Genomic DNA, 136401 nt, shown 5'->3' on the forward strand with positions numbered 1-136401 from the left:
GGCAGCTCACGATGGGCAAGGCTGTCCATTAACAACATCTCGGGATGCTGATCTAACGGCTGACGGGAGGGAGGATGTTTCTTCCTTCCATCAGTCCTCGCTGCTTCAGGGCAACTTAAAAGGGAAAACTAAAAATAAACCCAACTTCCGATGACCTTTAATGGGTTGAAGCATAGTTGGCAATGGGAAAGCAGGTCAGGTACCTTGGGGGCAAGAGCTGCAGCGGGTATAAATCTCCCTTTGCATTGCTTTGCTGATGCTGCTCATCAGGAGCTGCTGGCTGGGCTTTGCGGGGCAGCTGTCCCCAGTGGGTCCCCACACGTCCTGCAGCAGGACTGGGAGCAGCGGCTGCACTAGCATGGTGGACACAAACTCAGCTACACCTGCAGAAGAAGAAAACAAAGGAGCCTTGAGAAGCCTCCAGAAGACCCCAGCCTTGCTGCATGCCACAACATGCCACAGCTCCTTGACTTTTCCAGCATGCTGCTGCGGCAGAGGTCTGCGCGGGGACATTAGCTCTCCTGAAGGGCTAGAGAGTGAAAGACTCTTGCAGGTTTTAGGACAAACACTGGTTTCCAATGCCCTAAAACCTTTGTCATCACCCCTCCCTTAGGTGGATCATGCAGCACCTCTCCTCTCCCAGTGTCCTGACCTTTCAGGAGCAGAGGTGAAGGCACAGCACTCCCAACATGCAGGACGAGTCACTCCAGAGCTTCTGCAGCACTTGTTTTCACTCATCTGCTTTTGATTTGGGAACATTTCTTGCACTTGCCCTAGGAATTCAGCTCCCATGATAATAAGATAAGGACCTGTAGCTCCTCCCATGCATGGCATAGGCATCCCTTCCTGGCTTTGCAGGATGGCTACAGGTTACAGATGGGCTATGGTGCACACCAGGATTGCCTGGGGCAGATCCAGCTCCCAACCATTCTCCACTATCTGGGTATTTTTCTTCCCTGAAACCATTTGCTCAGCGCTAAAATTAATGACTGAAAATAATCTATCATTTGATAGATCATCACTTTAATGCAGGCAGCCTGGGGAACATCTGCCTCTGCCTGTCTGTGTCTCCTCCTGCCGACATGGGGAATTGCTGGGAAGGGCTGTTGCGCTCCTGTGTAAACTGGATGAAAGCCAAACCACTGGTGAATGACTTGGTGGTTGCTGTGACTGAGGAAGAGGAACAGGGTCCTGTGCTGAATGAGGCACCAACTGTGCTGTCAGGTCCCATCGTAGCCTCCCAGGGCCCCCTCTTAAAACACCCACTGCCCATATCACTGCCTCTGGTCCCTGTTCCTGTTTTCCAGGGACTCCCAAAGCAAAATGCTGACCTCTATCATCTGGAAAGCAACTCTGTCGTCACTAGAAGAGCAAGTCTGGCTTTGCACTAGGGCAGCAGGCAGCAGCATCTGACCACTCCTGACTTTACCTCCTCCAGATCCCACCTCACAGGAGAGGCAGGGTACAAGAGAAAAATGGGAGAAAATGGTTCTGCCCAGTGCTGCAGAATTTCCTCCATCTCATGACACAGACCATGTGCTGTGGTATAATGGGGTCTCTAGGCCCCTTAGGCTTCTCTACTGCCTTTTGGGAACATTACAGCCCTGGACTTACAGGCTTTTTTTGGAAAATGTCACCAGCTTCCGATGAGTCAGAGTCCTGCTTCTCTGCAGCCTGCCCAGTACTCCACACGAGGCGTCGAGCTGCGCTGCGCTGGGGTCCCCCCAGGCATCTCGCTGCCGTTGGTTGAACTTAAATCTTCTTGCTGAGAAAGGAGAGCCTTTCGCTGCCAGCGCACACGTAGGCAGGTCTGCCGGGAGCTCGGGCTGGCAGGGATGCGTTCGGCCAGCTGGTGCCTCTGGGATAGACAGACACATTTGTGCTACGGCACCCTGGAGCAAGGGCTGCAGCTGGGATCTCTGGCCAAGGCATTTCCACTCCTTCTGCAACCGTGATTCACAGGGCCCAGCAGTGAAGGTTGTTCACCAAGATGACTACAAGTCGAAGGGGAAAGAAAGTGGGTGGAAAGCCTGGGGCTCCTATGGAGAGACCTCTGAAAGCTGTTCCATGTGACTGTATGTACGTGTGTTTGCGAACATGTATGTGTCTGTACCTAGGTGTTCTGAAAGGGATGCTATGGCTTCAAGTAAAACAGAAATGCCAGAGCTAAGGCTGCTGCTGAACCGTCCCTCCATGCACTTCGAGGACAGAGATGCTTACGTGATCTTTTAACTCTGACCTCTCCTAACCCTGTCTCTCCCGGCCTTGGGACCTGCTATCCGATATTTCCCTTGCACACCCCTCTCCATTCCTCACCTGGTCCTCAAGTCATGCAAGAGTGAGGAGGGATCCCCTTCCCCGGAGCTTTCCGTGGCCACCCTGCAGCAGGACAGGGGCTGCCGCTCCGGCCCTGGGGGACCAACATCCCTTCCCAGGGACAGCGGCTGAGCACAGCCTCAAACAGAAACGTGCGGGTGGTGGCTTCCCAGGTCACCAGCTGCAGAGGTGCAGGGCCTGATTTCTCCAAGTTTCTGGTGTTGGTATAGCACAGGATACATTTTGAGCCCAGCTCCTGGTGATTTCACATGCAGCCAGCAACTTCCAGCTCTCCCAGTAATCAGCCAGCTGGTGTTCAAGGCAGGCATCAGGAAAGAAGAAATACGGTTATCAACTAGGTAGGGAAAGTTTGGTTCAGGTGACTCTCTCAGCATCTCACAAGGCCAAGGACACAGGGATAAGAAACCCAGTGTCCAGGGAAGCTGTCAGTAAAATTAAATTAAATTAGCACCTTTTTTTCATCTGTCCTCTTACCCTCATCACTACCGTGTCCCTTTTCACTGAACAATGCAGGGTCCTGCAGGCAGCAGCTTCCTCTGCACAGCCTGAGCTACGTGGTACATGCTGGGTACTGAATAAGGCGAGCGCCTTATGGGAAAAATACGCATCTAATAATTGCTGTGAAAGACTGTGTTGCAATGCACAGACACAAAGAGATGAAAGGGGACTGCGTTAACATCCTGACATTTCCTCATTTCTGGCTTCTTGTCTCAGGCATCCCTAGCACCCTTTTATGGCAGCTTTTGCAGCCAGTTTCCGCAGTCAAAGAAAAGGAAATGGGATTTCCAAAACACCCTGGGACAGCACTGATGGTGAGGGGCTCTAACCAGTGCCCTACACCATGGGCCCCTGCCCCAGCCCGGCCAGGGGCCAGGTCCCTGTGTGGGAGCCACTCGCTGAGCAGGGGTGTGTGTCAGGGGTTTGAGCTCCCTGCTGTCAGCTCACCAATGCCAAAACCCAAAAATCCCATGGTGGGGGCACCCAATGCCCTGCCCACCTGCCCTGCTGGCAGCGCCCACTGCCACTTCCCCATGGCGCAGCTCCACGGTGCTGGGACCGTCCTGCTGGGAGGGGACAAAGGGGAAGAGGTTCTGCGCTGGTGCCCCCTGAGCTCCGCCAAAGCACCCCGTCTTCCTCTGCAGCCCTCTGCAATCCCAACCTGTCTGTGCTGGAAATTTCAAGTTGTTCTGAAGGCAGCAAGTTAACAAGATTTGGAAACCAGGTCAGCGGAAGAAGCTTAATTAGCTCGCTGAACCGTGGGGACCAGCTCACATCGTGTCTGCTTTATTGACTCTCCAAACGGACGTTATTGATACAATAGGCATGAGCCTTGCTGCAGCGGGGTCCTGCACTCTCCTCTTGAGGAGTGGACACCCCGGCCCTTGTCAGGCACAGGGAAACTTCAAAAAGGGCCCCAAATCAGTGCCACGGGACAGCCTGAGCCATCCCGCCGTGCTGTACCAGCAGCACTGCTTTCTCCTTGCCTGTTCCCTCAGCCCTGCAGGGACCCCCAGACCCCTGCCCCTGCTGCTGGTCCTGCTCTTCGCACCCACCCGACAGTGCTCGGGGCGGGGGGGAGACAGAGCCGAAGGGGACAGGCAGCAGGGCTTGCAGCAAGCTGGCTGCATCACCAGCAGCACAGGCGTAGCTCACACGACCTGCTACCTGTCTTGTCATGCCACTGCAAACATCTGCTGCCACAAATAAAACAGCGAGAGAAAGGGAAAGCAAAAGGCCCTCTCTGGGCAGCACTCCAGCCCCAGGAGTGGGAGAGATGCGGCGCCTGTCACGATGCATGAAAAACCCCTTTCATTAGTGGCAAGATCGTAGCTTGCCTCTTTGACTCGCAGCACAGCTACTTGGGGGCTCCGCAAGCAGGGCGGGCACAGCCCCGTCTCTGCTAACACCCTGGGAGCAGCTCTGCTGGGTAGGGCTTTATTCTGATAGATAGCGTGTCACAAACAAAACAAGGAGCGAATGGCTTTGAAGCCCTTCCAGGAATCCTGATGTGCTGCCGGCAGAGAAGGCTGCTCGCTGATCATGAAGGAAGAGCCCCCTCTCCATCCTGCAGCCAGGTGTCGTGCGGACACCCCCAGCCCCCTCCCTGCTCCTGGCATGGGGCAGACACCTGGGCTGCCTTGTGTGGGACTGCCAGGACAGCTGGACAGCTACTGGAGGGGACCTTGGCACTAGAGGAAATCCAGTTTTTCAGCTTAAATTTTATCTGTCACCACCATGCCTCTGTCCCGGGACAGCATTTCTTTGCACGCTCAGCCACCACAGGGCCAAGCCGGAGAGCGAGCGGTGCCAGAATCGCAGCCGCTCCCACCCAGGGCTGGATGGGAGTAGCATCAGGCTGGGTGGGAGCCCCATGCCAAGGAGCGGCCAGCCTGGGAGCCCGGGGAGCTGCAGGCAGAGCCGCAGGCAGGGCTGACGGCAGGGCAGCGAGGAGGTCACCAGGCAGGGCAGCGTGCAGGACTGAAGGCAGGGCAGCGGGAAGGGCAGGGCAGCGCAGCAGGCGGTGCCGGGCCACGGGCAGGACTGCAGGCAGGGCAGCGGGCAGGCGGTGCCGGGCCACGGGCAGGACTGCAGGCAGGGCAGCGGGCAGGCGGTGCCCAGTAGATGGCGGCGGTGCCGAGGCGGCGCGCCCCGCAGCCGCCCCCCGGGGCCGGGCCGCCGCCGCCCCCCGCGCTGCGCTCCGCGGTGCCCCGCGCTGCCCCCCGCGCTGCTCCGCCCGGCGCGGCCGTCCGCGGGCTGAGCCGCCGGGGCGGGGCGGGCGGGCGGGGAGAGGCGCTGCGCGGCGCTGCGCGTCCCCCGCCGCGGCTCCACACCCCGCTATAAGAGCGGCGGCCGCGGCCGCGCTCCGCAGTGCATGGCAGCGCCTCGGCCGGGACGCGGCGGCCCTGGCGGGACCCTCCCCCGGGCCGGTCCCGGGCGTCCCCTCCACCCGCCTCGCCCCCTCCCAGCCGCCGACACCCTTGACCTTGCCGTCCGGCAGCTCGGGAGCGGGAGCAGCGGCAGCCGCGGGGATAGCCGTGGTGGGTCGCGGAGCTGCCTTGGGATGCGTTAGCCGGCGGATCGCACAGAAATCTCTCTCCTAGGAAGGAGAGAGGCAACCTCCTCCCACTGGCAGGGAGGCGGAAAAAAAGAGGATTTAAAGAGCATCTTTGCCCCCTTTGTTGAATGAGGAGGACAGAGGAGGACCAGCAAGATGAGCACTAGCAGTAAGTATGGCTTTCCCTTGCCTTTGCTGTGGGAATGAGACTGATACTGCACTGATCTGGCTGGGAGGAATCGGAAACAAAATGTCACAACAGGGTTGACAAGCCTAATGGGATGGATTTTTTTTATTTTCCTGCCTGCCTTTTGCTTTCTGACAGGGTCTGGCTTTGCTAGCCCTTCTTTCGTGTGTGCTAAGCCGTGGTGCTTATCTCCATTGAGTACTTCTTGGCTTGTATTTCTGGGGCTTGGAGGGCAGATCATGGACTAAAATGTTGATATGCAACATGGTGAGAGGGAACCAGGAGCACTCTGACAGGCAGCAGGCTCACTTGCTGATGCTATTGCCTACATATAAGTGGACTTTAGGGGGCACAGCCGATGGGGAGGAGGAGCAGGGTAAGGAGAGATCCAGAAATCAGGGAGCTCAGCAAAGCACAGGTGCAATACAGAAAAACATGTACCTTCTGCAGCTGGGGATGTGGGTGTTTCTATTGTGTGTGTGTGAGAGACAGGGACAGAGGCACTCATGCACTATGTATGAATTTCTAAAGAAGCAGAGCTTAGAAATGTGCTGTGTAAGATGAGAACTGGCACCTGGTACTAGTCTGGTTACTTCTGGTTTTGTGTCCTTGTTGCAAAGTCTGGAAGGATTGATCAGGTTTGACCAAGTCACAATCAATTTCTTTTTCCTCACTGATATGATGTGTGACAGCTGTACCCACCTCACTGGCACAGCTTTGATACATTCCTTTAAAAGCAGTGAGCTCCTGGCTAAAGGAGTCGATCCTGATGGCCACCTGAGGGTCTTCCTCCTGGGATAACCTGCCCAAGGAAGGTGCCCTCCCTCCTGTGGGTCCTAGAGGCCATGCGGAGAAAGGAGGACTCCCCCAGGCAGAAAGTGGCAGAGCAGTGACTTCTCCATCATGTTGGCATGTTGAGGTTTCTCAATCCGAGGGCTTGGGGTGGTTCCCAAGCAAAACACCGTGAAAAATACCTTGGCAAGCTGCAAGGCAACAGAACAGGTGATTCCAGCTCTGTGGGCTGCGTCAGAGGTGAGAAAACTTTCCAGGTGCCCTCTGCATGAGCCACACCTGGGACAGGCGCTAGCCCCCTTCCCCAGGGGAGTGGGGCTGGTGGTGCCCAGGTAGGAAACAATAGGGATTGATTCTTTCTGAGCCTGCTGGGTGCCTGATGACAAACGGTCCTCCCTCTGCCTCTCTGGGTGATGAGCTCAGCTCTGGTGCGGAGGACTGCGATGGCACAAGGTGCTCACTGGGGTCAGTGACCACGGTGGTGAGGTGAGACTGTTAAGCTTCCTGTAAGCCAGTTTTGACAAATGCATGTTGGTTTCTTTTGGGATTCCTTCCCAGCTCTTAATAGCTACCTTGGCTGCTGGTAGTGATAAGGGCTGTTTATGATTCTGGTGTGCTATAACTATCTGATTGTGCTGCAAAACTCTTGTACTGGGTCCTCCCCCACACAGAGAGAGGTGCCAGCAAACCCAAAGGTGCTGCCTGCCTGTTGCTCTGACGTGACTCACAGGAGGCCACAGGGCAGGCAGTGAGCCTAGAGCTGGGAGTCTCCTGAGAGGTGCTTCTCCTTCTGCTACTGCCTTGCTCTGACCTTGGGCACATCACTTGGCCATGCCTGAGCTTCTGGATTTGCCAGCAGCAGGTTGACACCGTGGCTCCTGCCCAGCCCTTTGGATGGCTTTGCAATCTTTGCCTGGATATTGCCATTACCTCTTTCTAAGCAGCCATGTGTTTTATGAAAGGTTTGGGAACTTTGTAACATCTGCTGATCATTTCCTGTGCTGTGAGTTGATTACTTATAGATTGCTTACAGTCCCTTTGGGACCACACCTGGTACAAGGGCTGTGCAAATCCTGCAAGGCAGTGGGCTCTGCCCTGTTAGGCTTCCCGACTTCTTCCCAGTAACCGAGGGGGTCAAAGCAGGGCTTGCCATACCTAAATGCTGGCTCATGTCTGTTCTTAGCAATGGCATGATCCTCTCCTAGCTGGTTCTGTGAGCAAGGCATGGGGTGCGGGGCCACCTCTTCTGTCAGCATGTTCTGTGGCTGGTGTGAATGTTGCCAAAAGCTGTGTCTTCCCCCTCACTGCTGCCTTGCCCAGCTCTGTACATCCCTACCCAGCCTGTACCTCAGGTCCATATGCTTGCAAGGCAAAAAAAGGAGTCCAGGAGCCTTATGGCACAGTGTCCCCTGTGCCACCTCTATTTTATGCCACGGATGCTACCTGACCATGACCTGCAATGGCTTTTGCAGCCTTTTGCTAGCGGCCAGTGGCTCAGGGGAGCTTGGTGCCTCTTGTTGGTCAGAGGCTTGCCAGCTCTGCTGCTCTCTGCATTGCGTTGGTTGGTTGGTTGGTTTTTTCCCCCTGGCCCCTGTAGGGACTGAGGGCTCGGATGCAATGGGGTCCAGCCAGCAGGCTCAGCTGTGCTCCAGCCTCCCAAGTCTGGTCTTTCTCCTGGTGCGTGGGACCCTACCTATGCAGATGTGAGGAGAGAAGGAGACACAGGTGGAGGAGGAAGATGGATGATAAAGCCAGATTGTGCATGGGGTGATGACCTACAGGTGTACCTGTGGCTGCAGGACCAAAGTTTTGGGGTTGGTAAATCAATGAGTTGGTGGCATTTTATCCTTATCTTTGCATCTGGTCTGTGAATTCCCACACTCCTTTCCATTTTAATTGGTACATTTTGATAACACTTCTATCCTGTCTGAAGCTGACGTGAGGCAGGAAACCTGGGGCTGTGGGCCATGGCTGGCCTTGAGCCATGCTGTTGCGCAAAACTATCAGCAAGGCCTCTGGGGAGCTCTGTGCAGGATTTGCTGCTGCAGGTGCATCTCTGAACACACTTTGTGCACAGCATGCAGGAGTCTTGCCTGCTCTTGCTGAGGGGACAGGGGTTTGCTTTTCACCCCAGTATAGGTCCTGGCATTGATGCCCCATGTTGTCTCCTCTCCCATGATGCAGGGAAGGCAAAGCCATATGGAAATCTTGATTATATTTTTCTTTAAGGGCAAGACAAAAAGGCCTTCATCTTGGCTGTAAATTCATATCCTGAGGCTGCAGAGCAGATCAGGTGGCCCTGAGGGTGCAAGGGTTGTGCTGGCTGGGAAGGCGACCTCTCCTCCTGGGCTCATCAGGTGTGCAGCGAGCATTTGGAGGGCACAGTGTTGATATTTACGTTAGCTATGCTATTTATACCTCCCACTCCAGTTAGCACTGCTAATTGGTTGCAAATAGATTCATACATTCATAAACAGGTCTATCAGTGCTGTGTTGCATTTCCATTGAAGCTGGATCCTGTAGTACAAACCCTTACCCAAGAGAGCATCCCTGAAAATCACCCCCTGAAATCCCCTAGGTTTTGTGCTCAACCTCTCCTGCAGAAGCTGGCATGGTGCAGGGAGGCTAACGTGGCCAATGCTGAGTTTGTGCCCATAAAAAGGCAGAGGGTTGAAGCTGTCATTTGCCTCAGGGACTTAAGTCTCCAAAATGAGTGTGAATAATCCCTTCTGCTGCTTTGAAGGTAGCCACCAGGTTTGGGTGCTGCAGGTCCATGTGGCAAGTATGGCCTGTGTGTAGGGGTCAGCCTGGTGGGATCCATGGGAGATGGCATTTGCACATCATCTCTTTTGTTCAGCTCTGTTGGGGTGGGAGGGGGGCTGTGGGAAGTCTTGGCACTGGTCTTATCAGGAGCAGGGTGCCCCTTGTTGTTATGGGCCATGCTGGTCTAATCAAAGATGCATGCAACTCCTGGGGGAGGTGAAACCCTGGTGAGCTCCTGGGTCGAACCAGGTTTGGCAGGCTCTGGATCAGTGTTGTAGTGGGTGATTGAAACTAGCTCACAAACTAGAGATCTTCCAGACTCGTTTCTGTCTCCAACGTGCACCCGGAAGAGGGAGACCAGAATCCGTCCCCATGGCAAGTTAACTCATGGTGAGGGGGAACCAGTACCATCTATCCCCCATCCTCTCCTCTGAGCAGCTGACAGCCTGTGGGAGCATGGAGAGCTCTTGCAGAGGGTTTGGTGTGTGAAGTGGAAAGTTTCCCCATACCATGCCAACCTCTGGCACCTCAAATTCCTGCTCGGAGTTCCCCAAGTCTCAGAAAGCCAAGAAAGGAGACAGGAGGAAAGGCTGGCCAGTTAAGCATTTGGGCAGCAAGGCTTCATGACAGATACTGATGAATGCAGCGTGTTTGCTTGGTTATTTTTGTCTTTCCTAAATCGTGCTCACTGTTACATGGTGATCCACTAAGCATAATCACTTAGTAATCTCTAGGCACATGTGGTTACAAGGTGTTTACCAGCAAACTCTATTAAGTCCCTGTGTAATTAAAGAGGAATCACATGGTGCTGTGCATCTCCGGGAGTTCCAGCTCTGCTCTGTGCAGCTCATCAGGCAGGGTGATTCACCATGTCTCCCCACCCAGTGGGGTAGGACCTGCCGAGGAGGACATGGTGTTTCTCCTGTGTTCAGAAGTTCAGTGAACCCAGAGGGATCAGCCTGTTGGTGTGACGAACAGTGTTAGTGTCTTCCCTGTGAGGAGGCTCTAGTTTTTGTGGCACCAGGCCTGGGGGGGTTATGTACAGAGGAGCCTTTCTGGTCATAGCACTCATGGATCCTGGTCAACACTGGTTCCCATTTAATCTTTGCAGTGCTGGAGGCTGCCCCAGGCATGCAGTGAACTGGGGACAAAGCACAGCTCCAGTGAGGGGGGACCCAGCAGAGTGAGATGCTGACTAGAGCAGTGGTGCTGCTGCCTGGTCCCTGGGTGCTTGGTGAGAAGGGCTCTGGATAAGCTCTCGTGCTCCTCACCCCTGCTCCCCCAAGAGCTGCTGGACAGGCTCTTCACATGCATTGGGCAAAGAGGCAGGTCTCCAAGCAGAGCTCTTCCTTCTCTGGCAGGCTATCGTGGAGGAGGCTTGTAGAAGGAGGAGAGCTTTCAGAAAGGCTGGAGTGGGCTCGGAGTTCAAGGCATGGGTGCAGGTGGGACAGAAGAAAGGAGGGACACAGATGCAGGACAGAGTCTTGCAAGAGATAAAAAGCTACCTTCCTAGTATGTTCTCTCCAAACCTAGCCATGAACGCTACCTAGCGTCTATGCTTCTCTAAGGAAGGCTCTAACACTGCGTTTTGCAGAATTTGGGCACCAAGGGAAACTCCAGGCTCTCCACCTATGTCTTGGTCCTCTCAATTAACACCAAGCCTGACTCTGCTGCCACAAGAAACCCGATACAAATTGTTCCGTCTGTTCTCCTGGGCAGCCTAGCAAAGGGACAGTCATCCATTGCATTCACTTTGATGCCAGAAAATTCAGAGCCCAGGCAGCTTCTCTCTGTCCTCAGGCTGGTGGATGGACTCTGTCCTCTCACCAAGCTTTGTTCAGGCTCTCCTGCAAACCATCTTTCTTGGCAGCTTGCCCTTTGAAGAGCAGAAGCCATAGAAAGTGGCCCTGCAGGCCAATGAAGTGCATGCTGTAAAGTCAATTGACGCAATTGAATTAATTCAAGGGCCTGCCATGCTCTTATAAAATAAATAGCAAGTTTTCTAATGACAAAGTGACGATCGGTTTAGCCAGATAATTGTATTTGTGATGCCAGCAGGCTGGACTAATGACAGACTGTCCTGTTATCAGCAAGGAGTCAGCATGGTGCTGCCTTCGCTCTCAGCAAAGCTGCGAAGGAGTGAAGGCAAACCCACCAAGTTCCTGCCAGACCCTGCAGTCCTGTCACGATGGTGCCATAATGAAGTGGTTGGAACATCTAATTAGATATTTTTAGACTAAATACATCAGCATCTCTTGGTTGTGAGCACTGCAGCACCTCCAGAAAGCGTCCTGGGGGTAGACTGGTGATGGCAAGGACTTAGGCGGAGAGTGATGGGGGAAGAAGCAGGCTGTGCAGGATGAAAGGGGACTAGGAGTGACCACAGTAGCTGTAGGGAAGACAGAGCCCAAGTACAGGAGTTTCAGGCCCAGGAATTTTGCTTGTGAGCTGCTCAGGGCAAGCATGGCAGGGTGACTGGCAACCTGCAGCAGAGAAGGTGGTTCTTGCTTGGAGAACACCTAGGCTGTCCTAAGTCCTCCTGTGCCCAGCCTCTCTGCCTTTTGAGTCCATAGGCTCAGTAAATCCCTGGGGAGGTAGGAGAGCTTGAGTGCCCTGATGGACATGCCTTGCTCTGTAGAAAAGGGCTGTCTGAAGCTTGTCAGTACCAACCTGATCTAGCACGGCAGCAAACTTGGATACACAGTTCTCATTTGATGGTGGCTTAGGTTTTTGGTAGACATAGTTTATACATGCATTTTTTTAGTGCAGGTATAGTTTGCTGAATGCTTTATCAGTATCAGCCATAAGCCCTGGTCTGGGAATTGATGTGTCTTCTGCTGCCTGGGGCGGAGATCTGAAAGAAAAAGGAGCTGGTACTATGGTTTCCTTATGCAGCCTGTCTGACCTTCCTTTCTTCTTACCCTTTTTACCCTGGCAAAGTCCTTCCCTGAGCCCCAAGCATCACTTGTTTTTCTGTTTGTGGACTTCTTATTCCACTTCCATTTTGAATCATCTTGTCTCTGAGAGCTGGACAACTGGGAAAGTCCTTGGGGGAAGGTTTCTGTAAGGAACAGGTCAGTGTAAGGGGGAGAATGTGCTTGAGGATTTGAAGCCATCCTGTTGGCTTCTGTGTTCGTTCTTGGCAACAAGTAGCACATTTTGGAGAGCACCACACTGCTGTGGGGCAAGAAAGGCTTTGTTGGTGCAATGCCAGCCCCAGAGCCCTTCCTCAGCTCAACCCGAGTCCATTGCAATCTGAATTTAAGTTTCAGGGTTTGACCTGTTCTCATAGTGAGTGGTTTTCTCAGCAGGCTGTAAGGTCTGCATCAGCTGGGATGCCTGTGTGTGAGTACATGAGCAAACAGGTCTCTGGCCTGCCAAGAGGGATGTATGGCAGGTCCCCATGGTTTGTCCTTCCCCTGTGAAGTGGCGACCAACAGTCTGGTGCTGAGTACAGCAAAGGCATGGAAAGGCTTTTCATGCCTGGCCCAAAGAAATAGGGGCTGGGGCAGGCAGAGGTCCTAGAGCCTCTCTGGAGTTGGTGCAGACCCCACTTGCTTTCAGCACCCAGCTCAAATGCAGCCCATACAGGGCAGCTGCCTGCACAGGGCTGTGGGAGCCGGGTCAGGGCAGCGCTGTGCCGGCAGCGTGTTGTGTGGCTCAGCACCGGCTTCTCCTGCTATCCAAGCAGGCAGCTCTGCTCCAGATTTTCCCTCTCCCTGCTCATATTGCAGCAGTCCTCAGAGTGTGATAGAGTACAGGCTTCCCCCAGCTCTTGTCTGCACTCGCACAGCCTCTCTGTCTGTGCTCAGATCGCAGCACTGGTCCCTGCAAACCCCTCCCTCCCTCCGCCTCGGCTGCCCTGCGCTGTGCCAGGGGCCGTGGGGTGTCCTCCCCATCACACCGCTTCCCCCCTTGGCCTTGGTACCTTCTGCATCAGCTCCTGGTCCTCAGAGGATGAAGAAGGTGGAGCAAGGTAAGATGAGCTCCCTCTGACCTCCTATGTGCTATAAATAGCCATGTCACCCAAGCATCGTTTGAGAGTGATGTGACAGAGTTTGGGCTCCTGGAGAGCTGCTCCCTCCCTTGCAGACACACCCAACACTTGGTCATCAGAGCTGATGGAAAAGGGCCCCCGCAGGTCCCACTGGTGACATGGAGCATGTCATCGCATTAGCGTGCAGCAGGACACCTCTCAGGTTATGCACAGCCTAATCCCATCTGGCAGCCACCAAGGCTGGTGTCCTGTGGCTGGGTCAGCGTGCGTGCACCTCGCTGGCAGCGGCAGCCAGACAGCTTGCAGCAGGGAGCCTTCCCCTGCAGTAAAGATTTAGCAACCTGCCTTCAGCTCTTGCCAAGCTGTACTGGGGCATAGGTGGCATGGATGGGCCAGGGCAAGGGGGTATCTTTGGTACATGTGTCAAATCTCCAGCCAGACCTTTGGGAGGGAAGGGGAAGGCAGCTCTTCTGTAGGGAATAACCAGATCTGGGAGAGAAGTGGTTTTCATGGTGCTGGTGGAGTGCCTGTGTGGTCCCTGAATGCTCTTTCACTCCCTCCATCCAGGCTGGGCTGGAGTTGATCGGGAAACCTTGGTACTCCCTGTTCATCCAGGCTGTTGCCAGAGAGATTCAGTTCTGGCGGCAGGCTGTGCCTTTGAGGGAGTTTTGCTGGCAGCACCAAAATATCCCCCACCTCTTGACCACAGACCAGCATGGGAACCAAGCAGTACAGCAGCTTACATGTGCATGGGCATACAGGGAGAAAAACAGCCATCTTCTCAGCAAGGAAGCCCTCCTTCATCTGGTGGCAGATGCTAAGGCACGAAGCTGGATCATCCCCAGCTCAGAGCCTTTTGTTCAGTGAGCAAAACCATCCCTTCATACACCTATAGATGCTACTTGAGGACTTCACTGTTGCCCCACCATCTGGCCCAGCGGCCCCTTGAGAGAGGTGGGGGTTGGACCTGACTCTTCCCCTCCAGGACCAGAGGTGCCTGGCAGTGCTGAGCCGGGTGAGCTGGCCAGGGAGAGCCCAGGGACCAAGCATGGATGTTTTCCCCTCCCCTGCTTTTGAAAAAAGAAAAGTCACTGCCTGCATGGTGAGTTATGTGGTGATGATGGCTCATGATGGGTTACATATAAAATCCCTCGCATCCCTGAGGATGCTACCAGTTGAAAGCTTTTATGGCATTTTAAAAATAGGCACAGAGGGGGAGAGAATGAGAAGATGGATAGGTAGGTGGATCCCTAATAAGGAGAGAAGAGGAAACAGCTAGAGAGGGAATGGAAAGACTTTAGTGAATGGCATGTGAATGATTACTGAGGGAGGGGGTGGTGTGGTCATACCGAGTGGCTGAGCTGCATGCCCAGCGGGATCGGGAAACCCTATAAAAAGCCTGGCTGTGAGATATGTTCCTTGCACGTGCTGGGGAGAGGGATGGGGTGAGCATCAGCTCAGGCTGTCTCTCCTGTGGGTGCTCACTGCATTCTACAAGTAGCTGTCAAAAATAATCCGTGACTCTCAGATGGCTGGGCCTGGGCTGGCTGCTGCTGCTCTTGCATGATTCCCCAAACAGCTCCAGGCTCATCTGTGCTCCTTTCCTGCCTTGAGGCTCAGGCTGATGGCCTCGCCTGGGAGCTGATGGATGAGGTTGGTCCTGGCCCTTGCTTTTCCCAAGGTGGCCTTTCCCACCTGGGCTGTGCTCCAATAAGGATGCTGAGAGCTGCCTCTCTGCTCTGTCTTCTGGCTTTCTGCTGCCTGACAGCTTGCAGCACCCGGATGCAAGACCTGGCGGGTCTGGGGCCATGGCAGAACTGCAGTGGCTGGGTGAGGGTGCAGTGTCCCCATGCCTGGCTGGAGCAGTGGTCCCAGAGCCACTAGCAGGAGGTCCCTTCAGCGGGACAGCCCTGCTCTGCTTTGTGTCACGGCCAGCACAGCGTCTTCCTGGTCCAGGAAAGCGGCTCCAAGCCCTTCCCTGTGCTTGTGGCAGCTCTCCCCATCACTCGGGGAAGATTACACAGAGTGTCTCCAAGAAATGCTAATTGCTTTGGCTTGCGCGTAGTACAGCAGAGCCACTGGGCATTCAGAGCTCTTAGTCAGCTTAGAGATCTGCCAGATCCTTCCTCTCCTTCCCCTGGAGAGCCGGAGGAGGTCTGCTGTGGCGGTTGCTGATCCCCACATCCCTGGGCCCCAGCTGAGCTGCAGGCTTGCACTCAAGCTGGCCCAGACCTGCAGTCCCAAATACCTGGCAGCACAAAGCACAGTGCACTCTTACAGGGCATTGCAGCCTTGGGGTGAAACACCCTGAGCTCAGCCCCTGGCAGGCACAGCGTGGGGTCAAACGCACCCCTCGTGCTGGAGGAAGGGTGGCTGGAGAGACAACAGGAGTTTCCCATCCTGGGGGAAGAGGATGGAGCTCGTGCTGCAGCAGAAGCAGTCAGTGCTGTTCTGCCATCTGTCCTCCCAGACCCCTCAGCTGCCGCTGCCTGCCCCTGCTCTGCCACTGGCAATTAAAGCTCTGCGCAGCCGGGCTCATTTGGTGCAGGCTGCTGGGAAGTGTGCCTTGGCTTTGCCCCTGCTCAAACCACAGGGAAAAAATGCTGCTAACAAGACTCCTCTGTCAAACTTGCCAGCCTGTCACATCCAGACCATCTCCCCCTTGTTTGCTTTCTTGGCTTTTTTTTTTTTGCCTTTCCCCATCAGCTAGGCAAATACCTGGGGAAGCGGAGGCTGGTGATGGGTTAGCCCTGCCCAGCTCTGGGCTGGGGAACAGTGAAGCTGGAGAGCGTGTGCTGCCTGGTCCTTGCACTGGCCCCTTGCAAAGGGTTGCTGCTCATCTGTGTGCTGATCTCGCTGTATTTCTCCAGCTCACAGCTCTTTTTAATGTTGTAGCATGGGAGCTGAAGTTCTAGCCCAGCCACCCTCTGTGGGTGCTGAGGTCTCTACCCTTCCTCCTTTGCCAAACCCTGGGGCAGCCCTGAGCCTGGGCAGAGTGAAGAGGTGCCTCCTGCCCTGCCTGGCTTCTGCTAACTCTGAGGAACTTCTCACCTGGTCTGAAATAACTTCTGGAGGAGCAGTGGGGGGGTCTGAGCCAGCAGCACAGTCCTTGCTGGCGAGTGCCTCTTACCCTACCCAAGGCAGGGGGTACCCCCAGTCCCTGCTCCCACCTTGCCTGCCCTTTGCTGGCTGCTGCGAGAGCATCCCGCGGGCGCATGGCAGAGTGAGGGCTTGCCAAGAGAGGTCATCTGTGGCTGCCCCAGCACTCGCTCCCTGCTTGGCTGGTCAGGTGGCATAAAGGGTCCGGCTTGGGAAATAATTCTGTTCTTTGGCAGGCAGTTCTTGGCTTATTTAAGCCAAAAGTGTGCACAACAAAGCACACGTTCATTTTTTCCCCCTTGAAAAGGGGACTTGTTCCCTGGAAAATGCCAGCTCTGCTGGGCCCGTTGATTGCCTGTTAATTGTCACTAATGAGGAGCTGGGAGATGTGGCTTCCAGAGGCTGTTGGGGACAACTGTCGCTTTGACTTGGGAGGGACATCTCAGTGGGGAAGGGAGCCGTGACCTCAGCACGGGCGAGTTGAGCTGCATTAATGGGTTTGTTACCAGAGAATGCCCCAATTCCTGTGCCTACGGCATGGGGCAGCAGCCCTTAGCCCTGACTCCGGAGCGGAGAGCGTGGAGGGTTAAGAGGATCTCTGGTGCTTACTGTACACAGATGGATTTATTTACGTATATGTAGCAGGGAGGTGGGATGGGGAGGGCTAAACCCACCCTGTCTGGGAGGGAGGGTTAAATCGCTGTGCTGGCCCATGTTGGGCAGCAGGACCTGATGCCAGGGCTTGGCTGTTCGCCTCCGGCCTGGTGATTGAAGGCTGTTTTTTTTTTTTCCCCTGGCCCTGATGAAAGGCACCAAAGGCTTTTAGCAGGAGACAGCCACGTCTGCCTGCCGCTTCCCATGCTGGCAGCCCCACCACCCCCCTCCTTTTGAAGTCGGGCTTCTGGGCGTACGCAGGAGCTGAGGGGAGCGTGAGTGTGGGGAGGAGGGGAGAGGATTACGTCTGCCGAAACCCCTCATATGCTCGTGGGAGTTTATTGTTCTAGATATGCCTTGTCCTGCTGCGTCCCCCACTGTCCCCAGCCCGGTTTGTCCCTGCCCAGCACCGAGCCCTGCTTGGTGCCTCTTGGCCCCATCGCTGGGCTGCCCCATGTCCTGCCAGCAGAAGCTCAGGATGTGGTTGGGGGGGGATATTAAGCCCCCTTAGAGAGTGTTGAGCTGTGTGAGCACCAGTGCAGAGGTGGGCTTTTACCTGCCAAGACAGCTCCATGCTGCAGCAGGGATGGGTGCTCCTCTCCCACAGCAGCAGCTTTCTGGGTGCCCATCACCTCCTGCCCTGCTCCTGTAGCATCTGCACTAATTACTGCAGTGGTTTCTCTCATCTTCTCTTTGCTAAAATGGCTGAGCTGATTCACCCAGAGCTTTTCCTGGGAGTTTTCTCAGTTTTGCTCCCATTCCTGCCAGGCTTTTGTGTACAGCTGGCCCTGCTGACCACCTCCTGCTCTCTGGGTGGGTACCTGCTCTCATCCCCATGATGGGTGGGCTGGGGCAGCACCCCAGCACTCGCTATCTGCCTGCAAGAGGTTGTTTCTGTGTTTACTATTCACCTATTGTGAGGGCAGCTCAGCAGAAGGGGAGCTTCCCTTTGGGATTTGTTATTTCATTAGAATAAATAGCCAAGTGGGGTGTTATTTTCCATTTCAGCTGAGGGAGGTTGTAGTTGCTGCTTTTTGACCCAAACCCTGATGCCTGTTTTTTAATTGTCTGTCTTTAATGAAGTGGGATGGAGAAGCGAGAGCAGAGCATGCTTTGGCAGTGGACGCAGCTCGTGTTCTTGCAGTACAAGGGCTTATGTCAATGTATTTGTGGTTGTATCTCTGCCTCCTACTCTGAACTTGGGGTAGGGGTTCAGGTGAGCCCCAAGCCATGTGACAAAGAATACTTTGTCCACTGCTGCCTCTGGGCTTCTTTCACAACCAGCCATGGAGATAGCCCACTGTTGTGGGGTTGGGACTGGCTATTGCTCTGAAGAGATCTGTGCTCTACTTGGGAGACTTGGCAGTCTGGCCTCAGAAATGCCTTCTTGGGAGCTCAGGGGACACAGGCAGCCCTGCTCTGCTTGGGAAGTAGTGGGACAAACACTGGTGCAGCTGGGCTGAGAAATGGGCCTGGACCCCAGAACTGGGGTGCAGTGGGGAGTGGGAGCATGGGCAGCCCTGAGCTAGCATGCTGCGTATGGGGTGCTGTGACCCAAAGGCTGGGCCGATCTATCTGTGCTAGTGGAAGAAGGAAGGTGCTGAATAACCTGGCCCCAGTCACACATCTATCCATCACCTTAAGGGTCTCTTCAGTTTGGGGTTTGAGAGCTGCCTCAGGGTGTGGGCAGGGCTCCTTGCAGCCTCCTGGGTCTCTAGCAGGGTGCTGCCTGCCCACACAGCCACGGGATGTCCCGCAGCGCAGCCTCAGGCTGCCTGCCTGGCAACTGGCAGGGGGGACATGCCATGTCCTGGAGGGACCCTTTGCTGGGATAGTTGCACTGGGGCCGACAGACAGCATCTCAGTGGTGCACTCAGTGTACACCCTGGGTCCCCTTGCTGAAGGTCATCCCAAGGTGAGCAGCCTAAAGGCAGCTCTCTTCCTCTTCTCTTCCACAATGCCTGTGCTTTCCCACCCCATCACTCCCTCTTGCCCCAGCCTTTGCTCCATGCCTTTAGGCTGTTTCCCTTTCCTTCTTTTTTGCTCCCCCCTTTTCTCTTTCCTTTTTCTCTGTTTCTCTCCTGTCAGCTTTGTTAGCCCTGGCTGTGTACTGGGGTTGCCATGGTGACTGCCAGAGCATCTCCGCATCCTGGAGTAGCGGTCCTGTGCTGGCTGTGGCCATGGGGAGTGGCAGGGCACCCTCCTGCGCCTCAGAGGGACCAGCTGCCCCCTCCTCCCAGGGGTGGAGGTCCCCGGGGACATTCCAGCAACACATCCGGGTGTCCAGGGAGAGGACAGGTCAGGACAGGGGGTGGCCCTTGCCAGCTCAGGATGGGGCCATGCAGCACCTTGTGCAGGGGGCTGGGGGAGGCACTGGCAGGGCTGGCTGTGTGGCACAGCTTTATTTGCCTCTTGCTGCCAGAACTGTTAATTTCCAATAAATGTTTTTAATGAGCGAGTGCTAGTTAAGGAAAACAGAGGAGCTGCTGCTGCCCAAGCAGTCCCTTTAAGTTTAATGGGGCACCACCACTTGCCAGCAGAGAGGAATATAAAACTATATAAATGCAAAGCTGTGCCCCAGTGCAGGACACGTGCACCTTCCTTCTTGGTCTTGGGAATAAGCTTCCTTTTCCCAGCCTAGGAGCCATGCCATTTCTTCTCTTGATACTATCACCTGTTGCCATGCAAGTGACTGCGGTGACTTGACCTTGCCTTGGCCAGGCTCAGGGTCCTAGGCTGCAAACCTCCCCATGTCTTGGGCGAAGTGCTGTCTGCATCCTAGACCCAGTCTTTCTCTGTGACATGTGGAGGACTAAGGCTGGCAGCGAGGACCTGGATGCATCCCCTGGCTGTGGTCTGGTGTTGGAGGACACAAGTGCAGCCATGGTTTGGAGGCAGAGTGTGGCTTGTGACTTTCTGGTGCTGCTTTGCAGACAACAATGTATCTTTTCAGTATTTGTCAGAGATTCTGTGCCCCTTTCATGAGATAATTAGGATGACGTGTTATTAGCTGATTACTGGGGAAATGTGTATTTACTGAGGATTTATTCTGGAAACAACATTAATCTCCTGTATAGTTGCTAAACCCCCATAAATAATCTGATTTTGATAATCAATTACTATTGTAACCCCCTCATAAATCTCAATTAAATGCACATTTAATTCACATAAAGATGCCAAATTTGCTTGTATGTTTCTGTCCTGCTGTTTGCCTCAGGCAGATGTCTATGTATGTGCAAGCTCAAGTCTGTTTATCAGACAGCCTGAAACCAGAATATGGTTTGCCAAGACGGAGTGGTTATGGTAACAGCAACACTCCTCTCCCATGGTCCTACCTGGAGAACCCAGCTCTTCCCGGTTTCCTGCTGCCAGAGTTGCTCAAACACAAGTGCATTGCAAACATCACTGTGCAGGGCCCTTCCCTGGCCATTGCCTTTGTGCTGGGGTTTGCAGTGAGGGGAGCAGGAGCAACCGCAGGAGACTGTGCACCTGGAGCAACCTGGGCTTGCCCAAGGCTCGTGGGTGTGCTTGGGGAGGGGCAGGGAGGAGAGCTGCAGTTGCCGAAACCCATGCAGAGGCTTTCAACAGCACGAGTCTGGGATGGAAACTGAGGTTGTCTTGGGCTTCGTTGGGTCCTGACCACCCTTGGGCCAGCCAGCGTGACTTTTCAAGCCTTTGTGCCAGTGGGTAGGTCAGAGGGGGAGGAAGCAGAGGCGTGCTGCAGGGAGGAGGTAGCTGGCCCTGGACTAGGGGGATGTGGTGCTGCCAGCTTCCTTCGAAGCTGGAGGGAGATTCCAGGCATCAGCTGTGCTCTGTTTGTTGTTGAGGCCATGTTCATTTACTTTACCCTCTTGTTTTTGCAAATAGTAGGCAGCTAGCTGCAGTGGTGCATGCCCCAGAGAGAGCTGCGCTCGTGGCAGAGCTCTGGAGGTGCTGGTGACATGGGCCCCTGCTGAGGGACCTGGCAGGAGCATGGCAAACCTCCTGCTGCCTTTCATGGCGTGGGGTTTTGGCCTTCGCCTGTGCTGCTCGGGTGCTGGCCCCTGCAGCTGCAGGGGCTGATGCTTTTTGGAGCGCAGCCTCCCTATCCCTGCTGCCTCTGCTGGGGCACCGGGAGTGACAGTTTAGGCTGTGATGGTCTCTGTGATGGGGACTGCACTAGGGGAGCGCTAAAAGAAACGATGAAGCTGTTCAAATTGCTCGGAAGACGTCTGCTAAGATCTCCTCCTGAGCCTGGCTGGAGCCCAGCCTGCTAATTATGGTGGTAGGGGAAATACACAAACATACAGATGGCAAGAAGAACAAAACCTGCTGTCTTTTAATATCGAAAGCTCTGTTTCTGACCAACTGAAACCGACACATGGCAGAAGCTAAACGCTAACAGCTTTGGGTGAGACCAGAGTGCCTCGCCAGCCCGCGCAGGAGCTCTTCAAGCCCTTGCAGAGCCCAGAGGGGGATCCGCCTCTCCCGGGGCAATGGGATGGACCCGAGCCTGCAGCAGCTGCCGGTGGAGGAGCAGGGAGGCCAGGCTGCAGTGGCAGCTGGCCATGCACGCCTGCGTGAGCACGCACCTACATGTGCTAGGAGACAGCCATGGGCAGGGCGTGCAGCTGCAGGCTGCCAAGAGCCACACACTGGCTCTGCTCTGGGGGTGGCCTGTAACTGCTCCAGCCTGTTTTGTCCCCGGGACTCCATAGTGCATCCCTGCGTTGCAGAGAGGGAGTTTCCTCCCTCAGAACCCACCTTTTGCCTCTGCTAGGTGGGTTGGGGCAGTGGCTTGCAGGGAGGCCTTAGATGCTGCCGTCAGGCACTTGTCACCACTGTTGGCCAGCCCCTCATCACTGTGCTCAGGGCTGCTGCTGGTAGGGGAGCATCCCCTCCAGGGTATCTTTCTGTAGACCCTTGCAGTGCCAAGGAGCTGGGCATAGCTTGTAAAAGATGCTCTGTCCCACTGGGCTTTACCCTAACCGCAGGCACTAAGGATGGGGTGGGTGAGGTGGACTTCAGGCAGCAAAGGGCTGGTGACATGGTGTTTTCTAGCGCTGTCCTAAGGAGCCTGTGGATTGGTGCGCTTTTCTGATGCCTTGCGCTGTCCTGCAGTGCTTGTGATGCCCCAAATCTGTTGGTGGCCATGGGGCTCTCCCTGGCGCAGTGCTGTCCACCACTGCACCCCACCACCCGCACAGCCCTGGTGCCTGCTGTGCTCCCCTCTCTGCCACCCATATGCATGGCCAGGTGTCTCAAATAAGCTCCACAGGGGGTGGGCACAATCTTTTTATGGCCACTTAAAGGCTCCATTTGCTACCTTTAACAGAATTAGAGTGGGGATCACAGTAGATTAGAAAAACAGTAAACACCCTCTGTGCTGCATGGCTCTTGGCTGCAGGGACCCTGCTAAGCCCTTCTCTGAAAGAGGGTTTGCACAGTTTTTGTGGGATGGTCTGTATTTATTGACTGCAGTTGTATGTTTTGTCTCTTCTGACCCCACGATTTGCAGGCAGGGTGATGGTTCAGCAGGGCTCCAAGGGGATGTGGCAGTGCCCATCACGTTGCAGCCCTGGGCTGTGTTGCCCCCTTCCTAGGAGCACAGCTGACGAGATCCCAGTTGTTTTAGAAAGCACCTTCCTAGGATATAAGAGCAGATAAAGGAATTTGGAGCCTGACAGGGAAGCTCCTGATGGTGTTTTGCTGCCAGACCTGAGCTGTAATTCATCCCCTGGAATGGGACTGGCTGGGGGGGCGGCTGGTCTTGAATCTCCTGTCCCTCTGAGCACGTGCTGATGGCATTGAGATTGCTCTGTAACATACACCCCTTCCATGCATCCTATTTATGGGGAGATTGTCCCCTCTGTGACGCCAGGGCTTGCTTTGCCAGCTGTCACCTCCAGTCCAAATTCCCATTTCATTGCATTAATATCTATATAGTGTCTCTGGATAGAGATTTGATTTCAGTTCCCTCCCTGAAGTAGAAGGAGTTAAAAATAGCAAATCCAACACCCCTCATTCCCTGGCTATGACGCAGTCTCCCAGGTTGGAGTTACAATGCCACTGTGAATATAATTTAAAATAAAATGAGTGTACTGCACTCTGCAGAATAGGAGAACAAGCTCCATCCTGGAGAAATTACATGGAGGAGTCTCTGGTCTTCCAACCTGTGCTTGCAAAAGGCAAGAATTTCTCTTCCTTGCAGTGCTTGTATTGGCCAGATAAATGATGCTACGCACAGAGCGATTAGTGGAGTAATACAGGAGGTGTTCAGCCCATCAGGGAATCAACTGATAGCAGAAGAAACCAGGAAAAAATTAGCTCAGTGCATTATGGTTTGGGGTTGTCTTTCTAGAGCATCACATGCAGACCACCTCACCAAGTATCGGCTGAATGCTAAACTGAATGATCAGGGCAGAGAAGTGCTGGACTCAGCAACACTGTGGTCCCTCTGAAATAGCAGGATGCAGGCGCGCGGGCTAACCGGGTGGATCCTCTCCCAGAAGTGGGTACCAGACTATGTAAGCAACAGTCTGCTGCAAGGTGGCGTGTTGCCAACCTGGCTCTATCTCGTCTAACGGGGCTGTTTCTCTGATCTGGTATAGAAAATCCTAAATCCCCACATTTTTTACTCTCAGACGCTGCCCTAGTTTAAAAATGCTGGCTCCTGGCTTGCTTTGTAATATTTTAAATATAGTATCATTTATTTTTTTGATGTATGCACCATATGTTTTGAAAACTGCAACAAAATCCATTGGGCTTGTGGGTGGAGGTTAAAGGGAAAAAGCATTTCCATACGGGAAGCCGCAAATACAAAACACAGCAGCAAACAGAAAATCCCTCCATGCATCAGCCAGAAATAAGCTCCTTTCTGTCCTGGCTGTCTCCGGCGGGTTCGTGTGCGTGCGAGGAACCAGCCTGAATGTTTCCATTGTGTCAGCTCCTGTCCTGGGCACCCTGGCACTGACTCCACAGCCCCCTCCAAGGCCCAGCGGGAGATGCCACTGTGTCAGAGACTATCTGACAGCTCCTTTTCCCTTTCCCTTCCTCAGAAAGCCCGTTTGCTGTTTTCTGTGGTGGATTTTTTCTTTTTCTTTTTTGGCCGAGCTGGATCCCTCCTGCTAAAGCTCATCCAGGCTGCTGCATCCCTGGCTGGCAGCGGTGGGTGGGCTTTGGTGGCGGAGGGGAGAGTCCCCCGGGCTCGCTGCACTCCCACGCAGCACGGACTGCCTCCCAGCATTGAACACAGCCTCTATTTAGTGGGAAATTTGGCCTCAGCAAAATGACGAGCTAATGGTTTTCATCTTTTGGCTAGGGCCTTGAGTTTAGTCTCTTCTACCCACGCACATCTGGCACTCCTTGACTCTAGGACCCAAGGGCCTCCTCTTGCATGGACCCCCCAAACCTGTCCAGCCTGGTTAGAGCAGAAAATAGCATTGTGTGGGCTGGGGCAGGGTCCAACCCCCAGCTGAGGTGCACTCCTCCTGTGTTCTTGCTGTCTGAGGCTGCTGGGTGAGCTGTTTGGCTGGCTGTAGCTCACCCACTTGTCACGCCTCATGAATAAAATCCGGGGGAAGAGACGGGCTCTGGCCAGTGCCTGGCTGCCAAGTGGGCTGCCTCCCTCGAGACCACCCTGCCAGGTCCCCTCCCCAGCCAGCATCACCCCGGGCGGGCAGGAGATAGGCTGGGGTGGCCAAGGGCAGCAGCGGAAGGATGAGGCTGGTGGGACCCACATCGTCATCAGGTGGCCTGAAGCTCCTGCCATCTCCCCGCTGGGGGTGGCAGCTCTGGTTTGGCCCTGCACCCAGAGGGTGGGTGGGATGGAGTGGCCATGTGTACTGAGGGAGGGGGGTGTCATGGGATGGTTATGGTGGAGGAGGGAATGTGGGGAAGGCTTTTGTATTTGCTCTTGCTCTGCAGCCTCTCTTTGCACTGGAGATTCAGGGCTGGGACTGTGTGTCACCCCATGGGGCATGCATGCCCTGGGGATGGCAGGGTCCAGCAGCAGGGCCGAGGGAGGCTGCTACCAAGGATTTGGCTACATGCTGCAGCGTGGTGTCCTGCAGAGAACAAGGCCTCGGGTGGTCCTCCTGCACCTGGGATCTGCGGAGGGCCCCCGAGAGCAGCCATGTGTCTCCTTCACTGATTGGGTGGGTTTCTGCTCGCCCAGATCCCTGTCCCAGGGTAGTTCTCACCCTGATTTGGGACCCAGGCAGATCTTGAGCCCAGCATGCCGTGGATGTGCGGCTCATCTGCCTCACACCCCCTCGCTCATACACAATTTATTTGTATCTATAGCAGCTCAGGCAAGATTTTTTAAGCTGAACCAGATGTAAGGATGAAATCCCATCTTCAGCCTCTCAGCAGGGACCCCTCCTTGCCTGCCTCAAATAAACCTTTCCACAGCCCAAAATGCTGATCTCTGAGACTGCTGCACATCTGCTGGGGAGGCAGCGGCCGGTGGGAGCCGCGGCAAACGCCGGCGGCGGGAGCAGCCCTGGCTGTATGCGGCAGGCAGGGGATGCCTCCGGTTGCGGGTCAGGGCTGGGACGCTGCAGAGGGATGTGTGCAGGGGCGAGAGGGCAGGAGTGTGTTTGTCGGTTCTCGCCATGTCCCTGACCAGATTGTTGTTTTTGTGTATAAAAGGGTGGGTTTTGTGCAGCGCCATAGGAGCCCAGTCTTGCCTCTCCTGGTGGGTGCCACGAGGGCTCTGGACCCGGAGGGCTGTGACCCCCCAGCGCAGGGCTGGGATGCACAGCACAAGGCTGGGGGCTCTCAGCAGCTCCCTGCTGGCTCCTGCATCTACATCACCCTGGGCTTCACTCCTGCTGCTTATTGCTTCATCAGACCTCCTAAATTGCGGCTGACCCTCTGAATCAAGAGGCAATCCCTCAAGAGAGACCTGTTCTGGCTTTCTGGGCCCGGATCCAGCATCTTAGCCTCCCAAGTGAAGAGCTGATGTGTGTGCATGCAGGTATCTGCTCGGGGTGTCCGAGACGGTGTTTCCCCTGCGGTGGTGGGGCACCTCTGTCAGCTGCTGGGGTGAGGGGGGGAGAGAGGAGTTCTGGGCAGTGCATGTGCTCTGCATTCGGCCCCTAGGGACGCCTGTTTGCTGTCTGCATCCTCCATCTCTCCCTCAGCTCACACACACGTGCCTCTCCCCGCCTCTCCCCCATGGCTTCACTGCTCCATTTTTCTTGAAAGCAAAGCAAATCAATAGTTGCCTGCACTCCCGGGCGGCTCCACGCAGCTCCCCGGCCCTTGTGCCATGCAGTCCGGTGTGCCACCACGGTGCCCTGCCCAGCTGCTGGCTCTGCACTGGCTCGGTGGCAGTCCCTGTACAGCTTGGCTGGGTCCCGGACCATGGGTGGCACTTGGGCTCCTGACCCCAGTCATGGGAGCTGCAGGGTGCTTCAGAGTGGCTCAATCAAGCTCTTCTCAGCCCTGCACATCCTGCAAGGAGTGCCATGTAGCACCCAAAGCCACCAGGCACCCAAGCTTGGGGTGAAAGTGCTTTGTGTAGGGACTGCAGGGTGGCTGCGGGGCGTCCAGTGGCACTGGGATCTGGTCCAGCTGTGCTGCAGTGGTGTCCCGGGGACCTGGAGGTTTGCTCATGGGGCCAGAGCAGCTCTGATCTGGTCTTCTCCACCCCTGCTGCACCTGATAACCCGTACAAGCCAGGGTGCTTTCCCAGCCAGGCTGCTCTTGCAGGGTGTGGGACACCCGGCAGAGCTGGCAGCATGGGTCACCTCGTAGCCGTCAGGGGATGGAGACACGTATCCCATGTGCTGAGGGAAGCATCTCGCTTCCCAGTGCTGCTAGTCCCAAGTTGCTGGTGGGGGCTTCACACCACTGCAGTGAATCTGGATAGAAATTGCATGGCCAAATGCAGGAAAACTTTTCTTGCCTGGGCCACAGGCAGCTGCACCAGCAATGAGCAGTCCTGCTCACCCCAAAAGCATGCTTGGGACTGCCATGGTCCCTGCTGAGCCCGGTCTCTGGCAGCCAAGAGCCTTGGCTCCGGGCACTGCAGCCAGGGTCAGCCATGCGGGTGGCTGCCACTCCTCAGCTTCACCACTGGGGCGGCTCCCCCTTCACTGGGCTATCTTGGGACTCCTTCATGAGTCTGACTTCGTGTCTGAGCAGGGTGTGAGCTTCAGGGCTGTGACTAGCTAATGTCCTCCACAAAGATTTTAAGAGGAAGAAGGAAGGCAGCCACCTGGCTTGCAGAGGAGCGGAGCATCCTTGCTCCTACCTGGGAATGGGGCAGAGGGAGCTGCTCTGAACTGTCCTGCCAGAGCCATCCTGGGGCAGGATCCAGTACCAGCCCTCCAGCGCCTGGGGACTGCTGTGCCATCCCCTCCTCTTCGGCATAACTCCCTGCTCCGGGCTTGCCACAGCTCTGGCCCTGGGCAGCCATGCATTTCAGCCATTATTAATTAAAATGCAATCTATCATTTCTCTTCCTCTCCCCAAGACGCCAAGAACTGCTAAAATATTCTCAGGGATAATAGGGAGGGGAATTAAATAGTTACTGTGAAATTTGAGCTGTGCCTTTTGGAGATTTATTGCTGCTCCTAGAGCCTGCAATTCCCTCTTGAGTACTACGTCTCCAGCCCCACACTCGGTGGAAATACCATGCCTGCCTGGGAGACTGGGCATGCCACGTGAGATGTACAGGCAGCTGCAGCACGTTCAGCCTGCATGCAGATGTGGTATACCAAGTGCTGGGGGATCTCTTTTCCGCGAACCGTCGGAGGAGCTGAACTCATCTCTGACCTGCATGGTTATCTGCAGTACTTGGTGTCAATTCTGGGATGCAGCCTGAGGCCCCGATGGGACTGGCACTCTGGGTGTGATACCGCATGTTAGGATGAGAAAAGCAATATTGCTTGTGGAGAGCAGCTCCTGGAGCACGTGCGGTTCTGGGGGCAGAGGCAGGCAGCAACTAGGAGGATTTTGCCTGCAGCTCTGAGCGCTGTGCCCAGGAGGGTGACACAGGGGGAGCAGCCCCAGCCCCTGCCAGATGCACAGCCTTCCTTCTCCCACAGCACCCAGTTCTTCTGTTCCTCCTGTGAATTGCCGCTGCGGGGGGGCATGCGCAGGGTGGGGAGCAGCTGGCCCAACTCAGGGGGGCTGAGCATCCCACAGACCCTTCTTGGAGGGGATGAAATGGGAGGAACTGCCTGGTTCTGTCTCTCATTGCAAAAAATCCCAAAATCCCATTGCATCCTGGTTGGGGGGCAGCTTGGGCCTGGTGCAGGGACGCAGGCTGCCACCCACCCTCAGGGGTCCTGCTTACACCCAGTTTGGGGGTCTGTGGAGCCCAGAGCTCTTCTGGGAGGGGCTGCCGTGATGTCTGCAGACAGGCAAACATGCTAGCACCACACGTCCCGGCTGCAGTTGCAGTTCAAGGAGATCTTGTTGCCATGACAAGCTGTACAAGTATTATCTGGGAAAAAAAGACCCCGGCAGTGCTTATTGGAGATGGGAGAAAAGCAGTCAGCGCGGAGGGCACATACATACCACACAAGCCATGCACTAATGTGACTGCAAGCACGTGTGTTCAACCGCACCCGTTAAGCTCCTTCTAATGTGTGTTATCTTCCAATGTTACAACCCCAAGACCTCCTGCCTTACTCCAGCCCCCTCCCTCGCTGTGTGCCCCCCGAGCTCCCATGCATAGGGGTGCACAGCCGCACTCCTGGCCCCTTGCCCTCCTCCAGCCCCCATGCGGCCATCCCAGCAGGGCCCTTGCAGGAAAGGGAAGGTATCAGCGAAGCTCTCAAGAAGATGCCAGCCCCATGCTGCAGCACTTTGCCAGGCACTGGAGGCTTGGGCCCACCAAGCCCTCTACTTCTTCATTTATTTAGTAGCTGGGGCTGGTGAGTGACGATTAAAGGGTGGTTCTGTGCTGGGAAGTGAACGCTGTTAAAATCCCCAGTGCCTCTGAGCAAGCGCTGCTACCAGTGTGAGAGCATCAGTAGCAGCGGGTGCAGCCCAGCTCCAGGCACCCACGCCATGCCACAGATCAGCATGGGGCTGGGGATGCTGTTTAGGCTGTGGCAGGATGCCATGCTTGTCCTCCTTCCATTGCCTTTTGAGTGATGAAAGGATCTCTTTCCTCAGACAATGACACTTGCATGAGTGGTGCTCTGGGCGTGACTGAGTCGCTGCGACCCTGCAAATGAGGATGCCATGCAGCCAGTGCAGGCTTGTTCCCTGTGGTGCTCCCTGGCCACTGCTGGGCTGGGTGGTTGGGAGTTTTTGGGACAGCACGCTCCCTGGCTCGCTAGCTCCGGGCAGCCCAGGGAATAGCTGTCAGGCTGGGGAAGCTCAGGAACACTACACTAGGCTTTCTGTTGTCACGCTGCTCTGCACTGAGGTCTTTAAATTTCCCTACAGCTGCAAGAACTAGAAGAGCAACTTTTCCCTCTTTTTCTTGAGAATCTGGAGAAATCACAATTGCAGCAGTTGGCGCTTTCAGCAAATCAGGGACATCCTGGGGCCCCTCGCCCAGCACACCCCACAGCCCAGCTGGCAGTGGGGCTGGGGCTGGGTGGTGGTAGGGGGGTTCCCTGTGGAGGTTGCAGGTTTCTGCAGGGGAGCAGGTAAAACCTGCTGCAGCCTCAGCTGGCAGCGGCAGCAGGGTCTTTGGGTTTCCCCAGCACGTTATGGCCCTGCCTGGGCCGCCCGCACTGGGGAAGTAAACATCCTGCAGGCAGGCATGGGCAGCTGCCGGCAGTCGGGTCAGCACGGGGAGACAATCACCGGCTTCCTCAGCGCTCACGTTTGGAGAATAATTTCCATGAACGCAGCCAGAAATGAACTCTGTCGCGCAGACAGGCCCCTCACTATTCACTGTTCCGTCTTTTTTTCCTTCTTCCTTCTATCTGCTTTCTTTTTCTCCTTCTCTTCTTCCTTCTTTCCCCTTCATCACCTCCAACTGTTTTTGGCCTCCCTCCTCTCTCTTTTCAGAGTGGCAGCAGTGTATCCCTTGCACAGACCAGGTCCCACCCCAGCACATGGTCCTGCCATGCCTGTGCTGTTAGCATGAGGCTTTGGCACCCATTTGGGTACCTTCCCATGTCGCCTGGCCAGCCACAGTGGCTGCCACTATTCGAGTCTGCGTGACAGTGACAGTTTGCTGCCTCTTCCCAGCTCCAGCTTGACATGAGCTCTGGGGAACCCCCCTCAGCACTGGGGAACCCTCCAGCACTGGCTGCTTTGCTTCCTAGCGCAGTGCTGGGAGCTTGGGGAGTAGAGCAAGAGGAGAAGCTGGTTCTGCCCGCCGCACACCCCGGCCCTCCATCCTTCCCGCCTGCCATCCTGCCGAGGCAGGGCGTGAGCCTTCGAGCATCCGAGGTTCAAACCCGCAGTGAGCCCCAGGGTCGGGGGCTGGAGCGGGGCCAGGGTGTGCATTTGAGCTCATTAGGAGCCTGTTGCAGTGGTTTTGCCCGGCTGCCAGCCCTCCCGGGGGAGGCAGCAGGTGGGGGGGGCACAGGCGGGCCGGGCGGTGGCACACAGCAGATGGGGAGCAGCGAGGGTGCTGCAGGGTGGGAGCACGGGACTGGCACCCCTGCCCTGCATCCTTGACCTACCTCTGCAAAGAAGGGACTTGCACAGAGCTTAGCCAGGAAGGATCGAGCAGCCATTATCCTCTGTGATGAGCCACACTCATTCAGGTCCTCCCCATGATACCCAGCTAAAGACGACTCCCTTCCCCGTGTGATGCTGGTGCTGGCCCAGCATCACCGTCCCAGCCCCGTCCTGCTGCCAGCAGCCACGTGCCCTCACCCGCACTGGCATCTGCCACCGCAGCTCCGCTGGCTGCCGTCCTCGCGACACCCACGTCATGTTTGTGGCCTGTGTCACGCCGAGGGAGGTGATGCAGTGCGGGAGTGATGGCGGTGCGGGGCAAGGGGATGGTGTGAGGCAGGTAGAAGCAATAATTGGTCATGATCTAATTAGGGACACCTAGGGCTAGATCAGGAGCTGTGACACAGCGGAGGGTTTTTAGCCGTAAGCTGCAGATGGCTCTGCCTGCGAGCTGGGAGAGGAGAGGCTGGTGTGGACTTGCCAGGGTTCATAATCTTGCCGGCACAACACTCTGTGCTGACTAACAGGACTGTTTTCTGATGGTTTGGAAATACCTCAGTGCCTGGTCTGTGTAAGGCAGGTGGTCCCTGTTGCTCCCAGCCCATGCCCCCTACACTGCCCCACTCCCTCCCCGCCTTCCCTTGCCAGTGCCCGTCACAGCCCACTCCTGCGCTGCACGTGTGGGGACAGCAATGTATGCAATGCAAACATTGGGAGAAGCAGCCGAAGCTGCTCCAGGCTCAAACTATCCCACAGCAGATCTGTGGTACCTGCCCTCAGCCCGTTCCTTTATCAGGAGTACCTGGCCTGCCCCAGCCTAAAAACCTAAATATTAAGTAAGGAATCGTGCAACACTTCTGGATTTTACTTAGGGGAAAGATCAGAAGACAAAATATTTTGACCAAAGGTAAATATATAATTTTCTTCTTGCTCAAAATGACTGTTTTCTGCAGAAGCTCGATGGAAAGCAATGGCCAGCTGCCTGAGCACTGAGATGGCCGTGCAGATGTCAGAGCAGTGTCAGGTTTGCCACTGGAGCTGAGCACCCTTCCTCTATTTCAGGGGTAATTCGGCTGATCTTTCAGCTGGGCCACCAGCATGGCAGGGTGCACATGCCCAGATTGTGCCCCTTACCCGGCTATCTGCTGCCGACAGCCCCCAGCGCCTTTCCACACTGTCACCTTCTTGGCAGGGAGCTTGGGCGGGCAAGCAGCCGTGGTGCCCAGAGCAGGCTCATTCCTGCGCTCCGGGGTCGGAGGCAGCCCTGGCAGGATGGCCGGCTGCAGCTCTCCCTGTGCCGCCTGCAGCACCAGCATCATTTGGCTCTGAGCCCACCTTTACCTTCCTCCCCAAAGGTGTTTTTATGGCCATGGCCAAGCTGTTTGGCCACTGCGGGATGGCAGGCAGAAGCCCTCAGCACTGCTGCTGATGAGAAACCCATATCCCGTGACCACTGGAGCTCCCACCCTTCCTCCCCAGCCACTCTCTGGACGCAGCACAGCTCCCGCCTGGAGGGGAAATCCTCCCCCTTGCCCTCGCCTCCCGCAGGGCTCAGAGCCAGCCGGGTTGCCCTGCATCCCTGCTGGGGCAAGAGGATTTGGGGTTCAGGCTCCCAGCGCACCACCTCTTCCTCCGCACATCCCAGCGGGGGTTTCTTCTGTGCCCCCTTGCTCTCCACCCCCAGCCCGGCACATTGTGTCCCATCACCGGTCCTTCACCCCAGCCTCTCCCTCAGCCTCCAGGCTTCCAGCAAAATTCCTTTCTGGCCAGTCATTGCCGCCCCTCGCCTCGACACCTCCAGGGCCGGCGCGCTGGCGGGGCCAGGCTTCCTCTTCCTGAGCCGCCCCGGCCCCCGCTGCATTCCTGGCCCCCTCCTCGCCTTCACCCAGTGTCGTGGCATTGGCCCTTCCCTAGGGACACGAGGGTCTGCCAGCCAAGCCTACCTCGGGGTTTGGGTGCCCAGCAGGGCTGCCCAGCTCCCCTCACCCTCCCCGCGGGAGCGCATCCTGCACGCACCCTGTGCTATACTGGTCCCGCCACCCCCAGTGGGCTTTTGCAAGAGGATGATTTACAGCCCCAGTTAACGCAGGGAGCGTGCCAAGGATCACTGCGGTGAATCACTCACTACAAGGCAGAGGGGAGGAGTGGGAGGCAGCGGCTGCTGGAAGGGGGCTCAGCCCCATGGAGGTGTGAGGACTCTTGACAGCATCGTCTGCTCCAACACACTGCTGCTGCTCCCCCTTGCCTCCTGGCATCTACCCCAACACAGGTCTTACCCAGGCACACACCCAGCACCGCCTGGAGCTGGACCTCATGCTGACACCCACAGCACCCAGCAGGGACATCTCCCCTACATGCAGCCAGCACCCACTTGCTCACACCTCAGTGCACATGCCAGCACTCAGCCCCAGCAGCGCAGCATCCCATCCCATCCCATCCCATCCCATCCCATCCCCTAGCACCCACCTGCCTCAGCTTCCCACAGCAGCACCTCCTCTCATTATTAATTAAAGGATGAATGCTTTGCTTTTCCACAGTTCCCTTCACCTGTGGCTCTCCGAGCATTGTGCAAATATTAATTACTGGTAATTAATTAAATCAGACCTCCCCATCCCCCTGTGGAGATGCTGTCTCATAAACATGCTGATAGCAAACACGGTGTCAGGGCAGGCTCTCTGAGCTGAGTGGGAGCTTCCAATTACCTGTTGCTAATGATGCAAACCCCACCTGCAACAGTTTCTACCTAATTGACCTTCCTGGAGGGCTAATGGGCTGGGAGAGGGAGATAGGTGGGAAACCAGCAAGACCTGGTCTGATCCCAGTAAGGGATGATGGATGGATCTTCAAAAAATGCCTCTGGGTGTCCTGTCCCTTGTCGCTTATGCTCCTGGGAACTTGGTCCTGGTTTGCTGCTGGTAGGACGTGTGGCTGTGGTACGTGGGGCTGCCTGGGGGGGAGGTGGGGGCCCAAGCAGCTGGTGGTGTTTGCTTTGTGTCAGCCTTTCAGCACTGAGCCATCCTGGGGGGCTGTGCCCTGTTATTTGCGTTGGTGTTGAGCTGCCATCCCTCCAGGGTAAATGGGGATCATCTCCCATCAGCTTTCCCTCCTGAAAGGCTCAAAGCATTTCAGAGGCAGTGTAAGGGTTCAGCATTCCCCTGTCTTGCTGCTCTGTGGTGGAGGGCTGGGATGCTGTGCAGGAAGAGGACAGGAAGGCAAAGGAGGTTGTTGACCTTCCCAAGGCGGAAGGTGGGTGCTCTGGGAATGAAGGAGGGGGATTGCCCGGGATGCACAGCAGGAACCTGCAGATTGCTCACTGCAGCATGGCTTGGAGGATCTCTTGGGCAAGGTCCCTCCACCCTCCTGGGGGACAAAGCTCCTCTACGCAGCCTTGGGCATTGTTTGGGGGCACCGTCTCTCCCCCCACCCAGGTCGCAAGCTCTCTTGCTTGCGTATGGCTGCTGCTGTCTGTCCGTAAGACTGCGCAGGGCACCCAATCCCTGACCGGAGGTGCCACCTTAATCCAGATCAGTGGGAAATCTGTTGCGTGCCCACGCAGCCCCGTGCGGCAGCTCGCTGCCCGGCTGTGGCCACAGCGGCTCCTCGGACTCTGCAGATCAAGTGCCAGCCGGGACATGGGGGCAGCCCTGCAAGAACCCGGCCCTGGGCAGCCTTTTGCACTGCACTGTGGAGCACAAATGCGTTAATTGCCGAGCAAAGCCAGCTTAATTTCCCGCTCTACACGCAAAAGCGGGAGCAAACTGGGGGGAGATTAAGGCATTCCTTGGGCGGCTCCCACCCCCTCACCCCGACTGCTGTATCTCAGCCTGCGAGGCCACTAATGCTACTTACGTTATTACTGGATTATTTTGGTGTAATGAGCTTTGCCCTGCTCAGCTGTCCCCCTGCTCAGGGGTGTTGTGATGTGTAATACTTCCTGCGCAAGGCCACGAGGCGGGCAGCTGCCTGCTCAAAAACAAGCAGAGCCCCAGCAAAACAATGCATTAATGTTCCCAGAGCAAAATTCCAGCATGGGCCGGAGGTTAATCACAAATCAGGGAGCTTTTGGCTTAGTGCTGAACAAAGCCAGCAGGCAGGAGGGCAGCAGTGCCCTAAGCTGGGTCCTGACCCATCTCCATGGGTACAAATAGGAGCGACCATATGGGTTTCATCTCTGCCAGTGGTGTAATGCAGCTATAAGCATCTCTTCCATCCTCGACTCCTTTTCCTTTGCCTTCTCTCCCATCAGTCTTGCCAGTGCAGGGGCTTGGCAATGTGTTGCTATGGACACCAAGAAGTTTCCCCTAGAGACCAGAAGCCTGGAATAAGTGATGCCTGCATTTTCTGCCATTGATTATTATTTTCTTCCCTGTTTTTATTATTAATGTTTGTTTAAGCGTTGATTAATTCCCAGCCTTTCACCCCACCTCCCTCCTGCTTTTCTCTCTGAGCTTTGTGGATTGCCATGGCTGCATCCCAAGGCTTGGCTTCTGCTTTGTTCTCGGCGAGGGTGCGAGCATGGGGTGCGTGGGAGGAAGTTTCAGTGCTGTAACTCCTGCTCTGCTGGAGACCCCTACAGAAGAGATCCCCCCATTTATTCCAGCCTCGGGAGATCCTGTTGGGGTCAGGCCTGGGTCCCCACAGACTGCTGCAGAGTTCGTGGGCGCCCACCAGCAGCAGCCGCCACCGCAGGAGGTCCTTCCTAGGGCTTGTGCCTCCCTACAAAACATACCTGCAGAAGCATGGGTGGGGGTACCCTGCTCCCTTTACAGGTGTCCTCCTTCGTATTTGGGACACAGAATCACACAGAATCACTAAGGTTGGAAAAGACCTGTAAGATCATCAAGTCCAACCATAAAAAAAAAAAACTAAAAACCCCAAAAAAACCCAACCACACACACACCCACAAAAAAACCCAAAACCACCCGTAAACCACAAAACACACCACAACCCACACCAAGGGACCTCAAGGTCATATAGATCTAGACTAGTTAGTGTTTCTGCTGGTCTGAGCTCCAGGCCTGACTCCCATTTTATAACTCCTCTGTTGGCACTGCAGTACCCTTTAGTACCTCAAGTGCCTCTCTTGGCCTCTGAGAGCTCTTGGCCTGCAAGAGCACGGTCAGGAGGGAAGTCCCAGCAACTCGTGGAAGTTCACGTCAAGGCTGGAGCCTGAGCTTTGCAGGGGGGCTGAGGGGCACTCATAGGAAAGCACCTCGGCTTTCCTTGCAGCCCTCAGTTGGACTTGGCAAGGCAGCCAGTCCCCAGCAGCTCCAGTCCCGCAGGTTTACGGCCCCGGGGGATGGAGCAGTGGTCAGGGAGGGACAGCCCGTTTCCCCAGTGGCAAGCAGTGCTGCACGTCCATAGAGCGTGTCTCTGGGCACGCTCTGGGTATGGGATGGGATTTTACTGTGAGTCAGTCTCAATGTCATTTTGACTCCTCTTTCTTTGCTTTTGAAGCCAATAATGGACCGTTTCTGTTCCCTGTCACACGATCTGCCCCATGGTGAACGAGGAGCCTCTCTGATGAGTGATCTCCTCTCTCCTGCGCCCCTTCCTCCCTGCTCTGGAGGGAGTTCACATACCAGGTTTCAATCAGCTGCTTCTCTTGTTCCTGGGAATGCAGTTCAGCACTGGGTCAGAAAGTCTCTGGTCCATTGAAATCCTGCCCTTTGCTGCTTGATATGCCCAAATTGCAACTTCCTCTCTAAATCTTACAGCAAACAAGTCCTTTGCTGCTTGGCCCCTGCCTGCAGTGGTTAGCATGGTGTCAGGCAGCCCAGAGCTCCTGCGAGCAGCCCGTGCACTTGCAGGTGGGGCAGGGAAAGCAGGAGCTGCTCGTTAAAATGTTTTCTGTGTGTGTTTGGGGATTGTGCTGAGGCAGCAGAAAGACCCCCTGCTCTGTACGGTTCCTCCCCTGGAGTGTGGGGTGAGGCTGCAGAGCATCAGCCCTTCACGGTGGTTTGCAGAGCTGCTGGGGGGGGATGAGGAGTGGAGGTGAGTCCCAGGACCATCTGCAGCAGGAGAAGGTCGGCTCTTGCCCATAGCTCTGGGAGAGCCATGTCGCTCTCCCCTCCCTTGCGGCCCCTGGCTCAGAGCAGAGCCTGCACGTGCCACGGTGCTGCTGCGGAAGGAGCAGCGAGGCTGGGATGCCGCTCCTCACCAAGGAGGTGAGAGTCCCACCAGGGCCAAACACTCAATTGCTGTGATGTTTGAAAGCTCCTTGAAAAATGACTTCTTCATCCAGTTCCTAACCAAACAAGTGGAAGCTCCAAAAAACAACAGTTCCTTCCCATGCTGCTGCCAAATCAGTGCTCGCTGGTGCGTTTCTGAGTGGGTCAGCAGCAAGCCCGAACTGCCTGAAGGCTGAGCAGAGCAGAGCTGGTCCCTGCATTGTCCTTCTGCACCTGCTTAGGAGATAGGAGAGCATCCAGGGAGCTCTGCATGGCTTTGGGGAGATGGTGCAGATGACCTGGTTATCCGTGCAGGGACAGGGAGCAGTGCCTGGGCACTTGCGCTGGACAGCTCTTAGGACCAGAGGCCTGTGAGCCAAACATGGGTAGCGGCTCTTTTGTGGGGACAGGGAAATCCCAAATGCAGGCAAGGACGTGTACCCAGCTCAGAATCACCGGGCGCTGGCACGGACTCGGCTGTCCTTTGCCCTTAGTGATGGCCTGACGTCTGGCTGCTGTGTCGCAGTTGACGGAGGGCTCTTCTGCAGCTGCCCAGCCGAGGTCAGTGCCACGATACCTGGCTGTGTCCTGAATGCTAACAGACCCTTCCTCTCTTTCGCTTTTCCCTCCCTCCTTTCTGCCAGCAGTTCCCTATCAGCAAAACCCGTACACCCCCGGGAGCAGCTCCACCGTCATCCAGTGCTACCGCTGCGGGGACACCTGCAAGGGCGAGGTGGTGCGCGTCCAGAGCAATCACTTCCACATCCGCTGCTTCACCTGCCAAGGTAGGACCGTGCCACATGAAGAGGTGGTGGCCAGGTTGCCCCACAGCCCTGGGTGCAGTCTGGAAAGCAGAAGGCTGGGGACAGAGCTACAGAGATGTGGTCACACACCCCGGGGGTGGCAGCTTCCCGCAGGGGTGGATGTGGCGCAGCACAGGTGGGGAGGTAATGGCATGGGCCTGGCATAGTGTGGGCAATGCCCCTGCGTGATGCCAGAGCTGGCAGGCTGTGAACAGGGGTGGCCGAGACCTGGGCACTGTCATTACCCTCAAGCTGCCTGAATGCCAACAGCCCCCACTGCACTGGTCCCAAACATACCCACGGCCCATCTGTAATCTGAGGGGGCCACCACATCCTTCAGCCGCCTGCCTGCCCCCAAACTGGGAGGAGGAGGAGGTGTTGCCAGCCTGGCTGAGAGGCAGCGAGGTGGGGAACACGCCCAGAGCGGCTCCTGGCAGGGCTGGGGGCGGGTGACGGATCGCTGCCACCCGCGCGTGGGATGCGACCAAGGTGCTGTGGGATGCCATGTGCTGCAGTTGGGGCTTGGCAGCCCCCAGGGGCTGGCAGAAATACAGGAGAGAGGTTGCTTGAATCCTCCCTGAGCAGAAGAGAAGAGCTGTGGAGCTGTAAAAGCTAACGGCCCAGAGCTGACGCTGAAGGGCTCCTTGGTGTGTTTATTAAAGCAGCCGCTCTCAACCAGGCCAGTGGCTGCTTCTGTAGGTTGTAAAGCGTCCCATTGCCAGGGCTTTTTAAGGGTCTCTGGTCTTCCAAGCTCCCAGTACCTTGTGCTAAGCAGGACATAAATCCCTGTCCCCTTGGCCACGCTTTGCTGCTCCTTCCCTGGGGATGGAGGGTTTGGCTGGAGGGGACTCTTCCCCTGGGCTGTCACCACCCCTGCTGCAGCCCTGTCCCCCATGCCATGGGTAGCCCCAGATCTCTGGAAGGGGATGTGGGCCCCAGGTTGCTCTCAGGGCTGACCTACAGATGCAGGGCACTGTGCCAAGCCCCTTCCCGGCACGGTGTGCGGGATGGAGCAGGAGCTTCGCATCCAGACAAAGGGCTCAGACAGCCACCAGCTTCAAAGGGGCTAGGAGCCGGCAGGGAGAGCTTGGCAGTGCTCGCCTGATTTCCAAGTGAAAGGGAATAAATAATGAGAGGAAATCCTCCTGTCTCACCTTCCCTCACAGCTCTTACCCCCTGCCACCTCTAGCTGGCTGCCGCCAGCTCCCACGTCAGCCCCACAGCTTGTCCCTGACATGTCCCTGGGAGCCTGGCACAGCTGGTGCACCCCCTGGGGATGTACTCTGGGTCCCACAGCAAATGGGGCCCAGACCTGCCTCGTTTTTTCTTGCTTCTGCTTCCTGATGCTGTCCCAGAGCTGGGGGCCTCTCCCTCCTCACTGACAAGGAAGCACTGGCAGGCTGTTTTGGAGAGCAGTGGGTGCTGGCCCCATACCCCCCGGCAGTCTGCCCGCAGCTCCAGGGAGCAGCTTTGCCAGGACAGGTGATGAACGTTGTGCAAAGGTCCCAGGACCTGGTCCCTGTGCCACTCCTGAGGTGCCTTCCAGGGTCAGATGCTCTCGAGGTGTCTCTGTGGATGGAGAAGACGTAGGAGGGAAATGACACTAAGGGCCAGGGCTTGCCGTGTCTCGTTGGATTACTCTGATGGGCTCTGCACCACCCACGGTTCCCACAGCAAGGAAGGAAGCGAGGTTGGGCTGGACACCTATGGAAAAACAAGCAGTGAGAGTACCAATCCCAGTGTGTCCCAGGACTTGTTCCCACTAGGGCATGACTTCATGTCCAGACCAGGGAATAGAGGTGGCTCATCATTGAGAAGGCCATGCCCCAGGGCGTTGAGAATATGTCTCCCCAGCTGTCCCTAAGGCATGCCCAGCTCTTTGCCAGTCCTGTTCTCGGCTTCCTGACACCATGAGAGTGTCAAACGAAGGGACGGAGCCCCATCCGGGAGGAGATGCCACGGGCCTTCCCGGGCTCTCTGTGCATGGTGAGTGGGGGCTGCAGGGGTTCCCTTCCCAGCGCTGGGCTTTCCTCCGGGAGCACCCAGCCCTGGCTGGCTGGGCACTGCCATCCCGCACCCCGCCACAGCCCAACACTGACATCTTGTGGTGCTGGGGGAAGGTCCCGGCGCAGCTGGTGGGAAGGGAAACCCTCTGAGATACCTGCAGAAAGCTGTCTTCAGGCATGCCCTGGGACGGCTGCTGGAGAGGCAGCAGAGGTGGGCTCAGAGATGCCGGCCGAGCCCTGGGGCTGGACCTGCCCGCTGCCCCCTTGACGGGTGTGTGTCCTCCCCACAGTGTGCGGCTGCGACCTGGCCCAGTCGGGCTTCTTCTTTAAGAACCAGGAGTACATCTGCACCCACGACTACCAGCAGCTCTACGGGACCCGCTGTGACAGCTGTGGGGACTTCATCACTGGAGAGGTCATCTCTGCCCTGGGAAGGACCTATCACCCCAAGTGCTTCGTCTGCAGCACCTGCAGGTGAGCTGAAGCCATCACCAAGGGTGCATGACCCCCCTGCAGAAGCCCTGTACAGCCCTTGGCTGTGCACCAGGGAGAGGGCTGTTCGTTAGCCCGCAGCCCCTCGTTCCCTGCTCTGCACTGCAGCAGGCACCTCCTCTGCATTTTCTTAGTGGAAACCCTTGGGAGGCAATGAAATAGCTCCAACCCTTCCCTTTGCAGCCTGGAGACCTGCCTTAATGCCTGCCTTGGTCCTCCTGCCCCAGCGCATGTGCACACTCACTGCCTCCCCTTGTAGCCCTTGCCTGGAGTTCCTCTGCTCCCCAGCACCATGGGTCCCACTGGCCCCTGGGGAAGGAGCTCACAGGCAGCCCCAAGCACTGCATGGAGGGGAGCATGCAGTTCACACCTCCCCACCTCTCCTTGGTCACAGGAAGCCATTCCCCATTGGAGACAAGGTCACGTTCAGTGGGAAGGACTGCGTCTGCCAAAACTGCTCCCACTCTCTCATCAGCACCAAACCCATCAAGATCCATGGGCCCAGCCGTAAGTTGACTGCTCTTATGTTACGTGATGGCTGCAAGGAGAGGGACCACGTGCCCCTGGAGGGTGCTTGGAGGGGTGACGGGACAGGCTTTGGGGCCAGTGCAGCGCTGCACAGAGCCATGGGCGTTCACAGATGTTTTGGAGGAGGAACAGGGTAGGCCTGTGGCTCCACCCGCGATTGCAGGTCACCACTGGTTTCGGAAACTCCCTTGGCCTGTTTGTGACCTGGGCAGGTGCCACCGCCCCAGCGGGTGCTGTCTGGGGCAGTGGGGAGGTTTTAGAGCCAGGTTTGCTCTGAAGCAGTGTCCAGATGTTGCTTTGTGTCCAGATGCACCAAGGTCTGTGTCCAAGTGCCAGCCCCAGGACTGCTCACACAGCTTTCCCAACACTGGCATTACTCGCTGCCTCTACAAGCACTGGAAGGCTTCTTACGCTCACTCCCTTGTGCTGATGAACCCAAGCTAAAGCTCAGCAAGACCAATGGACAGGATTTTTTTGGGTGGATTTCGCGTTGCTTTTGACCCCAGGTTGTTCCTTGGGACACCCTCCCTTCATGCCATGCTTTGCCCCCCAGTTTTTCCTTGCTGCTGACTCTCTGCCCCAGGCCACTGCAGAGCATCCTCTGCGTGCTGTGCTTGGGAGGAGCATCCCTGCGGCATGGAGCTGCTGCATGCAGGGCTCGCTTCAGCCCGTGTCCAGAGCGAGGGGACTGCAGCATTAACATGTGTCCATGCTTCACTGTCTCCCATATGCCCCGTGATTGCTGCTATCCAGTCCCAGGGGAGCTGTCTCAGCGCCGTGCGTGGGCAGGTGGCAGAAGGCAGGGAGAGCCGGGAGCTGTGACATGCCATGGTGCCCAAACCCTGCCACATCAGCAGGCTGAGCTGTGGGGGGACTGGGTGGGGACCCTTGCTGCTGCAGCTCAGCAAGCCATAGAGCATCAGTGCCTGGAGCCAAGCCCTGCAGCCAGGGCTGGAGCCAGGACCGTGGTGTCACCCATGGTCCTTGTCACCCAGTCAATGTGGTGGCACTGGTGGTGGCTGTTTGGGTTGAGTTACAAGTTGGTGCTGATGGGTCCCTGGGAGCCCAGCCAGGCTGCCTCCCTGCAGCTTTCACCATGGCCTTGATGGAGTTAGGGGATGTGGTGAGGTTTGAATGAGTCCCAGCCAGAGGACAGGGCTTCCCCCATCTTCTTCCATCAGCACCCCAAGCTGCCCAGACACAGGCTGTGGCCCGCCTGCAGCACCCCACTGTCTCCCGTAGCAGGGCCAGGGCAGGGGAAGGGCAGCCACACGCTCTGCCTCTCGCCTGCCTTCCTCTCCCTTCCCATCCCCTTCCCGCCAGCGCTCCTCCCCAGCCTGCAGAGCAGGGTTACCCGAGGGCACCGTGCTTTAGCCATAGGCAGCTGCAGGCAGCAGCCAGATGTAGCCCGCTGCCTGCATGTGCCCCTTGCGGCCCAGGTGGCCCTGGCAGTGCCACCCAGAAGGGGTGGAAGGGGAGGTGTGTCTGCTGCAGCCCGCGCTGGTGCACTCTGCAGGGAGGACATCCCTAGAAGAAGGATGCTGAGCCTCCCCCTGCAGCCCCAGCCCTGCGAGCAACTCAAAAACCAGCAGGACCTGTGTGAGAGGGAACGGATCCAGGCTCAGCCGAGCTGGCCAGCCTGCTTTTTGACAGAGGTCAAAAATCCTCCCCGTTTAGCTTTGTCCAGTGGGCAGGGACTTGGTGCGGAGCTGCCTGGGGATGGGCCGAGTGGAAAAGCCTGCCTGTGCAGTGCCGCTGCACCTCCCTGGTGCCGCAGCCGGGAGGGAGGAGGCAGGGAGGGAGTTAAGGAGAAACCCCATCCGGGCAAACCTGCTGTGCAGGGGGAGAAGAGGACAAGGAGGGGTCAAGGTCAAGGGTCCAGGGCCCGTGTGCTTCCTGCTCCCAGCCTTGACGGGAGCCAGGGGAAGCGGGGAAGGAAGGGAGTCTCGTAAATACTGCAGCGGGGCCGGACGCGGCTGCCGGAGAGCACAGCCCTTCCTCTGCTGCACTCACTGCCGGACACTTCCCACCGCTCCTGCCCCAGAGGGGAGCCCCCGGGGACCTGCCAGAGCAGCATGGCCCTGGCAGCCCATGCACTCACCCTGGCTCAAGCTCACTGCCCGGCAGGGAGACCCAGCTCGGTGCTCGGCCAGGGTGGCTGGGTGCCAGCGGTGCCTCAGAGATCCCAGCTCCAGCAGGAGACTTTCCTCCTGGTGCCTTTGCTGGGAACAAGCAGAGGTGGCATATTCCCGCAAAAGAAATTATTCCCCATGAAGACATGATCCCCAAGGGGCTGCCCCTGGAGTGGTCCCAGGAGCAGGGTTTTTATAACAGCAGCAACCCCTAGAAAAGGAGGTCTTCTGGGGCAGCGCTTTCCTCTGGGTGTGAAGGGTGTGCCAGGTTAAATGGACGGGATGCCTTGGCTTTGGCCAGCAGATGTGGGTGTTCCTGCCGCGCTGCTGAGCCCCCCGCCAGGGAGCTGTGGTGGTCCCATGCTTCCCCCCTTCTGTCCCCCCAGACTGCGCAGGCTGCAAGGAGGAGATCAAGCAAGGCCAGTCCCTCCTGGCCCTGGAGAAGCAGTGGCACGTCAGCTGCTTCAAGTGCCAAACGTGCGGGATCATCCTCACTGGCGAGTACATCAGCAAGTGAGTGCCACCATCCTGCTGGCCATCGCCGGGCCGCGTTCCCTGGGGCTGGGGCTGCAGCGAGGGGGTGCCCAGCCTGGCTCACCCACTGCTCATCCCCTTCTTCTCCCTCTCCCAAAGGGATGGCGTACCATACTGTGAGTCTGACTACCATGCCCAGTTTGGCATCAAGTGCGAGACCTGTGACCGGTACATCAGCGGCAGGGTCCTGGAGGTGAGTCCTGGGGCCAGGGCCACCCCATCCTGGTCTGTAAGAGGGACTGCATGCATCCTGCCCCAAGTTGCATGCCTTTGGGAAGTGTGGGAGTTTCATCATCCTGCGCCCTTGTCATGCTACCCGCTGTCTCTCGGGGCCACGGTTGTCCCTGTGGTGGGTGTGTGGACACAGTCTGACCACCTTCTCTGGAGGGCGGGAGTCAGGGAAGGAGCAACGCCACGCTGCAGACCTTCGGAGCAGTGGCTTGGGTACTGAAGCTCCAGAAGCACATGGTGGCCTGGGTGTGCTGGGACGTGTCCAGAGCCCAAGATGTGGGGACACTAGCCTTAACTAGCTGCCACCATACCCAGCTCTGGAGTGTCCCCACCATGCTGACCCCAGCCTGCCTTCTGAGCGCATCCCTGTGCAGGCAGCCTGCCTGTTGCCTTGGAAACACATCCAGCACGGCTGCCTGCTGTGGAGCCTGGGCGAGGTGCTGCAGCACCCTGCCCACAGGCAGCTGTCCCCACGACACATCCCTTTGCAGGACAGCCACCCGAGCAGGGGGTCCCCTGCCCTGGGCCGAATCGGGAGCAGGCTTTGCTCATCACCTTGCTGGCCAGCAGGAGCTGCTCTGGCAGAGCCACTGAGGGATGTGGGGACCCCACAGCAAGGATGCAGGTGGCTGTGGAGGATGTTTTGGGCGATGGTGGAGCTGCACAGCCCGCAGAGGTGGGGGGAGTGGGGTGCTGATGGGAAGGGACAGAGAGGTCGGTCAGGGCTCGTCCTTCCTGTCTGCCAGTCAGTCAGGTCCTTCCTGCAGTCCCTGCTCCTGGAGGTGAGGTGTCCTGTCATGCTTTCTGTTTCTACCCCAATGTTTGCAAGGGAAAAAAACCCAGAAAATCTGGTCTGAGGGTAAAGTGCAGGCTCAGGAGGCAGAGAGAAGGATGTCAGAATGAAGCCTGTTGTGATTTTTAGTTCCCCTGGTGATACTATGGAGTTGGGCTGCAGTGGTGTAGAGAGGTGGCAATGCTGAAAGTGTGCTCAGCCACTCCTGAGACTTTCCCTTCTGTGCAGCTGAGCAGGAGGGAAGTGGTCCCAGGGCAGCACTGGCACCCACATCTTTGCCATCCCCACACAGCAGCAATAGGAAGCTGTATCCCAAAATCAGACGTATTGTGGCTCCTCAGCAAGCCAGACCGCAGGCAGCGGCTGTGTAGGTCTCCAGCCTGCTGAGAGCTGTTCCGGGACACTTCCAGCCTGTTTCACTTGCAGCCTACCAAGAAGTGGTCACTCCCTCTGGTCCTGCTGGCTGGGTTGGCTTGCGAGCACCCAGCCTGGCCAGGGAGCCTCCCCTGAAGCTGGAGCTAGGTGCCAGGAGCCCTCCAGCACCTTCCCCCTCTTCAGGGAGCTCCCCCTGCCTGGGAAGGCTTTCTGCTGACTCCAGGCTTCAGCAGCAGTCCTGGCGCTGGCTGCTGTGAGCGTGAGCTCAGCACTGCAGCGGCTGCTGTGGGCCAGCTGCCCAGCACGGAGCCACTTGATCAGCAAACGTCTGAATGGAGCAGGATGAAGCGAGAGGCTCCCCTGACATGAAATCCCTGCTGCTGCTCTCCTAGGCAGTCCGCTCCCCAATAACGCTGTGCTAGGGCAGAGCATCCTCAGCCACCCCAGCAGGGCAGGCAGGCTGGGTGTTACATGGTACGGGATGTTCAGTGTGTGAGGGTGGGTGAAAGGAGCTGGAGGAGACCTGGGACCCCCGCCCCAGGCTCGGAGGCTGTGCTGCCAGCCTGGCTGGCACCATCGGGCACCGCTGCCTCTGAGCCACTTGTTGCACTGCTCTTAGGGTTTTCCTCGCTTGGTGCAACCACAGTGGAGTCAGGACAAGCATACAATGTTCCTGCTGCTGCATGTCTGAGGGGACAGACAGAGAGCAGCTCTGCAGGGCGTGAGAGGTGTGGGGGTAGCAGCAGCCCGCCTGCAAGCTAGAGACAGCCCTGGGGTGGTGATGAGGGGACAGCCCTCCCTGCTCTCCCTCACCTCCATCTCCCTTGGCTCTTTTCCTGGCGGTAGCTCTAGTTCTGTCCGCCTCCCCCTGTGCCCTCCATCCCCAGCTCTGCTCCCAGCATCAGCTCCTCCTGGCTGGAGGGACCAGCCAGCTCTGCCTGCCCATGCCGGGCCATAGGAAGAAGCTGGCTGAGTCCCACAAGATGCTCCGGACAGCAGTCGTCTTGCCTTAGCACCTTGCCTGCCACACTCATGCCCGGGCATGGGAGTCCTCCTTGAACAATGGGAATCTGGGGGCTGGAAGTAACGTGCCTTGGTGCTGGGGTCCCCGTGGGCAGAGCTGAGGTGCCACTTCCTGGCAGGCACCATCACAGAGCCGAGAGGAGCATAGGGTTTGGGTACTGGGGGGCTCTGCCAGGTGAGCACCATGGAACCTGTGGGCGCTGCGGGCACCCCCTGCCTCCCCGCGGCCATGGCTGCTCCTGCACTCCCCACCCTCCCTGGGTACGTGCCTACTCGCAGTATTGAATGATCTCCTGTAAAACCACAGGCTTTAATTGTCTTCTCCGGCAGAGCGTGAAATGGAAAGGGTGCCTTTAAATAATTCTAGGCCTTAAGGAGCCTTCTCATGCTATCCCGGCAGCCTCTGGGCTTTCCCAACCGCTCCAAGCTGTGCAGCCAGGCTTGGATTATTAATGAGTCTTTAAGGGACCCCAAGTGATAACCAGCAGGTTTCCTCCCTCACAGCCTCTACCAGCCTTTTACGAGCTGTAATGTTAACCAATATAAAAGGAACAAGGTTTGTGCACTGTTTGGAGAGTTGCTCCTCAAGAAGGACTGGTGGGTGTTGAGATGCTGGGTGGTTTTTGGAGAAGGTCTGTGTTGAAATGAAAGTTGGGACTGGGCTGGTACATGCTGCTGGGGGAGCAGCCAGCCTCACTCCATGCCCCAATCTGCAAAGTATCCCCTTTTGGCATGGTCTGACCTGTGACAGCAGCCCATATAGTCTAGCTAGGAAAAGATGGAGATATATATATATTTATTTTTTTTTCTTTTTTCCTTACTGTCAGCACACCAAGCCTTTGGGGGTACTAAGAGGGTCTAGGAGCACCAAACCCATCCCAGATTCAGAGAGGGACTGGGGCAGGCTGTCATCAGGACCCCATGTCCCCTGCATTAGCTGTCTCTAGCCAGCTGGAAATACAAGTGGGGGGAACTGCAGGCACACTTACCTGAAGTGTTTTAGAGCTGGGTTGTTTTTAATATCTTTTCCCTGGTTTTATGGCTGTCTCCTCCAACTGACGCAGCTCAGCGTGCCTGCCCTGGGTGCGCGGTGCTGGCTGGCCGGTGCCTGCTGGGGGGTGCTGGCACAAGCAGGCGGCTCGGGCAGAGCAGGAGGAACTGGCCTAAGGATTTAGGAACTCCCTAAGGATTTAGGGAGCCTCTGCCTTGGCAGGGCCAGCAGGTTGCCTTCCTGGAGCAACGGGCATGAGACACGATGAGCCCGTTGGCACGATGTCAGCGACACCAGGGGCTCCGGGTGAGGCTTTTAGGTGTAAAACTGGATTGGGATCTGTATAGCCTGGAACCAGACGGTGTGTTTGCTCAGGCTGGCAAAGCGTTCAATGCAAGCCTCTGCCGTGGGGCACTTGCAACTGGGCCAGGGCTTAGAGCGTCTGCTTGCTGGGGCTGCTGCGGGGACCTCTCCCATCCCACCGGAGAGCCTGAGGGACCGGGGCTGCTCCTCTGCGTTCACACTGGGTTTGTCTCTGCAGCCCTTCCACCAGTGGCTTTTCTACCTTGTTACCATGCTTTTGGGTGTGAATTTGGGATATTTGGGATGTGGGTTCACTCAGGCCAGCCCGGGAGTATGTTGTGCTGCTGCCACGTGGCACGGGGCACAGGGAGGTGCCTGAGGCACAGGGCTGTCCCCTCCCTGGATTGAGGTGCACTGCAGTGAAAGGAAGAGGGGTCCAAACTCTCCCACTCATCTCCCCTGCCTGCTGTAAAACCTTCCACTCATTTTTGGCGTGAACTGGAGGGGAAAAATCACTGTCTGCCATCTGCACCCCAAGGACATTGAGTTCCAGGTTGATGTTTATGGGCAGTCAGCTGGCTGACTCTCAGTTATCCTCGCAGCAAATTTTCCTGTCGATCCTCCCTGTTTCAAACTGGTTTCAGCTCCCTCTATCATAACCCTCCCCTTTGTCAGTGAGAGCCTTGTCTTCCCTCTGCCACCTTAAATTATCCTTCCTCCTCTCCTGGATTATTATGGGAGTAAAATGTCCTTTGGGGTCGAGCTCTAACAGTGCAGCCCAGATTCCTCCTGCCCTGAGCCAGCTCCTGCCTCCCAGCTCCCAGCCCAGAAAATGAGCCTATAATTGAAGTGCTAGCAGACACTTTGAGTGGAAACAAACTACTAATTAAAGCTGTTATCCCTGTCAAAGAGCAAAGGGGGCAGCCCCGCTCCTGCTCAGCTGGTGAATAGCATGTCACTAGTGCTGAAGTTTGGGCATGGCTTCACAGAAGGAGGAAAGTTTCTTGAGGGAGAGGGAGAGGGGCTGGCAATGGTAGCCAGGGAGGGTCTGACAGGAAAGGGTCTGACTCACAAAGCCTGTGCTTTGTGAGGTTTATCTTCAGGGCCCTTCTTTTCCCTTTGCTGCTTCCCTGCTGTTGACATTCTGGGACAAATTTGCTGTTTCTCTTCGAAGCTGTGGAGGGAAGGAGCTGGTGCAAAGCATGGCTGCTTGGCTGACCATTACTGCAGAGGGTCTCCATTATTTCTAGAGCCCAGGGACAATTTATTAGGGGTGGTTAGTAGGGATACTCTCCCTGGAGTCTTGCGACCTCCTGGCTCTGCTTTCCTGTCTGTTGGACAGCTCAAGGAGAGCAGAAGGGTGCCAGTCTGACTCCTACCTAGTCCAGCAGGTCAGAAGCATTGGTGATGAAGTGGACTCTGGTTTTCTCCGTGTGTTGTGGCACTCTCCGAGGCCACCCTGGGCAGTTTTGCCCCATTCACCTTGTCATTGTCTGCAGCAGCGAGTGATGGCAGGGCCACCCGCCCTCAGGGACGTGAGCAGGTCACCATGTCCTGCCTTGCTCAGCGGCTCCTCTTCTTCGCTCACCCTTGCAGGCAGGAGGGAAGCATTACCACCCCACCTGTGCCAGATGTGTCCGCTGCCACCAGATGTTCACGGAAGGAGAGGAGATGTACCTCACAGGTAGGAATCCCGCTGCAGTGGGGAGGGATTCCCCTGGCCCACGCTGGGGCATGGACCCGAGTGGCTGTCTGGAGGTGTGCTGGCTGTGGGGGCGTTTGGGGTTCAGGTCCTCACGGCAATAGGTGCTGAAAGTGCAGCAATGCCAGAGACCCCTTCTCCACTGCTCCCCAGCCCCTGTGCTCTTCCTGGGCCATGCAGCAATCCTTTCTCTCCATGAAACCTTCCCTGCCACTGAGCTGGAGGAGACTTTGTTCCTTGTGGGCAGCTTTTTGCTCCCTGTGAGTCTCCCTGCACAGCTGGGGAGTGCTGCCAGGCGTGCCTGGCTCCTCACTTTCCCCAGCCCCAGGGGAGGGTGGTCCAGGACCCCTTCCCCACCACCCCCAACTCCCTCTGTCCAGGTTACGCTGTGAGCAGCGCCGCAGGGGTAAGGCTTTCGCTCGGCACAGTCGGATGGTTTGGGTTTGGTTTTGGCAAGGAGCTCATCCCTGCCTGGAGCTGCTTTAGAGGCTAGTTCCAGTGCAGAAGGAGGGTTTGTTTTCTTTCAGTAACCTGTGCTTGCCTGTCACCTTGAGTCACTAATGACCCCGTGGGTGACAAAGGGGGAACTGTGCACTGAGAAAGCTGGAGTGGGGGTCCCAGCAAGGCCCTGTCGTGGGCAGCAGGATGGGTCTGCTCAGCATCTGTCCTGGGGCATGCCTGGGTGAAGCTCAGTGGCTTTGCTGATTCCAGCCCAGAGGGCGTGTGGGGGGCTGTGGGTGTCCTGGGCTTGGTGTTACCCCGAGTTTAACCAGCAGGAGCTGCCTGGCTGAGCACTGGTTGGGCTGGGCCAAAACATCCCCAAGTTGCTGTCACAGTTTAGTGGTGTTGGCCACTACATCTCAGTGCTCAGAAGCTGTTTTGTTTCTTAGTATGGACATCCAGTCCCCACTGCCATGCCTTCCCAATGGGCGTGTGCCTGTGGCTGCGCTGTAGTGGAGAAGGCACCCGGGAAAGCCGGTGGGACTCAGCAGGTGACACCCCCCCCTGCCTCGCATCTTCGGGGCTCACCGCCTCCCTTCTGCTCTGCTCCCCATGGAGTGACTCCAGTTCCTACCTCCTGCCCCTGCAGGAAGCCCCCAGGAGCTTCCCCCCCCAGCATGCAGTGGCTGCACTCCTATAACATTAGTTGCTCAACTCTGGTGCTGGGGAGAGCGCTGGCACGTCCCCCCTGGCATGTCCCCCCCAGAGGACTGCAGGCTGCAGGTCGGTGCTGTATGTGGCAAGGACAGGATGGGACTCCCCATGGCAGGGGAAGCTGGATGATCCCTAGCAGCAGGGGTGAGTTGTGCGTGGAGCTGAAACACTTTCCCTTTGCTGTGTTGCAGGCTCTGAAGTATGGCACCCCATCTGCAAGCAGGCAGCCAGAGCAGAGAAGAAGCTAAAGGTAGGCAGCAGGGTGAGAGGCATCTCTGAGAATTGGCACATCCCAGGTGATGTTGCACCCGAGTCCTGAGTCCCTGCTGGAGGTGAACTATTGTGGCAATGTCCAAGCCTGGAGTGGCTTCCCAAGGCTGGCACAAGCTCTGTCCCCTCTGCCCAGAGGATGGTGGGCGGCCGTGGCAGAGGCTGTTAGCAGGGACCTGCCTCCTGGCTGGTGTCAGCCAACGCCACGACCCGGGACGGGGCACAGCAGTCCCCTTGCCGACCCCCGCAGCCGCTTGAGCTGTGGCTCCCTCTCCCTCTCCCTGTCCGGCTGGCCGTGGGGATAGCTGCCCGCTGGGTCTTGCTGGGCCACTCACCTGACTCCGGATCTGGCCCCAGGAGAGGCCAGGGCACAAAGCTGGGTGGCGGGGCAGCCTGGCCATGGGCCACAGGTGCTGGCAGCAACCAGATGAAAGGGGAGAGGAACTGGACCTTGGGTGAAGTTCAGCCTCAAAACCAATGATGTGCTTGCTGCACCCAGCATTGTGCCTGCTCAGGGGTCCCTCCCTGCTGTGATGTCACCTGTCCTCCATTTTTCTGCCTCCACAGCACAGAAGGACATCGGAAACTTCCATCTCGCCCCCTGGTTCCAGCATTGGCTCCCCAAACCGTGTCATCTGCGTAAGTACAGCTCTGCCCCACATCTGCGTGAGGCAGGACAGATGCTCTGGCTGGAGGGAAGGGAGTGACACCTCCCAGTGCCACTCTGCAGCGTGAAGCATCCCTGGAGGATCAGCCCAGCATTTGGGGACAGCACGGATAAGCCATGCCAGCACTGTCGTTGGCAGAGACCGGGAGCACTCGGAGGGGCACAGTCCCACCCTCCTAGCTCCTCTGTGCCTTCCCAGCTGCTGCCTCTTGGGCACCTCCTCTTACCTCTTCCCGCTGCTGGGGTGATGGTGGGCTCTGTCTGCTCTGTGCCAGCTCCACACTGTGCGCTCCAGCCTCCCCTCCCCTCTCTCCTCCTCTTCCTTTCCGTCTCTCTGTCTCTCCCTCTCCCTAGGCTAAAGTGGATAATGAGATCCTTAATTACAAAGACCTGGCAGCTCTTCCCAAGATTAAAGCCATCTATGAAGTGCAGCGTCCTGACCTCATTTCCTACGAGCCCTATCACAGATACACATCGGATGAGACGCTGGAGAGATATAGCTATGGGGAGGTACTGAGTCTCAATATGCCCAATGCTGAGCTGTGCAGGGAGCCGGGCCCTGATTCGAGGTGATGGGGGAAACTGCATGTGGGTTCGCTCACTCCAGTGGGAATACTGCAGGGAGGCAGGAGTGGGGGTAAGACCTCTCCCAGAGGCTCCCCATCACTGGGAAGAGGGCCTGGGGTGAAAGAGAAATCTTGGTGCTGCTGCTTTAGAGTAAGAAAGAAACCAGTGACCTTATCAGCTGATGGCAGCACCTCGCTCACACTGTGCCGCAGAGCCGACGTGCAGAGACAGACAGCGCTGTGTGGGAAGAGACGTCACCCTTGGGAGTGACATGGCAGGGAGCTCACCCATTGCAGTCTGCAGCAGGAGAGGAGGAGGGCATGCAGCACACCTGCATCCCTCTGGGGTGGAGGGACAGATGGTCAGCAGGCTCAGCCCAAAGCCTGGCCCCTGACAGGCAATCCTCCTGGCCACCCAGCCCCACTGTGGGGTCTGTGGAGTACGGCAACACTGCCCGTGTTGGGTGCTGGCCCTGCAGCCGGAGGAAGGGGGGTTGGCCAGTGGGTTTTTGCAAGCGTGTGACGAGATGATGCCCAAGCAGCACGTTACATGAGACTGCCCTGCCCCGCTCCCCCAGGCAGGATGGGGCTACTGGATGATTTCATTTCATTAAGTCCATGGAAGAAGAGGGTCTGACCAGCTCACACAAAGATGGGGGACCTGAGGTGATCCTGGAAGAGGACTTTGTAGCGGCCAGCAGCAGCATCCCGTACATCTCCAGTCCCAAGGCTTGTCACAAGTCTGGTTTCCTCCAGCCCACCCAGCAATGGTGCAGGCAGCATGGTCATGGCCCGTGGTGGAGCACCGTGGGGCCAGCAGCCGCCTTCCTCCCTTGCAGCCCCTCCACCAAGGTCTCTGAAAAGGGGTGCGGGCTGCCCATTCAGGAGGTGCCATCCTCATGCCAGCTCCCCTCCTGGCCAGGGGTTCCCTGCCCAGTGTCCTGCCACAGTTAGGCTCCGGCTGCGGCACCAGCCGCCCTCACTGCCTGGCAGCTGTGATGAGGCTGTAACATGGGGAAAACGAGCTGCTGTGGGACCCCAGTCTGTCACTGCTCCCCTTAACCGTATGCTGTCTCTCTCTCTCTCTCCCCCCTCTTTGCCTCCTGCTGCCTCCAGTCCCTGGGGACCCTCTCCCCATACTCGCAGGTAATGCCCCTGGTGGGCACCGGGAGATCTGTCACCTGCTGCTGCAGGGTGTCCCTCTGCACAGGGACCACTGGGGCTCTGCTGAATGTCCCCCTGCCCCAGTGCTGCCCCGAGGTGGGGGGAGACGGGGGGACCCTGTCCTTTGGGCCTCAGGGAGAGCAGCATGCAAGCCCTCCCTGGCAGAGTGGACCCAGGGTGCAGCTTCTGCTCTGTCGGGAGCAATGCCAATAATTGGGAACAAGCACACAGGAAGGGGACGATCTCCAGGAAAGGGGGTGAAAGCTTCTGGCTGGACACTGTCACCTGGTCCCAAACCCTGGGCTTCCCTGCCTGCAGTTTGGCAGCAGGGAGGCAGAGCAGCCTGGGGACCCCTTCCAGCCGTGGAGGACACTCACACTGCCCAGCATGTCACACTGCAGAGCATCCACCCTCCTGGGCTGCCACAAGTGTGGCGACCCCCATCTGTGGGACACCTCCCCGCAGGGCTGCTGAGGCACTGACCTGCCTCATCCCACCAGCTCTAACCCCGCTTCTCTCCACGCCTTTCCCTGACCCCAGGACATCTACGACAGCTTTGACACGCGGCAGAGGCGAGCCTCCAGCCCTGGCTACATCGACTCCCCCACCTACAGCCGCCAGGGCATGTCCCCCACCATCCCGAGGTCCCCCCACCATTTCTACCGCTCAGGTGAGGATTTCAGGTGCAACTCCAGGCTGGGCTAAGCTCAGACCCCCAAGTGGAGCAGAGATCACCAAACTGTCCCCTGCTTCTCCCAGGGGACCTCATAGGTCCCTCCTCTGGCAAGCAGGCAGGAGGCCTGGGGGGTCCGTGGGGGGGCTGACAGCAACAGGAGGGGCAGTGACAAACTCCGCTGTGCGCATCCTCTGGTTCCCCTGACTCTTGTCTTGCGAGCAGCAAGGAGAGGCAAAGGGGGCTTTGTCCTGGCTCAGACCTGAGCTGGGGCTCATGGAGGATGGGGGCAGGTGACCCCCAGATCCGGTGAAGACCCCTCAGCTGGCTTGGTCGCTCTGGGAGGGGTGTGCACGAGAGTGCTTGTGCCCAGCCAGTGCTGTAAGGGGTGTCCTTAAACACACACGTGTGTGCACACCCTGGAGCATGTGGGGGGCAAGCAGAGTGTGTCTGTGCCATGTCTCCTGTCCTTTGGAGCCAGGGAGGAACAACTGGTAAAATCCAAGGTCAGTAAGTCTGGAGCTGCCTCATTCCCCGAGCTACCCCTGCGCTGCCCCACCAAGGGCCCATCACCGTTTGCCTCTGCAGCACGCTCAGCTTTCCTCTCACCAGCGGTGGGGCAGCCTGCTGCCCTGTAACAGCACCCGCACGTGGGGTTTCCTCTGCATCCCGCCTTCCTCTGGAGATGCGAGAAATCTCTCCCTGCTCCATCACGAGCCATCTTGGACCACGGCCTGGCGCATGCCCCTGTCACCCCTGCCACGTGGGTCACCCCTTGCTCTTCTAACACCGCTGCATTTAACACCCGTTTTCTTCTGCCTCTTGTTCTCTCTCTCGGTCACTTATGGCTGCTTCTGCTCGGCACCGCGTAGGCACCGAGAGCGGGCGCAGCTCCCCCTACTATAGCCAGTTAGATGTGAGGTCCTCCACTCCAACCTCATACCAAGCGCCCAAGCATTTCCACATCCCAGGTAGGCTCTGGAGCGCCCCGGTCCCCGGGGAAGCGCCGTGTCTGTGGCATGCCCGCATGTGCCGTCCCCCCTGTGTCGCATGCGTAGCTCCGCCGCCTGCCTAGAGCCAGCTGGCAGCAGGATCTACCCCTGGTAGAGGCCATCCATAAACAGGACCTGCAGCTTGAACCCTCCTCCCTCCCCATCACCACCCGGATGTCCCAGAGCCGCCCAGAGTCTGCTTGATCCTTGCAACGCCCCTCTTCTTCCTCTTCCCTGACCTTCCTCCACCCCCACACGAAGACGATTCCCCTGTGGAGAGCCTGCCCCCTCCCCTGCCTCCCCCCCAGGATCACGAGCCGAAGCGTGTCTGCCGGAGGCCTTTCCACACCCATCCGCTACAGATGACTATTTTATACTCCCCCTAGGGCCCGCTGCTCCCTCCCCCCAGAGTCTTCTGGGCTTGCCAGATGCCTGCTCCCCTTCTGCAGGGATTGCAGGGGGCCACCAGGTAAGGGCCACCACCCGCTCCCGGCCACACAAAGCCCACGGTGACAGGGATGGAGTGGGCAGAAAGGGAGAGTGGGGAGGGAAGCAGGCAGAGCTGCCCATTCGTCCTTCAGCACATACAGGGGTGCCAGAGCCCCAGTCGACCCTGCTCAGCTGTAGGCATCTCCCACTGCCCTTCTCCAAAACGTGGAATGCTCCACAACATAGAGCAGATGCCCTGGGACAGCACCATGAGTGTACCCAGAGGCTCCCCACAATGGTCCCCCTGCTCCCATCCCATCCCTGCCAGGGTTTGGCCCTGCTGCTGCCCCCCTGCCCTCCCGCTGACGGTCGGTGGTTTATGGATGGCCCCCTCCCTCCTCCGCCAGCTCTGCTGCCTGGCCCCTGCGCGAGGGCTGTAGCTCTCAGCACCAGGCTCCAGTTTGCTTTCTCTCCCAGCTCGCTCTTTTCTCTCTCTGCTGCGGAAAGAGGCTTTGGCTGATGTTGTTTCGCCCCAGGTAGCTTGCAGGCGGTTCTTCTAGGTGCTGACACCCTCAAGAAACTGCACCAGCGTGAGCTGCGGTGCATTGCTGCTGGCTGGCAGGGGCAGCCGGCGGTTCCTGGCTGTGCCGCTCTATCTCAGGGCCGGCAGTGTCCACCGCCCCACGGTGCATGCTGACGCTGGGGAGCTCACTGCATGTCCTCTGTGCGCATCGCTGCCCGAGGGCAGCTCCGGGACCATGCTCCTGCTGCCCGTCCCAGAGCCTGCCTGGCCCTGGCCTGGTGCTGCGCTCCCGTGGGACACGTGGACCTGGAGGCGGTTGTGTGATGGAAACGTGGTGTGGGGGTACCATCTCCTGCAGGACCTCTGTCCTGTCTGCTCTCAGCACGCCCACACTGACTTCCCCTTCCTCTCTTCTTTCCTTCTTTCTTCCCTTTCTTTCTTTCTTCTTCCACCAGCTGCCGGCGAGAGTAACATCTACCGAAAACCCCCCATCTATAAGCGACACGGTACGGTCTGCCTGCTGTGCACCAGGCTCTGCTCCACGGGGGAAGCGGTGCAGGGAACCAGTGCTGGGCTTGGTCTGGCTGAGTTGCGTTTAGGGGCAGGGTGGGAGATGGGAGCAGGCATCAAGGCGAGATGTTGGGGTGCTGGGCTTTGGTGGGCTGATGTTCCTGCTTTCCCCCGGGCAGCAGACTGCAGGGTTCAGTGTGAGAAAAAGGCACCTTTGGACTGCATCCCTCTTGCAAGGAATGGAGGTGAAGGCTGTCAACGGCACTGGGGATAGGGATAACTGTGGGAGGGGGAGGGAGGACACAGAGGGTTGGCAGAGGGGACGAGGGTGGCTGTTGCTAGCTGATGCCAGGAGCCAGAGCAGCCTCAGGAAAGGGATGAAGAAGGTAATTTGCTGTTTCATGTGGAGCCCTGGAGAAAAATCACAGCCTGTCCTGGATGGATGCTCCAGGGCAAGATGGGCCCAGGGGCACACTGAAGGCTGGGGAGGAGGCACAGGGGTGTCTGGTGTCTCTCAGCGGGGCTGGCTTGTGCTCTCCCTGCTTGCTTGCATAGGGGCACAGCAGCTCCCCCCGAGCAGTAACTGTGTGTCGTCTCTCTCCCTGCGTTTTCCCTTCCCACCTCCCACCGCCCCGCTGCTGGCTGCATCCACTGCTGTAAGTAGCTGCCGTTTGTAGGGTCCCCTGCGCCCACCTGGGGTGGTGGGATGGGTCTGCCACACAGCCTGTTCTTGGTGCTCCTTCCCCTGCGAGTCTCCTGGCCTCTGGGAGAAAGGAGCAGGGCTCACCTTGGGTTTCTCACACGTGCTGCCAAGGCTCACTCCCCAACCTGAGCAGACTTGTGTGTGTGTGGCCCTGCCATGGGGGGCTGAGCCCCTGCCAGAGCTGGAGCTGCTGGGGTCACCCCTCTGCTCCCCCCTGCTGCGCATCCCACTGCTGCCTTCCCGACGAGAGCCCTTTCCCTGCTGGGACTGAGCCTTCCTCCATCCCCTCCTGCCTGGGCGGTTATAGCCCTCCGGGTGACGGGACAGCCCGAGGCACAGGGGCACGGGGAGGTTGGTGGCACTGGTGGTACTGGGGCTGGGGGTGAGCTCTTTGCAGGAGCCAGAGCTTGTGGTGGTGTGGGCTATGAGCCGTTCGGTTCCCTTCCCAGCCACACCAGCAACAGCCCCTCTGCTTGTGACTGTCCCCACTGTCTGTCTCTGCACCTTTGTCTCCAGGAGGTGTCAGCAGTTTGAAAATTGATTATTCCCAGCTCTGCTCCATGCTGTCCTGGACATGAATCACTGGCGGCCACTGGGGAGAGGGGAGGGAAGAGAATTCGCGTTCGTCCTGGGGTGGGTCTTTGCAAGGCCTGCTGGTGGGTCTCAGGGTCCGTGTTACAGCTCTCCCTGCTCCTTTTGCAGACAACCTCCCTGCAGCCACGAAAAGCAAAACCAGTGAAGACATAGCACAGTCGTCCAAGTACAGCCCTGCCTACTCCCCAGACCCGTACTACCACTCCGAGTCGGAGTACTGGTCCTTCCAAGGCTCCCCCAAAGGTAACAGCCCCCCATGGTGCTAGGAGAGCAGGAAACCCATTACTGCCCCCAAACCCAGCCATTCCCTGGGAGGGACCCCCCTCCAAGCTGGGTCTGGATCTGAAGGTTAAGCTGAGATACCTGTCAAAGTGACCCCAAAATCCTAGCAGCCCTTGGGACTTGGCTGTCCCCATGCAGCTGGGAACTGTCTTCTCCCCACCTGCCTCCACCTTCGCCCCCATCTGACCCCTCCACGTGTCTCCTTGCAGCCCCCCGGGCCCGGAGGTTCTCATCTGGAGGCGAAGAGGATGGGTACGACCGGGGCATGCACAAGGTGAGTGATCTCCCTGCCTGCAGCCTGACAGGGGAGAGCCAGCAGCAAGCTGCCCCCATGGCAGTTGGGTTTGGGAGGAGGCTCAGCCCGGCTCTGCCACCCAAGAAGGGGACACCACCGTCCCTGCTGCCCTCTGCCATCTCTCCCCCCTTGGCCACCCCCAACATGGGGCCTGAAGGAGGGGGAGCGCACACCCCCTTGCTGAGGCACCCCACCCCAGAACCTCGTCCCCAGGGACAAGGGAGCAGATGGGAGATGCCGAGCCTGTGCCGGGAGGTGCCGTGCCCTGCTGTGAGGTGCCAGCGATCAGGGAGGGCCGGGCAAGGAAAGGAGGGGTGCAAAGCGGCTTTCCCCTCCCTGCCCAGATCCAGAGCGGCATCGGCAGGCTGATCCTGAGGGAGGAGATGAAGGCTCGGTCCAACTCCTACGCAGACCCCTGGACGCCCCCTCGCAGCTCAGCCAGCAGCAGAGAAGCCCTGCACACGGCTGGCTACGAGGGCTCCCTCAACGGCTGTAAGGATGACTCTGTCTGTCCATCCCACCCAACACAGCCCCAGCCCCTGTGGGAGGTTTTCTGGGGTGGAGAGGGAAAAACAGGGGACTGGGAAGGGGTGGTAAGAGAGGTGCTCGGCACCAGAGTTGGACTTGGGAAGCTCTTTTCCTTTCTGGAGGGCTTCATCCGTTCCCTGTGCCCCAGCTGGGATGGGGCATTGCCCAGTGGGTGTTTGCAGTCTGTCTGGGCAGCCTGGTGAAGTGCCTCATGGGGTGGTTGAAGGGTCCCTGGGGAATCTCACACCACAGCCATGCTGGGTTTGCTCTGACCTGTTTTGGACTCGCTGCGTGTGTACCTCCTCATTAATGGCACATCTGGGACCTCCTGGCACCCCAGACCTGCTAGCTGGCCCCAGGGTTGCCTTCCTTGCTTGCGCTGCTCTCACTGCACAGCACCCAGGGCACCCAGCCCCTCTCTCCTTGGGGCTGCAGGAGGGGCTGGCAGCGTTGGGGAGCCTGGCAGCACAGATGCCCCTGCCCACTCCGTGCTCCCCTCCCTTATGGCATGTCTGCCCTCACGGAGCTGGGGCTATTTGGGGATGCTCAGGGAGCCCCTCAGCCCCACTGGGCTCCCAGGAGCCCCAGGGAGGACCCACAGGGCTGGCAGCTGGGCAGCTCTGCATGGCGTGGGGTGTTCAGTCCTGCCTGACGCCCGGCTCTGCTCCCCTTGCAGCTCCCCGGACGCACTACCTGGCTGACAGCGGTGAGTGTGTGAGCCCGCAGCCCTCTGCGGCTGGTCCCCTGTGGCTGTGGGGTCCAGAGCCTGAGCTGGAGGAGATGCTGGGAGGAGGGAGGGAAGAAGGGGAGAGAAGGAGCCCTTGAAAGGCTGGGCCAGGGTAGAGCTGAACCAGGGCAGAGCTGGTGGTGGTGCCAGGAGGGGACGAGTCAGAGAAACTCAGTGGGGAGATAGTGTTGTGCTGCAGGGTGAGGTGGGAGGGCTGCCATGGGAAAGGGATTTTGGGGAGAGGAGTATCAGCACGGGAGGAAGCCAGGCTGGAAATGAGTTGGAGCTGGAAGGAGACAGAGCTGAGTGAATGTGGAGCTGGGTAGCGACGTGGGAGCACAGGGGTAGGGTGACCCAGCAGGTGCTCTCCGGGGGTGTGGGGCTTACCCCTGCATTTTCCATTATGCACCTTGGTGGCTTCTTTGCAGATCCCCTCATTTCTAAGTCAGCCTCCCTTCCTGCCTACAGGAGGAATGGGCTGCACAGGGTAAGTGCCTCCTGCCTGCATCCTGCTGCTGCCAGGCATGTCTGCACCTTTAACCATTCTCCCCAGGCTCCTCAAAGCCCCCAGCGCTCCCCTTTCATGACTAGGTTGTCCGGCTCCCCCCCTTCTCTGCACCCCTGCTGTCACTGCTGGTCTGTGCCAATCCAAAATGACCCTTACTGGGGACCAAAGTGCCCTGTCCAGGCACTGCAGGGGAGAGGTGCCTGCCCTGAACGTCCTGCAGGGCACATTTCAGAGGGACGCTGCTGTTGCTTCCCAGCCTGAGAGCTTTGCTTTATACCCTGGGGCAGCGATTGCTGGGGGTCGGGAGACTTGATCCTACCTCCGTGTGACGTGGGCTTGTCATTTCACCTCCTTGTGCCTCAGTTTCCCCACTGCCAGGTGTGGGGAGCGGGTCTTGCTTTGGGGTGGGTGCCTTCCCCCCCTGGGGACATGGGAGATGCTGTTCTGAGCATCTGGAGGGGACCCCCTCTTACTCCTCTCTCCCTGTATCCCTCCCACAGCCTCCCAGTGCCGAGCTTTTCCACTATGACAGCACGAACGCCGTCAACTGGGGGATGCGAGGTAAAGCACTGCAGGGCTGGGCAGCAGCATGGGCAGGGGACTAGATGCCATGGGGCTGCCTACCCCCTGCAGGCAGTCCAGAAAATGGGGTTCAGGCTGGAGGGAGAACAGGGGAGACAGGTGGGGGTCCCAGCAGCTCTGGGGGGAGGATCCTGGCAGCAGAGGGGTCAGCATGGCTCATGTCTGTCTTGTCTTTTCTCTCTCCCTGCAGAGTACAAGGTAAGATGCTCCTGCTCCAAGGAGTGGCTGCCAGCCGGAGGTGCAAGTACCACTCAGAGAGAGTCCCAGAGATGTGTCCGTGTGTCCCCAGGCCCTTCAGGAGAAAGCTTTGCCCTCTGCCCGCAATGCCCTGCCTTCCTCCCTCTCCATCCCCCACCTGACAGCCCCATCCTGGGACTGTGGGGCTCGGACCAGAGTCCTTCCCCTCCTGCCAGGGTCCCAAGCATTTGGCCAAGCAGAACTGTCTCCCCAATGAGGAAGTGAGAAGGGTGGTTCTGCTGGTGGTTCCCTACTCGCACTGATCCCTGGATCACTCCTGGCTTTGCAGAATGAGCAGGAGACCTTCAGGTTGCTATTTCAGAGCCACCAAGGTGGTTCAAAGTGGATTAGTCATCCTGAGAGCAAGTCCCCCCTCTGCCTTGTCCCATCCATGCCCTGGGGGCAACTGTGCCACCCAAACACTGCTAAACGCGGCAGGTGGAGGTTTTGCCTTGGTGGCCCCCATGGCCTCATTCCCAGGTGTGCCCCAACTGTCCTCTTCTGGCTCCGGAGCTACCCCATGGTCTTCCTGTCCCTGTGCAGATATACCCCTATGAGCTGCTCCTGGTGAAGACGAGGGGGAGGAACCAGCTGCCCAAAGATGTGGACAGGACTCGGTTAGAGGTGAGGAGAGCCTTTTCCACTGGGGACCATCTCCACGGGGCTCAGAGGGACCTGGTCCTGTGGGGTGTCCTCTTAGCCCTGGCAGGCAGCGTGGGGCTGCGAGGGGCTCGTGGACGTGTGAGGAGTATCTCCATGGCTCCCCAGGAGCGCATACGTGCCAGCACACTGTCACGGTGGCCCTGCTGCTCCACTGGCTGGGCAAAGCCATTGCCCATGCCCACAGCATGAGTGTGTTTGGCAGGACCAGAAGGGAGCCAGGTGCTACCATCTCCCAAGTGAACACTGCTGGGGGTTGCAGCACCCCATCACACCCAGCCGGGCAGGGGATGCCATCAGACCCTCTCGCCTGCCCTCCTGCCCCACTGCAACCATACGGCCCGCAGGGTGGCCGTTGGCCCTGGGTGGTGGCTGTGGTCCCCAGCATCCCCTCTCTCCCCAGCGCCACCTCTCCCAGGAGGAGTTCTACCAGATCTTCGGCATGACCATCGCCGAGTTCGACCGCCTGGCCCTCTGGAAGAGGAACGAGCTGAAGAAGCAGGCCCGGCTGTTTTAAATGCAGTGCACTATAAATATATACATACCTATAAATATATACATAGAAAGATCTCTATATTGCAACTCTGTATGATTCTCGGTGCTGTACGTGGCAGAGGCGCCCTCTGCACCCCTGAGAGTGAATTGGAGTCTCGCAGATCATTTTATGCTCTTTGTTTCCTCTTCTTTTCTTTTCCAACCCTGTTTCTGTATTGATCATCGGTTTTTCCCAGGGGCTAAAGCCACGCGGGCCCCAAAGCACTTGGTGTCTGTCACTGCTGCCCCACGGGGGCAAGAGGGGAGGATTTTCCAGCTGTGGCCACAGTACCCAGGGCTGTGTCCTGGGGCTGGGGGAGAGAGGGGCTGTGGGACAGGGGAGTGGGAGGGGGGCTGCCCTAGCCCCTCTGCTCAGCTGGTCTGTGTATTTACTTATGCGTTGGAAAATGTCCTGGGTATGTTTGCAGGAACAGGCATCCCACCATGGGCTCCTTAATGCCCTCCCTGCCTTTAACGTGGCCATGCACTGGAGGCACCTTCAGCCTCACCCTCAGGATCAGAAACACAGAGCTTGGGGCAAGGGGACAAGGAGGGGCAGTGGTGGGGACCCCATGGGGACCAGGGTGAAGCCCCGTGAGTCAAGGTGCAAGCCTGAGCCCTGATGCCTCCCAGGCTGTTGGCAAACCCCATATTGCTACAGAGCCAGTTTCTTCTCCCAAAGTGCTGGAATGATGGCTTTCCATACCATCCCAAAGCCCAGCCCTTCTTAAATGAGAACAGCCAAAGCCGCCTCCTGCCTTGTGCAGTTTCTTGCTGCTCTTCAGGTTTGTCCAGGGCCGGCAAGCCCTGAGAGCTGACAAGCTGCGATGCTGCCTGGTCCCAGGGCTTGGGGCCACCACACTTCGGGCTCTACCAGAGGTGGTGTGAGCACCCAGTCCTGCTGCTCCAGGGTCTCGGCACGCATGTGAGCAGCGATGGGAGCAGTCCGGCTGGGAGCAAGGCTGGGGCAGGGGGTGCCAGTCCCACTGACTGCTGGGCCTTTTTGTAGCAGTTTTCCTGAATTACCCCATGACTTATGTCTGTGTCCCAGATGAATCCTTCTGCAGCCTCCAGGAAAGAAGGCCATTACCAGGGCCATTCAGCATTCACTCCACTGCAAACTATTGGGATTTTTTTGCTTTTGCATATTTTTTTTTAAACTAACAGGGTTATTTCCACACAAACATCTTTCCTGGTGTCATCTGGTTTCCTATTTGCTTCTCTGGCACAATTTTCAGGCATACCACAGGACTGAGCAGTCCCAAACAGGCCAGCAAGCCATGGGGCACCTCTGCAAGAGCTGGGTCAGCAGGGTTCCTCCGAGGGGACAGTGAGGGTCTCACCTTCACTGTGCCATGGGCCAGCTCTGCTTCTACCTTTGAAACTCTCCTGTCCTAGTGTCTCCCATCAGATGGATTGAATGCCCTTCCTGCCATCAGCACCACCACCGTTGAGTGCTGAGGCCGCCCAGCTTGTTGCCCAAAAAGCCATCACTGGATTCCTGTGTGAGGCAGGAGAGATGTGCAGGGCCCCTTGCAGGGGTTTGCCAGGATGCAGGGTGCTTAGCGCAGGAGATCTCCCATCAGCAGCAGCCCCAGCTCTGGGAGCTTTACTCTGGTGTGGAAGGGGCTGGGGACTGAGGTGGAGACGGCAATATTGCACTGGTAATTGCTCCTGTCTGCTTTTAGTGCAGCAGTAAATGAACCAATTTTATTTATAATTGTTTTACTCATATAAACTACAGCTCCCTAAATCAAGCTCAACTGTTTGTGGCCATAAGAAACTTCCACCTCCAGCAGCAGTTTCAGTGATAAAGCCTGGAGGATATTATTATTAATAATAGTAACACAACAGCAGGCATCTTTTAATTTTCAAAGCATTTTATGGACAGTAACTGACTGTTCCCTGCAACTACCTGCATGGCAAAGATAGGGAAACTGAGGCAGGGCTCAGTGCTATCTCTCAGAGCCAAGGAAGCCTCTCTGGCCCATGCCGTTCAGGGGCAGCAGACACCCCGTGGGACCTTCATGGGCTCCCATTGCCCTGGGGTGTGTGGAGAGCACCCATCTGCACCCGGCAAGCAGCGGCGGAGGTGTTAGCGCCTGCCCTGGAAGCCATCACTGCCTGAGCCCGCTCGCATTTGGCTGCTTTGCAAGTCCCAGCCACAAGGTAGCCAGAGCCCGGCGGGCAGCGGCAGCCCTGGCCTGCGAGCGCCCTGTGCCCCAACCACAGCCCCGGAGGTGACCCTGCGTTACAGGAGAAAAATGGGGCTCGATCCAGAAGGGAGGGACCAGCAAACACCCGCCAGGCAGGGAGCAGCGTCTGGGCAGGACCTGCCTGGGGAGAGCGGGGCAGGGCTGGCTCCCAGCTGGGCACAGGGGGGTGCGAGAGGGGCCACTGCCTCCGTACTGTCCTGGGCTAGGAGTGCCCCAAATGGGGAAGCCCTCGAGGCCAGTTGCTAATGCACATCTAATATTTCAAATATTGCTTTCCCAAGTGATAACTGGGTACATGTGAAACAGAATCACGTTTCTGTCACAGCCTGCTGTCCCCAGAGGAGGGCTCAGCTGCAGTCCTGAGGCTGGGAGAGATTGTCCTGGGGGTGGCAGGAGTCACTGCCCCTGCTGCCATGCTCTCTCCATGCACGGGACACTCCCTCACACACCCCACAAGTCTCCCAAGCCCAGGTCTCCTGACGTCTTTGTTGGAGAGTGACAGTGACGGCGGCATGAGCGCCATGGCCAGGCAGAGGCTGGGCACATGAGGGACACCGGGAGGGAGCAGATATGAAGGGGTTTGGGGGCAGGCAGGAGCGGGGACAGCACGGGTGAAGCGGGGAGTGAGGTGGGAAGGGGGAGCTGTGCTTGTTCACTGGGTGTGCGTTTGGGTGGGGGGATTAGTTCTGGATCTTTGCCCAAACTAAGTTGCCCAAACCAACGAGTGCCGTGGGCAGGCGGAGGCGGCCTGCTCTGGACCCCCACCCTTCACGGGGGGCTCTCCAGGTGCTGCCGCTGCTGGGGATGCTCAATGACCGGTGTGGGGCAGCACCTGGGGGAGATGCACGGGGTGGGGGGCAACCCCGGGACACCCCCAGCCGTGCAAGGGGGGTGGAGGGAGGTGGGTGCTGCAGGGCTGCACGTGGGGGGTCACCAGCGATGGGGGACAAACTTTCCGCCCGTGCTGCCGGCGGGGACACCTCCGGGCGGTCTTTCGGTGCCGTGCCGGGCCGTGCCGGTGCTCGGCGCTGCCGCGCACCGAGGGAGGGGCGGACGAAGCGATTGGCCGCTCCGAAGTCGAGACCCGGCCCCGCCGGGCGGCTGCTACCGCTGACACTCGCCCGCCCGCGCCTCCCGGGGCGGCCGGTGCTGCCCGCGGCTCCGGGACCATGGACCGTCTCAGCGGTAAGGGGGGACGGGACGGGACGGGACCGGCATCCCCTCTCCCCGCCGGGCAGGCGGGGAGAGGGAATGCGGGTCCCGGTCCCGGGGGGCTGGGGGTCGCGCATCCCTTCCCAACCGAGCGGATGCAGCTCACCTGATCGATGTGGGACCCTGCCCCCAGGGTGCCTTTGCCCCCCACCAGCCCTGCGGCAGGGCCGGTTGGGACACAAACTGGTGCCAATTTCCTTCTGCTGGTCAGATGGGTGAAAAGCCAGCGGCTTGTAAGCAAATCTATGGGGTGCAAGCACTTGTTAGGGGAAATTATGGTCGTAGAAAGGGAGGTGACTGGTGTTTCCAGATGGAGCTGATCAGATCCAGAGGGCTTCCCTAGCTGGGGAAGATGCCGGTGGTCTCATAAAGCCATGGAGGGCCTGATCCCCACCCTGCTGGGAAGCGGCTGTGTTCCCACATGTGTGTGATTCCCGCCTGCAGCTTGTGGCATTGGGCTCACGTAGCTGTTAGGCTTTGATCTGGGATATGAATAAACCTGCCAGGGCTTTGGGCCAACTTTGCGGAGAAGGTCCTGGCTTCCTGCTGGGGCTGGAAGGTCCCTGGATGGGAGCAGAGGGAGGCTTTCAGGGGGATTGCTGCTTGCTGCTGCAGAATGGTGGCCTAGGGCTGCAGAGGAGGAGCAGGTGGTGACATGGTGTAGCATGGGGGTCCCGGCCCTTGACCGGTCCTCAGAGGTGCTACAGGAGCAGCAGCCAAAAATGATAACAGGGTGGCCAGGGGCATCATTCCGGCTCTGCGGGCTGGGACCACGCTGAAATCCCAAGGGTTCAGGCAGTGCTGCGTCTGCAGCTTCAGGTCAGCACCAGAAAGACCCCGAGGGTCAAGAGTTCCCCGTCCCGATGTAAAAGGATGGGGTGGTGTTTCCGCAGTGGAAACACAGTTATGAGGAATTTGACTCTTGGGCTGCAGCCTGTGTTGTCGGTGCTCAGAAAGCAGTGTCAGTGCCCAGCAGCCCGGGAGGGGACAGGGACAGCCTTCCCCCATGGCTGTGGCTCGCCCTGCCTGCCAGCCAGATAGGGTGGCTTCGCCAGCTCTGATGGAGGGTGCTGTTGCAGGAGGGAGAGTGTTGTCAAATGACATGTGATGCCAGAGCTGTCCTTCAAGGTCCCAGAGGACCTCACTGATGGGGAGAGGGGAGAGCAGAGGGTCTCAGCTTCCCTGTTGCTGTGCGAACTGGTGGGAGGCTACCCTGTTTGCATCCCAGCCTACCCCAAAAATAAAACCTGGGACTTCACCGCAGGGGAGGGCAGAGGGTGCCCGGCACGCTGCGGGAACCATCCTGGAGCATTGTGGAGACGGGCCCGGGCACGGTGCGGCTGCTCCGCGGGCTGGCCCTGCCAGGGGAGAGCGGCTCTGCTCTTTCATCCCCCTCACTGGTGCCTTCTATGGTAGTGGCAGCAGTGCCTGCCTACTTTGCTTTGAGTGCTTGTAATGAATTGCTGTTGGCACCTGGATGGCTTTTTGCTAATGTAAACCTCCTCCAGACCCTCCTGCTCATCACCCAGAGCTGCTGGATCCCTCTGGGGGCTGTGGCTCATGGAGGGAAGGTGTGGGGGTCTTGCTGGGCTCCCTTCCCTAGTGCAAGGGGTGCTGGGTCCAGTAGTGGGTAGGAGCTTTGTGCCCCATTCCCAGACTCTGCTAGCTCTCTGGCAACCCCCTTCTTTACCTGGAGCTCCACTCAGCCCCTGACTTGCTCTTGCTTTACAGTCCGCCAGCTTCTTCATCGTTTTCCATGCTCCAGCTGAGCCTGCTACCTTTCCTGGCAGGCTAGGCAGCACCCGGCGAGGGGCTCAGCTCTACACCAGCGCCTAACCTGGGGAATTGGTGCTGTGGGCTGTTTGCGGAGTTGTCTCAGGTTGTGCTGATGGAGAAGTGCATGTGTGCATGATTTGGGAGGTGATCTGTGCCACGAGCCTTTGCTCTAGCAGGGCTGCGCTCACACATGGCTTCTCCTCATTAATGAGTCATCCCTGACCTTTTGTGCCACCAGAATTTAGGTCCTGCACCAAACTTATCTGGGGTCTAAATCCAGCAAAGCCGGCAGAGATGTGTCAGGGATAAACTTGGCTCCAGCTCGCCCACAGGAATGGGGAGGCCGCGGGGTTGGTGGGAGGGAGCCCGGATCATTCCTGACCTGCTGCCTGCAAGCTGGCAGCAGGAATCCTGTCCGCCCCGCGCACGTAGCCCGGTGGAAGGGGGTGCGGAATGGGTGCGAAACACAGATCGGGCCAGCTGTTAGTGCACCAGGCAAGTGCCGAGCTCTCCCCCGCATTGCAGCCATTCCTTCCGCTGGAAACTCAGCTGCCCCGGGCCACTGCCTGTTTATAGCCGGGGAGTGCGTGGGGAAGGGAGCTGAGCCCGCCACAGGCTGCCCCAGCCCCACCGTGCTGGGCAAAGTGGGGTGGGAGGGCGGCCCCAGGGACGCTGATGCTGAGCGGAGCAGGGAGGCACTGGAGTTATTTGCCCCTCTGTATCTTCCAATATCCTTCTGTGTGCAGTGCTGCCCTTAACCAGGGGAAAAGGGTCTCGCTGTAGGTACTGGATCCCTGTTGAAGCCAGCCTGGCTGAGCCGGAGTGGCACGTCGCGGGTGCCTGCTGTGGCAGGGGCTGCGGGAGAGGGGAAGGAGTGGGCTGGTGCCCTTACTGACTGCTGGGGGGGTAGTGTCCTCCAGCCAGGGACCCTGGGGTCTGTCCTATCTGCCTGGGCTGTCTGGAAAACCTGCTTCTTTCCTGCGTTTGCTCTTGACCTGGAAATGCTGTTTTCCGGTGCAAATGTGCTGAGCTGTGAGGCTGACGCGCCCTTTGCTATGGAGCAGCGCTGAGCCCCGATGTGCCTGAAATCCTCTCGCCTGCGGCCGGCAGGCAGTTCATATCCCAGCCCAGGAAAACTTTGTTTAAGGTTTTGAAGAAGTTGTCTCATCCCAAACAGTGGGGAGGCTTTTCAGAGGAGGACAGGGAGCGAAAACTGGGCTTGACCCAAGATTTGCCTGTTGTTCAGTAGCCAAATAACTTGCTGGGGACAGAAGAAGATAAGGATTTAGCAGAGTGGAGGCTTGAAGTGGTTTCTGGCATCCCAGAGTCACGTCCTAGCCCTTAACCCTTCCCTACACCCTCTACTATCTAGTCTGGCACAGCTAAAGCTCTCTCCTGAGGAACACATCTCCTCCTGCATATTAAGGAACTTTAAAATTAATGGCACACCTGTCATTCCTGCAAAATATCTATTAAATGTCACTCTTCCAGGGCAGCAGCAGGAAAACTGGGTTGGAAACCTCCCAGGGAGCTCTGCATTGTCTCTGCCAGCCCTGCCCCGCTGCCGTGCAAACAAGGGGCTGGCACACCCTGCCAGGGCACCCGCAGGACGAATAGAGCAGGTCCTGCCACCCGCGGGGAGGGCACCCGCGCAGCGACCAACAGCCTGCCTTTCATCACCCTGCGGCACGAAAAGCAGCAGCATTCGGGGAGCTCAGGTCCCTCTGCAGATGCTGCGCTGATGGTCTGCAGCCTCCGCAGTGGGGAAGGATGAAAATGCCTTCTTTGGCACTCCCTCCCCCAGGCTCCCCCCATGGCACGACTGCTGCAGCCCCTTCCCTTTTTGCTCTTGATATGCCTCCCATCACATCAAAGGCAAGGTCTTTGGCAGGCAAGGGAAAACACTGACATTTCCCAACAGTTTGGAACAAAACCAGATCTTTGCTGCAAGGGGTTTCCATGCTCAAAATACTTTTTTTTTTTTTTTTTTTGAAGTGGGTTTCATGTGCATGTGATTCTGGAAGTGATAGGAGGGAGCTCTGGGAGATGCTGGTATGCTCTGATCGTGGGCAATTAGCAGGAAGTGTGTAAGGAGCAGCTTAAAGAATGGCTTTGGTTTTCCTCCGGGTTTTCTTTGAACATTAAACCCACCCAACTTGGTGATGGGGGAACAGCCCCTTTTTCGCTCCTTGTCCAGTGGGTTCAGCCTCCCATTTTCATGTGGTCCCAGTGTCATCTTGCACTTTGGGAAACCAAGGTTGTGAAGGACAGAGCCAGGAATGTAGCAACAGGTTTGATAGCTGGCTTTTTTGTCCTGGATGAAAAGCAGACATGGTGAACCAGTCCCAGCACCGACGGAGCCATTGGCAATAACCAGAGCAGTCACATCTTCCCCTGTGCTCAGGCTTATCAGCTTTCCCGCTGGGATAAACTGGCTTTCCTGCCTCTCCGCCCCTGCCCCGCAGGGGTTAAGCGGGTAGGAAATGCTGTCGGTGGTGGCCTTGCTGCTGCACCTGATGCTCCCAGCGGAGCTGGGCAAGGGAAAGGGAAGGAAACGGAAGGGCTGTTCTCAGCTGAGAAAATACGTTTATCCTGCCCTCCGAGGGTCCTCCGAGGCAGCATGGCCCTGGCCCCCGAACGCAGAGACCCTCTGCCGTGCCCTAACCACCCTGGGAACATCACTCCCCAGGGTCCTGGGCATTGCCTGGGTGGAGGCAGGGATACCCATGGATACCTGATAACACAAGAGGCTGGGTGCTTGTCTCCCTCCCCCTGACTCCGCCGGGATATTTCCCCCATAGGGGGTCTGTGGTTTCTCCTCCCACTGCCTCTGAAAAGAGGAGTTCGCATTGTGCAATGTGGCTGAAAGCGTTTGGGAAAGCGGAGCTGGCTGGTAGCTAATCCACCAGCTCCTTCCTGCAAATCCCATGCCCTCCCTGCCCACACCCTGCTAAGTGAGGGTCCCATGCCCTCCTCTGCTTCTGAGGGTCCAGGCATAACCGCCTGGCGTGACTCTTCCTCGTAGAAAGACGTGTCAGCCCTGCCGGCCTCCCCGCATCTCACTCCTGCGGGTCGGCTATTGCATTGGAGATGTTTTGGATCTTGGCTTCGGGGAAGGGGGATGTATGGGACACGGAGAGCAGCCTTTTGGGGTGCAGAGAGCTTTCCACCCCGGTCAGTGGGGCTGGGGTGCCCATTTTGGAGATTTGGGGGCTGGAGGACCCACCCAGCCCTGGGTGGTAACGTGGTCATGCCTGCCTGAGCACAGGGCGGTGCGGAGGGCATGCCCTCAGGAGAGCCGTCATCAGCACCGGAGTGCCGAGTCAGCGGGTTTCCCACCATGGTGCATGCAATTAGCTGTAATTCCTGCTGTCCTGGAGGCTGAGGTTTGGTGGAGACGAAGGGCTACAGAGAGGTGAGAGCTTCAGGTCCCCCCAGCTCCGAGCTAGCTGCAGGCAGGAGGGTGCGACCCAGGCAGGCTTCCCAGCGCTCTGCCCATCGCAGTGGGGGGCAAATGGCTCTGGCACTGGGTCCGGGGCCTCTCCCGGTGTCAGAAGGGAGCCCAGACCAACCTGCTGCTCCCTGTGCTGTGGAGTTTGTTTGGAAAAGGCCAATGCTAAAATTTTGGTTGGAGAAAATACAGTTTATTCTGGGTTCTGACTAATCCTAACATCTCCCCTCTGCCTGAAGCTTGTTTTTTATATGTTACTCAGCAGGTCTCACTCCTGCCTGACTATTCCTTTAAAGGGCATCTCAAACCCCTCTTTTTCATTCATTATTTAAACATGTTCTCCAGCCAGCAGCCTCTGAGCCCTGCTCCCAGGCTGGCCTGGCAGAGCATCCTGCCACACGCCCGCTGAGGGTGGCACTGAGTTTTGAAATGTCACCTGGAAGTGCTGAATCTGGTCCATGCGTATTTGCAGAGCTAATTGCATAGATTGGGCTGAGCTGTGGCTGAACACAACTTGTGCCTGGGGTTGGGAGCCCCGCAGGGTTGAGGGGTCTGGGGCAGAGGGAGGAGGCTGCCCGTGCCCTGCCTATGAACACGAGCAGGGTCACTCAGCGATATCCCACCTGGGTGCTTTTATTTGCTTGACTTCTTGCTGTGCTCAGCAGTAAGAAAGGGTGATCCAGAAACACACACACCCCTCCTCTGGGGTGGGGGCAGCTGCAGCCTTTTTGGGTTAGAAGGATAAAGTTTGCTTTCGGTGAGCTAAAGCAAACCACCAGTCTTCTCCAGGAGGTGGAGAAAGGGCTGCTAAGCCATCAGCGGAGGGGGAACAGCCCCGGCAGCCCCTGGAGAAGGACTTCTGCTGCAGCACAGAGCACTGGAGGGTCATTATCTGCCTGGGTCACAGGAGATGTTTGTGGGTGATTCAATCAGCCTGTTAATTATTACCTGCACCGCCTGTGAAGCTGCTTTGCTTCGATGGAAGCTGCTACGAGGAAGGACATGCCCTGCAGCCCAAGAAGAGCTGCCTCTGGGGTTTCTTCCAGCAGCGATGCCAGTTCAGAGACCCTCCGCCCCTCCAATGCCCTGTGGCTCTGCTGGGGGCTCCCTGGGGAGGTGACACCCCTCCATGGTGCCCAAAGGGACTGGGGTTCGAAGTGGAGCAGGCAAGGGAGGGTGAGGCTGCTGCAGCCCTGGGGGAAGGCTGCAGCTCTGGGCACGCGGTTGATGCCGCTGAGGGGGAGATTTTCCACCCGCAGCCATGCTCTGACTGTGGGCATCGCCAGGAGAGCCTCGACCCAGCTTGGGGCTTCACTGCAGGGCAGCACCGCTCCCTCTGGGCCATGCTGCGAGGGGTGTGCTGCCGGCACAGGGCTGGGTGGGAAGGGAACCACCATGTTCTCCAGTTTCTCCTTTAATCCAGTTATATGGAGAAGAGGCTTGACTGGCCCCACAGCAGTGAGCAATGGTTTCTGCAGCGTGTGAACTGGCAGGGGCATGAACACAGGTGATAATCTTGGCCCTGTGCAAGCTGTGTCAGCCTGTAATTACGCTTCTCTCTATTCAGGACTCCTGTTTTCATGTGTAAGACTGAGGGGAGGATGTGAAACTGTTTCTCCTCCAGAAAAGAGTGCATCAGGATGGGGGCGTTTGGGGTCTTGCTCCTGCGGCCGATTCCCTCGCGCCCACCACGCTCTCAGCACTGGGTGGGTACGCCGGGCAGAGCACTGGCCCCTGGGTGTGTGCCGCTGTTCCCCTTGCTCTTCTCCGCTTTTTGAGGAGTGGCAAGGACACCGAGAAACTGCTTTGGCATAGAGGGCCAGGCTGAAGCAGGAGGGCTTGGGGAGAGCCTGGCTGGGAGGGTGGCTCTGCCACTCTGCCCCAGGTTGGACTTGCTGCTCAGCCAGTCTCTGCTGGTGTGGACAAGCGGCTGGGAGCAAGGCCACGCGATAAGGCTTTCTGCAGAGCTATTTATACTGGGGAGAGGAGCCGCTGCTGGCAAACGCACTGGGCCAGATGCAGGACCCTTCAAAGAAGCACTGCTGAAAGTGGCTGAGCTGGCCGTGCCCGGAAAGGAATCCCCCCCGAGCTGCTGTCAGCATTGGGGTATGCATCTGGAGCAGATGGGGGAAAAGATGAAGGAGGCTCAGCAGACACAGCCAGGGCAGCCTTCTCGCTATTTAACCTCTCTGGTTGCTCATCTCCCCGTCTCCCAGGGCTGGAGCGGGATGGAGGGGCCCTGCAAACCCTGCGGGCTCCTTCGCGTAAGGAGAGAAGGCAGCAGGCGACCGCACTGTGAGGGAGAGCTGGTGGGGGGCCTTCTGCCCCCTTGAGCAAGCAGGTTTCACGTTCATTTCCCAGGATTGATTTTCCAAGGTTATCAGCTAAGGGTATTAGTTACTGTAAGGTCACGATGATGAGATCCCCAGGAGATGTGCATCCCCGCCCTGCCCGCTGCAGCCTGGCTTGGTGGGGCATAGGGTGTGCCATGGGGTGGTGGGGAGGGCAGCAGGGAGGTGCTGGGAGTTCGGCGGACAGGTCAAAAGGTTTGAGCTCACCTTGTGCTCTGCAATGCAGGGGGATGCTGCAGTGTCTGAGCTGGGAGCTGCTGGGGGAGCAGGGATGGCTGCCGGGGTCCTGGGGCTAATGGCAAGGGGGTTAATCACAGCAAGGGGTGGGAAGATGCACTGGCTGGGGCAGTTGGAGAGCCAGGGAGGGTGGGGGGCTCCTGGCCATGCAGGAGCCAGCCCCAAGTGCTCAGGCTGCTGCTGACATAGTTGGATGCCGAGTCAGAGGCTCTCCCCCCATCCGCCCTACTCAAGGGGCCCTTGTTTCCAGGGAGGAGATGATTCATGTGTGTTGAGTAGCCCCTTAGCAAATCTTCCACTGTTACGGGATGTTGTCAGAGCTCAAGTGTGATCATTAATGGTTGGCTTTTCTCTAAAAACCCTCCGGGCTAGAGCACGCCAAGTTGCTCCGTAGCTGAACAGACAGCCATGCTAGGAGGAGGAGGTACTTTCCAGGCTGGTGTTCCTGGTCCCGCCAGCCCGTTCCAGTCATCCCAGTTTGCCCCACACCCAGGTGGTGATGGCTGGCCGGGAAGCTGAGCCTGGCTGGCAGGGATGCCCTGCTCGCCCCTGCCGCCTCCCAGGGGCTGAGCGCTGCCCTTCTCCTGCCTGCTTGGCAGGGTGCTCCTCCTGCCCGCACCGGAGGAGCGGTGGCCGCAGGCAGGGTGCAGGCAGGCGGCAGTCTGTCCTCCTGTCTTCTGCACAAAGGAACAATTCTGGGAGCGCTGCACCACCCCTGCCAAGGCACTTCCTTGCCGGCTGCACGCCTGCCTCCTCCCCTTCGGAAAGAAACCTCCTTGGGAATAGGAATGGGAACAGGAATGGCCCCGGGAGCTCAGCAAAGGGCTCAGGAGGCCATGGCCTTCCTCAAGGAGCAGCGGCAGAGGAAATCTGGCCCCACTGGGGTGGGAAGCAACGCACTGGAGGGGGCTGTCAACACCCACTTCAGGCGTCACCCCTCCAGTGATGCCCGCAGCCCATACTGGGGCAGGAGGAGGTATGGAGGCCCATCCCGGTGTCCAGGTGTCTCTTGCAAGCAGCTCAACGTCAGCCCGTGGAGAGAGTAGAGCAGTTTATCTGCTGCAAGCAACTCGTCCGGCATACTGGGTCTGTTTGTCCCACAGGGTGGGCGACCTGCCTGCCAGGCTCCTCCTGGGGCTGGGGCATCTCCGCTGCTCTCACTGGGTGCTGTGCTGGGGTAGCCCCCGGCTGTGCCCTCTTCCCTGGCCCACACCCCACCTATTTATGGCATCCCAGGAGCTATAAACATTTGTTTACTGCTGGTGGTGGCTCTAAGCAGCCCTGTGCAGGCAGGCAGGCAGGGCCCTGCCTGCGCCAACAGGAAGGATTTATTTTTGCTTGGTTTTTATTTTAGCCACAAACAATGGCCGTTACTCCCAGCATCCGATTTCCCCCCGGCCCTCCTCGCCCCCAGCCTTCACCTGGTGCAGGAGGAAGTGTGGCCGGGGCAGGCAGAGGACGGGAGAGCAGTGTCCGCAGGATGGGGGTCCCCATGCACCTCCCACTGCAGCAGCCTTGCAGCATTACAGTGCTGTGAAACAGCATCTACCTGCCCTGGGGCTCTCTTTCAGGCTGAAGACTGGCTTTGCTTGGGGTAACAACTCCACATGCATTGTCTTATCTCTCGCCCTGCAAAAGCTGGGTCTGTACTCCAGGAAACTCCTGCTTTAGTTTGGCTGGAGCGTCTTCCTCCTCCTCCTCTTCCTCCTCTCTGCAGGTTGCTGGAGCAAGACCTGATTTTTGCTCCCGTGACGGAGCAGTGGGGGGGAGCTGCAGGCTGTGCCCAGACCCTTATCTCTGCACTGTGGAAGCGGGTCCCTGAAGGGGGGAGCAATCATGGGGTCTAAAAATAGAGCTGGCCTGGGTGCAGGGTGGAGAGGTGGTGGGGTGCTGGAGGGGATGCAGCTCCTTTGTCAGCATTGTGCTTGGTGCTGCTTCTAGGGCAGGCTTTAGCAGCAGAGGAAATACTGCCCTGTTGTCCTGAGCAGCAGCAGTGTCCTGGTGCTGGTCCCCCAGCTCACCCTGTCCTGGCAGAGCTGCCCTGGGTCCCCTCCGCCCATCCAGCCTGAGTTAGCTAATGCTCAAGCCGTCTCTGCCGTGGCTCCCAGCCTTCCCAGGCTCAGAGACCGTGCTGACATCTTCCCATCAGGCTGCAAATGTGGAGAGGAGTGAGTTTGCAGGAGGAGAGGCTGGCATCTCTCTGTGTCCTGGGATGCCTGTGTCCAAAGCCTGAGCCCAGCAAAGCAGTGCAATCCTGCAGGATTTTGGTTGCAAGAGAAGCCCCTAAAGAAAGCAGCAGGTGGGAGCCATTTGTCACGGCCAGAGACAGGCGTGAGGCCAGAGGTCTCCCACGAGTGAGGCGGTGGCTCAGTGGGTGGGGGATGCAGGGTCCCTTTTTGTCTGCGTCACCTGCTCAGCGCTTGTGGCCGCTCTGATGTCATGCCGCCTTCCCCCAGGAGCCCTTTGATGTCCTGCTGCTGCCTCCATCTCCAGGCTCCGTGGTTTCACGGCAAAAGCCCCGAAAGGCAGGGGTATGCACCAACACCAGTGCCCAGGCACCCACCCCTGGCACCTGAGCCGGGTCCTCTGCCCACTGTGGTGTGGGTACGGATGCAGGCTGATGCAGGGTCTGTGCTTGCTCTTGCCGGCTATTGCAGAAGTAATGTGCTGGTCCTTGCTCACCAGGTGACCTTGGGTCAGTCACATCGGCACCCGCTGCTCTCCACACAGCAACCCTGGAGCAATCTCCCCTTGCTTCCTGCAGCCACCCCATTAACCTTATTTAGGCTGGGAGCCTAACGAGTGTAGGAAATTAATTCCTTCCCTTCCTCCGCTCCCCCGGGCAGAGGCTCAGCTCAGCGGGCCACACACCCTCCTGGGATCACAGGACTCTTTGACTGTCCTCCCCCTGCTCCCGCCTTGTATTTCGGAGAATGTTTAACAAGGGAGACAGAGGGGACAGCTCAGCTGGGGGGGAAACAAAGGCGCCTTCAGTGCTCGCCCCGCGCCGTGCTTCGTGCGCCCCGGCTCAGAGCTGGCGCTCGGGGCATTGCTGATGAGCTCACCCGCCTGCCATGCTGGGCGACAAACATCGCTTATTGGCCGCTCTTGCTTCTCCTGTGCAGGGGGGTCTCCTTGCCCCCCTCGCCACGCACGCCGCCTGCTTTTTCACTATTAATAGAAACTTGCTTGCCCTTTTGCCCTTGGCTAGTCCAAAGCCTTGACAAAGGAGCTGGTGGCGATGATGGGAGATGTCCTACACATGGCAGGGGATGGGGATGCTGGTGAGCACCATGGCCTAGGTGTTGGTGTGCTGTGGGAGGCTGATGTAGGGTGTGTGCATGGTCCCCATCTCCTCTGCAGGAGCTCATGGCCAGCTGAGAGCCTGCTGAGCTAGAGCAGCAGAAGATGAGTAAGTGTCTCCCTAGATGCTGGGTGGACAGGGGGGCATCTTGCTTTTTGTCCCAGCTACTTCCTTGCTAGCCCCATGCCCCACCAAGCCCTGCAGCTGCGTCCTGGGCAAGGCAGGGGAGGATGTCTCACCTGGAGACCACCATTGCATTGCTAAGCAGGAGCCCACTCCCATCCTGCCTGTGCAGCACTCTGCAAACACCCCAGGGAGGATCTGCCCCTCTTCCCTCCCTTCCTGCCTCTGCAGAGTGGCAAGGAGAGGGCCATGGGAGCCAAGTGCTTACCCTCGCTCATCACACACATGAGGCTCTCACATGGCTGGAGCCGGTCCCTGCCCCGGGAGGTGTGTGCTGGACGGGGACAGCGAGTGGAGCATCAGCGGGACCTGGGTCCCGTGGCTGCCTGTCTGCTGTGGGGTGTTTTTCTAGCTCAGGGAGCAGGAGCCGTGCTCCCTCTGTGGTTGCCCTCTCCTTCCCCATGGGCTGGGGGATGCTGCCAGCTCCCCAGGCTTGCTTGCTCCTTCTGGAGCTGTGCTGAGGCTTCTCCCCCTGCCTGGGGGCTACCTGTCCAATTTGGCCTGCCCACGGGAGATGGGCACTGGCAAAGCCACCCTTGCTGAAAGGGCTGAGGCTGCTGTTTAGCTTGGCGGTGGGGAGGGAGGAGGAAGCAGAAGGTCTGCGGAGATAGAAGCCCATCAGCCAGAGCGGCAGGAAGAGGCTTGTGAATCGCATCCTGCCTTGTGTCCTGGGGAGGCAGCGATTTGGGGCTGGGTACACTGTCTCCTTGCCCAAGGGCTCATCTTGGCTGGGCACTGATCTGCATCAACCCGCTTGCGTTGGGTTCCCCTTCAGCCGAAAAGCTTTGAAACAGCAGTTGGTTTTACTGTGCTATCCCTGCTTTGGGCAGCAGTGCCAGCCTGGTCCCAGGGGACTCGCTCTGTGCTCCGGGCCATGGCTCATGGGAGTGGAAAGTGGGCACCCAAAATCATGGCTCAAACCCGTAGCAGCCCAGTTTTTGATGGGTTTTGGGCAGAGTGGATGCAGTGTTTGGATAGGGCCCAGCGGAAGCTCGTTGAAGAACATGAGTAACAAGGATCCCAGCAGCAGCACAGCATCCTGCCCTTCCCCTGGGAAATACGCCCCATGCCAGCCCTCGCTGCCACCCATCTCTCCCCTGCCAGGGCCCTTCCCCTGGCAGAGCCTGGAGGGGCAGAAGTGAGGATGGGTACAGCCCAGGCAGGGTGTCCCCGAAGCTCTGTGCTGCTGGGGCACACGTTCTCCCCTCCTTGCAAACCATCCCCATCAGTCAGCACGTCCAAGCTGCCTCTGTGGTCACCTCTGGTCTCTCCTTCTGTCCCTGGGAACCCAAAGCCAGCTGCACCCTGCCCCAGCTATGCCCGATGACTTTCAGTTGCTGCCAAGAGAAGGGATCCTGCTCACACTTGCACTGGAAGAAACAGCAGCTTTTTTCTCCTACCCTCTGTAGCCTCCAGAACTGCAGGTTTGCTGCTGTCCCTGAGCTTGGCCTCTCCAATGCAGGCCATCTCCCGCAGGTGCTGGATGCTGCAGGAGCTACCCTGGATGCCAGTGGAGCTGGGTGGGTACATGGTCCCAAGTAAAATGGGAGCTTGGCTTTGGATCCAGCTCAGTTTTGTCTTATCCTGCTCGGAGGAGATAAGGCACAGAAAGGCACCTGGGATGAGGATGTTGGTGCACGTGCAGAATCGGGGGTGTGGGAGCTCATGAGAGATTTGCACTGCAGAGCTCGCCTTGTTCAAGTCCTCCCCATCCTTCCCATCCCCGGCCAACATGTTTTCCTAAAACTGTTGGTCAGCTGCTGCCAGCACCGTAAATACTGCTTTCAGTGAGAAATTTTTTTGTAGCCCTGCTCTGATATGCAAACACCCAAGTGTTTTCTGGAGCCTTGCTGGATGGGTAACCCCACAGCTGCAGTGTGCTTTTGCTTTGTAAAAAACAGCCCATGAATCACCATGTCAAAGAGAAGACCCACATTTTTATGTGTTGTGCCTGTAATGGTGATTTGCAGCAAATTCCCCTTTCCTGCTTTTTGTTGGCGTCTCCCCGTCTCTCCTGCCTGGTTCTGCTACCAGGCTGATGCTGTATTCAGGTGCAGTGGCAGCCCAGGAGCTGGCAGGTGCTGGGATCTCGCAGAGCAATGGGAAAACGGATGAGCAGTGGCTTCTTTGTCAGGATTTCTTTGCCAGACAAAGTTCCTCTTTGCCAGGACTTCAGCTGCTCTGACCCTCTTGGCCACCTATGGGGCCGTGTGTGTTGGACCAAGGCTCAGCTAACCCAGAGCCGGGTGGGAAGAGCCACTCCTGTGCTGCAGTCCCCATCCCCTCCCTGGCACCTTTCAGGCTGCCTGTGTGGGGCAGGGACTGTCCCTTGGGGCAGCGATTCCATGCCTGGAGGGAATAGTGGTGTGGCCTTGGAGGTGGGATGAGCTGGGATGATACAGGGGAGGAGTGACAGCAGAGCAGAGGAGCCGCTGTTGGTGAGTGTGGGGAGGAAGGCTCTAGCCTGTGTATGGGGGCCCTGTGGAGGTGGCACTGGGCTGGGAGGTCATGGGTGGTCTGAGCACAGCAGGGGAATATGAATGTCCCCCAGCAGGCGAGGGGTGGGAGGACATCTCCCTGAGTGGTACTGTCAGGTGGTTCTGGAGATGGCATCTGGGTTTCCTTCCTTTCCTTTCCTTCCTTTCCTGTTCCTTCCCTCCGTCACCACCCAGTGCCTGTCACAGTGAGGGGGCACCAGCAGCAACAGTACGCTGTCCGGCAGACAGAGGTGTAGTTTTATCTGTGTGGAAAAATACGTGTGCTGAGCCCTTTGATAGCAGTCCAGTAGCCCTGCAGAGCTGGTGTTTCCATTCACGGGCTCAGCAGGCTGCATCCCGGTGTCTGCGTGCAGGTGGACAACCTTGTGCATGGAAGGAGCATGTGCACGCTTAGCAAACACTGCCTGAGCCGTGCTGGGTCAGCTGGAAAAGACCCCCATCCTGGGTTCTTCCACACATTCCAGCCCCTTCTGCCTTGTCTCAACCCCTGCATCCTGACACTACCCTGGCTGACGAGCTTTTTCCTGCTCCCCCCAGTGCTGGACCAGCTCCTGCCAGAGCTCAGCGTCTTGCTTAAGCTGCTCGACCACGAGTACCTGAGTGCCACCACGCAGGAGAAGAAGCTGGCCGTCTCCACCATCCTGCAGAAGCTGCAGCCACCCGCAGGTTTGTGTCCCACTATCACAGTGCCCAATGGCTGTCCCCTGGGGCAGTGGGTGTCCCCAGCAGCTGCCCGGGGCCAAAACCCCAGCGGGGTAGGCAAAACCATCTGCAGGGCAGGGATGAGCTGCCTCTGTGCCCAGCACCCAGCACCTGCTCAGCCCCCTTGGGGTGCTTTGCTCCCCGCTCTCACTTCCCAGCTTCTCCCCACCCTGGGTGCAGAGGCTGGCGTCAGCCCTGCCGTGGCTGCGGGGGGGCTGCTCCCTGCGGAAAGGCCATTTCACAGCGGTCTTCCTGCCACCGGTTTCTGCTGAGCACAGGGGTTTCCGCGGGAAGGCCAGGAGAGCCGTGCACCTGGGGCTTCGCAGCCTTCCCACTTTCCTGGCCTCCTGGGGGGAAGCAGCAGCATCCCTGGGGGCTCCTCCGCTCCCCGGGCGCCTGCTCCAGAGGAGCGCCCCATGGCACGGTGGGGTGGGCTGGCCTGTGTCCTTAGGTTGGTGTTTGCGGGGAGGAGGGGTGCCGGTGCTTGCCCCGGCCACCCTGCCCGCCCCCAGGCTGAGAACATCCCCTCGCTCCCAGGGAAGGATGTGGACTACACGTACGTCAACACGGCATCCCTGAGCAATGGCACCAGCTTCGTGGAGTCTCTCTTCGAGGAGTTCGGTATGTGTGGCCAACCCGGAGCGATGCCCGGGAGTCCCACTGGGTAGGTGCCGTGCTGGCCTCGGGGTCCCTGCTGGCAGCGGGAGCTCTTGGGGTGCCCTGGGGAAAGAGGGTGAAAGCTGCATCCTTGTGTCCAGTGTGGGCACCGTCACCCCGGCTGCTTGCTCCCAATCCCCTGAAGCTGCTTGGGGGCTGGCCATGGGGGGTCCACACACACCCCGGCCCAGCTGCGTTTACCAGTGGTCCCCATCTCCCAGCACCTTCCCAGTGAAGGGCCATGGGTGCTTGCCTTGGGGTCCCTGGAGGGCACGGCTGGGGAGGCCAGCTCTGGGGTTTCCTGCTCCCTTCACTCTCTCTGCTTACCCCTGGGCAGACTGCGACCTGGGGGATCTCCAGGACATGCAGGAGGAGGAGGGGGACACTGGCGATGGCGTTGGCTTGGAGCTGGCGAGGAGCCAGATGGCAAAAGCCGTAAGTCCCTGAACACCCACCTGCAATGTCTGCTCTGCCCCTGCCCGGGGAGGAGGCAGTGACTAGGGCTGAGACCCCTTCCTGTCCCTTGCCACTGTGGTAGCTGCTGGGACTCATGACCCTCTCCACTGCCTGGCTAATGCCGGTGGTGTTTCTGCCGTAGGTTCCTGCGGACCCTGCTCCGCCGCTGCCCACCACTCCCCCGCCTGAGGATTACTACGAGGAAGCCCTGCCCCTGGGCCCCGGCAAGGCCCCTGAGTACATCACCTCCCGCAGTGAGTCCCGCTCCATGCCAGGACATCAGGAGGGTGGGGGGAGCTCCGCAAGCTGCCTGCTGCATCCCACCTGCAAAGCAGGCAGCCCTCAATGGGCATGACGGCTCGTCCCGGGGAAGGAAACGTCGCTGTTCCCACCGGCATCGCTCCTGTCCCGCTTCCTTCCCATCCCGCTGCGCTGTTGTTGCAAGGAGTTGTTTGCTCCGGCTCAACTGAGAAGTGGGTGATGGGGAGAGGTTGGAGCTGCGGCAGGACCAATGCTGAGATGCCCTGGGAGGGCATGCTTTGCTCTGCCCCAGCTCGCTGCTCGGAGCATCCTTGGGGGGAAACCAGGTTTAACAGCCCCAGCTGCCCTCTGCTTCCTCTGCAGACAGCTCCAGCCCCCCCAACTCCATCGAGGATGGCTATTATGAGGATGCAGACAGCAACTACCCTGTCACCAGGATGAATGGGGAGCAAAAAAACTCCTGTAGGTATCTGGGTGCCCTTGCCAGGGAGGGGAGACCTTCAGCAAAGTCCAGCCCCGAGATGGGGCCTTGAGGGCTGGGCTGGGGGCTGGTGGGGTTGAGGCTGGAGGACCTCTCGCGTGTCAGAGCCTGCAGGGCAAAAAGCAAGGAGCGTGGTGTGCTGTTTGTCATGCAAGGCAGAGCCCTCATGCTGCAGAAGGGATGTAATCGGTGCTGTGTCTGTCACCAGTGTGGGGAAGGGGTGTCCCTGCCTACGCACCTCTCGTGCCCTGTGTGAGCTGCCTCTGCCGTGGCAGAGGAGAGCTGGGACAGGGACATCACTGCGGAGCCCTGCTCCTCCGTGCCCTGCATAGGAGGTGTGGAGCAGAGGGCTGGCGCGTGATCCTGTGTTGCGGGTAGAAGGTTTAATCCAGGCTTTCAAAGTTTGAGGCTTGTAAAGAAATAAGCCAGCCCAGGGGGTTGGATAGACACACCTGGGACTGGCATTTGACCCACGAGCATCCTGCCTGGTTTGGAAGGGAAATGGAGACAGCTGGGGTCAAAACACTGCTGTTTTCAGGGAATGACATGGAGTCCATCCATCGCGGCGCCCAACCCAGGCTCTGGGCTGGAGCCCAGCGGGTGCAGGTAGCCCTGGGAGTGTGTGAGCATGCCTGGCAGGCAGGGCCCCGGGGTGCCATTGGGGGTGACTCGCCTGCTTCCTTCCAGACAATGACTCTGATGCGATGAGCAGTTCTTACGAGTCATATGATGATGAGGAGGAGGAGGGGAAGGGCCAGCAGCTGACACACCAGTGGCCGTCGGAGGAAGCCTCCATGAACTTGGTGAAGGACTGCAGGATTTGCGCTTTCCTGTTGCGCAAGAAGCGCTTTGGACAGTGGGCCAAGCAGCTCACCATCATACGGGACAGCAAACTGCTGGTGAGCCCAGAGCTGGTGGGGGACAGAAACCCGCTGGTGCGTTGGGAGGGAGGTCGGGTCCAGGCTGAAGAAAACTAGCACTATCCACGCCAAGACCCTGCCCAAGGCTGTGACTGCCCTGCAGAGCTCACGCAGGGGCTGCACTCGTTTCCCTTGCAAGCGAATGGAGGGCTCCCTTCTTTTGGGACCCTGTGGAGTGAGAGAGCACCCCGCAGTCCTCTGCCACTGAGGCTGTTGCAGAGACTTGAGCCATCTCCATCTGTGCCAACTGAGAGGGACCCTGAGAGGGACCACAGCTCTGCCAGGCATGGCAGCGGGACAGGCAGGTTTTGGCAGAGCCCTGAGAGTTCCCTGTGCTTCCCCTAGTGCTACAAAAGCTCCAAGGACCGGCAACCACACGTGGAGGTGCCCTTGGGGACCTGCAGTGTCATCTACGTCCCCAAGGATGGGCGGCGCAAGAAGCACGAGCTGCGGTTCTCCTTGCCGGGAGCCGATGCGCTGGTGCTAGCTGTGCAGAGCAAGGAGCAGGCTGAGGAGTGGCTGAAGGTACTATGGCTTACCCCTGCTTTGCCTGGGGGGTCGCAGACCCTCCTTGGCATTCTCCTTAGCTGAGGTGGGGAGGGGGCTGCCCCGTGAAAGGCCTTGCCCCCCTGGAAGGGGAAGAGGGCTTTGCTCCCATCTCTTATCGGTCGGGGAGGGGGGCTGGCCAGCTGCTTCCCAGGGCCTGGGCGTCTCCGGCGCTGATAGCCCCTGCGGGGTGGGGATGTTTGCTCTCCCCCTCCTCTTCCCCATGGCCCTTTCCTGCCTTTGTTCAGGGGCGGGGGGCAGGGGCCGCGGGGAAGGGGCCGCTGGTGGGAAAGGAGCCTCTGCGCACACCACAAGCCCAGCTGTTACCCCAAACATGGGAGGGAGAACAGGGTCATTTTCCATGACCTGGGCAAGCCACGCTGTGCCTGCCTGTAAAACTGGGGGTGATGAGGTGTCCTGTGCTGGCAGGATGACTGTGCGGCTTGGCACCCAAGTCCCTCACCTCTGAGATTTCCAAAATCTCTGACAAAATCTGCAAAACTGGTTGCAGTTTTGAAGGGGTCAAAGTATGTGCAATCCCCAGGCAAGCTGGGCTAGTGCTCTGAGCAGGACTCGCTGTCCTGTCCTGCAGAGACCAGGACCTCTCTCCCTGTCGTTCAGCCTGGCTCTGGCAGTGAGATGGAAGTGTGCTGAGCCAGGGGAAGTAGCCCTGGCCCTCAGGTCCGATTTGAGTGGCTGCTGGGGGCTGTCTCTGCAGGTGATAAAGGAGGCCAGCAGTCCAGCAGCGGGTGGGATGGAAGCCCCCACCTCTCCAGTGATGCCGTGCAAGATGGACCTGGATAAGGTGATGGTTTCTAACCGCCCTGTCGAGGTGCTGTGTGGGGCTGCTGCGGCCGAGCCTGGGGAATGCGGGGCTGAGGGAGCACCGAGCTCCTAGCTCCACGTGAGGAGTCCTTCCCATCCTCACAGCAGCTCTGCAGGGCTTATGGGGCTCCCTTCCGCTGGGGAAGGGGAACAGGGCTCCCCTGGCACCAGGGGACATCCCAGCCCTGCACGGGAGGGACGAAGGGCCAATAGTGGCCATTGCTGGGTGCTGTGCAGGAGGAGGCTGCTGACAGGGTGCCTGCTCCACTCCCCCTGCAGCGGCTGTCGCAGGAGAAGCACACCTCCGACTCGGACAGTGTGGCAACGGGTGAGACCGGCTCCCCAGCAGCCCGCAGAGAGCCCGGCGAGCACGGTACAGCCCCTGCCCCCAGCCAGGCAGGCTGTCCCTGCGGCTGGGGGTGCCAGCTGTGTGCACCACAGCTGGGGAGCATCCTGTCCGGTGAGGAAGGATGCTGTGACATGCGCCGGTGGCACACAGCTACACTGTCCTCCTTCCAGGGAAAGGCAAAAAGAGCGGCTTGGCTGACCTGAAGGGCTCGATGAGCCGGGCGGCGGGGAAGAAGATCACCAGGATCATCAGCTTCTCCAAGAAGAAGCCTTCCCCTGAGGACACGCAGACCTCCTCCACCGAGGAGGACATCCCCTGCTGTGGTTCGTGTGGGCCAGGGGCCAAGAAAGGGCTTGGCTCTTGCGGGGCTGGGAGCGGTGGGGAGCTGGCATCCTTCCCCCCAGCCTGGTCATATGGGGGGCAGGCGGCGGGTAAGGGGGCGGTGGGGTGTGGGCAAGCTCACTGAGCTGCCGGAGGGCTGTAACACTCCCTCAGGCTATGAAATGGTGCCCACTCCCAGCTCTGCAAATTCCCCTGGTGTGTGGGGAGGGGGCAAGGAGTCACCCATGCCCTCCCAGAAAACGGGCTCGAGTGACTGTGTGGCACTGAGCTGGCACCTCACCTGGGTCCAGGGGTCCCAGCTGGCTCTCTGTGGGGAAACTGAGGCACAGAAAGGACCAAACGAGTAGGGAGCCACGCCGTAATCTCTGGGCAGCCCTGTCTCGTTAAAGCCCGCCTGAGGTCCGGCTGAGCAGGCACTGAGATCCTTCCCTCTGCCCTGCCGCCCCCCAGGCTACCTCAGCGTCCTGGTTAACCAGTGCTGGAAGGAGCGCTGGTGTCGCCTGAAGGGCAACACCCTCTACTTCCACAAGGACCACACGGACCTGCGGACCCACGTGAACGCCATTGTCCTCCGGGGCTGCGAGGTGGTCCCAGGGCTGGGCCCCAAACACCCCTTCGCTTTCCGCATCCTTCGCAATGGGCAGGAGGTGGCGGCGCTGGAGGTGAGCCGGCAGTGGGGTGGGCAGGGTGTGCCGGTCCCGTGAGGAGGGGGTTGCCAAGCTGGGAGAGCATCTCCTGTGATGAGCAACGCTTGCATGCGAGCGGTGCCTCTTTTTCCCCTCCCCTGCACGTTAAGGAAGCCCAGGGCATCGTTTGGGTGAGCTGGGGGCAGCCGCACAGGTATTTGCAGGCTGGAGGCAGGAGGAGGCTGTCAGGGCTGAAGCAGGCAGATTGCAGGGGGGCAGCTGGGGTTCTGGGACTTTCTCTTGGTGCTTTCTCTTGGACCCTCCTAAGCCTTGCACATGCTTTATGTCGAAGGGCCCTTCTCTGCGGCGGGGCTTTGCGTTGGGAGGCAGGAGCAAGGGCAAGGGGCCGGGAGCTGGGCATGCACCCCAACCCTTTGTCTCTCCTGCAGGCAAGCTGCTCCGAAGACCTGGGCCGCTGGCTGGGTCTCCTCTTGGTGGAGACAGGCTCGCGGATGGCACCGGAGGCCTTGCACTACGACTACGTGGATGTGGAGACGATTGCCAACATAGTGACAGCTGTGAGGCATTCCTACCTGTAAGACTGTCCTCCCACTGTGCTGTGGTGGGAAGGGGCTGTGCCGGGGGCAGAGTGTTGGGCTGGGGATGGTGATCCTCAGGCCTGTGTGTTCCCTAGGAAAGGCATGGGCTGGGACACGGTTTGTGCTGTGATCTCGGGGATAGCTGGTGTCCTGAGGGTTGGTGGTTCCCAAAGTAGTGCAGCTTCCCTCAGGCAGGACAGAAAGTGGAAGGTGTTTCATCAATGCTGATGAAGGACTTAAGGGATACGCGTTGTAGGGTAGGGTAGGGTAGAGTGCTTGTGAGTGAAGCTGGGACACCAATACAGGAAGCCCTCTGAGATGGAAGGGCTCACGGGGGGGGGGGCTGGCAGGGATATCCTGGAGAGGAAGACCCCTCCCTTGTCCCGCAGGTGGGCCAGCTCCTCCCAGGACCACCAGCCAGACTCCTCCCGCGTGGTGTACGATGATGTCCCCTATGAGAAGGTTCAGGTGAGCGTGCTCAGGGGCTCGCCCTCTCCCATCACTGTAGCCAGGCTACAGAATATGCCCCAGGGAGCCTTGGCCAGGCTGCAGTGGCCCCGTGGGTGTTTCAGCATGCTCTCCCTCCCATCCCCGCCACAGGCCGAGGAGGAGCCAGGGCGGCCAGCAGGAGCCCAGGTGAAGCGCCATGCCTCCTCCTGCAGCGAGAAGTCGCGGCGTGTGGACCCACAAGTCAAAGTGAAGAGGCATGCATCGAGTGAGTGGGGGCCCTCAGCTGCAAACCTCTGTGGGGGGACCCCGGCCAGTCCGGGAGGATGCTGTTGCCCCAAGGGGGTCTGCGGCCAGGCTGGGGCTGACCAGCTCTGGCACACGGGTGATGGGTTATGCTGTGCCAGTTCAGCTGGACTGTGCGTGGCATTGGTGCAGGCGGGGCCAGAACCTTCATGATGGGCTCCCCTTGTGCATGCAGACGCCAACCAGTACAGGTATGGGAAAAACCGGGCCGAGGAGGACGCCAGGCGATTTCTGACAGAGAAGGAGAAGCTGGAGAAGGAGAAAGCATCTATCCGCAGCGAGCTGGTGTTGCTGCGGAAAGAGAAGCGAGAGCTGCGGGAAGCCATGAAGGGCAGCACGGGTAGGTTGGTGCCATCTGAGCGCTGCGGCTGAGGATGCTCAAAGGCACTCGGGTACGGGGGGGAAGGCTGCAGAGCCGGGGTGGGATGGGGACACTAGGCTGGCGGTGTCATTGTGGCCATGAGCAGAGCTGGCTGCAGCACGCACCGGGCTGGCAGCCCCATCTAGCGTCCCTATCCAGGAAAATGGGTAGCTTCATGCTGAGCAGGGCACGCTTATGCAAGCAGGGTCGAAGCTGCAGGACCTGGAGCAACGGGTGGCAGTGTTGGAGGAGCAGTGCCGGCAGAAGGAGGAGCGCCGCGTTGACTTGGAGCTCAAGCTGACCGAAGTGAAGGAGCGGCTGAAGCAGTCGCTGGCAGGAGGCCCAGCCCTGGGGCTGGCTGTGACCGGCAAGGCTGAGAATGGGGTATGCACCCCTTCTTCCTCACTCTCGTGGCTCCAGCTTCCCCCAGCAATGGTGCTTGGGGTGGCGGGGGGAGCAGCACGTGGGGAAGAAGGGACATCCCTGCTGCTTTGTCCCATTGTGGACAGAGGTGGGAAGCAAAGCGTCAATTATGTTTGGCCACATCAGTTTTGACCTCATGACAGTTTCTGCTTTTTTTTTTCCCTGGCTGTCCCTGCTCCCTGGGTCTCCTAAATCCTTCTTCTTCTTGCTCTCCCTTTTCCACAGGAAGCGACAAACAAGCCAAACGGGAGCCCCCCTGAGCACTTGGTTCCCGTTAACTGTGCAGCTGAACTGAGGAAGAGAAGTCCCTCCATCCTCCCTGCCAACAAGGGAAACGTGCTGCGCAAGGCCAAGGTCCTGCTTCACTCCCCCTCTCCTCCCAGGCCCCATGGGACATCTCATCCTTTGTCTCATCTCCCTTCCTTGACCATGAAATTTGGGGATGCTCCCTACCCCAAAAGTAAGGGGTACTGCCAGGATCCCCTGCAGCCAGGCTGGCCCACCTCAGCCGCACTCACTGCTGGCATGAGCCCAACTTGCAGGGAGATTTTGGAGGTGCAGGGTTGGATGCGCAGAGGGGAGAACATCACAGAATCACAGAACAGTTTGGGTTGGAAGGGACCCTTAAAGGTCATCTAGTCCAACCCCCCTGCAATGAACAGGGACATCTTCAACTCGATCAGGTTTCTCAGAGCCCCGTCCAGCCTGACATTGAATGTTTCCAGGGATGGGGTATCCACCACCTCTCTGGGCAACCTGTTCCAGTGTTTCACCACCCTCATTGTAAAAAACTTCTTCCTTATATCTAGTCTAAATCTACCTTCTTTTAGTTTAAAACCACTACCCCTTGTCCTATCGCAACAGGCCCTGCTAAAAAATTTGTCCCCATCTTTCTTATAGGCCCCCTTTAAGTACTGAAAGGCCGTAATAAGGTCTCCTCGGAGCCTTCTCTTCTCTAGGCTGAACAACCCTAACTGTCTCAGCCTGTCCTCATAGGAGAGGTGTTCCAGCCCTCTGATAATTTTTGTGGCTGTCCTCTGGACCTGCTCCAACAGGTCCATGTCTTTCCTGTGCTGAGGACTCCAGAGCTGGACGCAGTACTCCAGGTGTGGTCTCAGCAGAGCAGACTAGAGGGGGAGAATCACCTCCCTCAACCTGATGGTTAACGCTTGTTTTGATGCGGCCCAGGATATGGTTGGCTTTCTGGGCTGCAAGCACACATTGCTGGCTCATGTCCAGCTTTTCATCCACCAGTACCTCCAACTCCTTCTCCGCAGGGCTGCTCTCAATCCCTTCCTCCCCTAGCCTGTATTGATACCAGCGGTTGCCCCGACCCAGGTGCAGGACCTTGCACTTGGCCTTGTTGAACCTCATGAGATTCACATAGGCCCACTTCTCGGGCTTGTCCAGGTCCCTCTGGATGGCATCCCATCCCTCAGGTGTGTCAACAACACCACTCAGCTTGGTGTTGTCTGCAAACTTGCTGAGGGTGCACGCGATCCCACTGTTTATGTCATTGATGAAGATATTAAACAGTATTGGTCCCAGTGGTGTCCTGAGGGACACCACTTGTCACCAATCTCCATCTGGACATTGAGCCGTTGACCACTACCTTCTGGATGTGACTATCCAACCAATTCCTCATCCACAAATCCATATCTCTCCAATTTAGAGAGAAGGATGTTTTGGGGGACTGTGTTAAAGCCCTTACAGAAGTCCAACTGGACGACATCTGTGGCTCTTCCCTTGCCCACTGATGTAGTCACTCCATCATAGAAGGCCACTAGGTTGGTCAGGCAGGACTTGCCCTTGGTGAAGCTATGCTGGCTCTTTCAAATCACCTCCCTGTCCTCCATGTGCCTTAGCATAGCTTCTAGGAGGATCTGTTCCATGATCTTCTCAGGCACAGAGGTGAGGCTGACAGGTCGGTAGTTCCCAGGGTCCTCCTTTCTACCCTTTTTAAAAATGGGTGCAATGTTTCCCTTTTTCCAGTGAAGTCCAGGGACTTCACCTGACTGCCATGACTTTTCAAATATCATGGAGAGTGGCTTGGCAACTACATCAGTCGATTCCCTCAGGACCCTGGGATGCGTTTCATCAGGTCTCATAGACTTATGTATATTCAGGTTCCCCAGGTGGTCACAGACCTGATCTTCTCTTATAGTGGGAGGGACTTTGCTCCCCAGTCCCTGTCTTGCAGTCCATCCACTTAAGAGGTGTGGGAAGAGAGGTTGCCAGTAAAAACTGAGGCAAAAAAGTTGTTCTGCTCTCTTGTCCCTGAGGGCAGTTTCCTGGGGGGTTCTATTGACTAATTCCTTGAACAGGTGGAATTTTGCTTTCCTAAAATTCAGCATCCTGACTTTACTCCTTGCCTAACCCATATCCCTCAGGACTATGAACTCCATCAGTGTGTGATCACTGCAGCCCAGGTTGCCTCCAATCTTGACATCACCAATTAGCTCACTTGCGTTGGTGACCATCAGGTCTAGTATCGCATCCCCTCTGGTAGGGCTGTCTGTTACCTGGCTTAAGAAGTTATCCTCAATGCATTCCAGGAGTCTCCTGCATTGCCTACAGCTCGTCGTGCTGCTTTTCCAGCAGATATTGGGGTGGTTGAAGTCCCCCAGCAGGACAAGAGCCTGTGAGCACAATGCCTCCTGTAGCTGTAGTAAGAAGGCTTCGTCAATAGGTTCCCCTTGATTGGGTGACCTCTATAATGCCCAGGGCAGCAGTGACCCCAGGCTTTGAAGATGCTGGGGTGGTCCAAAACCTGCAGTAGGGAGGGAGGTCCTTGAAGGGCTCAGTGCTCTCTTGTCCAGTGATGTCTCCTCATCCCCTGCTTTTTTTTTCTTTCTCTGCAGGAATGGGAAAAGAAGCAGACTTAAGCCGGGCTGCGGGAATGCCTGCCAAGCCCCCACCGGACACTGGGGCTCATGGAGGAGCTACAAGCCCCCTTTCTCGGAGGCGCCAGGAGGGTGCTGGGAAGGCATGGGAAGGGGGGGAGACGCCGTCCCACACCCCGCCAATGCAGCACCATCTGCCTCGTGGGCGACGCTATATACCATGGGGAAGGGGGCGGGAGGGGGATTTGGGAGGAGGGTGGGGAAGGGGAGTCCTTTGTGGATCAGGGTTGCATACTACTGAGAAACCCATCTCTGGGGGGAGCCTCCCATGGGGCCAGGAGTTCGACGCAAGGTGTGTGTGCCTGTGGTGGTGCATAAGGAATGAGGGGAGAGCCCAGGGGCTGGCAGTCGGCACTGCCCAGCAGGCACTCCGATTTATCAGGATCAGCATGTGCCACCCTGGGGATGCTGGAGGCCAGGCTAACGTTCTCCGAAGCAACCATGGACTTATTGGGGATTTTTGGCAGCCTTGGTGTTGGGGTTCATGAGCTGCTCAGGACCGGACACTTTGGAGACGCCAATCATTTGCCCTGCTCAGTGCTCCCAGCTCCGCAGGGTGTCATCTCAGGGTTCCTCATGTCTCAAGCTGGCTGTGCCTCAACCAAGTGCCCTTGTCCAATATTTCCTTCTTGTCCTCCAGGCAGTAAGGGTAAAGGCACGCTGGCTTCCCTTGGTAATGAAAGAAGCTCAGGTGTCAGCATTTGAAAGCAAATTAACAGTGGATATCTTTCAACCTTGCTAAACAGCTTAGAAGTGCTGCAAAGGGCTGAGGCTGGAGGCAGCTAGGCTCCCTCTGTCCTAGCCCCATGCCAGCTTTCATGGGAGCCAGGAAAGGGAGAGTGTTGTCTCCTGGCCAACAGCACATTCACACTATTGCTGCTGCAGTCAGACATGGTTTGCCAACGCATGTGGTCAAAATGGAGTGAAGGGAAGTTTAAAAATTAAAAAAAAAAAAAGGTGCTTTCAAATGAGGGGACTGGAACAGAAAAGAGAAATAGAGGAAGGTCATTTAGAACAGGCAGAAACAAGGGACGGGAATAAAAAGGAAAGGCCCAGGCCTTTGTGCCTGGAACAAGGCAGCAGGCCCGTCGCCCACTCACACTAACAACTGCCACAATTAACCTTTGGAGCTCACTCTTTCAAAGCCCTCTTGTTAGTAACTAGGTAAGCAGCTTTTAATAAAAATGCTGGCACTGGCATGCCCCTTCCCCTGGCTGTAGGGAGCACGGTGGGTAAACTATTCCTGCTCCCAGTGAGAGGGACCAGGATGGGTCTGGGTGGGCTCGGCACCCCTGTGGTAGTGGCTGCTAGGGTGGGCAGGCTGGGTGACTCTTGTATGCTGGGTTAGTGACTGCAGTTAGCTCAGAGCCATGAGCTTAGCTGCCTGGGCTGGAGGGGTTCCCCATCTCCCAGGGATGAGGTGTAGGAAAGCCCCATTCTGACGGTACTCATCCTTCTCTCAGTAGCAGCTTCCCTGTGCTCGTTGTCACTGCTTCTGTCCCCTCTGGGACCTGGAGCCGCACTGTCCCATTTCACTTAGGAAATGGGTAAAAACCCTCTCCTCAAAGCATTGCTGCTGCCACTGAAGAAACAAGGAGCCTGCGCCCACAGTGGGGAGAAATGCAGCTGGACCACCACAGCCTGTGAAAGCACATCATAGAATGGTTTGGGTCGGAAGGGACCTTAAAGATCTGGTTCCAACCCCCCTGCCATGGGCAGGGGATACCTTCCACTAGCCCAGGTTGCTCAAAGCCCCATCCAACCTGGCCTTGAACACTTCCAGGGATGGGGCATCCACAACTTCTCTGGGCAGCCTGTTCCAGTGCCTCACCACCCTCATGGGGAAGAATTTCTTCCTTATGTCTAAATCTACCCTCTTTCCATTTAAAAGCATTACCCTTCATCCTATCACTACATTCCATGATAAAGAGTCCCTCCCCATATTTCCTGTAGGCCTCCCCGTGTAGTCAGCCCTCAGTTAAAAGGCACACCTGCCAAGGTTTTGGGGTTTTTTTAATGTTTATTCACCATGAGGTAAGAAACACTATTTCTTCCACCTCAGGTCTGCCTGCTGGCCCAAGCCTCTCTCAGTCTTTATTGAACAAGAGGCGAAACCTGTCGCGTTATTACCCCCCCAAGCTGCGCAGCCAGCGGCGGCAGGAGCACTGCATGAAGCCCCAGCCCCGCGGTCCGAGCCCGCGGCCCGCCGTCTGCACGGTAGCCGCCCGAAGAACCGGGCCAGGCCCCCGCTGAGGCGCTGCCCGCGCAGCCGCACTGCCTGCCGGAACTCGTGGTCCGCGCAGGGGCTTCTGGGAGCTGTAGTTGGCGGGCGGCGCCGGCGCGTCGCTCCCCTCCCTTAGTCAGTCAGTCCGTCGGTCTGCGGGGCCATGGCCGCCCGCTCCCTGCGGCGCTTCGGAACCGCCCTCGGCGCGCCGAGCCGCGGCAGGTATGTGAGGCGGTGTGAGTGCGGGAAGGGGGCTGTGTCGTCCCCTTCCCTCAGCCGTTAACGGTCGCCAACGGCCGCGGCACTGACCCCTCCCCTCCTGTGGCGGGCTCGGTGCGAGACGTGGCAGCGCCCCGGGCCCGGGCCCGGGCCCGCCCTACGGCGGCGGCGAGGCGCCGCGGCGGGCCCGGGGCGGCCACGGGGGAGTGGGCCGGAGCGGAGGCTCCGCTGGAAGGGCCCCGTCCCCCCCGGAGGTCTCCGCTTTACCTCTCATGAGGGGCACGCTGCGGCCCTTAGCTCCTCAGAAGACCTGGAACAAAAATAGGCTCTCAATAAGCAAGCTCCTTCCTGGAAAAGTGACATTTTGAGGAAAAATTAATGTTAATTTTTAGGGAAAAGCGTTTCTGTGGTCAGTAAGTCACGTTGTGACGTTGTTTCCTGCCGTTACGCGTATCCATGGGTGATTTCTGCGTCTCTTCTTGCCCATCTGAACCATTTATTCATGAGCTATATGTTTAATGTGCTCCTCAGGTTTTATTTTTGGTAATGATGCAGCACCTGTACTTTCAGTGTGTTTTGGATGGTTGAGGGAAGAGGATAAGTGTAATTGTGTCAATATTTATACAGAACAACAGTGTCCAGTCATATTTTTGGATATTGTGGAATATGGCTTATAAAAGTGAAATCCAAACAGGTGCTTTGGAAATGTGGGTAGGTGAAAAGAAAAAAAAAAAAGTCAAAATGCATACTAGGTTATCCTAGAGTTTTCTCTCGGGGAAAAAAAAAGAAACAACCCAACATTTAAATACAATAAAATAATTCTGCAGCATATAATAGAAGCGTCTTTGTTTGGGACTAAATCTAAAGATGCATGTCTGAAAGTCCTTCTGCTTTTATACATCTGAAAACTGCTTTGCCCCTCTCAAAATACACACCAAGTTTGAAATAGGTGGCTTTGATGGGAGCTGAGCAGACTTCCTTCATGGAGGATCACCAGAACCTGCCATCGGTGTGAAACTCCTCTTTGTACGCAAGTTCTGTGTGACCATGCCTGTGTCTCAGCCAAGAGGAGCAGCTCTGTACAGCAAAGCGGTGGGTGGTGGGGCCCAGACACCCATGCTGTACGCATCTCAGGGACCTCTTACCCTGGACTTGCTCTAGTCTGGGCGCTTACTGCCCATTTACAGCCATCCCGCCTTAAGGTCCACTGCACAAGCTTGTTCTCCAGTTTCATCGAAGAGGAATCCACATAGTATTAATCTCTGGTATCACTCCCTGATGAAACAGAGCGCAGTAATTGGGGGTAATTAGGAGATTTCCTTCCAAAGCATGCTCATCAGAGCTAAAACACTAATGCAGATGTTTCTGTGTGTCTCAGCACTCATGTGCTTTGTCATGCTGATTTGGGAGAGGGAGGAGGAGGGAGTGTTTAAGGAGAGATGGGGTAGGATCCTTGTGTTCAGAGGGTACATGACAGAGTCCGTTTGGGATGGTCAGGTATCGTGCCTGTGCTCCAGAAAGAGAAGTGAAGCTATTGTTCTGACCAGAGAGATCTGTTTTTGTTGTTTAAATTCTAATCTTTAAGGACAACTGGCTTAAACCATATGGGTACCATCAACTTCTCTGCTACATCTATCTATCTGGCTTTCTGCAACATCAGTTTGTAAATCTTCTTGTATGACCAGCTTAGTTGTATAATCCCTTCACACGCTTTGGGACTTCCACGTGTCTGTCACTGCAGGATATGTCAACTTCCTCCAGTGGGTTTTCTGCCTATTTTTAGGGCAGCTGTGATCACGACTGTGTTTCAGAGATGGGGCACAGTGCAGTGGACAGACTGTAAATAGCACTTGCCCTTTTTAGTGGAATATTTCTTTCATCCTGGAGGAAGAAGTAAATTGAGCGGCATTTTCAATTCTGCATAATAGTCCTTAAGAATTCCCTTTGGAGTCAGTCTGTGGTTCTTGTTTCTTGCCTGCAACTTTTAAGGCAGGCTTGTCTGAACAGCATGGGATACCCAGGGCATTTCACTGCACGGGGGAGTGTTCTGTGGCTTGGTTTCACAAGCTGGAGAGAGGAGTCCATGCAGGCAGCTCTCTGCTTCACGTAGGCAGTTCCCCATAGGTGAGGCACCAGCTCGTTCCTGCCCCTCTCCTCCTACACATCGAAACACACCCATTCCTGTAGTGTAAATCGCTTGCAGAGGGAAATGACTCACTAACCTTTGCTTCTTGGATGCAAAAGAGTTAACTCATTTGTATAGCTGTTTGAAGTTTTTGAGTCTAACCTATGAGGTGCCTAGCAAGGCTGCTTTCTCAGCTGCATTTCAGGTTCTTTGGTCCATCTATAACACAGCTAATTTCCATCCCTGCAGCTCTTTAAATGAAATGTGGGATGATAAAGGGCAAAACTTGTAGTTAGTGTTTACCACGGGCACACCTTTTATTGACAAAGAAAGCTTTACAGTTGTTTAAAACTTCATGGATTGATTATGAAGGCTTGGTGAAGGGGGGTCCTTCTCTGTCCTCACCTCTGGTTTAGTTGACTTTCTGTAACTTCGAAAAAGTGCTGTGTTAATCAGTCAACAACAGAAATGTGACAAGCATCTTAAAAATAATTCAAGATGGGGTCTCAGGCCCCAAACATATCTTTCTGCAGCCAGGGTTAAAACGTGGGGGTTTCTTTGGTGTTGGTATTCCTGGAACCCAGAACTGCAGCGGCTGGGCAGCTTTTTGAAAACACCCTAGTGACAGTCCCTTGTCTGGTTCTTTAAAGATTAGTGTGAGGAACATCCTACTCCAGAGCACCTGTACGTAGCAAAAGCACTTTCAGGCTTGTATTTGGTGTGTAATGTGTTGAAACAGAGTGGTTTGACATACAGATTATGTTCGAAGTACCCACTTAATAAAAAATTTTGTATGCAAATGTCTTCAGGTGGGAAAAGGAAGTTGTTATTAGTGCTGTGGGATATGTAGCAACCTTGTATTAAAGATAAAATGAGGGAACAGCTGGACTGCTAAGCAGGGAATGGTAGGAGATGCTTAGTGGTCTTTGGGCAGATATAAATCTCTTAAACTGTGCTTTGGTCATAGAGCTGAGCCAGTCTAAGACCTGGCTGCCACCCAAAGCGGGTCACCTCTTCCCTTCCCCATATTCTCCCTCCCACATCTCACCAGGCTTCACGTGTTTGTCTTCTCTTTTGTACTGGCTCTTGCACTCATCTGATCTGTCAGCAAACCTATTCAGGGACACAGACAGAAAAGTCTTTTTGTTTTGTAGGGTTAGTTTTCAGATGGTTTACCTCCCTGAACCTTTGTTCTGCACAGTTCCAGTACTGGAATAAGGGAAGCAAACCTGTCCCTTCCAGTTGCTGCTGTGAACTCAGTTTAGCTGGATTGGTGAACAACACTTAGGTCTCATGACCGATCTGATAGACCCAGAAACAAAAGCTGTGCACTTCTGTGACATTGTACCTGAGCATATAGCCTTGCTGAAAAGTAAGAAAGCTTAATGGTGCAGGCCTGGTAACGTGAACTTGACTATATTGATTCTGGGGCCTAAATTAGTATCTCTCTGCAGTGTTGAATTGTGCTGTATAAACACAGAAGTTTGAGTTGGTGCCAATGCAGTGATTTCTGTGCCATGCTGCGTTTCACTTGGTAGATACGTACTTAGTATATGCAAAACCCCTCTATTAAAGGAGATGTTAAAAGCCCTGCTTGGAGGAAGAGCCCAGGTGTTCCCAAAAAAGGAGACACCCTTCCTTGTTAAGCGTATAGTAAAATGTTTCCTGAATGGAGCTAGTTTGGAAGTAAATTGAGCTTTCTTCTGCAGACTGTTCCTGGTGTAAGGCGTGAGAGGGAGGTGGGCTGAGGCTTTGGCCTCGTGCTGGCATGAATGGATCCTGTCTAGGTTGGTTTGTAAAAGCAGGTGGTGAAGGAGGGGGCGTGAAAACTCTTCGTTTCGCTCTTGGAGTGACAGCATTGTTACTGCAGGTGAAGGGCTTTCTGGAAAAGAACAGAATGAAGTGAAAAATATTTTCTTTATTTTTCAAAGTGTCTAGCGCACTGGTTTTGATCACCTTTTGATCAAACTGTTTTCAGCCAGACTTTGGGAAACCTGTGATATTGTTACAGTATAGAATAGACTGCTAAGCACCTAGGTGGTGTTTATACAGCTCAATCCAATTATCTGACTCTTGGGTTGTTTCATCATTTAATCTGCAAGTTGTGGAGTCAGCCTCCTGGGTGAGCTCCACCTGCCGTACCAACACGAAGCACTGACACGTGTGCTTTTTAGTTGAAAAGCGTACTTAGGATGGTAAAGTCATTGGAAATAAGGTAGGCTTCAGTACTTGAGGCTTGGGCTTGTTTTGTTTTTTTTGCCTTTGGGACTCTTTCATTGCCAGTTGAGATAAAAACAGTTGAAGTGTTTAGAACTGTTGGAGAATATTAGGGACAATTTTCAGTTGGCATGTTCAGTCCCTTTTCGAAACACAGCTAATGGAGTTGTGAAGGTCCTGGCGGAAGGCCTCAGAATATTTGGGCTGCACACAACTTGGTCATGTCTCTGAAAGTTCTCTTTGGTTTCTTAATTGTTCTTTGTGCAGTGGACACGAAAGCCGGGTACAGTCTAGCAATTCCTACTTTGTAAGAAGAACTGATTGGCAAAAGGTTCAAACTCTCCTCCTCTTCGCTCAATAGGAGGAAATCTGAATACACCAAATACTATGTCTGTTTTTACCCAGGAGAACAAACGGGACAGAGCATCCGAGAATTGGGTCTTCCATTAGCCAGCAGTTTGAGATGTGTATGTCTTTCCTTCCTTGTTGAATTGCTCCACAGAAATCCACGGCCATTCCACTGGTGTGACGTGCCCTTTTGCAGTCACTGTATCATCTTAGGTAGCAGGCTGGGCTCTGCCTGCCTATCTTACTAAGTACCATGGGTTTGCAGATCTCACTGAATTTTGCTCAGAACATTTAGGGTTTTTTAAATAACTGTAAAACCAGCTCCGTACCACTTGCCTCTTTCAAGACTACCTTGCAAAAATGTTTCTGAAGTTTTTCATCTGGTATTGACCACCTGTATTGGGAGGTCAGCAAAAATGCAACCCACAACTTGTTTTCCTGTGAAAATGGGACTTTTCTCAAGGTATGTCAAAGAAGTGGTGTACAGCCTCTGTAGTGACATGTGAGTCTAAAATAAAGGAATTTTTCAAAACATCTGTCTCTGTGTTTCTGTGCTAGTTGTCCATATTTTCTGAAAATTTTGTCTAGAATCCTATGTACCTTTTTTTAGTGAGCCTGCTTTTAATAATGACACTAAACTAGAATTCTTCTTTTTGACCCTGTTGTTACTTAACTTTCCTTCTTTGTCACTAGTTTGTATTTCAGGGGGTCCCCGTGTGTTTTCAGCACTGCAGCTCAGCAAAGAAGTACAGGAGACGAGTGTGGCCCAGAAGATCCCCGTGATGAGCCCAAGCATCCCCTTTCTGACTGTGCATTAGAGCACAAAGCCATCAAATTGGAAGAACAAGTCCAAGATTTAACTGTGAGTATGCTGCTGATGACATCATGATGTCTTTTGTTCAGTCCCCTTGACTTAGTCTGTCTTTCAGCCCTAGCTTTTTCTGTAAGACCTGTAGCACACACACAACGCTGCTGTGCTATGGCAGCCTTCAGAGCAGCTGTGCTCTAAGTGTGAGAGGGTGCACTGTGAAAGTACAGTCTGCCTTCCCCAGAAACATCATCTGTCAGTAGTACCTAGGAGCAAGACCCTGATAGTATGATCCTGGCAGGCAAAACTGTATGTTGGAGATGGTTTGGTCAGTTCTTTCACAGCATTGTGCAGAGGGAATGGCAGTAGCTTCGTCCTGATGCACATCACATATTGTGTCGCACTGGATCCAGATTGTCCAAGAGGAGAGTCCTTTTTAGTGACAGTGGTGTGGTGGAAATGGTAGGGATCATCTTACAGGGACTTTGAAGAACAGATGTAACTAAGGAGAGGATTAAATACCGCAGCACTGGGCAGACTATTCTGGAGATAATCCCTGAGAGTACTACTGCACCAATCGATAAATCAGCTGGTTGCAGATCTGTTGCTGAGACTGCCAAATTGCCTGCTGGAGAAAGGAGTGTCTCAATAGCCACAGTGAGTCATGCAAAAAGCAGCAGCCTGACAATTCCGTGTTTAATTGAGCTGTGCCCTGAATGCTTCTGGCCTTTGCTTGGGTCTTTTGAGGGAGTCGAAGTTGTGCCAGTTAATCAGTAGGAGGGGGACTTGGGTTTGCATTTAATGAAAATGCAGGAGCCCAGCACAACCTTCTGACGTCAAGTGGGTTCTTTTTAAGTCATTTCTAAGGGATTCCCAACTTGTCAGGAAATGGGTTTTACCTCCTTGTTTGATGTCTCCCCTTGCTATTGTGGTTACAGGAGCGATATCGGAAGGCTTTGGCAGATTCTGAGAATGTCCGGAGGAGAACACAGAAGTTCGTGGAAGATGCCAAGCTCTTTGGTAAGCAGCATGAGGCAAAGCTGTGTTTACTGCAGTGGCCTGCCTGCCTGAGCATAAAATGCTGATCAGCAGCTTTCCTCTCCCCCTGTCCTGCCCTTGTTCATTGTAAAGTCTGGCATGATGTTTGGCCTGAACTGTTGGTGTCTGGGCTTACTTGCTGTTTTTTCTGTATGTCCAGCTGTGTCATATCAGGTTTATCTCAGTGACTGTTTTGTGATATTTTTTTAGTAAAACAGGCCCGGTGCAATTGAGTGTAGTTCTACTGATTTGGTTGAAATTACAGGTTCTTCTGTATCTTGAGAATTGGCTCTGGCAGGGTGTATTTCATACTTTCAGCTGTGTCATCAGGTTGTGATCTCCTTTACTATATTAACAGCCTCTTCTCTTCTGCTCTAGCTTTCAGGAGGTAGATCCTGCCTGGGGCAAAGGTGGTCAGTTTCTATATCAGATGTTCTTTAAAGCTTGTATGATAAATATTTTAGCATCCATGAAATGAGCTGGATTTGTAGCTTTGGCAACAGAGGCAGGTGAAGGGGGAAGAAACTGCTGTTTAATCATTGCACTCTGCCAGCACCGTCTCTGAGAATGAGAAACTTATTCTCCGTAATGCATGAATCTCAGGAGGTTTTTTGTTAGTTAATTCCAGTAGCATTGAAATTAGAGCTGCTGTGTTTTTCTTACCGGTCTACCCATTGTGCTATAAAATGGCTTTTGAATTTTGGGATAATCGGCACCGTTGGTTTTGAGGGTTTTTTTTTTTTTCCTAGCTCTTTGAATTTTAGATGCATTATGAAGAAAAATGAGTTTCTTTATTAGAAGTTGCTCACGGAGTGAGGCACGGGGGTCTGCAGAGCATTAAAACAGACTCTGGTGCAAGAGGAAATGGTTGGTAATTGGCTTGCTTCTGTCTGCTCCTTTGTTGCTTTCTCCTTCATGCTTCTTTGTTCTGTGCATGTTTAAACATGTATGTACAGGTATAGACAGCACCAAAGTATTGTTTCTCTTTCTCTCTTTTCCTAATGTGTCTTTCCAGTAAGTTAGTTATAGCATCTATATAACTGAGGGAGCCTGATTTTCCTGAAATTTCTGCACAGTGTAATACACCACTTCTGGAAATGTATATGATCTAAATCCATTTTCCTAATGAAAAAGACTGCATGACTTTTTCACAACTAACCCAAGGACCATTTTGTCCAGTCCTTTCACAGTAGTTTTAACTTACTCATATTTTGGATGTATTTTTGAATGGTCATTTATTATTTTTACTTCCCCCCATTGTGTGTGTTCCCTGTGTGCATGGGCATTTGTGTGAGTTGCTTGGCAAAGCATTTATGTCTGTGGGACTGTATGAGAGGGTGTGGAACAGTGTGCTAGATGACATGTCTTAGTTGCAAGAACTTTTCAGAGTGAAATACTAATGATCTGCTTTGTCAGGTATACTATGTATATATATGTATGTTGATGTGTGTAGATGTACCTTTCCTGTATGTACCTTGATTTGGGGAGTCTTTAGATTACTACCAATGTAATAATAAAACTTTGGCTACAGGATACAGAAGACACTGCTCTCACTAAAGTAATGCTTCAAATCAATTAGCAGCTTTAAAGGTGCTTTCAAACTGCTGTGACTTTGTGCCTGTCATTGATACTGTAGCTCTGTATGTTCTGTAAACTGCCTTTCATTTACTTCTTGCTTCTTTGTGCCTGTAGGGATCCAGAGTTTCTGCAGGGACCTTGTGGAGGTGGCAGATATCTTGGAGAAGACTGCCGAGAGTGCAGCGGAAGAAGCGGAGCCTAGTAATCCAAATCCAACCCTGAAGAAAATCTATGAAGGCCTCGCTCTCATAGAGGCCAAATTGCAAAGTGTATTTGCCAAACACGGCCTTCAGAAGATGAACCCTGTTGGTGTCAAATATGATCCATATGACCATGAAATAGTCTGCCATGTACCAGCCGAGGGAATGCAGCCGGGCACGATAGCACTGGTGACTCAGGATGGCTATAAACTCCATGGTCGCACTATCAGACACGCACTCGTTGGCGTGGCAGTAGAGTCACAGGAATGACGTGGGCTTACCCATTGGCATCTGGGACCTTACTGAGCTGAGGACCCCTCAGCACTCAGTCACAACTGCAGCTGCATGTCTTTACTTATTTATTAAGCTAGGTTTGTATTGTATGTTGGCTTCTTTATAATGTGTGCAGTCATTTTGCTATTAATTCTAAGGTACTTGTATATTTAATAATCCTTTTTGGAGTATGTGGAGTAGTACTAGGAGTCCTGCTATTTGTCAGAAACGTGGCACTGTAGCCCCTTTCTCTGTTGCTCATTTCTCCATTAAGGCTTGTATGGGGAAGAGGGGAGATACGGGAGAGAAAGGGAGATTCTCTGAGAGCTAAGGAATCTTGTTTCCTGGTTCTGTCTCTGAGACAGACTCCTGCAGTGGTCTTCAGGAAAGTAACTTCTCTGCCTCAGTTTCCATATCTGTGTTAAGGGAATATAATAATACTTACTGACCTACCTCACAGGGATGTGGTGAGGCTTTTTCTTTGCAAAGCACTCAGAAGAGGAAAAGCCCAAACGGCTGAATGTTACTATCAGGCTGGTTTTGGTGTCTTCCCTTGTCCCCAGACCCCTCAGGTGGGGATGAAGATAATCACTTGAAATTACATTTAGGGGCAGCTTTTTTTCATGTCACTTCAGGAAAGCAACCCTGAAATAGTGAAATCTCTGTCATACTACAGTTGAATATGGATGAGGTTTTACAGAGAATTCAGTTGTTAGGTCAGACTTTAATGTGTTAATATTTGTTCTCCAGGTAAAACTTCAGCTTGCCTCGTCGTTCCTAAGGATAAAACAGGGCATAGTGGTTCTTGGTGGAGCCAGAAAACTGTTCTCAAATCTCTCTTTCTCCAAGCAAAAAGTATATTTTAGAGGAGAGTAATCTCTCTTCCCTGATGGGTATTTGTGCAGCTTTCAGGCATGATAAACTATATGCTGTTTGTTTCAGCTGCTGGCAAATGGAGATGTGCCCTTAAGCAGGAAATCTGGACTGTTTTATTTTCTCAGCTCTCCAATAATGATACTCAGATAACACTAACTTCCAGTTCACATGCAGATTCTGCCTTTGCATGGTCATAGTAAATATTAAACCTTTTGGGTTTTGAAGCAAGGAGAAAAATCTTTTCTACTAAAAGTCTCAAGTGCCCTTGAACCAATTTTAGCAGTGGTGACAAGAAAGCAAGAGAAGCAGAAGGCTGAGGAAGTGAAAGCTGACCTCAAGCTGTCCTCTTAGTTGGAGGCGTGTTGTTGTCACAGCATGGCATATGTATTTCCCAGTGGTCCTTTTGCCTGGGAGTCCATTTATCTCAGCTGAAAGGATGCAGTCACCAAGTAAGATCAGAATTTAACCCTTTACAGAGCAGCAAGCAGTATAATGACAGAAGAGTTATGTAAACCAGACTATGGTCTGCACTATGCAAAACCAAGGCAGGAATGGTTTTCAGGTTGTTTCTTAATGATTCATTAATTCCTGCCTTTTTACTTTCTGGAATCGGATCTGTGGCCTGGCAGTTATTTCAGATCCACCTCTGAAAACTCTTTACTTATGGTGGATGCCATCACTGGTTTGGAAGAAAGCTTATTCTTCTCCCATTCCTTTGCAGGCTTCAGTTGCATAATCCTTTTGTGGTGGACTTCAAGATTATCGCAGCCTTCAGTTAGCAACTATCGACAGTCTTTCATCTGGGGAGACTATGTGCAGCTAGTTGGTTGTCACTCCAGAATTTTAAGGAAGATGCACATTTCTAATATGCTCCATGCAAGCTGCTTTAGTGACAGCTGCATGTGGGTGACTTGGTAGTGGATACTTTCTGAAGTGCAGTTTTCTGTCTCTGCGTAGTTAGGTTTTCAGGCAGGTACTTGATATTTCGACCCTGAAACAGTGCTTCATGGTAGCATTAGATCACTTTGGACAAACCTCTTGTTGGGTGCTCTTGTTTTCTCACTTTGTTGGAAATTTCAGAGATATACAGGACTTCCTGTTCATTGTTTTGCTGGTCTATATGCTGACTGAGTCACCAGGTTACGCTGTTACTCAAGACAAAGAACAGGTAAAATATGAAGCGTGGCAATGCAAGTCTTGCTGTTCTGTGTCAAGACTGGCTGCGGCCTGTTCTGAGGAAACCGTGTCTTCAACTGGAAGGAGCAGTTGGGTTCTCTGCTGCCTCTTCAGCCCCTGCTATATCAGCTGAATCTTTTTGCAATATGAGGGGAGAGCTCGTTATGGAAACTAACTTTGAATGTGAAACTTTATTTATAAGGAACAAAACAAAAGCAAAGGCATTTTACACAACAGGTAGTTTTCTGTCATAGAAAGGCTGCAGCTTACCTGAGCCGGATTTAGTAGTGACCAGAAGCGATGGGATACAAATCCTCCTTAAACTGACCCATGGAGCCACTTGACTGTGAAAGTATGCTACAGCTACTTGATCCACTTTTGGACTATTTGCCAGGCCTGCCTGTCTCCTCAGCTAGTATTCACCCATTTTTGCCTTAAAGAAAGACCCTAAAATGCACTCCAGACCTTCTCTCTGTACTGAGAGGTTATTGATTCAGCTCATGTATCGGGGATCCACTTTCACTGAGGCACTGCTGTGTGGCTAGAGCAGGAATTTGAGGGATCCAGTTCCTGTGCAGTCTTTCTCACCCTCCCACAGGCCCCATTTAAGTTTGGGCAAGCTATTTTCCTGGTTCATGCCCCAGCTTTTCAATCTATGAAATTTCTACAGGATCTTACCAGGCTTTTGTGATGATTACTGTAAGATGTACCCGTTGCTTAGACACTCTTTTACAGAAGTTACCAAAGAGATAAATACTGTAGCTATTGTTTGTCCTAGTTGCTGCTGCCTTTGAATGATGAAGTGAAAATGAAATAACCAAACCTGGATTCCATCACAGAATCCAGATTTCCTAGGCAAAATTTTATTCTCTGCCTTTCAAGCACACTTAATGATCTCTCTTACGTGGACAAGGTTGCCTAAGGGTGGATTGAATTTCTCCTTTGTAGGTTCTTGCTCCCTTGTCTGCCCTGTTTGTGTAAAGCTTGCACACTCAGCACCGTGGGGCAGAGTCTCCGCTGGTGCGGTTCCGTTGCACTCTGCAGAGTTACACCAGAGAGGAGACAGACCCATGAGGTTTTTCTCTCCAGTCACTTTATTCAATGACTATTTAATAAAACACAGGAGTACATTAGCAGGGACAGAATAGCAGAGGAGAGGAAGTGTCACGTACCTCTTAGCCGTTCCACTCCGTTCTCCCAGCCATGAACTGAAGAGCTCGAGCTGGGAATGCAGACAGCTAGATAAGACGTGCATGTGATGGTGATGTGTGGACCTGCATCTCTGCGCTCGGGAAGCGGGCAGCCCCGCTGTACGTGGGCATTTGCCTTGTTCTGTGACCTTGCCGTACCCTGTCAGTGGGACGTATTTGAGTTGAACTCCTGGATGAGTCTCCAGTGACACTGTCTCGTGAGCATGGCAGCGTTTTAACTCTGACCAGGAGCAGTGCAGAATGTGAATGTTGCTTTGTGAACCTTAAATTCTCAGTGCTTCATCAGCAGAGCTTCTGTTGAAAGAGACAGCTGTGATAAATCAATAGCTATTAACAGTCCTTTAATTTTTAAACAAATTTATTTAAGTTTTATATTGTGAATATTGTAGTATTTTTTTATTTTAAAACTTGACATGTTTTGATATTACTTGCAAAGTCAAATGAACAAAGCATTGCTAATCTCCAAAAATCTAAGTCCATTTAGTTGGTGGGAAACCTGTATATACTGTATTTTTTTGTGTTTCTGTGCTCTTTGTTTACCCAAAGGTTCTGGCTGTATGAAAGACAAAGACTGAAGTGTGGGAGTGGTGCAAGTTACAACGACATTTGAGTTAATGTTGGAAAGGGCTGATTTCCTTTAGATGTCCAGATACTGTCCATTTTCTAATAAAAAAAAAAAAGAATTGCAGTTGCTTCTTTTTCCTTTTTTCTGTGCCCCAAACTGCTGCTCATTCTGACTGCCACTTTAATCAAGTGGGACTGCGGGTTGAAAGGTTTCTCACTATTCCTGATCTGCTTGTCTAAAATAAGGGCTGTAGGCCATGGCAGTGGAGAACTTTGTTGAACATGTTATTAACAATCCTTCAGGTGGACTCCCAGAAATGCACACAGGTGTGCACGTGTCATCTTTCCTCATGCAGGTGAGTTGTCGGGGATTTCTGCACTGATAAACTGCCCAGGTGTGTCGTTCTCTGGTACTTCCGTGCCTGCTTTTGTGTCTGTTCCTACTAAATCCACTCATGGACCATCGTGTAGAGAAGTGCTGTCTGCCAGCCTTTGGTGGTGGTTCATTCTGCAGAACTCTGCTAACAGTTGAAATCCTGACATCTGGTTTCATTTTTGCCATTCTATTCTCTCACAGCTTTGCTTTGCTGTATTTTTCCCCTTTTGTGTGAAGTGTGTTGTAGCAGGCACTCGATTAAGGATGGCTGAATATACAGTGTCTGTTAACGCTTGTGGTATCCACAGGCAGGTTGTGATTTCAGGGATTTGTTGGAGAGGAGGACAGGCTTTCGCTGTAGGGGTGCGATTCTAACAGATCGCATTCTCCCTTTGTGGGTCCTCTGCAAAAATAGCTGGGCCTCCATTTCTGGTTTTGCCTTAGCCTTGTAACACTTGGTGCTGTGCTGGTGGGCCTTGCTTGCCTTGTTCTCCTGAAGCTCTGAGTGCCGCTGGGCACTCCTCACTAGAAAAAAAAAACTTTGCAAAAGACCATTTACAAATGGCCTTTGTGGGGTGAGATCTATATTTCTGTGCTAAAGATCTGCCAGCAAAGTCCCCTTGTGATCGCAGAGGTCATGTCCCATTACAGGGACTCTTCCTCATTCTGCCTGCAACATGTGGGCATTGCTCAGTGTTCGCTAACCAGAGCAGACCAGGAAATACTGCTGCCTGCTGCTGTGTTAGTAATTTCTAGCTCTGCTGGTTTTTCTCTGCAGCAACAGTGAGAGTTGGGAGTTTTCAAACCACAGCCACCGCCATCTGCAGAAAAGCATCAGCGCTTGTGAGCAAGGGGAAGAGCATTTTGCTTATGGCACGGTATTGCAGAACGCCTGCAAGCAGGGCATGGTCTGCTGTGAGAGGGAGGCAATCAGGAGCGGTACTGACCCGGACTCCCAGGCACCTTGCTGCATGTACAGCCAGATTTCTTGTCGCCCACAGCCATGGTGAAATCAGGCTGGTTAGGTAAGAGCTTGTTAAAACCTGAGGCATGCTGCAAAGATATTTGTGTTGTGTTTTAAGCTGCTTTGGGAATGTTGTCTCCCTGTCCTGGTGGGTTAATACCACCCATTGTGAGCTGAGCAATGGTAGTTTTTGTCTGTGCCCCCCCCAAATGTTCATGCCTGAGTTTCTGGGTTGTGCGTGCTCCCCCATGCAGGAACTCTGAAGCGTGTCCTGGCTGGGGGAAAGGAGGGGGCCTGTGCTTGTGTTGTGTTTCTCCTGAGACAAAGTTCCAGTGATAGATTCCCAAACTAAATTTTGTCACTTGGTATGGAGCCAGCCCTGGGCTACACCAGGCTCTAGGTCTGTAATGACATGTCCTACCTGTTCCAGAGTTTTCACTCAGTCTTTGCTATCCTTTGTAATCTGAGCAGCAGCAGGCTCCCAGCTGGGATTCCCAGCTGCTTGCTGTCGGGCACCTTGTTTTGCTGAGGGCAGAAAGTGCAAGCAAAAGCTTGAAATGCTCTTGCTGATGCATGAGCCACCCCAGGATCCAGCCTGCTCCCATCAGCCGGGTACTGAGCACCGTGCCTTCGCTCCACGTGCAGACTGAGCACACAGAAAACATGCTCCAGCAGCAGCTTGGCCTGAGCGCTGCCCTATGGCGCAGCCCCCAGCACGCTTGTGGCGGGAGGGAGGTGGTGCTGGGGGGAGCTCCTGGGTTTGGGCCCTGGGTTCACCTTGGGTTGGTTGCGAGTGGGATGCTGCTGAGCATCCTCGTGGATGCGCAGCCGGCGTGTGAGGAGTGGAGGGCACCAAGGATCCTTGCTGTGGCTGTGCCTGGGGTGGTTCATGTCCCACACACAGCACTTTTGGATGTTGAGGGTCTCCCCTGAGCCTCGGTGTCATTCTCTGAGGATGAGTGCCAGGAGGTAAGTTATCACCAGGCCTGCTTCTATACCGCTGCTGTGTCTCCGGTGAGCCTGGCACTACCCCTGTACCGCTTCCCTGAAGCTGGGGAGCAGCCTGAGGCTGTGTGCATCCCTCCAGCTCTGCGGGAACAAAGCCCGCTCCGCTCGCCCTGCTCCTCCTCGCCTTGCCGCCGGCAGACGCGCTGGCTCAGGGCTTCCAGCGCCGGGGCAGGCCTGCCTCTGCCCGCCCCGAGCGGGCTCCGCGCCTGGGGCCGAGCCGCTGCCCGGGCGGGGCGGGACGGCAGCGGGGGGCGCGGGGGCCGAGCCTGCGGTAAGGGGCGGGCCGGGCCGGGGCGGGCGGTGCCGGGACCCGCTCTCCGCGCCGCCGTCCGCGCCATGGCCCCGCCGCCCGCCGCGCTGCTCCTGCCGGCCCTCGCCGCCCTCCTGGCCGCGCCCGCCGCCGCCCGCGCTCCGCCGCGCAGCATCGGTAGGACCGGGGGGGTGTGTGTGTGTGTGTGCAAACCGGGGCGGGGGGGCACCCATCACGGGTACCGGCAGCACCCGGCCTCCTCCCTGCCCGCCTGCCTCTGGGGGTGGGAGAGGGGAGCTCCGGCACCCGTCCGCGGCAGGAGCAGGGCGTGCAGCGGCGCGGAGCATCCCTGCGCCGTCCCCGCTGCATCCCCTCGGCATCCCTGCCCTCGCACGCGGCGCTGGCCCCTTCCCTTCCTGCTGCCGGGGGACCCGGCGCTCCGCGTGGGGGGCAGCGGCGTCCCCCTGCTCCCTCGGGGCGCGCTGCTGACCCGGCCACCCTCGCCCCTCTCCGCCGGCAGCCGTGGTGGGCGCCGGGCTGGGCGGCTCGGCCGTTGCCTACTTTCTGCAGCAGCACTTCGGGCCGCAGGTGCAGCTGGACGTGTACGAGCCGGCGGGCGTGGGTGGCCGGCTGGCCACTGTCACCGTCAACAAGCAGCAGTACGAGAGCAGGGGAGCCTCCATCCATGCCCTCAGCCTCCACATGCAGGACTTCGTCAAGATCCTGGGTGAGCGCGGGCACCCCAGCGCTTGCATGGCCCCCCTCCCTGAGCCGGGGGGCTGGGGTGCCCCCAGGCCACGCGCTTGGGGCTGTGGGGAGGGCTGCTTCCAGTCCGCCTCGGCACCCCAGGTATGCGGCTGTCCCTGCACCCCAGCCCTGTTGTGCCCTGGAAGAGAAAGGGATGGGGTGGCCCAGCAGAGCATCAGGGCGAGGGGTCCTGATGGGATTAGTGTGGGGGGTTTGTTTATGAGCTCCCACCAGTTTGTCCCAGTAGGCAGCAGCAACTTCATGGGATGCCCCAACATACAGGATCTGGCTGGGGTCCTAGTGCCCTGGGGTCTCACACTCCCGGATGCTCCTCCAAGAGCGTCTTTGCCCACAATCCCCACTGCAGCAGTGTTTGGTGCTGGACTTTCCCAGCAGCTGGCCAGCCCCAGGGAGGCGTGCGAGCCCAGCGGGGCCGGGGCCCCTCTCCTCCCTGCAGGCCTCAAGCACCGGCGTGAGGTGGCAGGGAAGAGTGCCATATTTAGCGGGGAGCACTTCGTCCTGGAGGAGACCGACTGGTACCTGCTCAACCTCTTCCGGCTCTGGTGGCACTATGGCATCAGCTTCCTGCGCCTGCAGATGTGGGTGGAGGAGGTGATGGAGAAGTTCATGAGGTAGGAGAGCCCGAGGGCTGGGGGGATGCAGGGGGTTTTCTCTGGCACTGGGACATCACCAGGTGCCTTGTGCTCCTGTCCCCTCCAGGATCTACAAGTACCAGGCGCACGGCTACGCCTTCTCCAGCCTGGAGGAGCTGCTGCGCTCGCTGGGGGGGGATGCCTTTGTCAACATGACACAGCGCTCAGTGGCCGAGTCCTTGCTGGAGGTGGGGGTCACACAGCGCTTCGTGGACGACGTCATTGCAGCTGTCCTGCGCTCCAGCTACGGGCAGTCGGTGCTAGTGCCTGCCTTCGCAGGTGAAACCGAGGATCCCCTCTCCTCCCCGTGTGACTCTCCTTCCTGGTGTCCCCTCTGCGGGCAGGCTGTTAAGCCACCCTCCTCTTCCTCTCCTTAGGAGCCATGTCGCTGGCGGGGGCCCAGGGCAGCACCTGGGCAGTAGAAGGAGGCAACAAGCTTGTGTGTTCAGGTCTGCTGAAGCTGACCAAAGCCAATGTCATCCCGGCCAGGGTGACAGGCATCTCTCTGCACAGCTCAGGTGAGCCTGGGCACAGGGGTCTGCTGTGGGTGCTGCCAGTCTGGGCGTGGGCCTGGGCGCACCAGGGCAGGAGGTTGGTGGTGGCAGCATGGGTATGCTGGGGAAGAGAGAGAGCATTGGGAGGCTGGAGAGCATCCCGGTCCTGGTAAAGCATTTGGGAGAGGGCCTGGGGGTCTGTCCATCTCATCCCCTTGTCTGATTCAGTGGGGGCTCTGCAGTACAGACCTTGGTCCTGAGGTTCCCCTCTCTCTGTCCTGAGATCCCTCAGGTCTCTTCTATGGGACCATCTTTGTTGCAGGTTTGCTCCCCCATCCAGCACAGCAGAAGGGCTGGAGAGCTGGGGTTTGGGGAGTGGGCTATGCTGTCCCAGTCCTCCTTGCTCCAATAGGCTGGGCTTCTCTGGAAAATTTCTCCCACAGGCTTGATAAAATCTTCTTTCCACTGCCCTAAAACATCAACAACTCATCCATAACCATCAGATGCTATGGTCCAGCACTGGTGTGTACTGGAAAACCAGGGGATGGAGGCCATGCTAGAGAAAAGGGGGCCAGGGCAATACCACTTGGGGCTCAGGGCTACTCCTAACTGTCCACCATCTCTTCTCAGAGGGGAGAGCCCTGTACCAGGTGCACTACGAGGGCAGTGAAGGCCAGGGCTCAGCTTTCTATGACATGGTGGTGGTGACGACTCCCCTGCACCCCAGCAGGAGCAACTTCACCTTCGAGAACTTTGAGCCACCCATCACCGACTTCCCCGGAGCCTTCCAGCCCTCCGTCACGTCCATTGTGCACGGCTACCTCAACTCCTCTTACTTTGGCTTCCCTGACCCCAAGCTCTTCCCCTTTGCCAGCATCCTCACCACTGACACCCCCGACCTCTTCTTCAACGCCATGGACAACATCTGTCCTGTCAACATCTCAGCAGCTTTCCGTCGCAAGCAGCCCCAGGAGGCTGCGGTGTGGCGTGTCCTCTCCCAGCAGCCGCTAGACAAGCAGCAGCTGAAGACCCTCTTCAGGTCCTACTACTCCGTGCAAGTGACAGAGTCGCAGACGTATCCCCGCTACGACGCTGCCAAGTCCCTCCCACCCATTGTGCTCCACGAAAACCTCTTCTACCTCAGCAGCGTGGAGTGGGTGGCCAGCTCCATGGAGATGATAGCGGTGGCGGCCAAAAATGTGGCCCTGCTGGCTTACAACCGCTGGCATCAGGACCTGGAGAAAATCGACCAGAAGGACTTGATGCACAAGGTGAAGACCGAGCTGTGACGCCCAGGGGAGGCGGTGGGCCGGGAGCTTCTGCGTGTAGTAGCCTGGGGAGTATTTATTGCCTTGGGGACACCAGGGGATTTGGGGCTGGGGAGGAGGGGACGGGCTGTGTCCCGGATGACTTGAACGTGTGTTGCCTTCAGGAATACAGTCCCTGCCCAGTCTTGCTGTGTGCCTGTGCCACATGCCTCAGTTTCCCTGTTCCCCCACCCCAGGTTCTATTGGAAAGGAGCCTGTGCCTTTTCCTGTGAAAAAGGGTCACTGTGCATTTGTTTTTGGGAGGGACTTCACGGGCCTTTCAAGGACAAGGCCGACTGGCATCGGCAGCAGATAGGTTCCCACTGGTGAGCTGCCGGGCTCCTGCTGCAGCCTCTCCTGCTTTCCTGGCTTTGCCCCTGGGAAACTTGGTGGCAGGGCTGGCCCCGGCTGGGGCAGGAGGTCCTGTGGCGTCTCCCATGCTATGTGTGCGTGGAGCCTAGCCCCGCTCACTGGCTCGGCAACCCAGGGATGAGTGTGCAGGGTGGGCTGTCGCAGGTCCTGGCTTGCAGGGAGAGGCGCCTGCTGCCGGGTGCTCTCTGTTTCCAGGGGCATCCAGGCTTCCCTGAGCCTGAGGCTCGGCTGTGTTTTGGGGTGCAGAAGAGCCTCACTGGGAGAAGGCTGGGCAGCACCCACCCTGGGGCAGGCAGGGCCAGAGGGGCAGCGCGACGGGCTGAGGCATGGGGCGGCTCAGACGGGGGCCAGCAATGCACTTTATTGAGGACCTCAGAAGCCACCCAAACTACCCTCGACTTCCCCTGCTCCCTGGGCTGCCTGGCCCGGTGCGGAAGAACTTGTAGGTGGGCTGGGGAGGACTGGTGCTCCCGGAGCTGTTGCACCGATGGAGCAAACGAAGGCAAACAGGGACTTTGGGGAGGGAGGAGGCCTGATCCTGCCCAGCCAGAGGGATCTGGGAGCAGCTGCCTCCCTCTCTCCCACAGCCCACCCTACTGAGCTCCTCCCTGGAGGTGAGGGGGTTCAGGGCGGCGTCTTGCTGCGAGGCCGGCTGCAGGGCTGCATAGCTGAGTGTCCCCAAAGAGGCTGCTTGGGCTGAGGCTGATGGAGTCTGCAGGGGGATTTCAGGGAGCTCCTGGAGCTGCTATCGCCTTGCACAAGGGCTCTCCTCACTCTGATGCTCAGCCGGGTGACCCTCTCCCAGAGGGCTGGGCAAGCTCAGGAAGCAAGACCAAGCAGGTTAGAAGCCCATGCACGGCTGCAGGTTTTAGCTCTGCAACCTCAGAAGATGCAAGTGCAGCCCACAGCAATGGTCTCCATGACCATCTGGTACTTCTTGTGACACTTCTTCTTCTCGGAGGGCTTGTGCCCAACCTCGCCCGGCACCTGGCAGAGCAGCCGGCGGACAGGCAGCCGGCTGTAGATGGGAATGCTGGCCATGGTGCGGTCCTCCTGCATCGTGAAGGGGTTGATGCAGCCGGTGCAGAGACATCGGGCCTCGGGGATGTCTGCCGGGATCCGAGTTGCATCATGGTTTATGCTGGAGGAGAGGGAAAGCAAGACGAGGCTGGAGACGTGGTAAGATGGGAGGTGGTGGGTGCCTGGGGGCAGGCAGGGCAATGCCTCTGCGGGCTGAAACGGGGTGCTGTGTCGCATCGCACCCCCCAGCAGCCACCGCAGCCCTGTGATGCTGGAGCTGTGGCTGCCATGGCACTTGCTGGCACGGAGCCACCATGCATGTCCCCGAGGTCCCTGCCCCAAACTCACCTGTAGGTCCAGGGAGACAGGCTCCTCCGGTTGGACCTCCAGAGCCTCAGGTTGACCTGGCACTTGGTGTCTCGCGGCTCGGAGTTGTTCCTCAGCTGGCGCACCATGTCCTGGATGCTGTGCTCGTAGTCTGCCATGGAGGTGTAGGAATCGTCCGGGGCCCATGCCAGGGCAGGGGTGGCTGTGGTGGGCCGCGCCGGGCCCCTTCTCCTGCCCTTCGCTGCCTTGCTTTGGTCCTTTGCTTCAGGGACCAGGACCATGGCAAAGGTGAAGATGCAGAGGAGAAGCTGAGGAGGAAGGAGGATGGTGCATGGCTGCCCGAGCCGCAGGGCTGGCATGGAAGGGGAGCTCTCCCACCCCCCATGGGACACCAGGTGATGGCAGGACGGTATTGACTTTGGGGTGGCACACACAACGCCCAAAGGGCAACGCTGGCCTGGGGGCGAGACCCGTGGAAGCACACGAGGGCAGTTTGTGGGGGTGGTGGGCACGCGGTCATGGTGAGCCCCTAGCCCAAGCCCCAGCTGATGCGTGTGGCTGCAAAGCCCCTCTCCCTGGTTGCAGCTGGCAATTTGCATTGCCCAAAGTGCCCCTGCCTGTGCTGCCCGAGCTGTGCCAAGTCCCTTCCCTGCCCACCCTGAGGTGGCTGTGTGCTGGGAGGGATGCGTACACCCTCAGCTCAGGCAGTACCTAGGCAGTGTCTGGTTTAAAAGGAGCTTTAGAGGTGAGAGAGTCAAGAATGGGATCTTTATCCAAACCCTCCTCTCCCTCCCTCTGTGCTTGGAGGACGGTGAGAGAGAAAAGATGCTTTTTCCTTTCCTTCTCCCTCTGGCCTCGCAGGGCCGAGCTCCCGTGTGCTGACACCCGGCAGGCTGCCCAGCGGCGAACAAAGTTGCTTTCTGTAGTCCTGTTCCCTGCTATTCGTGTCCCTGCAGCTGGCCGCAGGCAGCCCCGCACCCTGCCCACTGTCCTGCAGCCCTGCCTGCCATCCTGCAGCCCTGCCCACAGTCCCACAGCCCTTCCCATGGGTGTGTGGTGTCCCAGGGCAGGGACCACTCGGCTGAGGCTGTTTGCAGCCCCCCCCCATGCCGGACTGTCCAGTCGGACTGTTGTGACTTTGCTCTCCAAGGCTGTTGCATCCTTGCCATGCCAGGCATGGGAGCAATGGGCCTGGCAGGCCACAGCATGCATCTCCAAAGCAAATAAGCCCAGGTAGACACCCGTAAACAAGTGTGCAAATAATTATATTAAAGAAGGAAAACGAGGAGCAAGCCCTGAGCTGCCATGCAGTCACCTACCAGGTTTGGAGCCCGCTCCATCGCCGCGGAGGGGCTGCCGGCCGCCGTCCTGCAGTGTGGCTGGCACCAGCGAGACGGGGAGCTAAAAAGGGAAAGCCCCAGCCCCCGGCTGCGCTCCGCCGGAGGTGTGTCCGGTCCCCGAGGTGCCAGGGAGCCTCGGCGCCGGCGGGTCAGCGTGGTCTGGGCCTCGGCCACCCGCCGCCTCCCCGGGCGCTGGCTCCACCTGCGGCTGTGGCTGTGGGTGGTGGCGGGTCCCCTCTGGAGCGGGCAGCCCCGAGGGGCTCGCTGGGCAATAACCTGCCCTGGGGAGGGGGTTTGGGCTCTGGTGGTGCCACCAGCATGGTCACAGCCCTGCCAGGGCAGGGAGGGACACGGCTGCTGGGCTGGGGGAGCAGGGGCTCGGGGGAGGACCGGGGGTGGGCTGCGTCCTGCACTGGTAGCAAGGTGTGCAGGTAGCCTGGGGCTGTCCTGCTGTCCCTGTGGGGACAGCTGAGGGCCCGCTGTCATCCGTGTGCCACCACCAGCTCTGCTGTCCCCAGGAGCCACCAGACCCTTCTGCCCAGCAGTGAGGCGATGGCACCCATCACTTCCTGCACCCCTGGTCTGTCTGTCCTCAAACCTGTCCCCAACCCCTGGCAGTGGGGACACACCAGCTCTGCTCACAGCTGGCCTTGGGGCTGGGCCCCAGAGCTGCGGGGTGGTGGGTGTTGATGGTGGGGTGCTGCCCCTGCTCATGCCATGCTGCTCTGGCTTCCCGGGGCCAAGCATTGGGACGCAGGGTGCTGCGGTGGGGGAAACTGAGGCACAGGGGGTGCCGGCTGTGATGCCCCTTCCCAGTGACGGGGGCAGAAAGAACCGCTCTCGGGAGGGTACTGGCCTTGGGCGCGGACCGGGGGCTGCAGCAGCCCGGCACTGCAGCCCCCCTGCCCTGGGCTGTCCCTGTCCCCGCGGCCAGGCAGCCGCTGTGCCACACGATGGTGCTGTCCTCCACCCAACCGCACCCCCAGCCCTCTGTCCTTCCCTCTGCATCCCTCCTCCGCAACTTCCCTCCCTCCCTCCCGCCTCCCCTCCATCCCTCCCTCCACCCCTCCTGCGCTCTATCCCTCCCTGCATCCCACCCCCCCGCCAGCCCAGCCGGCCGCGGGGTGCCCGGTGCAGCTCCCCACGCTCACAGACAGCAGGGTCTGCCCCGCTCCTTCGGAGGGGCCCTTCACATCGTTGGGGCTGCTGTCCCCGCAGGCCGGGCGGCACTGGGGGGCTGCTCCGACTCTCTCTGGTGTCTTCTGCCTCCCCTGTCACCCCGCTCCCTCCCCAGCACCGCCAGCTTTTGCTGCAGGGGTAGGTGTTGAGTTTCCCTCCGCCTCCCCGCTCACTGTACATCCCCAGGGGGTTGAAGGCCCTGGTGCTTTGTAGGGTGGTGGGAAATTTCCACCTCCTTTTCCCCATCTGGGAACTGGGCCTCTAGAAAACCCTGCAAATGAGGCAAAACTCACTGCACCCCCAACTTTGCCCCTCTCCTCCTCCCAGCCCCGCCATCCCCGGGGTGCCGCAGGGACTGCAGCCCGGCTGCTCCCATCCCCAGGGGACCCCCAGCCCACGTTAACATCCCCAAGGACAACCCCAGCACAGCGTTTCGGGGTTCTTGCCATCCCCTCAGGTGAGGTCTGATGCTGTGCACTGAGCACAGTGTGTCCCTTTTGTCACCTCTGGGACCTGGCAGAGGGGACCTGGCCATAGCAGGGGCCCAGCAGGCACCTGCCTTTGCTGCACTGGGTGGTACGGCAGCGCCCGGCCCTCCGCCACCAGCCTTTTCTGGGGTGCTGAGCCAGCCCCTGCCTGCACCCCAGCGATTTCACCCCCTATTCCGTGATCCCCCAAGAAGGGCCCATGAGCAGCCCCAGGCCCAGGGCACCAGGAGGGTGCTGACCGCCTGTGTGTGCCACTGCCGCCTGCGTTGTGTCAGCGCTCGGCAATGCTGTTTACACATGAGAGAGGCTCAGAGGCATCCGCGCCGGCAGCCAATTACCCAGTTTTGATCTTTTTTGGTGAAAAGGAAACCAGGGCTTTTCAGACATGGCCAAATTTGATAAGCTGGGGGAGGCGGGGGCGGGCACGGGCGGCTTCTCCCCACCGGCCTCACACGAGGGAAGTGGCTGGGGTGTGCGGGCGGCTGGGTCATGGCAAGCCCCTGCCTCCCAGCTGGGATGGGGCATCCGGCAGGCTCCGTGCGCCCGTGCCGGCCACGGTGCTGCCCCTGCAGGAACGGGTGCGCTGGCATCAGCCCAGCGGGCTGAGGCGAGGGAGCGGGTGGCCGGGAAGGGTTGGAAACCCCACACAGCTCCCCTGGGAGTGGGCTACTTGGAGGGAAAGGGGATGTGCTTTTGGGTTTTGTTCTACATGCTCATCCCTGCTACTTCCCCACCATATTGCCCTGCTGCCACGGGAAACTTGGGTAGAAAGCAGAGCCTGGAGAGTGGGAATTGAGTGGGAATTGGGGTGTTGATCGACAGCCGGCTGAATATGAGCCAGCAGTGTGCCCAGGTGGCCAAGAAGGCCAACGGCATCCTGGCTTGTATCAGAAATGGTGTGGCCAGCAGGAGCAGGGAGGTGATCATGCCTCTGTACTCGGCTCTGGTGAGGCCGCACCTCGAATACTGTGTTCAGTTTTGGGCCCCTCACTACAAGAAGGACATTGAGGTGCTGGAGCGTGTCCAGAGAAGGGCGACGAAGCTGGTGAGGGGTCTGGAGCACAAGTCTTATGAGGAGCGGCTGAGGGAGCTGGGGTTGTTTAGCCTGGAGAAGAGGAGGCTGAGGGGAGACCTTATCGCTCTCTACAACTACCTGAAAGGGGGTTGCAGAGAGGTGGGTGTTGGTCTCTTCTCCCAGGTGACTAGTGACAGGACTAGAGGAAATGGCCTCAAGCTGCGACAGGGGAGGTTCAGGAAAAAGTTCTTCACTGAGAGAGTGGTGAAACACTGGAATAGGCTGCCCAGGGAGGTGGTAGAGTCACCCTCCCTGGAGGTATTCAAGGAGCGTGTGGATGTGGCATTGTCGGATGTAGCTTGATGGACATGGTGCTGTGTGGTGTTGGGTGGGTTGTGGCTTGTTATTGTTGTTGTGTGGCGTGGGTTTTTGTGGGTTTTTTTTTTTGTGGGTTTTTTGATGTTGTGGGGGGTTTTTTTTGTTGTTTTTTTTTTTTTTTTCCCCAGGTTGGACTCGATGATCTTACAGGTCTTTTCCAACCGTACTGATTCTGTGATTCTGTGAATAGGCCCCCAAACAGGGCAGGAGGGGCCATGAAGATAGGCTCTACCTGCCCTGAGTAAACCCAGGTGCATATGTCCCAGGGTAACCATCACCGAGCTATGCCCGAGCTCCCTGGGGTAAAGGGATGCAGGGTGGCTGTGCCGCACCATGCTCAGCAGGAGGGATGTGCTGGGCAGGGCATGTGGCAGAGCACATAATGGGGGGCCGCAGGTAAGGGAATGGGGGGAATCAGACCACAGTTCCCATGCTGGCAGAAAATAGCTTTTTGCCTTTTTTGACAAGCAGGAATGTCCCTGCCCGGGTAGGAGCTGCTGGCGTGGGGGTCCACGGTCCCCTCCACCCGCGGTGGGCAGCATCACTGCCAGTGCCAGGCTGCAGGGCATGGCTGCTTCTCCAGGCACCAGGCTGCTCCCGAGCCTGGATCCTCCGCGGGGTTTGTGAGGCACACCTGAGCACACACCCACCCGTGGGCCAGGCAGCCAGGCCGGCGGGAGGGTCCGGCACAGCCACGGCACCTCCTATCTCTGCGTGAGCAACATTTTCCATTCATCAAACGTAAGCGTGCTCCAGTGAGCCAGCCTCGCCAGATCCAGCCCCGCTCTGCGGTGGGGAGGAGGGCTGGGGCTGGGGCCACCGGTGCAGGGGGCCCTCCCACGTCCCCCCACCGCCCCCCGGCAGGTAGCGCCCAGCCGAGCCGGCAGCACGGCGCTCACATCCATATTTGCACAAAGGCCCGCTCAGCGCGTGAGCGGCTCCAGAGACGCCCGGGCCAAAAAGGCTTATTTTAAGCTTGCTGGAAAAAGAACATTGTTTGGTGGGAATTAAAACTCCCCATTCTCAAAAAAGGGAAAAACAAAAAGTGCTTAATTCTGCCGGCTCCTGCTGTTGCATAAACACAGAGCCACAGCCCGGCTGGCGAGGGCAGCCAGGAACTCGTTGCTGGCATCGAGCAGGGTGGGTGCCCTCCCCCTGGCAGCTGTTTTGGGACCTGTCCCCTCCAGTGCCCCTGTGATGCCAGCGCTGTCCCCAGAGTCCCCACCCTGGCGGGAAGGGTTTCCCATGGGAGGGAAGGGGCATTGCCTGATGTGGGTACTGCAGCCGTGGAGCCACCCCGAGGTGCCAGGGTGCTGCAGACAGGAGGGGTGACTGTGGCAGCCACACGAGGGGCTGGATGAGCTGTCAGCAGCCCCGGGGTCTCACTGCGCCTGTGTTCTGCATCAAAGGACAGTATTATTTATATAGACCTAATCCAGCTGTCTCGGCAGCCCTTCTGCCTCCTCGGGCGGGGAGCTGGGTGATGCTCTGGGCTGTCTGTAAATCACACCCTTTGGATCACACGCCTGAGGTAACAGGCAGGCTTTGGCATCGGGAGGCAGAGCTGTGCAGGGTTGTCCTTTGGGGCTGGGGGCTGTGGGGCCAGCAGCACCCCGGCCTGCCTGCCCCGCTCCTGGCAGGAGGCTCGCGTGGGGCCAGAGGCGTCGGGAGAGCGGCTGCCAGCAGCGCTGGGACGGCGGGACGGGAGGGAGGGAGGGAGGGTGCGTGTCCGGCACATCCTGCCGTGGCCCCGCCGACACATCCATCAGCCGCCCAGCGTTTACAGCACGTCGCTGGTTACATGATCCAGACGCGCAGGTTCCTCCTGCCCTGCTCCTCTCCTGCCTTTTGTTTTCTTTTGCTTTCTGCTCCTGGAGACAGAGCACCTGATGGAAAAAGCCTGCTCTCCCGCTCCCCATGCTGGAAACACCCGCTTCCTTCCGCCCCTGCCCGGCACAGCGCCTGATATGGTGCAGGCCGCTGCCCCGGCGGCTCCCTGCTCCTGCTGCCCTGTGCCGTGCTGACCCCATGGCAGCAGTGGGGGGGACGGGAGGGGCTGGTGTGAGGACATGGCAGGGACAGACCCCCGTCCCAGTGGGACCCCTCTGGGTGCTCTGCGTGGCGCAGCCCCAGCTCCCCGTAGGACGGAGCAGGGCAGAGCCGTGGTCTCCTCCAGGCAGGGAGGCTGCAGGCACCGCCTGGGCACGGGTCCCCTCAGCCTGCCAAGCCTGATGGGCACCTGGCCCCACACCCTGCTCCCTCCATGTCCCCCGTGCTTGCTCTCCCGCCTTGCCTAGCCCTTTGGGCTCCTGGCCTCAGCCCGTACTGACTGCGCCCCACTGCCCACCAGTGCAGAGCACGGGCGGGCAGCGCTGGGTTTCCAAATAACTCGATTTTGCTTCCCCCTGCAGCCTAAGCCAGCGAACATGGCGGTCGGACACCAACCCCTCAGCACCTTGGAGGGGTGGCTGCGTTTTGTGCTGGATTGCAAAAGTGAGATATGGTCCTGCCAGGACACTCTCTGCATCCCGGCTCCTGGCTGCGGGAAAGGCTGGCCCTCCAGCCTCATGCGGGGCACACAGAACAGCCTGGAGCTGTCCCCACTGCCCTCCCTGCAAGGCCACGGGGCCGAGGAGGCTCCCAGAGACATGCTTCCAGGGCAGCGATGCCCTCCAGGTCTGCGAGGAGAAAGCCTCTTATTTTTAGGGCTTTGGTGGCTTTTGTTTGTGGGCAGGCATCCAAGTTCCCAGTTTCCCAGGGCAAGGCGGAGGGTGGAGGTATATGGAAAGCTCAGTGGTGGCACTGATGTCTGCCCTGGCAGGTCATGCTCAAGTCAAACCTCTCCTCCCCGCGGCCTTGGGCATGGGGCCACTGCAGCACATGCAGGGACCCCTGAGCTCCTGGGGAGTCATCACCACGTGGGAACTGGTGGTTTGAAGTCAGGGCAGAGAGCCTCCTGCGCTGGTCCCCATCCCCTGCTCCTACGTGCTGCTGTTTTAGCAGTCTGTGGAGGGAAGGGATTTACAAAGCAGCACAGACCAGTCCTGAAGGTCACCTTCAGAGCTGCTCCAGCCCAGCTTGCCCATTAATCATGCCGTCCTGCCCCTGCAACGGAGACAGCGCATGCACAGGAGGCGGGGGTGAGGGAGGCAGGGGCTGCCTGCTCTTGGGTGTAATAATATATAGGCTGAGAAACACCCGCCTGCCCCCCAGCAGCACCCCCTGATGTTGGGCAGCAGATGAAATGGCTGTAAATTCGGAGTGTTTGGATGTTAGCAGGTCTCATGGGAGAGGAGTTTCTCTTATTGCCCCTTGGGCTCTCAGGAAGGTGGGAGCAGCCCCACAGAGTCTGCCCAGGGGCTCCCTCTCCATCACTGCCCCGTGGCATCGCCCTGTGAGCAGCCAGCAGTCCCCTCACTGCCTGCCTGGGATGGAGAGGGGGTATCCCGGCCAGCCGGGATCACCCAGGTCCTCACAGCCAGCCAAGGGGGCTGAAGGTCGGCCGGGGGGGGGAGGTGGGAAAAAAAAAATCACTTTTGTAGAGATACTGAAACTGAATCTGCCACGAGGAGGGATTGCTGGGCAGCATCTTAGCGAAGGAGTAACAAAAACAAACCCGCGCCAAGGAATCCTGCTTTGCCCCAAATGTTTTTCTTATGGAGTTGTAATAAGACAAGAGTTGTAAAGATAGTAACCTCCTAAACATTACCTTATTAAGGCTTCTCAGAAACCACAGGGCACGACCCCTCTGGGTCATGGAACAAGAGAGCAGCATCCAGCGAACAAACAGAGGCTAACGTTACATTTTTCACTTCATTTAGGAAACCTGGTTTCTAATTATAGGGTTTGTTTAATGGCAGCAGTTAGTTGTGCTTCACCCAAAGCCAGCCCACCGAGAGCAAGGGCTGGGAGGCTGTGCAGAGGGGAGAGGGGCCGCGGGGTGGGGGGGGCCGGGAGATGCCAGCCCTGTGCTGGCTCCCGGGGGGGCTGCTGGGCTCCCAGGGCACGGGGTGGGGATGTGCTCGGTACCCACAGGCACGAGGTGCCCGACACAGCGAGGGGTATGGGGGTCGGACGTGGTGTGGGAGGGCTCTGTGCCCAGGGAGGAACCCCAGCATGTCCCGGGGACAAGCCACACGTGCTGTCCTAGCTCTGTGCCGTGCCCAAGGCTTATCTGCAGTGGAGGGAGATGGCCCTGCTGTGGGGTGGCATGCTGCAGGGCTGTGCTCTGTGCAGTTCCCTTCGCACAGCCAGCCTAGCCTGGGCTCGGCCCCGCACCCCGGTGACTGCAGGCAGACCTGCTGGGAGCTGGCTGCTCCTGGGATGTGGCAAGATCAAGGCTTGTCCTGACACAGGACCACTGGATCTATGTGTGTACAGGGATTGAAACAGGCAGGGTTTTTTCCCCCAGTCTGCTGCCAGCAGCCCCAGGGAAGTCCTTTGTATTCCTGGCCAGGTACCTCGATGGTGGCTCTGGCTCCTTGAAGGACACCAGCTGCCTCTCCCCCCCAGGTTTGGGCGCGCTGCAGGCAGGTTCAGGCACTGCCACTCCAGTCCCTGCTCTCCTGACAGATGCTGAGCATCCCCCGGGGCTGTGCTGGCAGCTGCTTTCCCATGTCTGGTCCTCACCCCCCTCCAGGCAGCACTGGCCTGCCAGCCCTGCGGTCCCCATTGCGGGGTAGGGAGCAGGGCTGAGCACATGGCGGTTCCTGCCTTTGCCTGTTTTGTGATGGCCTGGCTGCAGTGTTCATTGCTGCAGGACGCCTGGGGTGGAGGGAGAGTGTGAGTATGTGCATGTGAATGCGTGTGTGTGTAGCGGTGGAAAAAGCACGGTCCAGTTCCCTGCTTCTCCTTTACTGCAGCTGGCAGGGCAGCAGCCTCCTGGACGACTCGCCCCCTCCCTCTGCTGAACCCTGTTGCTGGTACAACTCCTCCACACTGCTTTTGCTCCCCATTGCCCCCCGCTTGCACCTTTGGGCACCATCCCCAGAGCCAGCTGGCGTGGCTGGGTGCTCCGCAGCAGCCTGGCCAGCCGCTGCCTCTCCTTCTCACCTCTTTAACTCCCGAAGTGACTTGCCCACTCTCCCTCTTTCCAGCGGTGCGTGTTTCTCCAGCAGCTGAGCAAAACCAGGCGAGCCGGTTCAGAGCTGGCTTTGCCAGCTTGCTTTCTTCCACCTCCCACGGGTGAGCTGGATGACTCTGAGCACCCATCTCTCTGCCAGCCGCAGGCAGCTGGGCTTCATTTCCAGCCCCAACCCTCCAGAGATGCCTGCAGCCATCCAGAGCCACGCCAGGCTGGTGGCACCCTGGTTTGCAGGGACGTGGGGCTAGTTGGGGGAGGGGGCTGGTGGCTGGCCACGGCCCCAGTGTGGAAGGGATGTCTGGGGGAGGACACAGAGGTGCTGCAGGAATGTTCGGCTCCTGTAGTTGGGGCATATGTGCTGCGTCAGTCTGGGGGGAGCAGGAGGGACACCAAGCACTCCACACCGTCCCTGTACAAAGCCTGGCACAATGGCAGAGGGGCCCTGGACCTGGCTTTGGGGTTGTCTCCAGCTCCCAGGCTTGGGCGTCTGGGGATGGTAGGACCTCTCTCCTTTCCTGGCCCCTCCGGGATGTGTTACCAGTGGAAGTCTTGCCCCGCTGGATTCTTACTCCATGTTTGTCCCCGTGAGGCTAAGGCAGTGCATGTTTGTCTCCAGGCACCAGGAGTGCTCAGCAGCTGCCACTGCCACTATGCCTGTGCATGGGTTAGGGTTGAGCTCCTTCCCACAAGCCAGGTGACCTCTCAGGGCATGAGACCCCAGAGATCGGCCCTTTGGTCCCCCCAGGGAGTGACACCACCTTGGGAAACCCAGGGGAGAAGCTGTTGGTGCCCCCCTCCTTGCTCCCCGGCTCTCCCTGCATTATCACTTGCTGCAGACGACCCCGCAGCAGCTGCTTCCTCCTCCTCTGGAGCCATGCTCCGCTTCTGGCTTCACTGCCCGGGGGGAGCCCAGCACAGCCCTGCAAACAGCCGTATTGCCCGGAGGGGCTCGGGGCACGGCAGCAGTGTCCAGAGCAGAGACGACCCCCTTCCTTGCCATGCCGGGAGCTGATGGCCAGCGCAGGAGGATTAAGGCGTTTTGGTGCTGGGTGTTTCCCTCCCGAGCTGCCAACTGGCTGCTCATTAATGGGGCCCCAGTGCCGGCTGGAGGCCATACATGGACTCATGGTCCACGCGGGGCCGGGAGGGGCCGGGGCCGACACAGCCCCATGGTGATGGAGCTCCCACACCGGCTCCCTGTGCTGCTAAAACCGGGGAAAGGTGCTGCGTGCATCCAGCCCTGCAGCCCTGGCCTCGCCACCACCGTCCCATGGGGGTCCCAGCCCCACCGGCACTCAGGGATCTCACCCTGCACACACGGGCAGCCCGGCGAGAGCCCCGTGGCCGCCAAAATGCCTTTTTTCCCAGGCCAGATGGAGCTTTTCAAAGTAATGGGAATCACGAGCCACATCCAGCTGGGCCAGGGAGCATCTCTGCTTCCTTCCCCTGGCCGGCGGGATGGCTGCCAGCACTGCCCCGGCTCCCCAGCCCTGCGACCGTCCTGCCCTGCCGGACCCCTGCTCCGCTGGCGGTGGGATGTGTGTTCCCCCCGTGCACGGTCCTGGGGCCGGGAGGAAGTCGGTTATTGCAAACAACTTTCTCCGGGCGGGATGGCCTGGGTTCCCAAGCGCGTTGCTGGCAGCAGGCGCAGCCCTGGCCGCTCTCCTCCCCCCGCTCCCCCAGCCCTCCTTCCCTCGCTCCCCCTCTCTGACTTAATGACTTCCACATGGGCCTCTGGCATCCCGAGCCAAGCCTCCCAGCATTGTCTGAAATCTCCAAATTTAGAAGAAATATGAAAATTGTCAAGCAGCCCTTCCTTAGGGGGTAAAAGCAACACTCGGCTGCGCGGCGGCGGGTCGCGGCGGCGGGGCCACGTGACGGCACCCCAGCCAATGGATCCCCTCGGCGCCCCTGACAGCGGTGCCCGTCGGCAGCCTGGCCTCCTCCTGCAGCTCATATAAGGTAAAAAGAAAAAGGTTTTCCAGCTTCTGAGCAGCCTGGAAGGAGTTTTTCGCTGAGGGCTCCCATGCCAGCTGCTTAAAAAACCCCGGCTGGCAGCGCCAGGGTCCCAGTGACGGGTTATAATGTGCTGGGAGGAGGTGGCAGGCGCGTGCCCGCATCCCCACGGTGCCCCGCCACAGGTGTGGGGCGGCAGGTAGGTGCCCGTGGATGGGGGGACTGGGCGGGCACATGGGTGGGTGCGCTGGGTGTGCAGGGCGGCTGGCTGCATGGGGCGACAGGGTCGGGGTCAGTTGGTGCTGAGAGTCCCCAGCAGCGTGGGTGCTCCTGCTCTGCCCAGTGCCTGTGCCAGGCATGCGCAGGGACAGGCAGGCAGGAGAAAGCACGGTTCCTCCAGCATCCCTCTCTGCCAGCCGCGGGATGCTCAGCCCAGCCGGCTGCAGGAAGGCGGGCAGGGGTGCCCACACCCCAGCTGCATGGATGCTGTGCCCGAGGAGGTAGGGAGGCGAGCAGAGCATGGCTATGGGGTCCCGACAGGGAAACCCGCTGGGCACGGAGCTGGCGAGGAGTGGCCAGAGCCACCTCAGGGCCAGGCAGTCCTGAGCAAAGAGCTTCCCCAAATTCTGCCGCTACAGCTCCGTCCTGGCCCTGGAAGAGGGTCTTGGTGGGGCTCACCCAGCTTTTTGGAGGCAGGGAAGGGCCCTCCCGGGCTGGGGGAGGAATTGCTTTCTGCTCTGTGTACGTCTAGGATGGAAAAAACGGGAAGCCGGAGGCGAGCCTGGGCGGGCAAGTTCCCTGAGCTGCAGGGGCCACAGGCCGCTCACTCGGCTCCTCTGGCTGGCCGTGCTGCTGCTACTTTTTTGGGGAAAACAGGCTGGGGAGGGTGTGGGGCCGGGGCTCACCACTGGGGGCTTGTAGAGTGCTGAAGCCACCCTACCCAGTGCACTCCCCGACCGAGAGCATCCCACAGCCCACAGCTCTTGGGATCCCGACACCAGCCCAGCCTGCGCTGCTGTCTCACTCTGCTGCCCTGGCCGTGGCCCCTAGCCGGCACTGCTGGTGTGCTCCCAGCCGCTGGCGTTTCCCCAGCTCCGTTGCTCACTGGGTGAATGGTTGCCGCATCCTCATCCCCCTGGAGTTGCAGCAGCAGCTGCTGAGTGTGGTCATCCTGTGGGAGCCAACGGCTGAGCCCTGGCCTGGCCATGGGGCTGGTGGGGAGGGAATGGGGCATGCAGCAGGCGATAGCAGGGCTGCCAGCCCCGTATGGCGCGAGCAGACGGTCACAGCTTGTTCCTAGACACCCTTGAGCTTAGGCCTTGCAAAGGCTCCCCGAGGCTTTCCAGGTTGTGCCTCCTCCCTGCCCGTCCCTCACAGGATGCAGTGCTGCCTTTGCCTGGATTACGGATGGCTCCGTGCCATTCCTTCACTCCCAGGCTGCCAGCAGTGGCTGTCCCCTCCCAGCAGGTCACCTGGGGACACCATGCCTGACAGGCATGTGGCAGCAAGCTGCCATGTCCCCCTGCCTCCTTCCTCTGCAGGGTGGCTCCCACTGCCACAGGGACAACCACCAGCTGTCACTCGGGTCCAGCACCAGGACAGTGGGTCCAGCCAGGGTGCAATGCCATCCCCGGGGGCGCAAGCTCCTGTATGGGCTGCGTGTCCCTCTGCAAAGGGACGGTGACAGTAACTAGGGCACTGTAACCCTTCAGGGCAGCCATGGCCACCATGGTCCCAGCCTGTCCCCATCCTGCTGTGCCTCAAGGGCTTCCCACTGTCGCTGGCTGCTCCTGGGGAAGTTGTGGCATCTCGGCACTGGGATGCTGCACATGGGGACGGGGAGCCACTGGTGCGACATTGCCTGCACCCCCGTCCCAGTGGCGGGGTCCCCAGCATGGGGCTATCCTGCCCGCGCCTGGCCCCGCTCCCCGGCCTCTGCACACTGGCCAGGGTGCCACTGCCGAAGGGCAATGCTATTGCCTCCACACTGATGGCCGACAGGACAGGAGTTAATTTCCAACAAACACAGGCAGACGCCTTCGCCAAAGATTTCCCAAGCAGTTATCAGCAGGAATTCGGGGAAGGCTGTGTCTAGACAGGCTGCAGCTCTGGGTGGCTGCTGGATAGAGTGGCATTTCCCTCCATGCTTGTCAAGAGGCAGTCTGGAGATGATTAAGTGCTTTTTTTTTTCTTTTCTTGGTCTCCTTTTCTATCCGAAAACCACCCTTGTTCCTCATCTGGTTTTTCCAAGCCTTGTTGCTCCGCACCCCAGCAAAACCTGCCTTTGCTCATCCCTGGTATCCCGCTGCTGCTCCCCTCCTGGGGCTGAGCTGGGGAGAGCCAGTGCCCGGGGCCCGGCAGTGCAGCCTGCTGTGGCTCTTGGTGAAGACAGCCACCATAAGCCATGCCATCAGCCTGTGGCACGCTTTGCCTCCTGGCAGGTGAGGGCTCCTGGCAGCAGCGGGCAGGCATGCGGGCACTGCGCTCAGCCAGTCACTGCCGTGCCTTGGCAAAGGTGATGGGCAGTGGCGTGGTACAGGCGTCCTGCAGGCAGGAATGCAGGCAGTGCAGGGGGCTGAGCGCTAGGCTGGGGTCCCCAGCACACTCCCTGGGGTGGCCCCAGTGCTTAACCTGTGTGGGGCAGAAGCAGCAAAAGCTAGTCTTAGTGAGCGAGCCGGAGTCGAGCAGCAAACGATGAGGCAAGAGGCTGGAAATCTGAGCTCTGAAGCCATTTCACCATCCCTTGACCTTGGCCAGAAGCACACAGAGGAGGCAAGCAGAGCAGATCCTGCGCGGGGGGAGGCTCCAGCCAGGGGGAATGAAGACCAACACACTTCCCGTGGCTCCAGGCCAGCGGGTGCTGGGGGAGCAGTCGCTGCTCCTGAACCCCGAACCCCTTTGCCTGCCTGGGACCATGTACATTCACAGGGCTCGTCTCAGCCCTGCCTCCACGCCTGGCTCTAGCCTCCCCCGGGCAGTGGGGACGTGCTGCCTGCCCTGCTCTGGGGATGTCCCGGGGAGCTGGGGCAGCATCTGCCCACCAGCAGCACCCACCAGCTGGGCTCAGGGAGGGCGCAGGGCAGTAGGGCCTCCTCCTTCTCCCCTACCAGCCGCCAAAGGGGTCACTAGCCAGGAGGTGCCAGTGGTCCCCCAGCCCCTCGGGGTACCCTGTCCCTGTGGCTCAGGGCAGGGACAGCAGGTGTGGGGTCAGGCTCAGCTGACATGGTCACAGAGACAAAGGGCAAAGGCTGGAGTCAGACCCCATGCGGAGCCAGAGACATGGTTACCTGTGGGAAACCGGGCTTTTCTGTCCTGCAGCCCAGCAATGCCAGCCTGGGCAGAGAAAGGGGCTGGTGGGTGCCCTGGGCTGCTCCAGGGATGGACAGGGACCCTTGCCGGCAGTTGCAGGCAAATCCCCACTGCACACTCAGCCAATGCGACTGGCAGAACTGAGCATGGAGCTGATGTGGCCGTGCAAGGCCGTGCCAGTGCTGTCCTGGGCCAGGGAGCAGCAGCGGCACTGGGGCAGATCTGGCCTCTGCAGAGCAGCATGGTGGGAGCCCATGGCAGTGCCAGTGCAGTGGGGCCAGGCTCCAGCGCCTGGGCTGCGGCTGCTGTGAGTGAGCATCTTCCCGCTGCTGGGTGGAGGTGAGGGACGAAGCTGCTTTGTGCTGGTGGACAGGCTGGGGATGGTCATGCTGTCCGTGGGGATGAGGAGGGGGCTTTGGAGGGCCAGCAAGCCCCCGGGGCCAGCCCTGTGCCTGCATAAGATGTACGTTGTGTGTGGCTCTCAGCTAGGCAGGTGAACAGGCACATGTGCAGTCAGGCTGAATGAGTGGCAGCCAGCCTGCCCAGGCTCTGTTTGATGTGAGACATCGAAGTAGGAGGTGCAGAGCACCAAGGTCTTCCCTGTCCTGCTGTCACTGAAGCAGGGATGCACGGTGCCGTGCAGTGCTGGAGACGCAGGAGATGGTGAGGGTGCTGGGAGGTGGCGTGCTGGAGGGGCTGCCCGGGGCATGGCCAGCCCTGCAGGGCACCATCCCGTGCTGGGCAGCAGGCAGTGCCATCTGCCTCAGCAATCTGCCCCCCATGAATCTCGGGGGGGCTCAGGCCCAGCTGAGGCTGGGATGGGATGGGAGTGCAACAGCTCTGTTAAGCCCCTTCCCCAGTGGCTGCAGGGAGGTGGGATATGCTGGCAATGCTGGAGGCTTCCCACCCTGGGGCAGCAGGGTCTGTGGGTGCCGGCCGGTGGCATGCAGGCAGACAGGTCTTCGCCCCGAGACCTCTGGGAGGGAGTGCATATCCCCTGCTCTGCAGGGACATCCCTGTCATTGTGGGCAACACAGGGCAGGGAGGTGAAGGATGGCATTGCCTCTCCCTGGGCTGAGCTCTGCTGAGAAGTGGACGAGCAGCTTCCCTTAGACAAAGGATGGCAGCGGACAGGGCCTGGGGACGGGACTGTGGGACCCGCCATGCCGTGTGTGAGGCAGATGCTCCGTGGCGGCCAACAGGTCACCCTGGTGCTCTCTGTGGGACCACTCTATGTTGCTGGTACATAGATTGTCTCTCTCTCATCCAGCCTGGCCTTCTTACCTGGGATCCCTCATCGCAGACTTGCCCTTCCTTTTTTTGCTGTCCCTTTTCAACCTTATTTTTTAAATTTCATTTTTATTATTCCCTACCTCCAGCCCCCAAGAGCCCCGCTGCACCCGAGCAGAGGAGCTGCACCACTCACCCACCCCACTGGGCGCTCCCCAGCCAGCCCTGCCGGAGGGTCTGCTGGCACGGGGGAGCCTGGCTCCTCGGGCACTGCAGGAAAACAGCCCCTGAATATCAGTCCTAATGTAACTTCTGTGCTCGATCTTTTTCCACAACTCATCTCCTGCTTGCTGTGAGCTCGACCCATTTAGGGCATTTTCTTTTAGCGTCTTTTACTGCTCAGCTGGGTGGGCAGCAGGCAGGGCTGGGAAAGCGGGGGCCTGCGGGGGAAATGATTTACTAACTGGGCTCCTCTCATGTCCAGGCAATGCTGCACACACACCCCCACTCCCCCTCTCCCTTGCTGGAGCAGAGATAAGATGATAAAGCCTGGATAAGCAGCCAAGAGCGCTGGCAGCTTAATGAGCTCCAGCCACACCATGGCTGTCCCTCTGCGAGAGGAGAGGGAGCCTCGCTGCTCCCTGCCCGCTCCGGCTCCAGGCTCTTTGCTGGCCTAGTGTGAGCTCCTGCATGCCTGCTATGCTGAGGAGCGTCCCCTCCACCGGCTTCTCCCGCCAGCTCCAGCTGGGAGCCATGCAGGAGCAGGGTGAGGAGCAGAGCCCAGGGAACAAGGAGGATGCTGGAGCAGCTGCCCCGCATTGCTTGGGAACAGTGGCTGTGGAGAGCTCTCCCCGCGGCGCTCTGGGTTCCCACCAGCCCTTCCCAGCAAGGGCTGGAGGCCGGTGACGTGACGGACTGTCCCCGCTGGGACTTCACCCCTGCACCACTTCCTCTGGACCAGGAATGTGACGTGTAAACAGAGCGGGAGGGCTGGTGCCGGCGCCCGCTCCCACGCTCCGTGTGCTCCGGGGCCAGCACCGGGGACACCAGACGTCAGTCCTTGCCAGTGGGCTCCCTGTGCCTCCAAAATGCCTTCCAGTGGTGGGCTGGGGAGGGGGACTGGGGCTGCACTGCCCCGTGGAGGGGGAGGCAGCTCTGGGAGGAAGAAATCAGCTAAGGATGGGGAGATGGTGGTCAGTGGGCTGGGGGTAGTGGGGAAGAGCTGAGGCTGTGGGAAAGGTGATGACTGGGCTGCTGTGTGCCTTGGTTCTTCCTCAGCCATGCTTCTTCCAGCCATGAATCCCCTTCCTGCAGCTCCTGCCCCTCTGGAGGCTCTTCCTCACCCCCAAGCCAGGCTCTGGTGTTGCTGGAGGGTTTCAGCCCCTCGCCGCAGCGGCTGGCACCAGCGGCTTTGCAGGAAGCAGTGGGTTCTGCATGGCGGCACAGGACTGGGCACAGTGGTGGCCAGACAGGGTCGGTGGGGTCGGTCCCCTGCCCCAGGGTGACAAACAGGGAGATGTCAGCTTGCATTTGCAGCCTGGAGGTGGCAGAGGCCTCATCTGTCCCTGGGCTCCCTCCCACCATCCCCACCATGCCACCACTCAAGCGGGGTGCAGAGGAGCCCAGCTCTCTGCAGACACCAAATTAGGCGATTTCTCCCTCGCTTTGGCACCAGGAGAGGGGCCGCCCGCCCGGGAGGAAGGAGCACAAACCAGATGCGCTGTCCCCTCTGCACCCATCCCCTCCTCTCAGCCCCCCAAACCTGCTCCTTTGTTCTTGGCATTATAATTTATCCCAGCAAAACCCAGCGAGAAAGAGCAGCATCCCCCTGGGCCCCCTTGGCTCGCCCCCAGCATGGGAGATGGGGGCCGCTCGGTCTCCAAATCTGCCTTTTTGACCATAAAAGGGCAGGCACGCCGCAGCCCCGGCGGGAGGATGGGAAAGGGAAGGCAGAGCTATTTATAGCTGAGCATCAGGACCTCAGCCTGAACTCGGGGTTAATCAGCCTGCGACCAGATTAGGATCTCCCTTGGCCCCTCCATTTTCTCATAAACCTTTGATTTAATACCAGCGCTGATGAGGGAAGGAGGGAGGAAGGGAGAGAGGAGGCACCTCTCTGCTGTGGAGGCCACCATGATCCATGGGGGATGGGATGGAGATGCTGGGGAAGGGGATGGAGATGCTGGGAGAGCTGGAAGGCCCCACTGGGGAGCGTTGGAGCTGTCCCGCCACCAGCTTGTGCTGCAAAGCATCAGCGAGCAGCATCCCCCTGCGATCACTGCCTGCGAGGGACACCCAACAGGCAGCAGAAGCTGTCCTGGGGTCAGTCCCATAAATTTCTACAGAGTTGAGTGAGTTCTTCCAGGAAGAGCATGTTCTCTTCCATCGTCCCAGCTCTCGCCACCTGGGAGAGGGCACCTGGGGGAGTCCTTGGGCAGGATTTACCTTGCCTGGTGTCACCCAGCAATGAGTCCCTCAGCCAGCGGGAGGTGGCATCAGGGCTGCTTGGGTAGCTAATGACCAGAGATGGATCAAAGCTTGGCTGGGGCAGGGTTGGAGTCCTGAAGGCTGGTGGAGATCAGGCTTTTGGGGGCCAGGAGGAGGGGAAAGGGTGCCTGCATGGGGCTGAGGGTTGCCCAGTGCCTTCCACCCTCCTCCAGAGAGCAGGGCAGCCTGGAGCCACTCACGGCAGAGCCCTCCTGGCCGGAGCGTTCAGGCTTCCCTCAAAAGCCCAGGTCTGGCCTCGTGGCTGGCCTCGCGGGGCTGGGGAATTTCAAGGAGGAAACAAATCCCAACTGCTGTTAAAAAAGGACATTTCCTGCAGCGGCGGCCTCTCTGGAGAGGGGAAAGGGCGCTGTGTTGTAACCGCGGGGAGGGCCGAGCTCTGACTCAGCCCAGCACTGCCGGGGAGGCAGCTTGCGGCCACCGAGCGCTCTCCCGCTGGCTCCCATCCTCCCAGCACCCGCAGCCAGCGGCAGGGCGGGCGAGCAGGGGAAGCGGCTCGACAGAGGTGAAGGCTGGAGGTGAGCAGTGGGTAGGAGCAAGGGCAATGCCAGGCAGCGCTCGCGTGACCAAGGAAGGAGCTGGGGGACTGTCCTGGGCATGCTTGCCGTGCCCCGGGCACCCTCCGGAAAGCCTCGGCCAGGGGACGCGGTGGAGGCTGGTGGTCCCCCCAGCATCGGCAGGACCATGAGTCCAGCCATTTGTTATTCTGGTTTCTTCTTCTGAAGCCACGTGGTGTGTTTGCACCCATGCAAGCGAGGGGACGAGCAACCTGGGGCCATAGCTCTCCTCCTGGCAGGCACTGCTCGGGGGACACTGGTGTCCCCCAACACAGAGGTCCCCCAGCAGCAACGTGAGTGCTGGGGAGCAGAGGGTGGTGGCCGCCTGGCACACTGGTGGCAGCCTCCTTTCCTCGGGAAACTGGGATGAAACTGAGAGTGGAGACAAGAGGGAAAGGGCAGGCCCTGCAGCGTTGGCTTTTTTGCCCCATCTTGCGGACATGCGATGGGGACATGGGAGGGAGGATGAGGGTGCCTCCTTCCCCCCCTGAGACCTCCCCTTGGGCAGGGGCGGGTGGGTGAGCCCTGGCAGATGTTTTGCCTTCAACCAGGTGGGATGCGCAGCCCGGTGCATTCTTCCAGTCTTTCTCGGCATCTCTTCCCCCGCCGCCGTCTCCCCAGGGACGGCAGCTGAGGTCTCCTGGCCCCACGCTGTGGAGGCAGAGAAGGCTCTGTCCTGTCTTTTCCCACCAAGGCCAAGACTGTGGCAGGGAGAGGACAGGGGCCATCCCCCAGCCCCACTGCAGGGCTCCCTGTGCACTTGGGGACCTGCCAGTCACCACCAGGAGAGGGGAACATGCCCCATGCCCTTTGGCTTTGGGTACACATGGCTTCGAGCAATCAAAGGGAGGCCTTTGAGTGGCTATTGTAGGGTTTCTTGTGTGCACAGAGCTGTTGGCATTGCTGTCGTTAGTCCCATGGGGTGCTGGGCACCCAAGGGGGCCCCATAGCAGCTGCCCAGGAAGACCCAAGAGCTTGTGGCTCCACACCAGTGCACACGCGGCTCTTCGTCGCCACGCTGACTGCCATCCTCTGTGTCTTACAGGCTCAGCTGTGGGAGTCCCTGGGGACATCGAAGCTGCCAAAGGCACGTGATGACTGTACAGCCCCAGAAACATGGCCAGCAGCGAGAGACGGGCAGAGCCGGCACGCCAGCATGCTGCCAGCGTGGGCACCACTGTGTGCTCTTTCCCTGGGCACAGGCAGCCACACGCTGCGGGCAAACCTGCCCCTGTTCCCTGCTGCCTAGCCGTGCAAAGCGGGGCTGGCTCCCTGGGGCTGGCTCCTAGGGCACACTGCAGTGCCACACATCGCTCCTTGCTGAAAGCACAGCGGCCCCTTCCTTGGGGTGCGCACGGGGCCGGGGCACTGCCTGGTGGGGCCAGCAGTGGGGCAGAGGCTCTGGAAAGGTGTAGGGTGGCAGGAGGGTCCCTGTGGCACCTCCCCTGACTCTGGATCCCTGTGACTGTTCCCACACTTGGCTGGAGTTCAGGGCTGGCCTGGACGTTGCTGGTATGGAGATAACCCTGTGCTGGCCAAGGCTGCTCCCAAACCTTGTTCCCAACTGATGGATGCCACAAGCTTGGGGCACCATGGGGCTTTTTACCCCACTCTTTCCTACCATGAACCAGGGGCAGCAGACAGGGGAGCCCAGCACATTGCACAGGGTGCTTTCTGCCCTGGTTCCCAGCTGGGTGCGCCCAGCCGGGGGGGCCCAGTGCCGGATGCAGGAGCTCATGCCGGAGGTGCGCCATCTGCTTCTCGTCAGGCTGCTGGGAGCGCTGTGGCTGCCGGGGCCCGGCAGCGGGATGCAGTTGTGATAGATGGTCTGTTTATCATGTTTCGGCTCTGCTCAGGATGTTAGTGTTCGCCTGCGAAAGACATTTTTGGGCTCGGCCGCTCCCTCCATCCTCCCTCTCCTCCTGCTTCCCCCCAGATACTCACCCTTTGGTCCAGATGGGCTGAAGTCCATCCAGACCCGAGGGTGAAGGTCCAGGGGGCATCCCTCCCACAGCCCTTGGTCCTTGCCCATGGGAAGGGCTGGGCTCAGCCCTGCCACCCTGGGAACAGATCTGGCTGACATCTGAGCTTGGGAAGTGGAGGCTGAAGCCTTCCCACAGGTGCTGGCCAGCTGCAGGCTCTCCTCAGATGCGGACTGGGACAGGGACAAGGGTGGGGAGGGACAGCAGGAGCTTTCACATGCTCCCCATCTCCCAGGACAGGGAAGGGGCAGAGGGCAGCAAGGGATGTGCTGCGTGATACCCACAGCCCCACACCGTCCGGGGGTGTCTTGGCCTCACAGAGCGGCAGCCCTGGGGGGACTCCTGTCCCCCTCACCCTCTCACCCAGCTCCGTACGGGCTCTTGGGAGTGGTACACGGGTTTGGAGGCAACACCCCCCATCTGTCCCTATCCCTGTCTGTCCCTGCGGAGCTGGGGTCAGGCTGAGCTACCAAGCCCAGGCCTGTCCTGCCATTGTGTTGGGGCTGGGCACGGAGGACGGGGGGACATGGCTCTGGAGGTGGGGAGACCTCTTTGCCTGCACCCAGCTGGGCAGACAGACACAGAGCCTTGCCAAGGCATGACCCACGGACTCACGCCAGCCGCAGCGAGGGTGACTGTGGGCTCCTCCATGTCTCCCAGCCCAAGGTGCAGTGCTGCATCTCTGGTCAATTGGGAGTCTGAGATGAAGCACTGTAGCTCGGGAAGGGAGGAACTGCGCACCCTGGGGACCTCTGGGACCCCCCCACCCACTGGGACAAGTGACACAAGGAGAGCTGACCCCTGGCTATGGGAAAGGACTCAGCCCAAAGCTCCAGAAGATCTCTGCCGAGCGCAAGGGGGGAGAGGAAGATGGGGAGGGTTCTCCTTGCAGCAGAGGGACCCCCGTGTCTGCTCAGCACCCCCAGCCCGGCGCTGGGCACCAGCGGGAGGGATTGTATAGAAATGTGGGAGCCTTGTCTGGCGGGGGGACAGCAGGGATGTGGCAGTGGCAATCCCCATCAGCCACACGCGGAGCCCGGCTGGTGGTGAGGACGCGCAGGGCTGGTGGAGAGCCCGGGTCGCCGTGCCCTCAGGGTCCAGTTTTCCCAGGAATCCCTTAGGCGCTACATTGGGGATTCCTGGAAATACTGTTCTTGGGGCCATGGCTCGGCGGCTGGAAACGGCCCATCCCAGGGGAGCCACAGCCTGCGGAAGAGTGGAAGAGCCAGTGACTGAGGTACGGGGCCACATGGGGGGGCTGCAAGTGGGAAGGGAGCCCCCTGGTTACCCCAAACACGGGGAGGAGGGCAACCCAGCCCAGGCAGCCCCAGCTGCCCCACACCGGGGGGGGGGGGGGGGGGGGGGGGGGCGGTGATGGATGTCCCTGTGGGTCACTGCTCACTGCAAGAGGATGCGGCTGGTGGGCAGAAGGCCTTGCACACCGCTCCTGCCCTGCACATGCCACCTAGCCACCCTGGGGTCAATAAAGGTCTCGACTCCCGAGTGACTCTGTCCTGGCCGGTCCTTTGGGGCTGGGAGCAGGGTGGGAGCCTATGGTCTGGTGCCAGCACAGTTTGGGGCAGAAAGGAGGGAGAAGAGCTGCCTGTGGAGCATAGCCCTGGGGGCTGCTCTCGCCCTCCTGCACTGTCCCCCTCCGTGTCTCCCCCAGCTCCCAGCCCTGCCGTGTTCCTGCAAAGGGAACTGATGCACCGTCCCTGTCCCTGCTGCTGGTGGGCAGCGCGAGCACCCCGGGCAGAGGCTGCCTCGGCCGGGAGCTGGGATCTCTCCCTGCAGGCTCCTGGGCACTCAGGTCCACCTCACATTAATCACATCCCTGCCAGCACCGCGGCTTGCTGACCTGGCCTGACCCCCAGCCCGGGAGCAGCGAGCCCCGTGGGGCTGCTCCCGGCGCTGCCGGAGGGTGAGGAGCGGGAGCTGCCAGCCCCGCACGCCTGCTCTGCCCGGCAGCCCCCTGCCTGCATCGGGCCCCTGCCTGCCTGCAGGCACAGGGGCAGGCACAGGCAGGCGCAGGACGGAGAGGGAAGGCGGCGGGTGCCGCAGGCAGGCGCAGGCAGCGTGGCCGGGTAGGGAGGGCAGGGCGGACGGCAGGCGGCAGTGCTGCCCACCCTGCCAATCCTGCCCGTTCCTGCCTCCTCTGCCAGCCCAGCTCACCCTGCCCACCCTGCCTACACCCGGACCCCTGCCAGCCCTGGCCGGGGAGCACCCAGCAGGCAGGCCCTGCAGGGGCTGGGGCTGCCTGGCTCCCCCCCGGGCACCCTCACCCCATGCAGCAGCAGAACCGTCCCCACGTCAGCGGAGAAGCAGCCAGCGTTCCCTCCTTCCCCACGCACCGCTGACCCCGTGTCCCCTCTCCAGCTCATGCCCTGCTTGCCCTGATGCCAGGGAGATTCAAAGCCTGTCCCAGGTGGGTGCCATGGGGACAGGGATGCTGCTTGCCCCCACTCTGGTTGCAGTTCATGGCTGAGCAATGGATGAGCCCCCCGCGCCCGGCTGTACGAGCAGTGCAGGGCACCAAGGGACACTGTGGGGTGGCTGGGCTGGTCGGGCTGGTCCCCATCTCCTGGCCAGGATAGGTGAGAGGCCCTAATCCTCCAGCCACCACTGCCCCCAAATGCAGCCAGCCCCATCCACCCACAAGGTGGACAGACACCCACATCAGGGACAGGTTCCCGGGGACAGCCATGTGACGCCAACACAGCCGCTGCACCGTGCTGCTGGCATGGCCCACCCCGCACGTCACGCAGCCCTGTCCCACCCGGCCCATTCCCAGCTCCCCAGCCTGTGCCGAAACGCCACAGGGCTAACCGCCTCCACACCCGTCCCGCTGACTCAGTGGGGCGCAGCCGGCAGCACCCAGCCCACCCCAGTGGGGCTCACTGCTGACGCAGGGCCGCGCATCGCCCACGCTCCCTGTGCCCGCCACCTCCCCGCGGGCACCCTCCCACGCATGCCCCTGTCCCCTCCCCAGGGCTGGCAGGGAAGAGCTGGGCAAACCATGCCTGCATGCAGCTGGTGCTGCCTGCAGTGCTCACTGCCTGCTCTGCCAGGACCCAGAGGCCGGCAGCCCCTTTGGGGAGCTGTTGCCATTTGGTTTCCCGAGGCTCCCAGTGGGGTTCGGGGTGCCTGGGATGGGCAGGTGGATGGGACAGGGCTGGGAGGGCGAGGGGATCCTGCGCGGAGAGGCCACCCCAAAACCCAGCTGGGAGAGGGCAGGGATGGGGAAAGTCCTTCCCGTCCCACACGAGGAGGAAAAGTGGAAATCAAAAAACCTCTCTGGAAATGACAAGCCAAAACCCAAACCCAGCCTCCTCCCTGCGACAGCACTGTTGGTTTGCCATGGCTCCAACCGCTCCGTTTCAACCCTTTCCAAGCAGTTTGTTTTGATTTTGGTTGTTGAGGGG

The 136401-nt window shown here is 57.8% G+C and overlaps 5 protein-coding genes across 6 annotated transcripts; 4 read left to right on the forward strand and 1 right to left on the reverse strand.

Moving 5' to 3' along the window:
- Nucleotides 1–5320: 5320 nt before the first annotated feature.
- ABLIM3 (actin binding LIM protein family member 3) lies at nt 5321–61258 on the forward strand. Its single transcript, XM_059825635.1, has 23 exons — nt 5321–5561; nt 37283–37423; nt 39738–39921; nt 40334–40446; nt 42986–43112; nt 43233–43326; nt 48446–48533; nt 49898–49956; nt 50544–50615; nt 50998–51153; nt 52326–52355; nt 52914–53043; nt 53919–54017; nt 55446–55496; nt 56906–57040; nt 57289–57353; nt 57719–57866; nt 58579–58608; nt 59058–59116; nt 59638–59698; nt 59910–59917; nt 60500–60580; nt 61020–61258. The coding sequence occupies exons 1-23, from the start codon at nt 5549–5551 to the stop codon at nt 61131–61133; spliced, it is 2058 nt and encodes a 685-aa protein (XP_059681618.1). The 5' UTR covers nt 5321–5548; the 3' UTR covers nt 61134–61258.
- A 3256-nt stretch (nt 61259–64514) lies between these two features.
- AFAP1L1 (actin filament associated protein 1 like 1) lies at nt 64515–89744 on the forward strand. Of its 2 annotated transcripts, none has more exons than XM_059825191.1 (19): nt 64515–64551; nt 78916–79044; nt 79618–79701; nt 80075–80172; nt 80336–80447; nt 80818–80916; nt 81623–81834; nt 82201–82380; nt 83120–83206; nt 83506–83599; nt 83746–83898; nt 84368–84579; nt 84993–85138; nt 85532–85610; nt 85743–85857; nt 86071–86235; nt 86462–86640; nt 86905–87033; nt 89541–89744. In XM_059825191.1, the coding sequence occupies exons 1-19, from the start codon at nt 64536–64538 to the stop codon at nt 89562–89564; spliced, it is 2313 nt and encodes a 770-aa protein (XP_059681174.1). In that variant the 5' UTR covers nt 64515–64535; the 3' UTR covers nt 89565–89744. The 2 variants fall into 2 exon arrangements, with proteins under 2 accessions (XP_059681174.1, XP_059681175.1); XM_059825192.1 differs by having other exon boundaries at nt 80075–80169; nt 85532–85616; nt 85752–85857.
- A 2225-nt stretch (nt 89745–91969) lies between these two features.
- On the forward strand, nt 91970–100931 carry GRPEL2 (GrpE like 2, mitochondrial). The gene is made up of 4 exons (XM_059825259.1): nt 91970–92028; nt 97409–97577; nt 98462–98543; nt 100254–100931. Exons 1-4 carry the CDS (start codon nt 91970–91972, stop codon nt 100607–100609), a joined length of 666 nt encoding a protein of 221 aa, XP_059681242.1. The 3' UTR covers nt 100610–100931.
- Nucleotides 100932–107123: 6192 nt separating this feature from the next.
- Nucleotides 107124–110257, forward strand: PCYOX1L (prenylcysteine oxidase 1 like). Its single transcript, XM_059825437.1, has 6 exons — nt 107124–107214; nt 107558–107764; nt 108242–108416; nt 108505–108716; nt 108815–108955; nt 109562–110257. The coding sequence occupies exons 1-6, from the start codon at nt 107124–107126 to the stop codon at nt 110218–110220; spliced, it is 1485 nt and encodes a 494-aa protein (XP_059681420.1). The 3' UTR covers nt 110221–110257.
- Nucleotides 110258–111492: 1235 nt separating this feature from the next.
- IL17B (interleukin 17B) lies at nt 111493–113297 on the reverse strand. Its single transcript, XM_059825564.1, has 3 exons — nt 113277–113297; nt 111979–112265; nt 111493–111751 (listed from the first exon to the last, which is right to left on the reverse strand). The coding sequence occupies exons 1-3, from the start codon at nt 113295–113297 to the stop codon at nt 111493–111495; spliced, it is 567 nt and encodes a 188-aa protein (XP_059681547.1).
- Between the last annotated feature and the right edge of the window lie 23104 nt (nt 113298–136401).

This window comes from Gavia stellata, chromosome 16 (assembly GCF_030936135.1).
Source record: "Gavia stellata isolate bGavSte3 chromosome 16, bGavSte3.hap2, whole genome shotgun sequence".
In the NCBI taxonomy this organism is placed as follows: domain Eukaryota; kingdom Metazoa; phylum Chordata; class Aves; order Gaviiformes; family Gaviidae; genus Gavia; species Gavia stellata.

What these genes read in the sequence shown, in the direction of transcription:
- ABLIM3 (XM_059825635.1), top strand. An exon ending in CAAGCATTTCCACATCCCAG is followed by an intron (nt 54,018 to 55,445) that starts GTAGGCTCTGGA and finishes TTCTTCCACCAG; the next exon opens with CTGCCGGCGAGAGTAACATC. An exon ending in CTTCCAAGGCTCCCCCAAAG is followed by an intron (nt 57,041 to 57,288) that starts GTAACAGCCCCC and finishes GTCTCCTTGCAG; the next exon opens with CCCCCCGGGCCCGGAGGTTC.
- AFAP1L1 (XM_059825191.1), top strand. An exon ending in GAAGCTGCAGCCACCCGCAG is followed by an intron (nt 79,045 to 79,617) that starts GTTTGTGTCCCA and finishes CCTCGCTCCCAG; the next exon opens with GGAAGGATGTGGACTACACG. An exon ending in TACGGGACAGCAAACTGCTG is followed by an intron (nt 81,835 to 82,200) that starts GTGAGCCCAGAG and finishes TGCTTCCCCTAG; the next exon opens with TGCTACAAAAGCTCCAAGGA.
- GRPEL2 (XM_059825259.1), top strand. Translation starts at nt 91,970, where the DNA reads ATGGCCGCCCGCTCCCTGCGGCGCTTCGGAACCGCCCTCGGCGCGCCG. An exon ending in GGCGCGCCGAGCCGCGGCAG is followed by an intron (nt 92,029 to 97,408) that starts GTATGTGAGGCG and finishes CTTTGTCACTAG; the next exon opens with TTTGTATTTCAGGGGGTCCC. An exon ending in AACAAGTCCAAGATTTAACT is followed by an intron (nt 97,578 to 98,461) that starts GTGAGTATGCTG and finishes TTGTGGTTACAG; the next exon opens with GAGCGATATCGGAAGGCTTT.
- PCYOX1L (XM_059825437.1), top strand. Translation starts at nt 107,124, where the DNA reads ATGGCCCCGCCGCCCGCCGCGCTGCTCCTGCCGGCCCTCGCCGCCCTC. An exon ending in GGACTTCGTCAAGATCCTGG is followed by an intron (nt 107,765 to 108,241) that starts GTGAGCGCGGGC and finishes TCCTCCCTGCAG; the next exon opens with GCCTCAAGCACCGGCGTGAG. An exon ending in GTGATGGAGAAGTTCATGAG is followed by an intron (nt 108,417 to 108,504) that starts GTAGGAGAGCCC and finishes TGTCCCCTCCAG; the next exon opens with GATCTACAAGTACCAGGCGC.
- IL17B (XM_059825564.1), bottom strand. Translation starts at nt 113,297, where the DNA reads ATGGAGCGGGCTCCAAACCTG. An exon ending in TGGAGCGGGCTCCAAACCTG is followed by an intron (nt 112,266 to 113,276) that starts GTAGGTGACTGC and finishes CTTCCTCCTCAG; the next exon opens with CTTCTCCTCTGCATCTTCAC. An exon ending in CTGTCTCCCTGGACCTACAG is followed by an intron (nt 111,752 to 111,978) that starts GTGAGTTTGGGG and finishes CCTCTCCTCCAG; the next exon opens with CATAAACCATGATGCAACTC.